Raw genomic sequence first — 125,453 nt, forward strand, 5'->3', positions numbered from 1 at the left:
TTTGGGAGGCTGAGGTGGGTGGATCACCTGAGGTCAGGGTTCAAGACCAGCCTGGCCAACATGGTGAAACACCATCTCTACTAAAAACACAAAAATTAGCTGGGCATGGTGGTGGACGCCTGTAATCTTGGCTACTCGGGAGGCTGAGACAGGAGAATTGCTTGAACCCAGAAGGCAGAGGTTGCAGTGAGCCAACATCACGCCACTGCACTCCAGCCTGGGCAACAGAGTGAGACTCCCTCTCAAAAGAAGAAGAAAAATATTAAAAGGACATTAGTGAGACAATTGGGGAAGTAACATTATAACAGTGTTAAATTTCTTGAGTGTCTTGAATGTGTTGTAATTATGTAGGAAAATGTCCTACTTTTCTATAAGCTGATTATTTGTTTTATCATTCATTCTATAATTTTGACAATGATTAACATAAAGCCCACTGGCCTATAGTTTCTGAAATCCAACTAAATAGCTCCTTCTTTTAAAAATAAGCACATTTGTTACCACCAAATATGAGCCATTCTGAGAAATAATGAGGCCCTTTGTGCAACTGAATCCCAGCAATATTAGTTGCTCAGCACTCAGTTCTAAATTTCCTCCTGACCATCAGTCTGATGCCTTGGTTAGAGTTCTGTGACTTTTTCATTTTCTCTGTGCTTTAGGAACATACATAAGAATTGTAAAGGTGGACACCAGACTGGGGAAAAAAAAAAAGTTATATAGAACCACTGGGAATCTTTGAGTTCAAGGTTAGACATTTGGTGTCACTATTCCTTCATTATCATCAAGCATATTCCTTAATTAGAAGGCCTGGAGCACTATACCTAACTTATTGCCTCCAAAGTAATTTGAAACAGAAAAAAATCATTAACATTTTATTTTAAATCATCTACTGCAAGTCAAACTGGAGTATAACAGAGAATTGAGACACAATATTTTACTTATCAATTCAGAGAATTGTGTGCCTGGAAGATATACCTGTTCATAACTCACTCAATCACAAAAACTAAAACAAAATAAATCCAGAGCTAGAAAAATTTTTAGAAATCATGTACTCTTAGTCTCGCATTTCAAAGATAAGCAAGTTGAAGCTCAGAGAAGAAGGGATTTAGCGTTTATTGAAAGAATATTATGTGACAAGCATTTTTTTTCTTTTTTCGAGATGGAGTCTCCTCTGTCTCCCAGGCTGGAGTGCAATGGTGTGATCTCGGCTCACTGCACTCTGCCTCCTGGGTTCAAGCCATTCTCCCGCCTCAGCCTCCCAAGTAGCTGAGATTACAGGCCCCCCTGCCATCATGTCCAGCTAATTTTTATATTTTTGTAGAGATGGGATTTCACCATGTTGGCTAGGCTGGTCTTGAACTCCTGACCTTAGGTGATCCACCAGCCTCAGCTTCCCAAACTGCTGGGATTACAGGCATGAGCCACTGTGCCCGGCAGTGACAACCATTTTACACATGATCTCTTGAAACTGTAACTGTCCTACTTGGCGGCCAATAGTAATCTCAATTTTAGAGATGAGAAAACAGAGGTTCAAGAGGTTAAAAAAAACTTGCCTGACGCTTTTTAGTTAAGTTTGTAGTTAAATCCAGGTCCAAAACTCAGTTCTCCCTAAAAGTGGATGCATTTTTCTAGAAGGGGCAGTTAAAACACTTTGCACTACTTTGAATTTTCTGAGAGTGTCTTGCTCTATTTGAAATTTTTGAGAATCTCTTGCTCTATCTGAAATGTCTGAGAATGTCTACAATGACATTTTTAAAAACTGTATTTAAAGTGTTTTGTATTTCTGAATCACGGGGAGTAATTCTGTCAATGATATCAATAGACATTTTGGACCTCATGGAAGCATTTTAAAAATAGTCAATTAATTCTATATAAATAACAAAATAAACAAATCTTTGGGCAGGTTCATGCATTTCTTTGGTTTGTAGGTCTCTGAGTTTGGGAAGCAATTGTTTGATTTCAGAATCCTAATAATGTTGATGATACCTTACCTGCATCCACAACTAGCCAGAAGTAACCCCATCTTTTTTTGAAATCTGAAAAAAAATTGTTTGTATGTCTATTTTAGAACTATTCATTATATATAATCTTTATGTATCTATATAATATATATAAATATTATGTATATGTCCATTTCTGTATGTGCCTCCAATGAGGCTTATCACAAATTTTACTTACGTATAGCAGTCCATAAGACCACATGGTTGAAATTATACTGATCATTTATTCATCTGTTCATTCAAAAAGCACTTGCTTAAACCTGTACAGAAATACTTATAGCTCTTCACAATTGCCAAAAGCTGGAAACAACCCAAATGTCCAGCAACGAACTGTGTTATATCCATATAATGGACTATTACTCAACAATAAAAAAGGAAGCCGCGATTGATACAATAATCTCAAAGTCCTCATGGTTGAGTAAAAGGAGCCAGCCTCAAAAGACTACATACTGTATGATTCAATTCATATGACATCCTCGGAAAAAACAGAACTACAGTAATGAAGAATAGATCAGTGATTGGCAAGGGGAAGAAGAAGGGGAGGGTGTGACTCTAGAGTGATAGCACAGGAAGTTATTTAGAGTGTTCTGTATCCTGGTTGTGGTGGTTACCTAAATCTATACAAAGTGTTAAAATTTGTAGACCTAAACATAGAAAGAAGTCAATTTTACCCTGCATTTCTTTTTAATGTTTAAGCACTTACTGTATGCTAGGCACTGTGCTATCTTGAGGCAAAAGCAATGACAGACCCTATTCTCAAAGAGTGCAATGAGTTAAGACATGAATATAAACACAAAGTAACTATAACACAAAAATATTTGTTACCTGATAACTAAAAAATAAAAACAGCAAATGTTATAAGAAATTAAAGGAAAAATAGATCATTTCTAGCTTAACTACACAGAAAATGCTTCAGAGTGGAGGTTGCATTGGATCTCACTTTCAAGAGCCAGAAAAGGCAAATGATCATTCCATGTGAAAATTTAGAAAGATTATCTTGTCAATAGTGTGCAGAAAGTTGTCTTAGTCTGTTTTCTGTTGCTTACAACAGAATACCTGAACCTGGGTAATTTACAAAGAAAAGGAATTTGTTTTTTAAAGTTATGGAATCTGGCCGGGCATGGTGACTCACGTCTGTAATCCCAGCACTTTGGGAGGCTGAGGCAGGTGGATCACTTGAGGTCAAGAGTTCAAGATCAGCCTGGCCAATAAGGTAAAACCCCGTCTCTACTAAAAATACAAAAATTACCTGGGTGTGGTGGCACATGGTTGTAATCCCAGCTACTCAGGAGGCTGAGACAGGAGAATCGCTTGAACCCAGGAGGCGGAGGTTGCAGTGAGCCGAGATCATGCCACTGCACTCCAGCCTGGGCAACAGAGTGAGACTCTGTCTCAATCAATCAATCAATCGATCAATCAATCAACAATCCCTCAAATCACAACTTAAAACTCCTTATTGAGGTGGAGATGAGTAAAGAATTTTCATAGATTTTATAAAATAGAGAATAAGAAAATAATACATGGTAAGAATTTCTTAAGACTTAAGTATTGGCTTCTTTCATAATAAAGAAATTATGTTGAAAAATGAAAATGACATATATACAGAATAAAGTAAGTTTATCACATAGCTTGTAGTAACAAGGAAAATGAAACCGTACTGGGTGTACATTGTTACAGCTTCTTTCATAATAAAGAAATTATGTTGAAAAATGAAAATGACATATATACAGAATAAAGTAAGTTTATCACATAGCTTGTAGTAACAAGGAAAATGAAACAGTACTGGATGTTCATTGTTACAGTTTTAGTATTAAACCACAATCAACATGCAACAGAAGAGACCCACAAAGGAATGTGAACACAATGAGACTTTTATTGTGTATCAGTATGAATTATGTAAAACCATTATCAACAGCACAATAAAAAATATATGCAAGCCATTAAAATAAGCAAAGCATATCAATAAAGATTGAGGACATGAAATGGCCTTGTGTTCGCATTCAGTTGAAGTAATTACAAATTTTACTGGGCTCTTGGTTAAAAAGGAAACATAGTCATCACAAATATTTACTGAAACATTACCTATTTGCCTATTCATGATGATTTCATTCTTAAGATTCCTCAGTGGGTCTAAACGACAATGCTGCTACTAAACAAAGCCATTCAATACATTTATTCTTATTCTCCAACTTTAAAAGGAAGCATTTTAAACATGAAAGTGCTATTCACTGCTGATAGATGAAATAAAGAAAAAGCAGAGTGAACATTGATATTCTGTAATATGACAGACCCCAAGGGATTGAGTGATCTTGTTATTGTAGTAACTAAAAGACCATAAAAATCAGGACACAAGACATTCAACTCCTGTTTATCTAGGAGAGGTAACAGGGGATGGCCACAAAACATGGACTGTAAACTCTATCATCTCAAATGACATTATGGTTGGCATTTCAATTTCTTCTCATATTAGCCACATTAAATCAGAAGATAAAAGGGTTTTCTTTGTTTGTTTGTTTGTTTTGACATAGAGTTTCACTTTTGTTGCCCGGGCTGGAGTGCAATGGCACAATCATGGCTCACTGCAACCTCCGTCTCCCGGATTCAAGCGATTCTCCTGCCTCAGCCTCCCGAGTAGCTGGGATTACAGGCATGCGCCACCACGCCCGGCTGATTTTGTATTTTCAGTAGAGACAGGGTTTCTCCATGTTGGTCAGGCTGGTCTCGAACTCCTGACCTCAGGTGATCTGCCCGCCTCGGACTCCCAAAGTGCTAAGGTTACAGGCATGAGCCACTGTGCCCGGCCTCAGAAGATAAAAGTTTAAAAAAAAAAAAAAGTTGATTTAATCAGGCCCTTTCCATTCCCCTGTGTGTGGCTAAAATGGAATTAAAGAAAAGGAAGGAGGAGAGCGTGGCATATAGAGTACCTGGAAAATTCACTCAAGGAAAACAAGCCCACAGTGGGAAAATGATCTCACGCAGCAACACGATCTAGAAGGAAATACCCATGGCAACTATCTCAGACCCCTTGCTTCCAATTCCTCACTTGCTGGTCAGCTCTGGTATTGACTTATGTTTCTCACAGCGTCACTTCTGGGCCTCAGGCTCCAGCTATTAAAAAGGGGATGAGGGCAAGGCACTGGACTAGACATCTAAGGACTGTTTAAAGACAATATTGAAGAACAATTCTCATGTGAGCAGTTATAGTTTTCCTGCTGAGATTTCCTAGCAAGGAATAAATGCTTAGTAGTTAGAAGTAGCAGTAGTAGTTTCAGTTTCAACACCAGAGGAAAATAAATACATTAAATAAATAGTAGTGGTAGTGGTAATAATTAATTCACATCACAGTATACAAGACACTATTGCTAACTAAAAATGAGAAATGAGGAGAGAGCTGATAAGGCATGATTTCCCATTTTCAAAAACAGAAGAAAGGCATTGAGTAACTTCATACAGTACCTATATATGGTGGCCAAAACATAAACAGTTTGTGAAACGCAATGGCTCATAGAAGAGCAAGACTCCCAGCACTGTCCAGAGCAGGTCTAAAGATCCGGTAAATATCTCCACCACACCAGACCACACTCACATACTCAGCTGGGCCCTCGAGTGCTCTTTCATCCTGAGACCAACCATCTGAACCCCAGATCTGAGATTAAACACAGGAGTTTGTCACGCATCCTGATGCAGATGAGGAGTACCACACCCGGGAAAGTTGGCACAACCACCACAGAAGGTTATGCTGTGATCTGAGACTCAAAAATCAGGTCATGGTCGAGGATCTCTAAGAAACTGACGCAGCAATGATAGCTTGCTTCACACAAGGAGGAGCCGATATCACCTGATCCTAATTTTGGGCATATCGGGTGGACCAAGGGACCTGGTCAAAGTCACAGGCTCATGATGACAGAGGACTGAATGCCAGCTTTCCCTGAACCCTGCTGTCAGGGTGACATGCCCTCTCTGAGAGTTTTCAGGGCCACGAATTTCTCCAACGCCATTTCTAGTTTCAGTCAATAATCAGCTTTGCGTGACTCTTCAAGCCAACCTGTGTCCAAACAGGCATCACATCCGCATCTCATACTTACTGTTGCCATAAAGCATTTTCTTGCGGCCTCAGGAATTCCCCTTCTGAAATGGGTAGTAACAAAATATGCAATTTAGTTCTTTTTAGTTTGCCTTGTTGTTCAAAGTTAATGATTATATGATACTTAACTTTTAAATGTCTTCAATTCTCTTTTTCTCATTGACGCTGTGAGACTAAATTCTTGAAGTTTAGACTTTATAGGGGAACCTATGAAGGTGCAAAGTCTATTCATTTGAATAACAGTATTGTCTGAATTTGGAAGTCATGTAAGAGCACGATAGTAACACCAAACACCTTTCTGATTTCAAATCATCATGTATCAAACATCAGACCCAGGGTCTATCAAGCCTATCAAACCACTTGAAAGCAACAAGATGAAATTGAAACAGTGGCAGAGACATTCTCCCTACTTCATCTTTGAATTACTCTATTAACAATAATAACCAGGTCTTTTCCAGTTACAAACCTCTTCCCTGTAACTCAAATAAAGTACATTTATATTGAAAAACTTGACCGGGCACAGTGGCTCACGCCTGTAATCCCAGCACATTGGGAGGCCGAGGCGGGTGGATCACTTGAGGTCAGGAGTTCGAGACCAGCCTGGCTAACATGGCAAAACCCCGTCTTTACTAAAATACAAAACTTAGCCAGGCGTGATGGTGCACACCTGTAGTCCCAGCGACTCGGGGGGCTGACGCAGGAGAATCGCTTGAACCTGGGAGGTGGAAGTTGCAGTGAGCTGAGATTGGTCACTGCACTCCAGCCTGGTGACAGAACAAGACTCCGTCTCAAAAAAAAAAATAAAATAAAATAAAAGGAAAAAAAGAGAGAAAAAGAAAAACTCTACTACCACATATAAAGAAACCTAAATGACTGGAAACCAACATCATTGTCCTCCACTGAATTTTTTTTTTTTTTTTTTTTGAGACGGAGTCTCGCTCTGTCGCCCAGGCTGGAGTGCTGTGGCGCGTTCTCGGCTCACTGCAAGCTCCGCCTCCCGGGTTCACGCCGTTCTCCTGCCTCAGCCTCCCGAGTGGCTGGGACTACAGGCGCCCACCACCACGCCCAGCTAATTTTTTGTATTTTCTAGTAGAGACGGGGTTTCACACTGTGTTAGCCAGGATGGTCTCCATCTCTTGACCCCGCCCACCTTCCAAAGTGCTGGGATTACAGGCGTGAGCCACCGCGCCTGGCCCCTCCACTCATTTTTAAAGGATTTTCAAATCCTTTAAAAATACTGCTCTTCAATATTGGTGGTGAAACTGAAAAACGTGTTGACACACTCCTTTGTATAACACACATACCTGGTTTTAATGTAGACTTCCTTGTTCATGGTTATACCCAACGTTAACTGAGCAATTGCTCGGTAGTAGTTTTTCAGGAACTAAGTCATTTGCATATATTTTATTTAATCCTTCGAACTCTAGGCAGTAGATACTACCACTTCCTCCACTGCACAGCTAGGGAACCTGGGTGTTTAGGTAACCAGTCCCCAGTCACTCAGCAGAATCTAGCTTGAATTCAGACAGTGTAATTCCAAAGCCCATACGCCTCACCACTTCTCCAAGCATTCTACTGATTTCTGTCAGAACTATGGGTCATTAGAAAAGGGAACCATTTTTCCTTTGAGGCTCAGCCTCTTCACTCCTTGTCTATTCTTTCCACTTTCCTTCCTCCTGCCTGTCAGGCTCTCTAATGCATACCTTTGGATTTCCTCAGTGTTCTTTTCCAGCCACAGCGAGGAACCTGGCCTGCCTCCGGCTCCCAGTTGCTCACAGTGCAAGCTCTGGAGAAAGGCTGAGCCTGCTGGGAAACCCAGGCCGCTGGCCACTGACAATAGACACAGCAGTACTGCCTGGGAAGTGTGAGGTTACTTACCTCCATGTACACATCGAGCTCCCAGACTCAGGTAAGACCACATCCCCTGACCCTCTCAAGGGATGCATTTATTTTCATGGTTACACAGAAGTAAGGAGCTCTCAGATTCTGAGAACTGCTGAACTTAGCAATGTAAACTCAAAGCACAGTGAGTAGCTGCTGATCTAAGCTTTCCTTCTCTTATACTTACTCATACTCTAATGTGCACAGAGTAGGAAATTTTGGAAACTTGGGAGTAAAACCTGCTTCATTAAATCATATTTCTTTAGGGTTACTGGGAACTAAAAGTTTTACAAAAATTTCTCTGGAAGCACTTAGGGTCATTTTAAATAAATTATGAATTGATTAGCAGATATGCTGAATTTGTTAGATGCCTATATCAGGGCTTCCATTGGAAAGAACTTGTTCTGTTTCTGCAGATTTTTCTGACAGAATGTGAATGATGACACCTGACTGTTGCAGCAGGCAAGAGCGCACGGGTTCAGGCTTCCCCCAGACCCGTGTGTCCACCTTCAAGCAGTGTGAACTTGAACCAGTTCTTTCACTTCTTCAAACCTCGGCATCTCTGTAAAAAGTTGGGGCATTAACCTTCCTCACCTAAGGTTACTGTAAAGATCAAATGACATCATGTCTGTGAAAATGTCTCACACAGACACTGGCAGAGTAGACATTTCCTAAACGGTAGTTGTATTTAATTTCATGTCATTTTAAGGGAGGGGCAGATGTAAAAGTTTGTTATTGAGAAATAAGGAAACAGAAGCCATAAATTTGTGGTCTGCAATTTTTCCTGCACATAAGAAAACTGTTCACCAAAGCTATATTTGCAACAGAATCTTTTACAATACTTCTCCCACTAAAACCTCAACTTTTAGTATTTGGACACTTCAAAGTTTGGCTATACAATCTTTTCCTGCTATGTACATGTTTACAACATAAAAATCAAGACAAAAAATACACAGTCTGAGTCAACAGGGAATGCAGATGATCAGATGTAAATGTTAGCTTCCATAGCCTATCAGAAAAGAAATCATTTACAAAGATGATAAATATAGTGCTCACAATGAGAAAATTAGTCAATCAGAACCTCTACATAGTAAAAAATATGAAGAAGGCTTATGTGGAAAAATTACATTTCCATCTTTAGAATTATCGGCAAATTACCTAAAATTTCATTTTCAGCATTATTTCCTTTTTTTTGAGACGGAATTGCTCTCTGTTGACCAGGCTGGAGTGCAATGGCGCAATCTTGGTTCACTGCAACCTCCACCTCCCGGGTTCAAGCAGTTCTCCTGCCTCAGCCTCCCAAACAGACGGGATTACAGGCACCCGCCACCATGCCCAGCTACTTTTTCAATATATATATTTTTAGTAGAGACAGGGTTTCACCATGTTGGCCAGGCTGGTCTCAAACTCCTGACCTCAGGTGATCCTCCCGCCTCAGCCTCCCAAAGTGCTTGGGATTACAGGCGTGAGCCAACCACACCCAGTCTATTTCCAGGTTTTTTTAAGATTAATAAAATGGAGTCGCCATTGCTTTGTTCAACATTTCCCTTTGGGCAATAACATAATTAATCTACTGAAAAGAGGAGCCATGGGGGCTCAAAAAGAGATGAGGTAATACATGTCAGCCCAACAACAAAATGTGCAACAGAACAGCTCAGAAAGAAAACTGAAATGGGAACCCCTGCTAAGAATTTTTCTTTGCATGAGGCTCCCGGGCCTACAACTAAACAAGTATCACACTGCCCAAGTAGCTGGAAGGCATTTCCTATTTAAAGGGTGTAACCGCTAGAAAGGAGTTCAGGCCACAGTGACTGTCAGCAAGCTCAGATTACAGCAAAACCTCTGAAGTTATTTCCAAAACATAATCAAAGCTCTCCTCTGCACAGTCAGAGCAGTGGCAAATTCCTAGAACTGATTTTTGTTGCTGAGTTCAGCACTAAACAATCTCTGAGAAAGCTCGGATTAGCCAGGCTGAACAAACAAGAAACAAATCAAAAAAAAAAATCCAGTGGAGTTTTAGCCACAACTAAATGAGTTGTCCTGTTTCACCAAAAATTCATGCACATAGCTAAGTACTCTCCTCATCTTCAAAAAAACTATAGTTGTCCAACTTTCTAAAATTCTCTTAAGTTTGCTAATGTTAAAAACAATGATAGTGAGACCTCCACTATTCTGTCCCTCAGATACACAAATAATGTATCCAAAGCAAGTACACGGTATTTTGATAAACACTGTCTATAACCACACAAGCTGTATTATTTCTGCCCATGTTTTAAAAATTAAGTGTCTTTAGTTGAAATCCATCCCAATTACTCCCGCCCAAAGTATAGAAGAATAAAAAGTTACAGGGTTCTCTAAAAGCTTTTTGTTAAGAAACAAGCCCCATTTTAAAGAAAAATCTTAAAGGATCTATGGGAATAGATACAATTTCAGGAAGAATTTCACATCTTCAAGTTTATGTTTAAGAAGAAATATAACTGGTTACATCAAATTTAATAACGTATTTAAGAATAAAATGCCCTCTTTCGTTGGTGCCAGAATTTGTGTTCATACTTTGCTGTTACTAGTGGTACAGATTCCCTTCTACTAAAATTTAGTTGGGGGGGTTTGAAAGACCTCAAATGGGCTTCTCTGGGCATCGTTTCTCAAGGCTCCCACAGAGAGAAAAACCAAACAGTCACAGAATAAACTCTTATAGAGGCAGTTATTCATTTCCTGAGCTAACCCACTTCCTTCTTCACACATTTCCTTCTCTTCAACAACGTGTTTTTTGAAAGTAGCATTGAAGTCATGCAAAATATACTTTTGGACCTAGGGCCAGGATTCCAGGCAAATTCTAATCCATATCATTTTTAATATCATCACTGTATTGATACCAAATTAGAATGCCAAAGAAGTGTCCTGGCAGTAGTACAGAAGGCTCCCTGCAATGTTAATTGTGTTTCAGCAAAAGAATCTGAATCATTATGAACTAGATCCATACTGTGAGAAAACAAATGTTATTAAAAAAACTGAATGCAAAAAATTTCATGGTTCCTGACTACTCCATATGGAAAAGCATGGCATCTAACATAAGGAAATAAATTTTTTTAACCTTTCAAATCTTAGAGAAACTCTAATGATTTAGAGTTGTTGGGTTTCTCCACTCTAAATACAATCTTGGAGATAAAAACTGGACGTCTCATAATTATTAAATTTACCTATTTTATTAGACATGCACCTTCTCAATGATTATTGTCTTGACTTTGATCAAAGCTGACACAAGAAGTTGAACTAAAATGTGGCTCTCATTATTCCTTCTGTGCTAATAAATATTAGATATAATTTAAAAAATAAAATCAGTTCTTACCTAAATATAAAAAGCTTTACTTAGTGACAACGAGTGATACCACAGAAACAGACAAAAGGAATAAAGTCTCTCAAAATGTTTATTTTTGTCAGAATAGCTGACGATTTTCTGTTAAGTATTTTGGTTTATTATTATAATAAGCATTTTTCCCCCTTAAAAAATCCATTCAAAATATCTCAACCATTGAGGTAAAGCACTTTAACTAAAAAAAAAAAAGAAAAAAAAAATCCTGATTTGTTTTAAAGACAAAAAAATCTTAAAATTCCTTTAGCTTGATAAATAGAAATAATCTCTTCTTGTTCTACTCTGGTGAACACAAATGTATTTTATACAGCCAAGAATCCAGTCACTTATTGGCAAGCCAAAGGTGGGAACAATTCATATTCATTTACACGTGCTACTCAAACACAGTGCAACACTGCCGTGTTCATATATACTTTTCTTTATAGTTACCAACAGTTTTCTGGCAAAGACAAAGTTTTGGAATGGCAAAAGCAACAGAAGTTTTAGATCTCAAAGCTCCAGAAAGGAATTAATCTGAGTCTTCATCATCGAGATAGTCCTCGGCATTGCTTAATGTTCGAACTGCATCTAAAAGAAAGAGGAGGGGAAAAGCAAAATAGGGAAATTATAAACTGCTCAGATTTTAGTTTTTCATTTTCAGAGCTCTTAAATTAGAACAGAATCTTCCATCTGACCCATGGATTGGACTTTCCCTGAGGATCTTTCTCTGCTTTAGATTTTCAGCCTAACCATTAAGTTTCTGTTGCCACAGAGGCTGACGATGTGTTGGTTCCACAGTCATGCAGAAGAGTTTTGGCCCTAGGTGCCAGGCATCCATTTCCAACAGAAAGGCCCAGCCACAGGCACCACGACCAACATGACACACCAGCAGCAGCACTCCAGTCTGACAACTGCGCTTCCAACCTCCTCTCCCAGTGACAGCCTGAGGTCTTTCCTAAAGGCAAGGTCACGGGTTAGGAAGTTAACTACTGAAGGGAAAAAAGGAAAAGAAAGAATGAAAACAAAGAAGCTTCAATTTCAATGTAGAAAACACCGACAATAAAGCAAAAGGCTGAAATAGGGGGAAAAAGTTTTAAAATAGAAAGAGCTAGACTCCATCAAATGTTCAAGCATCCTTGAACAGGACTTGAAAGGAAGACATCTGATCTTTCACTGTCACCTCTTCAACTGTCTAGTCAAATTCCTATAACAACAGATTACCCCAAGTATAATTTTAGTGGGAAAAACAGAATGCAAACACAGGCACATTGTTGAAGTTCAATAAATATATGTTTCAGCACCCAGATCATCATGGTCTGTAAGTATCACATCTCTGAAGCTTACCATACATATGACCAGTTCCAAGTATGGGGCAGGAAGTGTAAGAGATGGACCTAGAACCCTAGTCATGCCATAAAGTAAGGATCCTATAAAAGACAGCATCATGTGAAAGGGTCTGAGATTCAACTTAAAGAGGCCTCCACTAGCCAAAGATGGGCTATTGATAAAGCTACTAATTGGAATGGATTAAAGCGCATAAATGCACACCAAAAAGAACTCATTTTTCACCCTTTGGAGGATGACAGAGACCAGCTTATTTTTTAAAAACTCTTAAATAAAGGGCAAAAATCCAGCATTTATCCCACCCTTGCTACATTAACTATTCCACTGTGTAACAAAACAATTGATGCGGGAAAACTTTTCTTTATATTCCAGCTAGTAACTCAGAAAGAAGTGATTTAATTAGAATATTATCATTTTGTGCTGTTTAGTAACAGATCTAGGCAACGATCATCAATAGATGTCACATCACAGGAAGAGTGACAACCACGTATCATGTGCCCCTGACAAAAAAACCACAATATTCTGTATGACCTATTATTCTTTCTACTCCCAAGAAAGAAACATGATTAGGTAGGTAGGCAGGCAGACATACAGATGGATAGACAGACTGACTGACTGAACCTAAATTGGATCAAACCTTTAGCTAGCTAGCTAGATACATAGGTAGATAGGTAGGTAAGTAGATGGATAGAACCTAAATTGCTTCAAACCTCTAGATAGATAGATAGATTAGATAGATAGATAGATAGATAGATAGATAGATAGATAGATAGATAAATGGATGGAAGAATGAATCTAAACTGGATCAAACCTCTAAATCTAACACCAATTGACAAAAACTTAAAGGATAGAGGAACATGACAAATAACACCATGGGAATGTAGTCAGCAATGTCCAGAATGAGAAATTCAAGTGAGTTGACCCAGTTTCTTTAATAAATAAATGGTAAGGTTAAAAAGGGGCAAGAGGGGAGGGAAAGGAACTATTGCTTAAAAAATAAAGAGATATATCTACCAACCACAAACTGACCTTATGTAAATCCTGACGTAAATAAACCATAAGTAAATAAATAAGTAAAAACAAACAAAGATGTATGAGAAAATGGAAGTTTGGACAAGGACAAGATATTTGATGATATTAAGGAATTATTTTTTTAGGTATGCTAATGCTCTTTTTTTTTAAAAAAAAAGTCTTCATGTTTACAGGTTTTGGAAAATGATTGTTAAGAAAAAGAAAAGGAGAAGGGATGATCAGTACAAGGGAGGTGAAAGCTGATTTATCTTGCAAGAGAGAGAAGGAAAGAACGGAGGTCTCTTTTCTGGATCTCACCCAGGCTGCAGTGCAGTGGTGCAATCATGGCTCACTGCAGCCTCAACTTCCTGGACTCAAGCGATCCTCCCACCTCAGCCTCCCAAGTAGCTGAGGCTACAGGCGTGTACCACCACACTCAGCTTAATTTTAAATTTTTTTTTGTAGAGATGTCATCTCACTATGTTGTCCAGGCTAGTCTTGAACTCCTTGATGCAAGCAATCCTCCCTGCCTCCCAAAGTGCTGGGATTACAGGTGTGAGAAACCACACCTGGCCATGTTTCAGTGACTTCACACCAGCTTCCAAGCTACTGGAAGTCTCCAGGTTGACTCTATTTTTCTCCACTCTCCTCAAGAGGAGTTCACAAGAACTGGGAGGAATATATTTTGTTCTCCCCCAAAACACACCCAGGAACTTCAGGACTTCATGTCAACTTGGTAAAATGTAGCTTTCTAAGCTAAAGCCTGAGAGACAAATAGGAAAACTCTTTCCCCTTCTACTTTGCTATCCTAAGGTCTGCCCATATTCTGTGTCCTCAGATGGTTACTTCTGTTCTTTATTTTATTCTCACTTCTCCTATTAAAAAGAGAGGATGATTTGCCACGGTGCAGACTCTGACTGAGTGGTCATCAAAAGACAGAAACAAGTCAGGCAAATAAATTATTTCTCCTTCTCTCCTTTCATGAACTGTTCTGAGGCAGTTTTCTCAGGAAACCTCTCACATGGTCAGGCGTTGTTTAATAAGCTGTATCTCTTCATAGCCCAATTCGGCGTAGCATGCATGGGAATGTCTCTTCCTGCAGCACTGCCATCCTTCCCTAGCTCACGTTCATTTTAACTCAATCCTATCACCCTGGGTTTACACATCTCAAATCAAGAACCAGCACTTAAGACCAACCAACAAACATACAAACAATAAATAAATGATGGAGAAATAAACACAGGCACACAGATGAATCTCACAGACATAATGTAAATGAAAAGAGGTCAGTCACAAAAAGTACATACTGTTTGATTCCATTTACATAAAATTCACAAACGGGCAGAACTAATCTATGGTGAGAGAAGCAGAAGACACTGAGGGAGGAGTGTGGGAGGCATGAGGGTGGCGTGTGGAAACTGTTCTCTAGCTTCATCTGGGTTGTGGTTGTGGTGTAAAAAAATTTCATCAAGCTGTATGCTTAAGATTTATGTACTTACTTAATGTAAATTATACTCAAATTTTTAAAAGTTGGAAAAAATTTTAAAGGGCTCAACTCTTGAGTATAACCCCCAGCCCTATATCCTAGTTATCTTCCATAGTAACTACAACATGTGAATTTTTGTACCTATTAAAAAATCCACACTGTGCTTCCAAAAGTAGACAGCAACTCACACCCGTAATCCCAGCACTTTGGGAGGCCAAAGCAGGCAGATTGCTTGAGGTCAGGAGTTCGAGACCAACCTGGACAAAAGGTGAAACCCCATCTCTACTAAAAATACAAAAATTAGCCAGTGTGGTGGCGCATGCCTGTAATCCCAGCTACTCAGGAGGCTGAGGCAGGAGAATCACTTGAACCCGGGAGGCGGAGGTTGCAGTGAACTGAGATCGTGTCACTTCACTCCAGCATGGGTGACAGAGTGAGACTGTCTCAAAAAAAAAAAAAAAAAAAAAAAAGGACAACAATATCAGAATATACCTTTTCCAACTTAAGAGTTCATGCTGACAATTAACTCTATGGCCAAATAGTCCAAACCTATTCCAATGAGGATCAATATACAAATTAAAGCTTTTTTTTTTTTTTTTTTAACTGTATAATTGGGGAAATGAAGCAAGAAAAAACATTTTAAAAGTAACATGAAAACTGAAATATAAAAACTCATTTCTTGGCTCTGTCTGCCAGGCCCTAAGATTACCTCATTAATGAATCCATTACCTAATCAGTTCAAATTTAGGAAGGTAGACTAAACACACTTGGGGTACACAGAGAAAAGAGTACCTGCCTCCCAGCACTGTTCTACAAAGGCTACAGAAAGGCTCATCCCCTGCTTTCCTCTACTCAAACTACTCCTGAGTAAGGCTTCTGGGTAAGCTCTCTGGGGTCTAAGAAAGTTTGGTATATGCCTTGTCTATCAAAATGGAGCTCATAGCATGCATGAGACTCTGGTACCTTCAGGTCATATGAAGCCTTACTCTTTGGTCAGGACAGGCTAAGGGTAGCCACACAACAGGAAGTCAGTGGCAGAGAAAGGAAGTTAGGCCAGAGTCCTACTTCCTGACCCAATCAAGGCAGCAAGGAGTAAGAGGTCAACCTCAAGCAGAAGTATGTCTCTCACACAGATGCAAATATGGCTTCTCCATCATAATGTAGCTGGGGAGCACCAGCTCAGCTGATACTTTCTCATTCCCTTAGTAGAACCCATCTCCATCTATCCACGAGGAATTACTTTAAAGAAAGGCTTGCACTGCCAGTGAGTTCTCATGGCTTAATTAAGGAATACCAACTGATTAACAGTTTACACTATATTCAAATTGAAGTTAAAAAAAAGTAAAGAAATCTGGAACAAAGACATATCTAGAATAAAGAACAAAAGGAGGCCGGGCACCTTTTGGTGGCTCTCGCCTGTAATCCCAGTGCTTTGGGAGGCTGAGGCGGGAGGATGGCTTGAGTCCACGAGTTCGAGACCAACCTGGACTACATGGCAAGACCCCTATCTTTACATTAAAAAAAAAAAAGCTGGGCATGATGACACATGCCTGTAGTCCCATCTTCTCAGGAAGCTGAGATGGGAGGATCACTTGATCCCAGGAGTTTGAGGCTGCAGTGAGCTACGACTGCACCCCTGCACTCCAGGCTGGGCAACAGAGCAAGACTCCATCTAAAAAAATAATAATAATGTACACCTAAACTCTATTTTAAAAAACCACCCATAGTACTATGAATAAAGTCCAAAATATTTAGCAAAGTCTAGAATAATTTTGATTACATTTTATTGATATCCTCATTTAAAATAGAAACAAAATATAATCATGGAGCTATCAAATATTATTTTAAAAAATTTAGTGATAATTACTCATAAATACATATTGAAATGAAGGAATGAAGACAATCGTTCTCTGAAAAGGACTGTAATGGAAAGCAAGGTGATTAGAACTTGATTGCAAAGAATAAAAGAAGCACAAAATAAAGGTAAAAGATTATGTTTCTCGTCTAATTTCTGTTTCATTGAGGGTATCCTATTTTGGGGGTTCTGATTAAGATCAAGGATATAGAAACAAACTTTAGAATCATCTGAAGAGTTTATTTTTTTTTGTTTGTTTGTTTTGTTTTTTTAAGATATGGTCTTGCTCTCACCCAGGCTGGAATGCAGTGGTATGATCACAGCTCACTGCAGCCTCAACCTCCCAGGGCTCAAGTGATCCCCCAGCTCAGCCTCCTGAGTAGCTGGGACTACAGGCCCATACCACGATGTCTGGCTAATTTTTTATACTTTTTGTAGAGATGGGGTCTCACTTTGTTGCTCAGGCTGGTCTCCAACTCCTGGGCTCAAGTGAACCTCCTGCCTTGGCCTCCCAAAGTGCTGGGATTACAGGCATAAGTCACTGCACTCGGCTGAGTTTATTTCTTTTGTGCAATTCTAAGTTAATAAATCTTAGTTATGGGGCACCAGAGAAGAAAGAAGGGTTTAAAACAAATACCTGTTCCCTGTTTCTTTTTCAGGAGAGATGCACAGGCAGCATTGGTAGCCATGTCAAAGGCCAGCTTCTTCTCATTGTTTCTTAAGTCTGTTCTAGCACCTTCCCAACACAAGAAAAATCAATTAGGTGTCTTTGAAGACTATACAGTAGTAGCCAATCCTCTCTCCCCATAGCTAACCACTTTTGGCAAAACAAACTAGTGAACAACTCTGGCCCAGAAGTAAACGTTCTCAAAACAATAAACTTTCTCATGCAGTATATTTGGCATCTTTAATCAGGAAGCTTGTTGCCGCACCTGTGATAACAATTAATTCCGAGCCTTTCCCTTCGAGTCCCTTTAGAATTGCATGTGAACTTTTCAGTGAGGAGTTTATGGTCCCTGTGGGGCTTAACTTCAATGAGCCCTTTGCTTCCTCTTTAACTCAAGAGGGTCTTTAGAAAAGACCAAGTGGGTAGTGCTTGAGGGAATTAATATTTTATATCTGTAAGTAGGTTCTCATGCAAATTAGCAGAATAGCAACACATAAAACCAAGAGGCAATTCATTATTCCCATAAGCCATCTTCTACCCACTTGTCCTTTGCCTTTATTGTGTTCAAAATTACATCAGAATTCATAAATACATTTGCATTGTTAAGGATTCAAAAATACAAATGTATGCTGAACAAAAGCACAAGTCCCATTTCATCCCTTCATCTTCTACCTGCTTCTAAGGTAACCATTCTTAACAAGTGGGCGTGAGTTCTTATCTCCCTTATTTGCCTCAATGCATTCATACACATATTGATATAGACACAAAAATCATACTACACATATTGGTCTGTAATTTCATGTTTTTAAAACTTAATGTCTAATGGTACTGTTTTCTTAGCAATACACATATTTGTAACTCAACCATTTAAGTATTCCATTTTGTGGATGCTCCGAAATTTAATTACTCCTGTATTGATGGGTACTTAGGCTACTCCTAATTTTCATTATCTCAAATACTCCAGTGAACATCCTTGAACATCTTTGTTCATATGTATTTCTGAAGAATGGTTTACTAAAAGTGGTATTAGAAAGTAAGGCTAAGTCCATTTTAAACTCTGCCAGCTACTGCCAGATTGCTTTTTATACTAGTCTCTAATGATCCTCTGAATTTATGTGGTATCAGCTGTAATATCTCCTTTTTCATCTCTGATTTTAAGATTGCTTTCCAAGAAGGCTTTAGGCCAAGCATGGTGGCTCATGCCTGTAATCTCAGCACTTTGGGAGGCCAAGGTGGGTGGATCATTTGAGGTCAGGAGTTCAAGACCAGCCTGGCCAATATGGCCCATCTCTACTAAAAATACAAAAATTAGCAAAGCATGGTGGCACATGCCTGTAATCCCAGCTACTTGGTAGACTGAGGCATGAGAATCACTTGAACCCAGGAGGCAGAGACTGCAATGAGCCAAGATTGCACCACTGCACTCCAACCTGGGCAATAGAGCGAGACTCAGTCTCAAAAAAAACCAAAAACCAAAAATAGAAGGCATTATCAGTTCATACTTTCTGCCACAGTGTAGGAAAGTGTCATTTTTTTTTGCAACCACTTCCCCTTCAATAAACAAAAATAGGCCAACACAGTAGCTCATCATGCCTGTAATCCCAGCACTTTGGGAGGCTGAGGCAGGCAGAACGCTTGTGTTCAGGAGTTTAAGACCACACTGGGTAAGATGGCGAAACTCTGTCTCTACAAAAATTAGCCATGTGTGGTGGTGCACATTTGTAATTTCAGCTACTTGGGAGGCTGAGTTGGGAGAATCACTCGAACCCCAGGAGGCAGAGGTTGCAGTGAGCCGAGATCATGCCACTGCATTCCAGTCTGGGCCATAGAGTGAAACCAAGTTTCAAAAAAAGAAAAGAAAGAAAGAAGTGTCCCCAAATTTAAAGGCACAGAAATATTGCATCAAGAAAAAAAAAAGAGTATGTTTAATTAGTAATATAATGATCTTGTGTCAAAATCTTTCCTCTAAGCAGATCGTTCTATTCACAGTAGGGTTATATAAGAAACCTCATTCTCTCAGTGTGCTACAGGTCAAAAACTCCTAAGGGTTAACAGTTCTGTGACTAATCATATATTATATTACACTTTAGAGCTCATAGACATGATTGCTATCAGAACAGGAAATATTCAGAGAGTGATGATAGAGAAGAAACACAACCATTTCCTGGGTCCTTTTAGATGAGCACTAATAGGAATATAATGTGATCCACATATATAATTTTTAATTTTCTAATAGCCACATTTGCAAAATGTGAAATTAATTTTAATTATATATTTTATTTAACCCAGCATATCTAAAATGCTATCATTTCAACACATAACCAACACGAAAATTACTGGGATGTTTTACTTTTTGTTTCACTACGTCTTTGAAATCTGGTATGCATTTTACACTTATAGCACATCTCAATTCAGATAGCCTCATTTAAAGGGCTCAGTTGTGCACGTGGCTAGTGGCTGGCATATTAGACATCAAAGTCCTCAGCATACCCTTGACAGGGCCCTAGAGTGATCCTCATAGTGTCTGGCCTTTTAGACCTGGAGCTTACATCACCAGCATACTTAAAATCTAAACCATTCCTATCATATATCCCACAATATTGCTCTGAGGATCCCTAATAAGGGTAATTCCATGACAAGTGTCTTGGGGACTCAAGCATCCTATATGATAGGCTTCTGGACTAGGGTACAGTATGGGTGGTCTGCCTGGCCTTCTCTAAGAGTAAACTAATATTTGTGGGACAAATGGATAAAGGGATAGCCGGTTTATAACTTCACTGTTTCCTCTGACTTACAAAAACGGGATCAAGATATCCTCTCTCGTTCACTTTACATCTAGCACCTGCTCAGCTCAAAGCAGGACATTGCAGCCACATCATTCTTGCTTATCCGTCAAGACTTCCCTGTGAGAACAGGGGCCTCCGCAACTTTACTTATACAGCTTTCTCAGACGGGATCTCCCCAACACATGTGTACACACACATTCTTTGTTTCTAAGGCTCTATAATCCTGCAGAAACGTACAATACAGTTCTTACTAAAAGTAATATATGTAATGTTAAAGCTTGCCATGGTTTTAGTTTATATTAAAAACTAACACAAACCAACACCCAATAATTTCATTTTATCATAACTACTCCACAATATACAGGCAGAGCAAAGGTTAAACCCTATTCTGAAATAAGACTATTATTCTTCCTACCATTTCAAATGGCATAATTTGATATAGACTATTTTTCAGGGCAAGCAAAGACCAGATATACACAGCACAAACCTTTTGCCAGAAGCAACTGGACAATATCTGCATAACCCTTCCAGGCAGCAGCATGCAAAGCTGTATCTCCCAACTTGTTCTATAGTGATAAAAAGAGAAAGTACCATTTTTAAGATAGAGGGTGGATTGAAAGTACATGCTAATTTAGGTTTAACCCAATTAAACCTAAAATGGGAATGAAGTTATAGAATTCCAAAGAGAAAAGAAAAGGAGACTCAAGAGATGGGAGAGGAGTCATTTTTGGGAGATGGAATTGGATGGAGGAGTACAAGCTGACTTGGTGGAGCACGAGCTGAAAAGCAGATGCCTGCAGAGGGAGACCCAGGAGGAAGCAAGCAGATTTGAACATGCAGAAACCTGGCAAAAATGAGGAACTGGAGATTCCTGGAGGTATTAGGGCAGATATGCGGCATTGGTGGGAAATCAGAGATACTGGTTAAAAGTACTCATAAAAAGCAGAATCTCAGAACCTCTTCCCCTTCTCTTGCTGCCAGATGACCCAATAATGATGACAGATTTACTTGTTAATAAAGTAACCTGATCGTTTCCAAGTTCATAAACACTAGGTACAAGAGAAGGTAGCAAAAGGCCAAAAACTAAAGGCTGAGGGTTAGGTAAAAAACCTACAGACTGAACAGTAAGACCCCTCTCTCAGGTACCTTACGTACCCCACTGCCCAGTGTGCACACACCCCCAGGCAGGAGACTGGAGGGTTCCTCTGGTGAAGCAGTGCAGTCCCATGTGCAGGGGAGAGAAGGAGTGTACTTTCATTAGCATTTGGGTGTCACCTAGCGAAACAGCCAGGACCTCACCAGATCGCCCTGTGAAGGAGCCCACCAGCCAGCAGGCCTCACCAAGCACACACAGCTTCCAATCACACTTAAAAATGAATGGATAAGGGCCAGGCATGGTGGCTCATGCCTGTAATCCCAGCACTTTGGGAGACCAAGGAGGGCGGATGACCTGAAGTAGGGAGTTCCAAACCAGCCTGGCCAACATGGTGAAAGCCCATCTCTACTTAAAAACACAGAAATTAGCCAGGCCCGGTGGCACAGGCCTGTAGTCTCAGGTACTTGGGAGGCTGAGGCAGGAGAATAGCTTGAACCCGAGAGGCAGAGGTTGCAGTGAGCTGAGATTGCGCCACTATACTCCAGCCCGGATGACAGAGCGAGACTCTATCTCAAATTTAAAAAATAATAATGAATGGACAGATAATGACATCAAGTGTTCGTGGAAAGCCTACAATATTTTAGGAAAGACTAAAATAAACAAAATAAATGGATCTCAAAGGGAAAAAACACAGTACAGTGAATAGCCAAAAAATACAGTTTGAAAAGTTATAAATATTATATCAGCAAGATAAAAGATCATATTGTGTCATGAAACAATAAAAAGATACTACGTAAAAGTAACAATCAGAGTAAAATAAGAGCTCATAACAGACAGAATTCTAAGAACGGCCCCCAAGGTTCCTGGCCCCCGGTATAGGCCCCCTCCTCCTGACTGCGAGTGAAAGCAGTGAATGTAATAGGCTATCACTCCCGTAATTAGGTTTCTAGTCAGTGGATGTTGAGTTCATCAAAAGAGACATTATCCCAGGTGGGCCTGACCTAACCAGGTGGGCCCTTAAAAAATAAAAACGATGAAGCAGCAGACAGACAATCTCCTTCTGGCCTTGAGGAAGAAAGCAAGCAGCCATACTGTGACCTGTCTACAGAGAGGGGCGGCCTCTAAAAGCTGAGGGCCTCAGTAGTACTACAGACACAAGAAAATCAATTCTTCCAACAACCTAAATACACTTGGAAGCAGACCCCAAGCTCCAGATGAGAATCCAGCTCCAGCCAATACCTTGATTTCCACCTGGGAGACCCTGAGCAGAGAACGCAGCTATGCCATGCCCAGAATTCTGACGTACAGAAAGTGGAAGCTGCTACGCCTGTGGTTGTTTGCTAGGCAGCAATAGGAAACTAATACATAACTCTGGGGAACTAAAAAGATAATCAAAATAAAACAGGTGAGAATATCTCTGGGAAAAATTAAGAAAACTGAAGGTTCAATCCAAGAAGTCCAACATCCTACTAACACGCATTCCAGAACAAAAAGAACAAAGAAGGGTCAGATAAAAACTCTAAAAGAAATAATACAAGATAATTTTCCAGGCTGAAAGAGCTCATCATAATCATTGGGAAGAGATGAACGCTAAGGCACATCATCATAAATTGTTAAAACACCAACAATAAAGTAAATACTGTTAGCAAGAGAAAAAGCAGATCATACATAAAAGAAGGGGAATCAAAATGGCACCAAACCTCTCAAGAGCAACCCTGGAAACAAGAATGCCACAGAGCCATGCCTTCAAAATTCTGAGGGAAACTGTTTTTGACCTAGACTTCTGATCAAATAATCAGTCCCAAGCTTCTCTTTCTCAGGAATCTACTTGAAGATGTTCTCTGACAAAAGAAAGACAAGGGATCCAGAAAAATGAAGATGCAACATGGCAGAGAATGGACGGGGTTCCCTGGAGGTCAGCAAAGGGCCACAGGGACCAAGTTGCTCAGCCTGGAGCATGATGGAGAACTTCAGTAAGTATGAGTCCAGGGAGAAAAAAGAAAGCTGTTGATTATCTTACACATTTTGGAAAAGTATTATATATCAAGACTGTATAAAACAGTAGAGAAGTCACAGTGAGATAACAAAAAATGAGTTTTAAAAAGTCAGTAAGTACAGAAACAAAAAAAAAAGGTTATATAAGCAGTGAACACTATTTAGACATTCATAATGAAGTAAACGTCATATAGTAATATAACCAAAAACTGTGATGAAGTGCATTGAGGAGCAGAGGACAGGCTGGGTGCTGGGGTGCTGAAAGATGACAGCTGGGGCAGTGACAAGCTTAACCCTTCACATACCCAACAGGAGGCCAAAGTACACATGAAGATAACACATGGAGAGAGAGCTCTGTCAGCCTATTCCTTGGTAAGACAAAGGTAAGTACACGAAGAGAGCTAAAAGCTGAAAGTGACATCTGAGGAGGAGTGGGTTTGGCATTTGGGGCTGTGGACAATTTGAATTTTAGTGCAATTATAATTTCTAAATTATGTGCTTGCGGTATTTTGACTACAATACTTCACATGCCTGTAAGTTGCTCTGTACTAAAGAGAACAAGCAGGTATGTGTTAAATGATTTTCAGATAAGCAGTCTTACCTGCTGGTTCAGTTCAATATTTGGTTGAGTAAATAGCATTTCCACTATATCTGAAATTCAAAGAGAAAAGATACTTTTTAAGAATTAAAATTAGAAGCCTGACAAATCTAGGTACAATAATTTTATAAAAGCGAGATTCTTTAGAAGAACCTTCAAGAAAATGTTAACACATTTTGTAAAATTTATAAAACAGAAAAACTTAAGAATCTAAAAAGTGGAATTATTTAGGAAAATACACTTTTTCTAATAGTTTTGGCTTTTGCATTTTCATATGACACAGGAATATTTTTATATTCATTACAATACTTTTCATTCATATAACTAACATGTTTATTAGCTGAAATAAGATAGGCTTCTTTTTAGGAGACAGTTACAAATTTTCCTTTGGCACTGCTATTTAATTTGTTGAGATCTTCATTTCTCATTGTTGTTGAGTTTATTTCCTTTGTTATAGAGAGACGTAGAAAAGCAGTGGGTGATAAATTTTTGGCCAGGAAAAAATACATCTAAAAATTCACTTTGTCATTATTATTGATTATCACAGAAAAAGTATCAATGGAATCCCTAACTTAGGCAAATGGTTGGCTTTCTCTTGAATCCAATAATTTGCATTAAACTTAAAATGCAAATCATAAAAGCAGACCTTGTGAAAAGCTAAGCTAGGGAGCCAATTCTGATCTTTTCTTCGGTGAGATTAGACAGTGGTTTTGTTTTTATATTACTGCTGTTTTCCAGTAACCTTTCTAAGCCTGAGAGAGGAAAGGAAGTGTCCAGTCTTTCAAGCGACAGGGGCCCATGCGGAGAGACTGGCCGACCACATTCTACCCACTGTTCTACAGAACTTCCAGGAACAAGGCTTTTGGCCGGTGTTCTAAAGGATTCAAAAAGAATAGCCAGTGCTTTTTCTTTCTCATTTTTTGTAAATCTGGCTCCCGTAGGTGAAACACATTTTCAGCAGCATAGAAACATATAACAAACAAAATGTAATACCTTTGTGACCCCCGTGGCAAGCCCAGTATAAGGCAGTGCTTCCAGCTTTATCTAAGCCATTAACACCCACTCTGTTGTCCAAACACTCTCTCAACCAGCTCAAGTTGCCTGAAAGAATTTTATTTACAAAAACACAAGAAAAAAAGCTTTCACTTTTTATTTTGCTTTTAAATAAATGTCATTGTTTCATTCTGCATATATTTCCATTTGCAATGGATTAATCAGCAAGTAGTAAATTAAGACCTGCCCATTAATGCATTTATTATGGTACATTTTGACTTCCAGCTTATTAATGGAAAGTATTAACATCAATGTTTCTAATGATAGGTTAATGGGAAGAGTTGCCTAAATGGGTATACTTAAGGTATTTCTATTCTGTTAAAATATATATACGTGTGTGTGTGTGTGTGTGTGTATACATGTATTATTTTTTCTTTGTGAAATTCTGGAAATTGAGGAAAACACAATCAAACCTAAAAACAAGCAGATACTATTCATATTCATATTTACAATGCATCTTCAGCTCCTATAAGAAAGGCTAAATAACCTACTCAAAGCTGCTGCTCTTATATGCTAAACTATAACTATTAATTTAAAATCCTCAGGCTAATGTCCCAAGTATCTAATTTACAAAGAATTTTTAAAATGTCAGTTTAGTCCTTTTACTTTTTCACAATCCTAACCAATAATTTCCTTGTGTACATTCAGATTTCCAAAATATCTAAAAATTGAATGAAATGGAACTCACTGAGGCTTTACAAAAACTCCCCATTATCTACAGCAAGGTTTCTCGGCAGCAGCCCCATTGGCATTTGGGGTTGGATTTATTGTGGGGGTGCTGTGTGCTGTAGGATATGTGGCAACAACCCCTGCCTCTCCCCAAAAGATGCCAGTAACATCCCTCCAGTCATGACAGTCAACACGTCTCCAGTTATTGCCAAATATCCTCAGGGTTTGTGAAAGAGGAATCAGCCCTAGCTGAGGACTACTGATCTACAGAATAAAGCCCAAGACAAGATTGACAGTTGTTTGGTCAAGGATCCTCCCCAGGTTCATCTCCATTGTTATGCCCTCCCTGGCCAAGTGCTCGCCACACCAGTGCCCTCCTAAATGCTGTACCTACCAGACCCTTCTATTCTTCTGCCCTCCAGTTACCCACCCTGGCCTCTACAGCCCGTTAAACACATTTCAATTGCTGTACTTATCATACCATATTTTAATGATCTGTTACATCTCTCTCTCCCCTGCCAGATGTTGAGCTTTGGAAGTCACAGACCATGTCTTTTGACTTGGGTCTCCCCACAACAGTGTTTCTTGACTGACATTTTAAAATTAAAATCACACTTCTCTAGGGTAATAGATGTTGGGACAGACTGTCTCTGGGGAAGGCAGGGATTTAACGGAGAAGGTGCAAAGGGAACTTTATAGGATGGTAGAAATGTTCCAGATCTTGATCTGAGTGTTGGTGACATGGGTGTATGCATTTGTCAGAACGAACTGAAATCCGTGCATTTTACTGTACTGTATACCTACCTCTTTTTGCTGCTTCATGCAATGGATTGTCAATAGATTCTGCCTGCTCAGCCACTAGATTGAAAATAAAAAGTGTTAGCCCAGTGTTGAATTGCCACACAAATGATTTACTGAAGCTGCTCATTCACCACAGTCCTCCAGCTTCCGGAGTACCAGGGCCTTCAACACCGTTTCCTTTACTTCATGTGGATAAAAAGTAACAGAAAATCAAATGGATAGTTATTGCATTACATGAAGCTGAATGATGTGTTACGGGAAAGGAAGCCAAGCAATAAAACAATAACATAGTAATTAACTGGAAGTATAAACAAAAACAAACAAACTTGCATACCTGAGTTAAATGCATACTTGACATTATTCAAGTCTTTAATAAAGCACAAAAATGCAAAAGAAAGCAATTTGATGTTCATTGCTACATTTTGTAGATCACTCTGCTTTAAAGATGCCTAAAAGTAATTTTGAGTCTCTTGTGTGTATCTATGTAGGAGCAGATGGGGGGGGGGAATATTTTGCTTCCTGTATTCAGAAAGAACAATCAGCATAGCTACCTGCCTCTTAAAGAAGGTGTGTTCACTGCTGTCCTAGAATCAGTAGGGAGTGTTATTAGGAAATGGAAGAAAAAGGATGAAAACTCAGGAGCCTTGTTTATCAGTTCTGCGCTCTTTTGAGTTTATTCTGCTGACAACTAAATAAGTATTTTATCCATTTGTCCCACTTGCAGCTAGAAGCAGCTTCATGGCAGGAACCGTGTGTCTCATCTCTCAAGGTCCCCAAACTGCCATGATAAGTAAGCATTTAATGAACCTCACTGCCCCGAACATGAATTAACAAGGTCGCGTGACTCCATCACAAAAGAAAGGGCTAGTCTAAGAAACGATCTGCAAGATTGAGTTTATCAGCATTAACAATTGTTTTAAGAACTGAAGAAAGTAAAACCATAAGCGTTTCCTCGGAAACCTTGGGTTAAGAATGCTATAATGCTTTCTCTTAGGTCACACAGTCAGGCTCAAGCACATCTGGTAGTCATGACCAGTTTATTAACAGGAGGCTCATGGAACGGAAAATGTCCGAGACTGACAATGACTCCATCGCCTTCTCAGCCACAGCAGCACGCAGAAAAGCCTCAAGGACCCAAAAAATTCCAAGTGAACGAAGAATAGCTGAAGTAAAACCACTCAGCAACACTTACCATAGTTGCTTGGAATTAGTCCAGTCCTGCCTTTGGAGGTGCCTTTCCACCAGTTGGTATCACTCTGGTAAAAGAAAAGTTAAATGAAGCGGTGTGAAATCCAGACTACATTCATTCACTTTTCAAATTGTTTGGCTCCTAGGGAGTACCTGTTCTACAAAAGGTCCGTCAACCCTACCCACACTGTCAAGTTTCCTCACAGCCTAGCTGTGGGTGTCGGTCTCCCTTACCAGTAAGTTACAAATAAACGTGCATCTGCCTGCGACAAATGGAATACGTTTCATGACACAGTCCCAACAAACAAACAAATCAGAGATGATATGAAACAGAAGAAAACAAATTACGCTAGTTTAGACTAGCTATATGATTTTGTGTCCACAGTTTCATTTCTCTTAGCTCCGAGATAATATATTTTATGGGGGAGGGAGTTCTAAAGATCTCTTTATATTATCTTCTTTTTGGGGGTAACTTTTTACTATAGAAAAATTTAAACTTATAAAAAAAAGAACAATGTAATGACCTTATATATATACCCACTTCCCAACTGCACAAATCACTTCTTAATGATCAATATTGTTTCATATATGCCCCCACGACCTCCCTCCCCTCCTGGATTATTTTAAAATAAATTCTAGACATATTATTTCATTTGTAAATATTTCATTATGTATCGCGGAAAGATACATACTTTTTGAAAGGCAATTATAATGCCATTATCACAGCTTAAAAGTTTTTTCCAACAATAATTCCTTAATATCATCAAATATCCAGGTCAATACTCAGATTTCCCAACAGCCCCATAATTTGGGATTCAAATAAGGGCTATACAATATGATTGATTTGTCTTTTAAGTATCTTTTAATCTAAAGGCTGTCTCTCCATTCTTTTTTATCTCTTAGAAATATATTTGTTGAAGAATCCAGTTGGTTTGTCCTGTAGTTTCAACCTCTATGGATTCTGCCTGTTGTATCCCTGTGTTATCATTAAACATGTTCCTCTGTTCCCTGTATTGCCTATAAATTGGTCATTCGCTCTAGAGGTTTAATTAGATTCAGCTTCAATGTTTTTTGGCAAAGCTATTTCCTAGGCAGTACTGATTTCTTCCATTGGGAAACGCCTACTATCTAGTCGGCTTCTTTTCATAATGTTAGTAGCCTTTGATGATCATTGTGGATCCACTATTTCCTAGGGGCTGCAAGATGGTGACATGCTAATTCTATCATTCCTTCTTCATTGAAATAACCTGAATACCTCTTCAAACAAAAACTTCCTCCTCAATTCTCATGTTGCCCAGATAAGAAATTCATAAAGAAAACACAGAATAAATGGGGATTCTTCCCCTTAACGGTTGTCAGACTAAAAACCTGGTTTCCTAGCATTCTCTCATGCTGACCAATGAGATTTGTTCAGAAGTAACATTAGGAACTCATAAATTTAAATGTATTGAATGTGTTTCAATTCTTGGAAGTTGTTGTCCTAATTGATGCTCAAATTGTCCTATCTTTGGCCAGTGGGAGTCTCTTCAAGTTAGTTCCCAAGTCCTTCCATTATGACCCTACTGTCTTTGGGAGCTTCCATGGTTTCTAATAAGAGGATGTTCTGGGTTTATCTTGTGCCTCTGCTGCCCCTGACTTGGTGCTAGCCATTTCTCAAAGAAGCCTGTTCATTCCAATGGAAAAATAACATTATTATTGGGTTGGTCATTTTTCCTAGGCTCTTTCAAAGAACACAGCAGGGAATATGTTCGTTTTATTTTAGATAAAATACAATGTGATCCTTCCAATTCAGATGAAGGAATACAGAGCTTTTCTTGAACTGTCATTAATCTTACATCTGTGTATCCATTTCGCCATGCTGAAAATCCGTTAGCAACATCACTGACCTAATGACTCATTTGCTCTAAATCACAATACACATGCAACAGTCTCAGACTTAGCAATACCAACATTTCCCAAACAAGGGCATGATTTAAATCAATTTACCCTTTTTTGGCCAGTTCTTTTTGTCCTTCATATATATATTCTTCATATATATATATGTTCTTCATATACATGTTCTTCATATATATATCCATATTCTACTATGGATGTTCAGTCAAATTGCTGAGTTTTAAACTTGGAATATTTCCTCTCTATGTGGTTATGTCAATTACCAGGGTACAATTAAGTTCATTTGATTCATTCTGCTTTTAATTTTTAGGGATTGCTGTTTACTCCAATTTTTAACTATGTCAAGGTTTACATCAGTTCAAAGTCAAATCCACAAAACAAGGTATAATTTTCCAAAAAGTCTATCTTCCATCTATGTCCATTATACCCTATTTCCCTCCCTCCACCTAGAGAAAGGATATTTACTCTTCATAGAATAAAACTAAATTTTACTTCGCAACTCATCTTTCAATTTTTTATTTGAAATTGAGAAAAACAAGTGTCTGCGTGTGTGTGTACACATACACTCTCACCCTTTCCTAGAAAAGTGAGGATATACTATCTACATTTTCTCACTTTGCTTTTTTTCCCACTTAAATTACTTCATAATAGCATATAGAGATATTCCCCCATTTCCTTCTATAGCTGTATAATATTCTGTTTGTGGATAGACCAAAGCTTATTCAACTCTTTTCCTATTGATGGAAATAAGGTCTATTTTCAATCTTATGCTACTATCAACTGCGCTAAAATGAACAGACTTGTACATATGTATTTCTATGTACATATACATTTAAATAACTTACAATGTTATAGCTACATAAAACAGTCTTTATATGTGGTATTACAAGATATTATGTGGACTTACCATGTCAGTAATGTAGATAATATCACCTTCCTCAAAGTACAATTCATCTGGCTAGAAGAAAAAAAAAAGTTTGACTCCACGTGATTTTTCATGAATTAGAATATAATCATTATATAGATTCAAAATTCTATCATATTCTAATAAATAGGCCGGGCGCGGTGGCTCAAGCCTGTAATCCCAGCACTTTGGGAGGCCGAGACGGGCGGATCACGAGGTCAGGAGATCGAGACCATCCTGGCGAACACGGTGAAACCCCGTCTCTACTAAAAATACAAAAAACTAGCCGGGCGAGGTGGCGGGCACCTGTAGTCCCAGCTGCTTGGGAGGCTGAGGCAGGAGAATGGCGTGAACCCGGGAGGCGGAGCTTGCAGTGAGCTGAGATCCGGCCACTGCACTCCAGCCCGGGCGACAGAGCGAGACTCCGTCTCAAAAAAAATAAAAAATAAAAAATAAAAATAAAATAAATAATGTGGTTTTATACACTTAAATCAGCACATAAGCCATATAATAAAACACTACTGAAAATTGTTTTTTTTTTTTTTGTTTTTTTTTGAGATGGAGTCTGGGTCTGTCGCCCAGGCTGGTGTGCAGTGGCGCCATCTCGGCTCACTCCAAGCTCCGCCTCCCGGGTTCACGCCATTCTCCTGCCTCAGCCTCCCAAGTAGCTGGGACTACAGGCGCCGCCACCACGCTCAGCTAGTTTTTTGTATTTTTAGTAGAGACGGGGTTTCACCGTGTTAGCCAGGATGGTCTCGATCTCCTGACCTCATGATCCGCCCGTCTCGGCCTCCCAAAGTACTGGGATTATAGGCGTGAGCCACAGCGCCCGGCCTACTACTGAAAAATTAATACATGAATAGATTTTTTTCCCATGATGAACTTCAAAGAATTACATAAAGATTCTCCACACACATTTTGTATTCTTCTACAACCAAAGCAAAACATTTGTATATCAAAATAGAATATTAATAAAACTTCTTCCTTGTAGAAATCCTAAAAGGTGGTATATTATTTTTCATAAAAAGATAAATGTCTAGAATTAGAATCATGAAAAACAGCCAGAAGCTTGGTTTTCTCTTAAACAAGGCCTCAATCCTTGAACACTTTAAGATCAACATCTGCTACATGCTTATTATGAGAAAATCATTATCCTAACTCTTCACGTTCAGGGAGAATGAACATAAAGAAAAGTTAATATGTAATTCAACCATTAATAAGGCTAAAGAGCTAAAAGATATGAAGCAGTAACTCAGCCAGTCCAGAAACCCCAAGCAGCTCTAAGGAGTTGGCTAATTACACCGACCATATGTGCTCTGGCCGGTACCAACCAAACGTTCTAAAAACTTTCTGAGGCCAGGTGTGGTGGCTCATGCCTGTAATCTCAGCACTTTGGGAGGCCGAGGCAGGTAGTTCATGAGGTCAGGAGTTCAAGACCAGCCTGGCCAAGATGGTGAAAACCCATCTCTACTAAAAATACAAAAATTAGCTGGGTGTGGTGGTGGATGCCTGTAATCCCCGCTACTTGGGAGGCTGAGGCAGAGAATTGCTTGAACCCGGGAGGCAGAGGTCGTGGGGAGCCAAAATCACGCCACAGCACTCCAGCCTGGGTGACAGAGCAAGACTTCGTCTCAAAAAAAAAAAAAAAAAAACTCTCTGAATAAAGATATACATTTTAAACATCTTTTCCCCATTAGTAGATAACACTTGCCGTGACTTTATAAGTAAGTAGGGTGATGCCTACTGAGAGCAAATTTCAGATATTAGGAAATATTTACATCATCATGGTGGATAAAAAATGCAGGACACAAATTTCACATGTGATAAGAACACAACTAAGCATTAAAGAGACACAGAAAAATTTCCAAATTCTGTCATGAGCATGTGTTGCTTTCATAGTTTAGGTGGGAAAAATACTATTAAAAGAAAGGCTCTGATGTTTGTGATTATAATTACTATTCCATATAAATCAAAATTATGCTAGTGAAAATTACTTCACCCAGCCAGGTGTGGTAGCTCACGCCTGTCTGCACAATTCCTGCACTTTGGGAGGCTAAGGTGGGCAGATCACTTGAGGACAGGCGTTCGAGACCAGCCTGGCCAACATGGTGAAACCCCGTGTCTACTAAAAACACACACAAAAAATGTGCCAGGCGTGGTGGTACATACTTATAATCCCAGCTACTCAGGAGGCTGAGACACGAGAATCACTTGAACCTGGGAGGGAGAGGTTGCAGTGAGCTGAGATTACACCACTGCACTCCGGCCTGAGCGACAGAGTGAGACTCTGTCTCAAAAAATTTTTTTAATAAATAAATTAAAATATTTCATCCATTCATTTTTCCATTTGTTTACCTCCTCTCAGTAGCAGACTAGGGCAGTAAATATGATTCTGCACTAGTAATTTATTTAGTTTTAAGGCTGATCTACATTCTTACTATAACTATTTCTCCATGAATGTAAATTAAGGCTATTATCAGCCATAACATGCTTTAAGTAACCATAATACATGAAAATATTTAGATGCATTATACATTCAAATATAAAAATTAGCAAATGATGATTATTGATGCCCCCAAATGGCTAAAGTCCTTTAAAAGGTAACTTTCTGAAACATATATTGCTTTTACACTTTGATTTGCACAGACTAGTCTGACACATAGCACAAACTATGGAAAATTAGTTATATACACTAGACCTTGTGACATACATTTTGATATTGTTTGCAGTAAGTTTTTACTTTTTATTTTTGTTGCCTGAATTTGGGAAAAAAGAAATTAATAACCACTAATATTCTCTCAAACCGGTCTCTAAAATGTTCTGATGATCAATGATCACCATTACTACCAATATGTGATAGATATAGAAAGTGATTAGGTAAAGAAACTATTTCCTTTAGTATTTATTTTGATGTAAACCGGATCACTCCCAGAGAGACCAGAAAGATGACTCTCTCCCCACCGCAGCATCCCAGCTGGACTCAGCAACCACTACCACTCGCCCCCACAACATTAAGGTTGGCCTTTGTTGGCAATTTTAACACCATCTGACTCTCCTTTAGATGGTGCCTTATAAGGCCTGGGAGGGGAAAATGAAGGGAGAAGAAGAGTATAAGGAAAATAGGACATGTGGGCAGCAACCTTTTCCTGGAGTAACTTTTCATTTCCTGGAACTTGAAAGAGTTCAATGCCATGAAGAGGTCTGTCCCATCTTTGAGCCATCCTGGGTTATTCTTACTGAGTACATCTCCCAAAGTTAATCTCACTCAGTTATATCTTACAATAAATCCTCCTCAATCAGTACTTTCAAGAAGTTAAGAAGTCATCTTTCCTTACAGTTTTACCCTCCTTCTAAAAATTACAAAAGTCAAATCTCCCTAAATTTCCATTTAATAAAACCACTCACCCTTTAAACAAACAAACAAAACACATTATGAAAAAGTACCAAACAAATAGCTTTTAAAAACAAAGCACACACACACACACAATCATGGTAATGACTCTTTCTTATAAAAACAAGCAATAAATCGGGGGAATAGGGAGTAACTGTTTAATGGGTCCAGGGTTAATCTGTGCGATGATGAAAATGTTTTAGAACTACACAGAGGTAATGAATTGTAAATGTACTAAACACCACGGAATGATTCACTTTAAAATGGTTAATTTGGAAATAAAGACAAACATCGCATGTTCTCACTTATTTGTGAGATCTAAAAATCAAAACAATTGAACTCATGCACATAGAGAGTAGACGTATGGCTACCCGAGGCTGGGAAGGGTAATGGGAAAACCTGGGGGGAAATTGGGATGGTTAATGGGTACAAAAAAAATTTAGAAAGAAATAATAAGACCTATTATTTGATAGCACAATGGGATAACTATAGTCAATAATAATCGTACATTTTTAAATAACTGAAAGAGTATAACTGGAGTGTCTGTAACACAAAGGACAAACATTTGAGGGGATGGACACTTAATATCCCATGATGTGATGATTCCACACTGCACGCCTGTATCCAGTCATCTCATATGCCTCATAAATATATACTCCCACTATGTACTCACAGAAATTAAAAATTTTTAAAGTGGTTAATTTTATGTTATGTGAATTTTACCTCAATTTTTTTAAAAAAGTAATAAGGCCCAAAATAGTTAAAACTCTTAATGTCTTTCAAGTAATTCTTGTCCTCTGTGGTTTGGGAAAGTGCATCATTTGAGAAAGACCACTGAGTGCCAGTCGCTTCGATACCTCTCAGAGCTATTTCGGTTTTTGAATTAATGGCTGCCGTTCAATAGTGGTGTCTGCCACAAGCCGCCCATTAGGTCAGACTTGTTTTTCAACGGAGGCAACGAGAACAGGCAGTCCATTTCAGTCAGGCAAAAAGTGACCTCATTTTTTCATCCCAAGAAATTACAGTCGACAGTTTATTCTCTTTTAATCCATAGCTCCCAGACACAGAATGCTACTACTCATAAAATATCTTCTTCCAAAGAAACTAGGAACATGTTTTCCTAATCTAGCTAAGTAGGCAGTCTACTAAATTCTTCGCAGTGTTGGTGGCAGTACATACAACACGGTAATTTCACGGTTTTAAGAACAGATTTCACCTGCAATATTCACATTTTTCATTAAGAAACCACTAGCAGGATACCTGATGTAAACTGTTCAATGAGCATCTACTTTTAAATTCCCAGCATCATAGTCAGGGAACAGAAATGGGAAAACAGTAACATAATGAAGTATGCACTTCTCCATTTCCAGCTTGTTCTTTGTTTTTTAACCACATTCCTCCTTTCCTCTCTCCTTGAAGAACAACAAAGTATCAGAATAAGAAAGCTATGGTCCACCGGGATGTTACAGCAAAGAGTACACACTTAGTAACATATATTCCCATTCCCAGTCCATATATTCTTGGTAACATATAATTCCCAAGGCATTAATTTTGTTGGTTTATGCAAATATACTTTATGAAAAGTTTAAAAAAACTGATATACTTTTGAAATTTTTCAGATTTGCCCCCAAATCTGAAGTCTGAAGCCCCCAAAATTCATAAAAAGAGAAAACAAATTCTCCACAGATGTTTTTATTTAACACTTTATAGTATATATTATGTGCCACATACTGGTCTGGGCATTCAGAAATATTAACTAATTTGCTCCTCACCAAGAACACTATATGAAGTGGGTGGTATTCTTATCATCATGTTAAAGATGAGAAACCTGTCCAAGGCGATAGATCAGGTACATGGTAGAACCTGCACCTGAACTCTAAGTCACATTATGGAGTCCCTGCTCTTACCCACCACCTATGCTTTCTCTCATACAAAAGGCATCACACACAGCCATTATTGGCCATCATGGTGTCATGACCAGATTAAAAGCTGGCCACCTTGGAAAATATCTGTCTCTATCCACTCCCAACTCCCCCACCCCTACAGTGCAGTACAACAAAACCAATGGCAGCATATTTTACTTGCAAAGTATATTTGACCTCATTTAGTCCTCACAACTCACTAGGCTTGGCTGGGTCATGAATACAATCTCTATTTCACAACCAGGCTTAGAGAAGTTAAAGAATCTCTGCAAATCAGCATGAGTGGCAGGGCTGGGCTCCTACCTCAGCTCTTAGATTCCCAGTCTCCTTCCTCTACACGTGGCTCTATTAACCTAGTGCAGCCTAGCAACTTTTACATGACAGAGCAGGGTCCTGCTGGTTTCCCTTTGGAAATCCATGCGCCTCAACCACACAGGAAATTCTGTTCTCTCCTCATCAGTCTGTCTTGACACTCGTCAATCCAGTCCAGCCAGGTCTGTGGTTGACACTTTATTGAAAGGAGCTGGGTGAGAAAAAAGAACCAAACGGGGCTGGGTGGTGCCAAGACACCCTTGCCTTTAAGCAAGACAGATGAGAAATGAGTTGGCAGGAAGAACCAGGAGCTACCTAGCGTTCTTCCGGTTCAATGGATCCCCAAGACTGGGGTTGGGCATTGCTGTCCCCATCTCCTGAGGGGGAACAGGAGCTTAAAACTGGACCCAGGACTGCCTGGGGGGCTGCACATGCCGGCAATGTCCCTCAGAGCCCACCTCAGCCTTTCAATATTGCCTGGTCCCAGTGACTTCGAGGAGGCCAGGTCAGCTTGGGATATGCTGTGGTGTATCTATCCCTCCAGAGAAGATGGCTGCTGGTCAGAGGGGAGAAAGACCAAACAGCTTCCAACAGAAATTCTCATTCAGAAAAAAGAAGGTAAGACGAACCTAGTTCTGGAATGATATTCGAAATGTAACAATGGGTATGGCATGGCACTTTACCAGTCAGGAAGGCCGTGGGGGCTAGAGGCTGCCTGCCGTGCTAGATGCTACCCACTTCACACCAGGATTGAAGGGAGCTGAACGGGGGGAAATATAGAGGCAACAGGGCTCGAGTGGTCATTACTGACTGCAGCCTACAATCCTTGGGACTAAAGATATTAAAAATACATTTTAAATATTGAGTATTTTTTAAAGCCTAATGAATTAAATGTATATTCTACTGTATATTCAATCATAACTAAGATCTTTTTAAAAGCAGTGGAGAAACTCCATTTTGGAGTAGAATTGGAAGTAAATAAATCAATACACAATCCATCAAAAATATCTATTAAATGTCTACTAATACTGCAACCACTACTCCTTCAATAGTAACAAGTACTCCTTAATAGTAGTAATAGCAGCTTTATGCAATTAATCTCATTTAATTCTCATTAAAACCCGGTGGGACTATTATTATCCTAACCTTACAGATGAGAACACTGTGACAGAGAGGTCCGGTAATTTCCTCAAGGTCACACAGTTGCTCAAGAAGTGGAGCTGGTCCTGAACCCTAATGCGGGCTCTGAACCTGGTGCTACCCTGCTTCTTCAGATGCTGTGCCGGTGAGCAGGACTGAAATACCAAGTGTGGAAGTTCAGAGGCGGGAGAGGCAGTCCACCTCCAGCGGGAGTGGTCAGAAAAGTCTTTACAGAAGAGGAAGTATGTAAGGTGAGCTTGGAAGGGACAGGGCCATGGTCTAGAAAGGGTTGAGAGATAGGTTCTGCTGTGAGTCACCTCCAGACAGGATAGTTCAAGAACAGGAAGGAGCAGAGCACAGCGGGGCTGGAATAGGGGCTGGACTATAGAGGACGACACCGTTAGTCAAATAAAAGATTGAAGCAGGAGGTGGAAGCAAAGCCACCTTTGAGGAATGCCAATCTAGCTCAGACTACAGATGGAATGGAGGAGCAAGTCTGTAGGTGGGAAGTGAGGAAAGGCATAACCAGGTCATGAGGAAGCAAAGGGGAAGGAGGAGGTTGGTGAGAAAGGACAAAGGCAGGGATAACGAAGCATACTAAGAGAGGAGAGTGAGTCAGGAGTCACCTCAAGCCTCAAAACAAAGTAAATGCAGGTCCCATTCTAGATTCACAGAGGCAGCAGAGAATGGTCTATTCATTGAGTGGCCCAGGCTGGCACCTGACCACCCCTAACTTCTCTCACTCTTATCCCTCTTAGGGTCATGCAACCAACCAGGACACAACTGATAAGGACAAGCCGAGGCATAAAATGACAGCGCTCCCAGTGAGCAGGGCTTAAAGACAACAGCCCTGGGCCTCACACTTCCCTGTTATGGGCTCTTTGTGCCCTCTCCCTACCTCAAATTCTTATGTTAGAGTCCAAACCCCCAGTACAGATGCCCCTGACATACGATGATCCAACTTAACAATTTGTCAACTTTACGATGGGCTTATCGGGGTATTAAATGCATTTTTGACTTACGGATTTTTTTTGTCTTACAATGAGTTTGTTGGGTTCATCATAAGTTGAAGAGTATCCGTACTTCCAAATACGAGTGTATTTGGGATAAGGACTTTAAAGAGTTAATTAAGTTAAAATGAGGTCTTTAGGGTGAGCCCTAATCCAATGACTCACATCTTTACAAGAAGAGGAGGTGCAAACACAAGCATATGGGGAAAGACCATGAGAAGATGTGGACAGAAGTACGACATCTAGAAGCCAAAGAGCAAGGCCTCAGAAGAAACCAACCCTGCAGACGCCTTGATCTCAGTCTTCTAGCTCCCAGAATTGTGAGAAAATAAATTTCTTTTGGTTAAGCCACTCAGTCTGTAGAACTTTGTTATGGCAGGCTCAGTAAACCAACACTACCCACTCCCAATCCCTCACCAACACAGGAGAGTTGTCAGTGGAATCTCTTGGTAAGAAGAATAAAAACCCCACCTTTCTTGTTCCAGAAACATTTCGTGGACAAACTCTTGGGAGAACTGTCTGAATATGCACACTCCCATGTTAGTCTATTAGTGGCTACCATTTTTTGGTGCTCACCATGTGGTAGGCCTTCAATATTCACCCCACTCCCTGCTCACGGCATGGTGCCACTGCAGAATGGTATCCCTATTTTCACATGAGGAATCAATGGCTGTGAGGTAAGAAAATTCATGCAGTAAGTAAATGACAGGTTTGGGATTTGAAGTCAGGCCCTGGCCTGATGGCAGTGAACTGATGTTCAGTGTCACTTGTTCTCTGTGACCTTCTGAGTTGCCTCTAACTTTGGGGACGGCAGGGTCTGGGGCAAACCCAGATGAAGCCGGCAGCAAGCTGACTGCCCACAGAGAGAAAGCTCTGGTCCCTAGCATATATGAGAGAAAAGTCAAGGATAGCAGTTTTCTCCTTGATACAGTTTTGCTGTGTCCCCACCCAAATCTCACCTTGAATTGTAGGTCCCATAATCCCCATGTGTTGTGGGAGGGACCTGGTGGGAGATAACTGAATCATGGGAACAGTTTCCCCCATACCGTTCTCGTGGTAGTGAATAAGTCTCACAAGATGTGTTGATTTTATAAGAGGTTTCCCCTTTCACTTGGTTCTCATTCTCTCATCTGCTGCCATTAAGACATGCCTTTGCCTTCTGCCATGACTGTGAGTCCATTAAACCTCTTTTTCTCTATAAATTACCCGGTCTCAGGTATGTCTTTATCAGCAGAGTAAAAACGGACTCATACACCCCTTCTCCCCAAGAAACCTTCTTGGTTTCTTTCCTTTCCCTCCTAACTGTCTCAACTCCCTGCTTCACCATCTAGTCACTCCTGTATCAAAACCATCTACTCACCTCCAATCTTACCCAGAGCAAAACTGAAATGAGATCCACAGGCCCTAAATGCTCTGCCCTTCCAGTTCACCCCAACTCTCAGAAGTAGTCTCCCACCACCCTCTACTGTGTTTGCAACTTTCCAAGTCATGCTGTCTTCCCTGTTTTTTCTATTCTAGCATCCACCAAGGATGCTGCTTGCACTTGTTGCTCCCTCACTTCCTTCAGGTCTCTCCCCAGATGCCACCTTTATAGAAAGGCCATCTCTGAACATGCTATTGAAGACAGCACTCTTTTCTCCATTCACTTCTTTGCCCCTCACCCTCCTTATTTTTCTCCAGAGTACTTAGCCCCTGACAGTCACATTCATTTGTCTGCTTACTCTCTGTCTCTCTCCACTGGATGCAAGTTCTATGAGAGCATCCTTTCTGTTGTCCCGGCACTAGTCCCAAGGCCTGGACCAGTGACTGGCATATAATAGGTGCTTAATAAACCACAGATAAATGGATGGATACCAGAAACTATAACAATGAGAATGCACACTGCAGAGAAATAAAAAATTGTTCTGGAAGGCTAGCAGTGGGTACCATTATGAGCTATTTTGAGGTAGAGGGTCAAGAGGAGAATGAAGGAAGGTTAGTATGAGATTCAGCAGAAGGATGACTAAGACAGGGTTGCCATGCTTTATATGCAAGTCACTTGTCAATTTGAAAGCAGGTGGTGTCACCATGTGGGGAGAAACTTTATAAGACAGACATGACCTCAAGATGCAGAAGACATGCGAATCAGCCGGGACTTAACTTGCACAGCTCTGGACCCAACATCCGTTCCTGAGAATTACCTAGGTCTATCAAAGAAAACGCAGACCACTGACACCAGAGGAAATGTCTAAATAAAATCATCTCAGGTTTTTCTGTCAATTTTAAAAGTTAAAAACTGAACACTTACAGTTCTGGGTTCAAACGTATACAGGGCTCTGAAGACTTTAACTTGCCCTAAAAAAGGAAGAAAAAACAACAACTGAATTTTTCATTCCTGAATTTGCTCTTAATAGCATTATTCATCATATCCTTCAGAATTCCCTAATTAAAAACCCATGTGATCAAGTAGAACAGAGGATACTAGAGGCTGAAAAGGCTAGAGAGAAAGGAAGGACAGGGAGAGATTTGCTAAAGGATATAAAAATCACACTTAGATAGGAGGAATAAGTTCCAGTATTCTATACCACTGTAAGATGGCCATAGCTAACAATTATTATATAGTTCAAACAGCCAGCAGGAAGATATTAAATTTCCCAATACTAAGAAATGATAAATGTTTAAGATGACAAATATGCTAATTACCCTGATCTGATCACTATACATTATATGTATCAAAGCATCACTATGTAGCCCATGAATATGTACAATTATCTGTCAATTTAAAAATAAATTTAAAAAATACATCACTATATATATCAATGTGACTACACAGAAACATTATATAAGTACCAGCAGCAACTATTGTCATTATAAAAACACTGACTGAAATATCTCTATCCAAGAAAAAAAAACTTGTGGGAGAATTGTATTTCAGAATTGAGTGCCTTTTCCACATAGGAGATATTTTTAAATATTTCTTAAGTGAATGTACGAACAGACGCACACCTCTGAAAGATACTTTTGCTTCCTTCTAACAGCAGGAGCTACATAATTATTTGTGCTTCAGTTCTGTCCTATACAGAGTCCCTCCAACCCTGAGATCTAGGTTTAAAAATATAAACATGACCATGTTAACATAAACAAATCCTTAAAGTGATAATCTACACTGGTTTGATATTCTTACATCAGTGGGTTGGAATTTTATATTTTCCAAAAGAAAAGAAAATACCATGGAGGAAAAAAAAAAAGGACCCATTGGAGAAATCTATGAGTCCATTAAGTCCCAAAACAGAAAAGAGGCAACGAGGTCACATGCCTGAGAGTTGCCCTCCTTCCCGCCAAACAATACTGCCTCTTTCTCTCTTTGTAGACTGCATTTCCATAACACTCTGGGCTATAACCACTGATTTGCTACCTGTCTCATTTGAGGGCAGGAACTCTAACTTGGTCAATTTCCCAGCACCTAACTGGCACATAGTAGAACTTAATAAATGTTTGCTAAATGAGTATAATCATCCCTCAGTATCCAAGGGCACCAGTTCTAGAACCACGATGGATACCAAAATCCATGGACGTTCAAGACCTTTATATAAAACGGCATAGTATTTATGCATATATACATCCTCCCATATACTTGAAATTATCTTTACTTATTATGCCTAATGCAATGTACATACTATGTAAATAGTTGTTATACTGAAATTATTTGTATTATTGTGTTATTATTATATTATTTGAAACAGATTCTCACTGTTTCGCCCAGGCTGGAATGCAGTGGCGCAATCTCAGCTCACTGCAACCTCCACCTCCCAGGTTCAAGAGATTCTCCTGCTTCAGCCTCCCGAGTGATTGGGACTACAGGCACCTGCCACCATACCCAGCTAATTTTTATATTTTTAATAGAGATAGGGCTTCACCATGTTGGCCAGGCTGGTCTCGAACTCCTGACTTTAAGCGATCCGCCTGCCTCAGACTCCCAAAGTGCTGGGATTACAGGCATGAGCCACCACGCTTGAACAGTATTGTTCTTTTTTAGTTTTTTTCCCGAATATATTTGATTCATAGTTGGTTTAATCTGTAGATGTGGAACCAGTGGATACAGAAAGTCAGCTGTACATAAGTAAATTAACAAACTCAAACAGTATAGGAAAAAAAGCCTATAGATAGCAAAAAAAAAAAGGGGGGGGGAATCCTCTTTTAATAAAATAAATAGATTTAGAACAGATATCAAAATAGAAGGACTATCTATTTGATAGCTATTTAAAAGCTTTGGGAGGCCAAGACAAGTGGATCACTTGAGGTCAGAAGTTCAAGACCAGTCTGGTCAACACGGTGAAACGCCATCTCTACTAAACGTATAAAAATTAGCCAGGTGTGGTGGCAGGCACCTATAGCCCGAGCTACTCAGGAGGCTGAGGCAGGAGAACAGCCTGAACCCAGGAGCTGGAGGTTACAGTGACCTGAGATCGTGCCACCACACTCCATCCTGGGAAACAGAGCAAGACTCTGCCTCAAAATATAACAATAATAATAAATAAAAGCTCAGTTGCAACACTAGAAGAACCTTTACAGATGATTATCTAAGAAAGAAAATCATGCAGAATAGTGGCCTCCAAGGTGGGATACGGGAAGACTACTTCAGAAATTATTTACATTTTTATCCTTCTTATTCTTTTCTATTCCTATTTGAACATGTTTTATGATATAACAGCATAGAATAATATACATACAACTTATAAATCCATATGCATTTATATAGACTGAGTACTCAAAAACCTTTTGTGGATCAACTGTAAGCATTATGAAGACAAGTACTTTTGTTGTTTTATGAATGAGACACCCAAGTGCCTACCACAGTGCCTGGCACATACGAGGCACTCAGTAATTAATTAATTAATGAATTAAGTAATGAATGAAGCATGAAGAAAGGAATAGATGGAAGCAGGAATTTTAAAAAGTCTGAGGCCAGGCATGGTGGATCACGCCTGTAATCCCAGCACTTTGGGAGGCCAAGGCAGGTGGACTGTTTGAGGCCAGGAGTTTGAGACCAGCCTGGCCAACATGGCGAAACCCTATCTCTACTAAAAATACAAAAATTAGCCAGGCTTGGTGGTGGACACCTGTATTCCCAGCTACTCAAGAGGTGGGAGGCAGGAGAATCGCTTGAACCCGGGAGGTGAAGGTTGCAGTGAGCTGAGATTGCACCACTACACTCCAGCCTGAGTGGCAGAGCAAGACCTAGTCTCAAAAAAAAAAAAATTAAATAAAAATTTAGAAGTCTGAAACCAGTAGTTTATAACAGTACTGTCTGACCTAGCTTCACATAGTAACAGAAAAGTTCTATATCTGTGCTGGTCACATGTAGCTTCTGGGCATGAGAAAAGTGGTTCATGTGACTGAGAAATTGATTTTCAATATTATTTTAATTTCCCCCATGTTGCAGGTTTAGAATATCAGAAAATGGATTGACTTAATGTCCATTAAAAGGGGATTATGTAAATAAACTGATTTGTCCACAAGACACAGTCATTTTAAAAAGAACCCTGCACATTATTCATAATAACCAAGATAGGAAATCAACCTACGTGTCCATCAATGGCAGAATGAATTTTTTAAAATGCAATGCGCGTGCGCGCACGCGCGCACACACACACACACACGCGCACGCACACACACACACACAGACTATTCAGTCTTAAAAGAGAAAGAAATCCTGTCATTTGTGACAACATGGATGAACCTGAAGAACATTATGTTGTGTGAATTAGCCAGGCATGGAAAGACTAATACTGCATGATTTCACTCATATATGTGGGATCTAAAAATGTTGAACTCATAGAAACAGACAGTAATATGGTGGTTGCCAGAGGCTAGTGGGTAGGGAGACTTGGGGGGATGTTGGTTAAAGAACACAAATTTCTGTTAGAGAGCAGGAACAAGTTCAAGAGATCTACTCTACATCATGGTGACTAGTTAATAACAACGTATTACATACTTGAAAATGCTGAGAGCAGATTTGAAGTGTTCTTACCACAAAAAAATAATGTAAGGTAACACACGTTAATTAGCTTGATTTAGTCATTCCACAACGTATACATATCAAAACATTATGTTGTATACCATAAATGTATACAATTTTTACTTGTTAATTAACAAAAAGCGTTGCCTAGCCTGGGCAACATAGCAAAACACCATCTCTACAAGAAATATAAAAATTAGCCGGACATGGTGATATGCACTTGTAATACCAGCTACTGGGGAGGCTGAGGTGGGAGGATGGCTTGAACCCAGAAGGCAGAGGTTGCAGTGGGCAAGACTGCACTACTGCACTCCAGCTTGGGCAACAGAGCAAGACTCTATATAAAAAAAAAAAAAAAGAGAGAAAAAAATGCTGCAGACAGAACCACAGACACTGACAGAGAAAATAATCTACACACAAAAAATCAGGTTTAGAACAGTAGGCAAGTACCATCCTGTTTACGTCAACAAAACACACAGTCATTGAATGAGAACACCAATTGTGGGGGCATCATATTCTACTTGACATTTACTGTTTACATTCATTACGCCAAGTGTGTATTACCTTTATAATCAATGAAAACAGTAACAGTGTGATTTGGGATTGGGAGGAGGCATCATTCTCCTTCTAAACATCTTAATATAGAAGAGCAGCTCAGATCCCTGTCACAAGAAAACACTCTTTTCACCAGCAGAATTCCAGGGCCACATCTCTCCTGCTCTACTAAGAGGAGCTTAACAGGCACACACAGAAGTGGAAACTTTTTTGGGTCTGGAGTTTGTTTTTCACTCACATAGACTGAAGAAAGGAAACACCAAGCGGAAGGAGGAGCTGCCAGGAGAAATACAGTATTTTCTGCTGACTAGATTGTCTCTCTGAGAGCAGAGATTAGTTATCTTGATTACTTTGAACTTTCCAAAGAGAAGTTATACAAGGAAGCAGTCCACTTGTGACCAAAATCAATAACGATAGAACTTTCTTGTTCCTCTGAGGGAAGGCAGCAATGAGATGTGTTATGGCTAATTTTGGAAACAAGATCCCATGTCAACTAAATAGGTTTAGGTGAAATTCAATAAAAAGTACAGAGCCTGAAAACAACTACGTACAGTGTGACTAAACCACTGATTTTTGTAATTGTCTCTTTCATGATCATCTTACTTAAAATGTTCACAACTGAAAGTGAGATTTAGTTGCATTTTGATTTATACTAAACAGTGAACAGCAGGCAACTCCTTAGACTATTATGCAAATGAATATTCTATCTGTTGTAGAAAACACTTTCACATAAACTTATTTATTGCTTAATGTTGGGACATTGGTCTCTTGTCCCTTTTCATCCATACATTATAAAAGTTCTGGGATTAATTTATTCCGTCCTCAAAATTGAGTCAAGTGGTAACGAAAGAAGGCAATAGAAATAGCCTCAGAATATAAAAGAAATGCATAAAGAAGAAACACAGATGACTTTTACTATTAGTGTTTAACAACCCTGGATATTATTCCTCTCAAGAAAACAATAATACTGAATTCATTGATCATTTTACATCATATTTATTTCAATTTTGAGCAATATTCTACAGGTCTATACATTTATGTGCTGAGGGGAAGAAATTAGAGTACCCTGTGTTTCTATATAATCTTCCCTGAAAACATCTTTAAAAAAAAAAAAAAAAAAAAGTGTTATGGCTAATTTTGGAAACAGGATCCCATGCCAACTAAATGGGTTTAGGTGAAAAAAAAGCAATAGGCAGGGCGCAGTGGCTCATGCCTGTAATCCCAGCACTTTGGGAGGCCGAGGCAGACAGATCACAAGGTCAGGAGTTCGAGACCAGCCTGGCCAACATGGTGAAACCCCCGTCTCTACTAAAGATACAAAAAATTAGCTGGGCATGGTGGTGCGCGCCTGTAATGCCAGATACTCAGGAGACTGGGGCAGAAGAATCACTTAAACCCAGAAGGCGGAGGTCGTAGCAAGCTGAGATCGCGCCATTGTACTCCAATCTGGGCAACAGGGAGAAACTTCATCTCAAAAAAAAAAAAAAAAAAAGCAGTAAACATCTTAATAGATCACCAAGAGGAAGCACTGATCAATTCCAAATTTACTTGTTCTTGTATATGCAAGGAGGCTAAGTTAGATGCTTTCCTCAGGCTCCCTCAAGCTTGATCATTTTCTCATCAAAGTCTAGTGACATATAACAAAGAGAAAAAGTGGAGCTCAGAAGACTCTATGAATACCCTAAAATTACCCTGGAATTCTACTGAATTAAGGTTAAAAAGAGGTCCAATCTTTTGTCTGAGGCTTTAGGTGAATCTTGCACGAACCAGCATGTATTAGCACTAAGGATCTATGCAGGGCTGGTCTCTTCATGTAAGCAAGATCAGCAAACTCCCATTATAGCAGCAGCAGTGGTGCACCTCTGGCTCACTTCACTGGCTCCTCACCTTGCCAGTCCCACCCTTCTCTGTTCTGTCCAACCCCACCACGTCCCTGAAGAGAAGGGTGAGTCCATTCGTCATCAGCCAAACACTGTATTTTCCTCTAGAGTTGGGATGACCCTAGGCTTCCATAAACGAATCCCTGTCCATGGCGGCAGAGACGTGGTAAAGGCAGAGAGAAGGGTTCTGCAACAGGATATTCTACAGGCAAAGGGTAACTAGGTGAAATTTCTGCTCTAAGTTATGCAAACAGAGTATGTGTCAGCTCATTTTTGAGGCCCTGAAACAGCACTTAGAGGGGCTTGGAGCTTACAAATTTGAACAAAGAATTTCTAACCTATTTTATTCCCTGTTGGTGAAGAACTGGAGAAGCCTCTAAAGACAGCCACTCAGACATCATTAAAAAGGGATTGGTGCCAGGCACGGTGGCTCACACCTGTAATCCCAGCACTTTCGGAGGCCAAAGTGGAGGATTGCTTGAGCCCAAGAGTTCAAGACCAGCATGGGTAACACAATGAGACCCCAGCTCTACAAAAACTTTAACAATTAGCCAGGTGTGGTGGCAGGTGGTACACACCCATAGTCCCAGCTATTCAGGAAGCTAAAGTGGGAGGACTACTTGAGCCCAGCAGGTCAAGGCTGCAGTGAGCCATGATCACACCACTGCACTCCAGCCTGGATGACAGAGTCAAACACTGTCTCAAAAAAAAGCAAAAGAAAGAAAGAAACTGCTCACTATAAGAGACAGACATACAATAAACAACAAGACAAATGACTATGGAAAATATCAGCCCCTGGCCGTCTGTAATAGATGGACTATTTCACTTATGTCTTTCTAAGAATGTTAAGAAGCGTGAGACATTTAGACGGGCTTCACGTACAATGGCTATAACTACTACATACCCACTCTGATGGCTAAAGTGAAAAACACTGACAATGGGATAAATCAACTGTGGTGTATTCAGACAATGGGATATTATTTAGCACTAAAGAGAAATGAGCTATCAAGGCATGAAAAGACATGGAGGAAACTAAAATGCATATTACGAAGCGAAAAGTCAACATGAAAAGGCTACGTACTATATGATTCCAACGATATGACATTCTGGAAAAGGCAAAACTATGGAAACAGCAAAAAGATCAGTGTTGCCAAGGGTTGGGGGAGGTACAGTTGAACAGGCAGTGTACAGTGGACGTTTAGGGCAGTGACACTACTCTGCATGATACTCTAATGGCTTATTAGAGTATCACTGTCATTATGCATTTGTCCAAACCCATGGAAACCACATCAACAAGAGAAAACCCTAACGTAAACTATGGATTCTGAATGATGATGATGCATGGATATGTCAGTGAAGATTCACCAATTCTAACAAACGTCTTTTTAAGAATGTTATCTCTGGTGAGGGATGTTGATAATGGAGGGGCTACACATGTGTGGCAGCAGGGGTATATGAGAAATCTCTGTACCTTCCACTCAATTTTGCTGTGAAACTAAAACTGCTCTAAAAAAAAAAGTCCATTAATTTAAAAACAATACTAGCATTGCTAAGCATTATAGAACAAATAGAATTCTCAGATACTGCTAGTGGGAGCGTAAACTAGTACAGCCACTATAGAAAATTGTTTGGTGGTAGCATTAATTTATTTTTACTAGTCTTAATATGCCTTGAAACCTTAAGTTGCATTTTTGGGAGTGGAATATAACTAGAAATCCCTTCCGGTCATCTTCCGTAGGACAAAAATATTGCATACAAAAATAACCCCTCCTCACTGTTTCACTAATCCCACAACACAATGAGTCACCTCAACACTTTTAAACTGAAGGTCATGACCTATTAGTAGATTGAGAAACTAATTTAGTTGACTTTAAGACAATTAAATGGGTCAGAAAGACCAGTGTACACTACACATAATAGAAGAAATTATGGTTTTGTGAAATTTTGTTTTATTGGGAATGGACAGGTGGATGAATATTTAATTAATAAATTTACCAAATACACATTTCTTGGCCTAATGCCAAATGATCAAATGCTAAAATAAATATTTGCCAAAGCCAAATGTGGCTTTAACGGAATGAACTACTGGGATACAAGAATAAACCTGAAACCTGGCCGGGCGTGGCGGCTCACGCCTGTAATCCCAGCGCTTTGGGAGGTGGAGGCTGGCAGATCACTTGAGATCGGGAGTTGGAGAACAGCTGGCCAACACAGTGAAACCCCATCTCTACTAAAAATACAAAAACTAGCCGGGTGTGGTGGCGGACACCTGTAATCCCAGCTACTTGGCAGGCTGAGACAGAAGAATCGCTTGAACCCAGGAGGTGGAGGCTGCAGTGAGCCAAGATTGCACTCTAGCCTGGGCAAGAGAGTGAGACTCCACCAAAAAAAAAGAAAAGAATAAACCTGAAATTTTATCCAAAAAAATAATTAAAATTACACTCTTATTACTAAAACTCCGGTAGACTCACTTTACAAGTCTGATATAAAAGGACAAAAATGGTAAATCCTTGGTACTGTTAACTGTAGCCTGATGGGACTTTTGTAAAATTAAACAAATCCTCTCTCTAAAATGAGATCTGTAGAAAAAGCAAGATGTTTTTGCACTAGCTCTGCCAGAGTCACTACTGCCAGCAGTGATGCTGCCGGTACATTAGTAAACTATCCTTCCTCCCTAATAGGAACCAACTGAGGTCAAGACTTAACCTCTTCATCTCCTGGGCCTGAAGATTTGCTTAATGATGATGATATAAAGTCACTGACAGTAATCTCACAAAGAATACAATGGATTCCAAAATTACTAGCAATCATACTCTCTGAACATTAATTCTCAATCTATGCCTGTAATTTTTACTCTTTATATAGTAATTTTCATACTTAAAATTCAGACTCATTATCATCATTATTACAATAGTTTATATCTCCAATAGTGAATAATCATTTATACATTCAACTGAGAGAATTTCAATTTATTAATATTGAAAATTTTCTTGGCAAAAAATGGAAGAAAACAATTTCAGTCCTGGGAATTAAAAAAAAAAAGTTACCGTGGTCATGCCACCTCCACAAAAGGCAAATCAGACCAATACATAAAGCACACATTGTAAATAAGTTACATTTAGAGAACTTACCTGTTTTCAAAGCAAACTTTTCTTTTTCTTTCTTTTTTTTTTTTGAGAGACAGGGTCTCACTCTGTCACCCGAGTTGGACTGCAGTGGTGAAATCATAGCTCACTGCAGCTTCGACCTCTTAGGCGCAAGAGATCCTCCTGCCTCAGCCTCCTAAGTAGCTGGGATTACAGGTATGTACCACCACACCCAGCTAATTTTTTGTAGACACGGGAGTCATGTTGCCCAAGCTGATCTCAAACTCGTGGCTTCAAGTAATCTTCCCATCTTGGCCTCCCAAAGTGTAGGGATTACAGGTATGAACCACCAGGCCCAACCTTCAAAGTGAATATTAAGGTAACAGTAAATCCATATGTCATGCCTTGTTTGCATTACTGATGCTGCTAAAGTGATCAGGCATGAGTGTCACCTATGCAATCTATAATCCTTGCTCAAGCAGAAATCTTGGTGTGCCAAATAAAGTAGGCATTCCACCATTTGGCCAGTTATCCAAAGCCTAATGGTAGATTTTGGAAGAAATTTGAGTTTAAAGTGAACCTCTGTGTTCCCTTCTGGTCGTGTGTGTGTGTATTTTTATGTTCTGGATTATCAAGAAAAATACATCTTACTGAAGTTCAAGGTCAAAAAATGTTTGGGAGCCATTGCTGTGGACGATCTGATGAAATTAGGAATTGTTACAGGACTCTATAAAGAATATTTTCCTACTTTGTGGATTTCAGTAAATATATAAAAAACAATATTCTCTCGCTTCCCCCAAAAGCAGATAATTACAAGCAATCTTAGAGCTCTCAAAATGAAAGAAGAGGAAGAGAATTATTTGATCAAGAGAGAATCATGGAAAATAATACTTTACTATATACATATATCTTTCTCACATCTGTCTAAGAACATGCAGGGAGCATTAATCTTCTTAATTTATACCCTGTGGGTATGAAAAAATAATGTCATCATCTCTGGCTATTCTCGGGGTAAGAGAAAGTATTAATTATTTCTATGAGGCATATTTGAATTATTCTATTAAACATGCATGATGAAACAGGATGTTTTCTGTTGAAAAACAAAACAGGAGGGGCCGGGCGCGGTGGCTCAACCCTGTAATCCCAGCACTTTGGGAGGCCGAGACGGGTGGATCACGAGGTCAGGAGATCGAGACCCTCCTGGCTAACACGGTGAAACCCCGTCTCTACTAAAAAATACAAAAACTAGCCGGGCGAGGTGGCGGGCGCCTGTAGTCCCAGCTACTCGGGAGGCTGAGGCAGGAGAATGGCGTAAACCTGGGAGGCGGAGCTTGCAGTGAGCTGAGATCCGGCCACTGCACTCCAGTCCCGGCGACAGAGCAAGACTCCGCCTCAAAAAAAAAAAAAAAAAAAAAAAAAGAAAAACAAAACAGGAGGAGTCTGTGGGATGGTATCCAAGAGTTAAGGCCATCGTTTTCAATTCTTGGGGTGATAGAAAACAGCTGTACTCTGTTGGGCTAACACAGGCTCCCCCTCAACCTCCGGCTTTGTGGATTCCAACACCCATAAATGAGGTGATCAGCTCAGAACAGGCCTTCTGAACCACATCTCTACTGGCGTCATTCCACAAAAGCCCACTGCTTTTTGTTTTTCTTTTTTTTTTTTTTTGAGACGGAATTTCACTCTTGTTGCCCAGGCTGAAGTATAATGGCCTGATCTCTCGGCTCACTGCAACCTTCACCTCCCAGGTTCGAGCAATTATCCCGCCTCAGCCTCCCGAGTAGCTGGGATTACAGGCGCCCACCACCATGCCCAGCTAATTTATGTATTTTTAGTAGAGATGGAGTTTCACTATGTTGGCCAGGCTGGTCTTGAACTCCTGACCTAAGGTGATCTGCCCGCCTCAGCCTCTCAAAGTGTTGGGATTACAGGTATGAGCCACCAAGCCCGGCCTAAAAGCCCACTGCTCTTGAAAATAAAAAGAGAGGCTATAATCCTTGGAAAGAAAGTCATATTGTGAGCATAACAATGCCCAATAGTTTCCAATGTAATGAATAAGTTCCGTCCTGCCTACTTATACTCTTGGATTAATTAAATCAAGTTCAATTAATTCTGTTTGTACATATAGCTTTACAGAAAAAACTAATAGCAACAACTCTGAACACATTTCCACCCCTCCTCCCTCTCACACCACCTCTTCCCCATCACTTCCCCTATCCAATCCGAAAAAAAAATAGAAAAAACCTAAAGAATTTGAAACATGTCTTGACTTCAGCTGCAGGAATAGCGGACTCTTTAAAAACAGTAGCCTGTGTGTTTTCTGACAAGAGGGTTCTGTTTATTAACAGTGTGCCTTTCTAATCCATTTTTTCTTTGCTTATACTTTTCAGTGCCTTTCAGCAAACTTGGTTTACTTGTACATCTTGAGGGACCATACCCACTGGTTAATTTTATTTAGTCTCCACCATATAACATAAAAATCCCAGAGAGCAGGGTTTGAAATTTCAACTGACAACTTTGAAATTGTTGAAAGTTGAAATTGACAACTTTGCCAACTGTCTTTCACTGGGTAAAAAATAGAGAAAGAAAGCAATGGTCCCTAAAAACCCTTCATCTCAGGACAAACTGCTTCCAATGTCAGTTTGGGGAGACCTTGGGAAAAATGGAAGAAAATGGTCTCTGTCCTTGGAATTAAAAAAAAAAAAAAAAAAAAAAAAAAAAAGGTTACCCTGGTCATGCCACCTCCGCAAAAGGCAAGATCAGTCCAAAGGCTCGTCCATGAAGGCAATGCTTGTTTTTGTATGAGGTTTAAGCTAAGGATGGTTTTACATGTTTAAACAGATGAGAGAAAAATGAAAAACAGTATTTCAAGATACATGAAAATGATCTGAAATTCAAATGCAATGTCCATGAATAAAGTTTTATTGGAGCACAGCATTCATTTGTCTTTTGCATGTGGCTGCTTTCACATTATACCATCGCAGAGCTGAGTAGCTGCAAAAGAGCCACACGTGGCCTACGGAGCCTAAAACATTAACTATTCGGCCCTTTATTGATGATGTTTGCAGACCTAAACCATGTAGTCCTCTTTTTCTGCAAGTAACAAGTCAGACAAACAGAGCACTGGGCCACAGCACGAACATCTGCAGCTCCTAACCTGCTTCTCCCCAACCCCAAACCAACCTGGGTCATGACTTCCTCCCATATGAAATGACTGGTTGGGCAAATGATTATATATATGCAAGATTAAAGACAGAAAATTCCCTAACATCAAAATCTTTCATCCAAAACGAAATTATCCTTCTACACTCACGTTTATGGGACACTTACCATGGGCCAGACACCATGCAAAGTACTGACTCACAGCAATTTATTTAATCCTCAAAACAATCTTGTGATGTAAATGTTGTATTACCCTATTTTACAGCTGGGGAAACTGAGGTTAGAGAGGGTAAGTAACTAGTCCAGGTCCACACAATTAGGGAGTGGCAGTGAAGAGCCTTAAACTCAGGCCCCTCTGGCTCCAGAACCCATGCTCTGAATACTGGGCTCTTAATTCTGGCACCCAGGGACTGAACGACACTAAACAAATACCATGTGTGAAATACTGAGTGCAGCTCCTGATGTGTTGTATGTGACCATAAATGTTAGCTACTATTAATTACTACATCTTGTGACACTATTCTGGGACTCAGTCCTTGTGTTTCTTCTTACTGGCAAGACAGCATTATCCAAATCCTCACCCTGTATATTAGAAAATGTATCACACATGATATCCCAGCAAGAGATATTCTAAGGCTTTTTTGTTGTTTATTTTTAATTTTAGAGACAGGGTCTCACTCTGTCACCCAGGCTGGAGTACAGTGGCTCTATCATAGCTCTCTGTAATCTCAAACTCCTGGACTCAAGTGATCCTCCTGTCTCAGCTTCCCAAAGTGCTAGGATTACCACAACCATGCGCAGCTAACTTTTCAAAAACATTTTTTGTCGAGACAGGGTCTTGCTGTTACCCAGGCTAGCCTTGAACTCCTAGCTTCAAGCAATCCTCTTGCCTTGTCCTTCCAAAGTACTGGGATTACAGGTGTGAGCCACTGCACTTGGCCATAATGCTTTTTTTTGTTTGTTTTAGACAGGGTCTCACTTAAGTTGCCCTGGCTGGAGTGCAATGCCATCATCACAGCTCACTGCAGCCTTGACTTCCCCAGCTCAGGCAATCATCCCACCTCAGTCTCCCAAGTAGCTGAGACTACGACTACAGGCTTGTGCCACCACACTGGGGCTGGGCTTTTTTTTTTTTTTTTTTCCTGTATTTTTAGTACAGACAGGATTTCATCATGTTGCACAGGCTGCCCTTGACCTCCTGAGTTCAAGTGATCTACCCGCCTTGGCCTCCCTAAATGTGGGATTACAGCCTTGAGCCACAACGCCCAGCCCGTAATGCTTGTTTTAAGTAAACAAAACTCACACCTGTAATCTCAGCATTTTGGAAGGCTGAGGCAGGAGGAATGCTTGAGCCCAACAGTTTGAGACCAGCCTGGGCAACACAGCAAGACCTTGTCTACAAATAATTTTTTAAAAAAACTAGCTGGGTGTGATGGTGTAGGTCTGTGGGTCCTAGCTACTTGGGAAGCTGACATGACAGAATCTCTTGAGCCCAGGCAGCCGAAGCTGCAGTGAGTTGAGGCTGTGCTACTGCATTCCAGCCTGGCACTCCGGCACTCCAGCACTCTAGCAACAGAGGGAATTACCATAATTAAAAATAAGAGTTTATTGTGTCCCTTAAAATTTAGCTTTTGGGGTATATACTTATCTTTTGTTGTTACGTAAAAAAAAGGCTGGTGGTAATATTATACATGCAATCAGCTATGTAAAACAAAAATCTGCACAGAAGAAAAACTGGAAAGAAACAGTATCAAAATGCCAACCATTAGCTCTGAGTGGTAGAACTATGAGTCATATTTATTTTCTTATTTTCTAAATTGTCTACAACGAATAGGTATCCCATATACAATCAGGAAAATGTGTTCTCTTTTCATGCTCTTTTGAAGAATAACTTACAAGGTACCTGAATTTTATATATATTTATCATTTATTTGTGACAGGGTCTTGCTCTGTCGCCCAGGCTATAGTACAGTGACACAGTCATAGCTCGCTGTAATCCTGACCTCCTAAACCTCCTGCCCCAACCTCCTGGGTAGCTGGGACCACAGGCACGTGCCACCACACCCAGCTAATTTTTCTTTCTATTTTTTTGTAGGGATAGAGTATCACTATGCTGCATGGGCTGGTCTTAAATGCCTGGCCTCAAGCAATCAGCCCCCCTGGGCCTCCCAAAGTGCTGGTATTATAAGCGTGAGTTTATAATCTGGCCTACTTGTATTTGATTTATCGGCAATGTGTTTACTAATATGAGTCCTTCTTTATCCTCTTTCTCTTCCTGACTTCACCATGAAAAAACAGAATTGCCATGCCTAGTACACCCACAAAACTGAGAACACAGAGAGACTTAAATTAACACAGTGAGGAGACCTTCATGATCAGCGCAGGCTGTTGTGGGAGGTAGCATCTACTTTAATTTTGGAGATAACAGTAGTTATCCATTGTGATGCCACAGGACTAGAAAAAAATTTAAAAAACAAACAAACAGTAGTTACCCACACAAAAGGGGACAGGGTCAGTAAGCCCCAGAATAAAGAGCAGGGTCTGGGGTTCAGGAAGCAGGGTCTAAGAATGTCCAGTCAATCACATGCCTGAATCCTGGTGTAAAAGATGGCAAGAGATTAAACTGGGGCGTGAGCGGATGCTAGAGGTTTTGAAACGTTTTTGAGATCCACAGGAAGAAATATATTTCGTATCAGGACACGCACACTCATGAAACGTAAAAAAGGTCTTACAAAAATTTCTTATCCTTACCTTGAGTGATTCACTCTGATATATTTTGTTCGTATTCTATTTTCTTTTCTTCAAGATGCTAGTCATGACTAATTATACTGACCTGACTACCTACCAAGTCACCATTCAACAGTGTGAAAAAACACCAGGCCAGAGCATTTCACATATCAATGTGTGCATCCACTGTTTAGAGCTGAAATTATAAAAATGCCCTCACTGGCGGGGTGTGGTAGCTCACACTTGTAATCCCAGCACTTTGGGAGGCCAAGGTGGGAGGATCACTTGAGGCCAGGAGTTCAGGGTCAGCCTGGGCAACAGAGTGAGACCCCATCTCTACAAAAAACAAAAATAAATAAAAAATTGGCTGGGACAGTAACGTGTGCCTATAGTAATGTGCACTACTTGGGAAGCTAAGGCAGGAGGGCAGCTTGAGCCCAGGAAGCTACAGTGAGCTGTAAGCGTGCCACTGCCCTTCCAGCCTAGGTGACAGGGCAAGAAGCCGTCTCTAAATAAAATAATAACTTCGAAAATTTTTAAAATGGCCTTAGTCTTGCCCGTCTATGAAGCTGCATGGTAGCAAGACAACATGATGACATAAATGTGCCCTTTATTTATAGCGCAACCTCTTTCAAACCTGAGAGACCAGGATATACACAGTATCTAAGAAGACATAATGGGAATCACTAGAGACAGGACCGAACTTCAGCTAAGAGTTCAATCAAAGCTGACCCAACAGATACACAGGGGTCAAGTTTGTAACTGAGGATATTTTACTATTTCTGGCTAATATTAGAACTCTGGTAAAATAATACAAACTTTGGACATATGAGAAAGATTATAAAACACAAGAGGAAAAAGTAAAGCAAAGGATTATCAGTATCTTTGAAAACAGAGTCCCTCTTTGTTCAGAAAACAGAAGGATTCAAATGTTCTTATGTAGCACATATGAGAGCCTCCACAAAAGTCCATGTCTCAAATTCTAACAGACCCAAAAAGAGGAAAACGAGTTCGGAAAGGCCATCTATGAGAAACTAACAAGCTGTCCAAAGCATCTGTTTCTTCCAAGATCATCTACTCACTTAGACAACAGCCTTTAAACTGAAAATTATTTCCCTAATCGCATCCTCTCTCAAGACACAGCAGTGCTACTTCAAAAGGTTGGTGTTGTGTTCCTAACGGCCACATTCCTATCATAAAAGTGGCTCACCTGGTGACCCGGAAATGTCTGACCTGACGCCCTGACCTGCCACTCCGTTCTAGGGCTCCGCCTAGACAGCCCACGTGGTGAGCTCTTTCTCCAGCTTGGCCTGGTCCTGAGAGGTGAGATTGTTTATGGGAAGGAGGGGCTAGGCAGAAGTCAGGAGGATCTGGAAAGACCGAAGGAGTCCAAGTGACTCCCAAAAAGGCCAGGGGAGAATTTTAACCCTAAGAAATGTCAAGGTATTTTCCAAGCCAGCTCAGATTAGGGGTGGAGGAAGGGAAGCACAAGAGAACAGAGTCCTTTAGGATTTCCCCAGAGAATGGGAAGGCCAGGAAGTGAAAAGCTGTGGTTTCTGGGACTGTAATTAAAACAGGGTGAATTACAGGACCATTCTTGCAGAAATCCCCCTTTGTCCAGGAAGGTGGGGGAGAGTTGTGACAATATTTCTATGGCCATATTTTTACCTTCAGCCAGGCCAAGGCCCTGGGTCACACCTACCCCTGAGGCTGCAGCTGCTCAGAGACATTTTTTTTTTTTTTTTGAGACGAGTCTTGCTCTGTTGCCCAGGCTGGAGTACAGCTGCCTGATAACAGCTCACTGCAACCTCTGCCTCCCAGGTTCAAGAGATTCTCCTCCCTTAGCCTCCCGAATAGCTGGGATTACAGACACGCACCACCACGGCCTGGCTAATTTTTGTATTTTTAGTATAAACGGGGTTTCACCATGTTGGCCAGGCTGGTCTCAAACTCCTGACCTCAAGTGATCCACCTGCCTCAGCCTCCCAAACTGCTGGGATTACAGGCGTGAGCCAACATGCCTGGCCTCAGAGACTTTAAAAAAAAAAAAAAAAACTCTTTTTCACTGATGGATGCCCAGAAGATCATTTTATCTTTTTATGAACATAGGCACATGGACAAGAAGGGAGGAAATGGAGACAATGGAATTTTTTCTTAAACTTCTAGGAATGCCCTGGTTCCCTCCCAAGCCCTTGAGCCTGCAGAACTATTTACTGTTGGAGATGTGGATGGCGTGGCAGTGAGAATAACCTTTGCTCACAGAGACAGAAGAAGGAAAAATCCGTGCTTTCTAGGGCAGTGGCGTGCCACCAATATGCAGTGGTCATTTAAATTGTAGGCTTTCAGAATAATCACTAGGAATTTGCTCTCCTTCTATACGTACTGTCTACATGCAGAAGTACCCTGCTATCTCTTGCTCTCTGTCCTAACAAACTGTAGTTCTTTACCTTTGGTTTTAAGATACTTAGTGGAAAACTAACACTTGAGCACTATAATAATTTTCCACTATGAATAGATGATTTTTGTTTGAATTATAAAGCCACAGCAACAAAATTTATTCCCACAAGTATAATTCTATGTCCTTAAAATTGTCATTTTGGCCAGATGTAGTGGGTAATCCCAGCGCGTTCTTTTTTTATTTTTTGTGGAAACAGAGTCTCACACCATTGCCCAGGCTGGAGTGCAATGGCATGATCTCGGCCCACTGCAACCTCTGCCTCCTGGGTTCAAGCGATTCTCCTGCCTCAACCTCGCGAGTAGCTGGGATTACAGGCACCCACCACCATGCCCAACTAATTTTTTGTATTTTTAGTAGAGACAGGGTTCCATTATGTTGGCCAGACTGGTCTCTAACTCCTGACCTAAGGTGATCCACCTGCTTCAGCCTCTCAAAGTGCTGGGATTACAGGCGTGAGCCACTGCACCCAGCCTAATCCCAACACCTTGGGAGGCCCAAGTGGGAAGATTGTTTGAGCCCAGGAGGTCCCACTATGGAGACCCCATCAGACCAGCCTGGGCAACACTGTGGGACACCAGCTGTACAAAAAATTAATAGCTGGGCTTGGCAGCACATGCCTGTGGTCCCAGCTACTCAGGAAGCTGAGACAGGAGGGTCACTTGAGCCCAGGAGGTTGAGACTGCAGTGAGCCGTGCACTCCAGCCTGGGTGACAGAACAATACCTTTTCTTAACTTAAAAAAAAAAAAAAAAAAAAGAGCCATTTATCAGAATCTCTTTAAATATATAAATGTTATTTTCTTGACCCCTGTAATCCCAGAACTTTGGGAGGCTGAGGTGGGTGGATTACCTAAGATCAGGAGTTCGAGACCAGCCTGGCCAACATGATGAAACCCCGTTTCTACTATAAACACAAAAAATTAGCTGGGCATAGTGGCACGTGCCTGTAATCCCAGCTACTTGGGAGGCTGAGGCAGGAGAATCGCTTGAACCCAGAAGGCGGAGGTTGCAGTGAGCCGAGATCATGCCACTGCACTCCAGCTTGGACCACAAGAGTGAAACTCTGTTTCAAAAATAAATAAGTAAATAAACAAGAAAAAAAGAGGCTTTTGATTTCTGCCAGTATAACTGGCAGAGTGATGGGTAGGCAGAGAATCATTCTCTTAGTAGATTAGTCCTCCCTCTTCTCGAGACAAGCACGGAAAACCCTCCTCTCTGGAATCAAATACAATGATCTCTGTAAAACAAGGACTGAATTGAAATCTATGGCTTAAAACTATCACCTCCAAAAGAGATGGGAAAAAATAAGATGAGAAGAGACAAGAGGATCCTGAATGATATTTTGCACAGAGAATTTCCAAAATCTAGTAGAGTACCTAGTACTCTCGCACCTTGGGCCTACAGAGTTGATGTTATTGCGTTATAACCAACTTTACATTTTCCGAACATAAAAGTCTTCAGTATCTCGATGGCCGTTCATGAACAAACACATTTTGCAAGGGTCTCATTGGACCTGTGCATATAAAGCCCCAGACGTATTCCTGCAGGGAGACCCCAGTATTCTCTTTGTCTAGACAGTTACAAGAAAAGAAAAAAATAAAAACTGCCCTATGTAGCAAAAGCCTAAGTGAAATCAGATCAGACCTAATCATTAATACATTACACCCCCTTCCTAACCCTCATCCTGTCCTTTCCTTTGTTGTTTCTCATGGAAATCTGGACTTATGAACAGCCCTTGCTTGGTGTGTTTAATTCCTCCATGTTTCTATCCACATGCTGCTGAGCACTGAGTAGCTGGGAGCTGGGATCATTGAAAATGGCCCAGGAGTCTAGGAGAAGGAGCACGAGATGAAATTGGTCAGAAATGTGAGAAATTATTTGAGAGGCCAGTATGAGGCCATGAAGATGACTTCAAATCAGATTTAGCATAAGATGAAGAAACTAGCCTGGGCAACATGGTAAAACCCTGTCTCTACAAAAAATACAAAAATTAGCCAGGCATGGTGATGCACACTGGCAGTCCTAACTCCTGGGAAGGCTGAGGTGGGAGGATCGCTTGAGCCCAGGAAGCAGAGGTTGCAGTAAGCCCAAGACCATCACACCACACTCCAGCCTGGGCAACAGAGCCAGACCCTTGACTCAAAGAGAAAAAAAGCAAAAACAAAAACAAAAACAAAAGAAACCGAGGCATAGAGTGGTCTAGTGACTTATAAAGGTCAACTAGCAAGTTAACTACAAAATTGGTGCTAATGGAGCTGTTGCTTTAAAAAAAAAAGAAAAAAAAAGGGGGGGGGGAACGGCCTTATTATGAATCCCACTCATAATAAGGCATGTCCAACCCCCATTGGACTTTTATGTTTGGAAAACGTAAAGGTGATTATAACTCAGTAACATCAACTCTGGAGACCTAAATATGTCTGGGGCTTTATATGCACAGATTCCAATGAGATCCTCAAAAAATGTGGTTGTTCATGAATGGCCGTCAAGACATTGAAGACTTGATGTTTGGAAAATGTAAAGTTGATTATAACTCAGTTTATCATGGTCCAAACTAGTTTTTCAGGTTAAATCTGGATGAGGGGAGGGGTCGATTGCATTGGTTAGGGAGCTTCGAGTTTTATTTTGGGTTTACACTTTAGAGCCCCAATATTTAGATACAGAATAGGTTTTCAAGAGTGCAAAGGCCTTAGGCAAAGACCAGAAGCCCTGTCAGATGGGAAGGGTTCCCTGAAAGTGGAAGCAGGCAGTCACCATAGCAGTGACTCCTACCTCACATTTCAGCTTCAGATAGGCCCAGGTTCTAGTGAGCAGTTGCTCGGATGACCTGAATGCAGAGATCAAAGAGAATGATTTTTTCCCCCAAAGAAAAATATGGTCGACAACAATTTTAAGTTTGGCACACCATCAGAATATTAACTTTGGCAGGGATGGTTTCTATTGCAATGTTTCATGGACACTTCCCTTGCCTGAAAAACCAGTAGGAATACCTTCAGATGAAGTCGTCCCAGGGCTAGCTACAGATAAATCTGAGCACTGACTCATCAAAACAATAAGCCCAAGAAAGCAGTGAAATAATACATGCTAGCCAGAAAGTCCTGTGAACCTGGGTAGTCAACATTTCAGACATAAGCATAAGAGTTTGGTTTTCAAATAAGGAAGAATGAGACTCCGAGATCCTCCAAATCTTCTGGAGTCTGAGATACCTTCCAACCGTGTCTAAAACCTAGAGGGGCTTCTTTCAGCCAACCCCCTCTAACCCACACTCAGTGAGCTAAAGTTCGGAAGCATCTTCTCCCCAAATATGGATTTTGTCAGGAAGTTCCTAGAAGACACACAGACATTCCAAGATAACCTCCAGGTTCAAGTCATTTCTTTGTCTCATGGGAGTGAGTCCTGGCTGGGAAGCCGGGAATCCTAAAATAGAATCCATGAGTTTCTCGGAACCAAGCAAAATTCCTGGATTGTAGGGATGCCAGAGAAACCCTTGTAAGGGGCCTGAGACAGTCCCTCTAGTGTGAGTATAAACTGAGTTGGTTAGAGCATCTCCCTTAATTTGAATTCAAATTGCCCTCAGACTCCCTGGAAATTGGGAGCACCCAGCAGAAAAGATCCACATTAGATGTATTCTTGGGTCCCAAGAATATAAAACCAAAATAGCTTATCCAATTATAAGGGATGCTAAAGAGTTTTAAAATTCCATGCCAATCAAAATCCACAAATATAAAACTATCCCCCAACTCTTATCCCAAATGTAAGCTGAGAAATTTGCCTTGTGGCTTTCTAAAAATCCTACAGATGCACAGACATAAAGTGGTAAATAACTGAATAAAAAGGAGGGGGAGGCCACAGCAGTCACAACAGTAACTTGTTTAACTGATTTGCAGCTGCTAAATCTCTTTAACCCATTGCCCTAAACTAAACACCTACAGCAACTGTTAACACTCTGAGAAACAGATAAGCAATCTGTGAAGAGAGCTGATGTGTGCATTTAAATTCCTGCTTTTTGTGCGGAGCAATACCATTTTTCACAAACTGTTACACGGGGTATAAACGGCCTTCTCTTTATTCAGAGAAAATTATGTGGTTCACAGTTCTCCGTGCACATAACAAATTTCCTTGACTTCTCTGAAAGAAGCTTTGCCCTTATTTAGTTAGACAAATGTGGATAAGAGGATGCCTTCTTTCATTTCCGCCTGAATCAAATGACTTTTCCCCTTTTGCTGCCCAGCGAACTCTTACTCAGCATTCAGAACTCTGCTTAGATTACTCCTCTTCCGTGACACCTTCTCAGCTTCCTCAAGCTCCTTGCCCTGTGCTTCCCAGCCCTCTGATCACACTTTGATAACATCTCCTATCACAAGCACTGCAATCTTTCTGTGTAAGACACGCTCATACATTTTTGGGAGGGAAGTAAACTGGTATGACCTCTTTGAAAAGCGATTTGGAAATTTCTATGAAATCAGCAGTGCGCATACCCTCTGAACCAACAAATCCCACTGCCAGGACTTTATCCTGTGGATTTACACATGTAAGCAACAACAATACTGTTGGGAGACTATGTGTGATAACAAAAGATTGAAAACAATCCAGAAGTACATTAGTTAGGGGCTGGTTAAATGAGCTCAGCAGAATACTATGTAGTTATTTAAAAGAACCAGGAAGTTCTCCTGGTTCTAATATTTGTACTGTTTGTTTGAGACAGGGTCTCGCTCTGTCACCCAGGTTGGAGTGCAGTGGCACGATCTTGGCTTGCCACAACCTTGACCTCCCAGGCTCAAGTGATCCTCCCACCTCAGCCTCCTGAGTAGCTGGGACTACAAACACGCACCACCAAGCCCGGCTAATTTTTTTCATATTTGTTGTAGAGACAAGGTTTCACCATGTTGCCCAGGCTGTTCTCAAACTATTAGGCTCAAGTAATCTGCCTGCCTGAGCCTCCCAAAGTGCCAGGATTACAGGTGTGAACCACTGTGCCCGGCTTGTAAATTTTTTTGAAACTCCTTTAATTTGATAGAGAATCTTGACAGCTCACTCACATCAGCCCACTGAAAGGTGTCTCTGTATTTTTTTTTAATGTAGTTTGTCTTCCCCTGTCCATTAAGCAAGTGAGGACAACTTTGGCGATGGTTCTGTTGTGCCTTGAGGTATAAGGTGTGTATTAGAAAATCTCACTGCACGAGTCATGTAAGTCAGATTGTGGGAATGCTGAAACACCAAGGGAGGGGACCCCAGTATTTCCAGAAGGGAGGAGTGCTGATCAGAGGCACACAACCTCCAGCCTTTGCTACTTTGTGGTAAAGCTACAAGAAATGCCCAATCACAGTCTCTGAGGCCACCCCCCACCTTCTTTCAGACAAAAACAAACAAACAAAAACACCTTTTTTTTTTTGTATCAAAGTGTTTTACGTATCTGTCATTCATAAATGATTTAGTGGCTGTGCAGTTACAAAGAAATAAAAGACTGTTCCACTCTCAAAAAGTATATAGTTTAATGGTCTAATACGGATCCACTGAAAGAGGGCAGTTACACAAACCAAATACCAATAACACAACTGCATAAGCTAATAAAATGACTGTCCAACCAAAGCAGGTCCAACCCAATAACATCTCTGGCAGGTTTCTCTGCTCACATGCATGGACCCAATTAAAGCTTGTGTTCCACTTCCAGGTCACACCAACCACTCACTAGCTTTGAGATCTCAGGTAGTTTACTTGACCTCATTAAGTACTACTTCATCCATAAAACAGGGAGATGAGGACCCACCCACCTGACAGGAAAGTCAGAATAATTAAAGGAGACAGAGCATACACAGTGCTGGGTGCAGTCCCTGACACATAGGGCCAAATATACATTAACCATTCCCATCATCATCATCATTCTGAAATTTTCAAGATGTTTCTCAGGCTTTATTCTGCCATCAGGTATAAAAAGTATCAAGTTTATAAAAGAAGACTATGCACATGCATATTTCACCTCACTTTTGATTAATTCCTTTGTTGGGGTGAAAAAAATACACAAAAATTGAGTTCATTTTAGATAAAAACCTTTTTCTCTCAAAAATGTTATTTAAGCAGCATGTGTGTGATGTCTTTTAAGTTTTATGATGTTTTTACTCTGAATAACAAAAGAACCTGAAACACTGACATTTGCTTCTTCCAAGTTCCATGAATTTATTTTCACAAGGCACATGAAATATTTATGTTGCTTCACTTTCACCACCAAAATCAATAAGCCATTTGGGAAAAAATGGCCAAGGTCAGACATCAGGTTTCCAACTACAATAGAGGGCTACCAAACCTGCTTAGAATGAGATAATTTTACGGCCCAAATCTCATTCAGTATTCTTTGGCCCATCCTTACTCTCAGAATAAAATATTTTTTTTAGAGATTTTATGAGAACAAAAGTTTTGTTTTCTACACTTCTACACTCTAACAAGCCAGACAGATTCACGCTAATTGAACTGCAAGGCTTTTGAGAGTGGCTGAAAACAACATAAATGCTGTATGTGTAAAACTAAGAGGTTGTACTCACTCAGAAAAAGGAAAGGAGGGTCCCAGCCAGGTTTGGTGGTGAGCACCTATAATTCCAGACACTCTGGAAACTCAGGCAGGAAGACTGCTTGAGCACAGGAGATCAAGATGAGCCAGGCAACACAGCAAAATCCCACCTCCAAAAAAAAAAAAAAAGAAAAGGAAGGAAAGAACCATAAAGAATGAGATAAAGACCACAAAATTGAAACATATCTTAGTAGAGTACCATGGTGACACAGATAACAGTTAAGAAAGAAAGTTTCAATGACAGACCTTGGGTGACCAAAAGTGATTCTACAGAAACAAAATCAATAAGCAAGGAAAGGTCAAGCTGCGACAGAACTGATTTTTCAAGCAGAACGCGGGCAATACCATACAGACTTTTGGAAACATATACCAACCAACAGCAAGACATTTCAAATGGAAGCTGAGACACTGTTCTAAGGATAGTTGTTTTTATTTTCTTTTTTTGAAATGAAATGGATGTGAAGAAGAAAGAAACCTGAAACAATATTCAACCAAATGTAAATAATGATTATCAGTAGATGACAGGGATGATTTCTATATTTTAGTTATATATTTATTGTTTACCTTTTCCCAAATTTTCTAAAAATAAACAAATTACTTATATTTTTAATTACAAGCTTTTTTTGTGTGTGACAAAATGAATGAGATCAGCCATCCAGTTGTAGATATGGGATACTCTAGGTAATATCTATAGATATATATGTCTTCCCCATTAGACTCAGGACCCTCATGAATGACACCTTAGGTTACTGCTCCTTAGAACCCCAGTGTCTAGCACAGGGCCTAAAATATGAGCTACATTTATTAAGAAATGTTTGTTTAGCAAATGAATTCTGGATATGGCCAAAAACCCAAGAAGGTAACCCTGATCTATCCTCCAGATGGTACAAAAATGGCCAGGGTCTCCCACTAGTATCTGCCCAGGACTTCTCAGCCTCCTTCCACCAACGGTGCCCCTGGTGGGCATGTGCTGATCAGCCGGAAAGATGCAATTAGTCTGCATTATAGCTTAATGTCCCTCGCTTTTAATATCTTCCAGCGAGTCCTTTGTCCTTACTCATCTAGCTCCTTTCCTTTTAGTATTGTCTACTGAATTGAGCCATGCTGTTTTGCCCAAATCTTGCTCTGAAAGAAGCTATAAGAAACACAGTTAGGATGTTTTGTCTTGTATTTCTGCTAGAGATATCCAGGCCACTCCAACACTTTAAAAGAATCCACAGGAAAATCTGTCTCAGATCTCAATGCCATTAAAATAACTACTTTTCAGAGCAAGTGACACATTTTAATTTTATGAGCACTGTGAATCTTGAGATTTTTCTCTCAGCTTGCAGCTGAGAGCCAAATCTGTAGTGACCTTACTACATGCAGGTCTGTCTGTAAGCTAGCTTTTCCTCTTGTTTCATCTTATTATTCTTCCCTCCCTGTAAAATGACCTTGCTTTATCTTTATTTTTTTCCTCTCTCTCAGATCATGTGTACTTTTAGAAGTCCTTTGGAATGAGGTAGGATATAAACAAACCAAAAAATTAAATACAACCCCAAAGTCCCCAATCCCATGCTGTCTTTGGAGATTTTTATCCATGTAGCTTGCCTGCAAGACAAGAAAGTAAAGCTCCACACCACTCTCCTTGCTGTACCAACCAGGGGGTGACCTTTATGTGCATTTGTGACAAGAAGGTCTGTAGACCAGAGGCCCCTCCCTTTCCACTTCCTGACTACCAGCTCTAAAATACACATGACCACCAATGTGAATGGAGCACTATGACTCAAGGCAGAATTGCAAATGGTTAAGAGTGTAGACTTCAGCTGGGGGCGGTAGCTCACACCACTGTGATCCCAGCACTTTGGGAGGCCAAAGCGGGTGGGTCACGAGGTCAGGAGTTCAAGACCAGCCTGGCCAAGATGGTGAAACCCTATCTCTACTAAAAATACAAAAACTAGCTGGGCTTGGTGGCGGGTGTCTGTAATCCCAGCTACTTGGGAGGCTGAGGCAGAGAACTGCTTGAACCCGGGAGGCGGAGATTGCAGTGAGTCGAGATCGCACCATTGCACTCCAGCCTAGGCAACAGAGGAGACTCCATCTCAGAAAAAAAAAAAAAAAGAGTGCATACTTCAAAGCCAGACTACCTGGGTTTTAATCCTGCCTGCTACATTCCCCACTCCAACTGTTGACTTTAGACAAATTAAATAACATTTCTGCACATCTTTATTTCCCTATCTGTGCAACGGGAACAATATAATGGTACTGACCTCATAAGATTGTTGAGAACAGCAAATGCGTTAACACATGTAAAAGTTGACTAGGCCACTGCCTAACACACAGTAAATGTGGGACTACTACAATAGGACATTTCTGTTTTTGTTTTTTGTATTCTGTTGAGACGGGGTCTTGCTATGCTGCCCAGGCTAGTCTCAAATTCCTAGCCTCAAGCAGTCTTCCCACTTCAGCCTCACAAAGTGCTAGGATTACAGGCATGGACCCACTGCTCCTGGTCATTGCTTTTTTTCCAACTAAGGTAGCCCACCCACATTATCAAGTCTGATTGGCTGTAATGTTTCTCACTGTAAATTACTAAACTGACAAACCCATTTCTATGGTAACTTTGTGTCTGGATCTCATTTATAAATTAATGTTCATTCAAAATTCCCTGTATCCTGAATCAAGGACCAGATAAAACAAAATAAAATTAAATAAAACGCAAAATTCCCTCTAAACACCAGTCACGTTTAACCACAAGCTTTCTGATGTGAAGGAGAAAGCAGGTTCCCGGGAATGTATCCACAATTAGTAATAGGATGATCCCTCAACCCCCAAGTGTGAATGAATGCACAAGTATACACTACTGTGTGCATATACACACACCTGTCATTTTCAATATAGACATTTAATATGCCTGAAGAGATTTTTAAAAAAAGAAAAAAAAAGACTCATGAACTTTTTCTCAGGGCATTCTTTAAAATAATGTATTTTAATAGGCCGCAGGTGGTCAGAAAAAAATATATATTGTTTAGATATCAAAGAACAACTCTGCATTGTTAAGATACTTGAGGTCCTGATTTGCACCTGAGTTTAGAAAGCTACCTCATACACATGCACTTAAAATGAAAATTTCTCATCAGATTCCACATTTAATGCAATGCAGAGCCCAACTCTAGCTGTGCCCCATCTTTCCTCAGGGGAGAGCCAGTCTCAGCAACTTCCTTCACACTCAGCCTACCAAGATGTCAGTCCTCAGTGAAGGACTATTCCACATACGTATGTACATGATTATCAAATAAAAGGACTTCATACTCCAACTGCAGGAACGCAAAGGAAGAAAACCAGACAAGTATGAAAGCTGTAGAGTTTAGGAAAATCAAGGAAAAAATTAATCACTGAAACTCTTATCTCCTGCAACGAAAGTTACTTCAAAATTTGATGTAAATGGATTAAATTTCAGCATTTCGCTATACCGAAATTACACAAGATGGGAGGAAAAAAACCCAAGAATACATCGGAGTCATTTATCTTCCATTTCTCGTATTTCTCTTAATTACCTACCCAAATGAAAGCACCTAAGAGTTGTTAAAGTATTGAAATACGTCAGTCCTTTCTAATTAACTACCCAAATAAACGCGCGGAAGAGTAGGTTACAATATTTAATTAAAATATGTCAGTTTCTTTCATAATTCTCTTATTTCTGCATGTCACAAAAAATAGTCTAAGAACAGCAAAAATGAACGAGGACAATCCGCCAAGAAAACTGCTTTGAGGAATGTAGTAATCTCAGTCCTCTCAGGTTTACCACGCCAACGTCTTTGGGAGAGCGAAGGCAAAGGAGATGATAAAATGACACTTCCAAATAGCAACAGCTGAGATTACTTTCACATCCTAGATTCTTTCCACCAGGAGCGCGAGTACAGGGTTTTCTAAACGCTCTTCCCAAGATCCCGAGGTCAATTTCAAACGCCGCTCCTAGCTTAAGTCCCGAAGGAGGCTCGCTCGCCCACCCTACCCTGCAAGCATTGCACTTCCCGTTCGCTCTGGCCGGTCAGGAACCCTAATCTGACAGTGACAAACACTGAGAAAAGAGGAAGCGGCTAAAGACCATTTCAAGACATTTTTTTAAAGGGAGATCAATGGCCCTGTCTTTCCGGAAAACTTCCATGGGACGTTGCCATCACACCCTCTGAAAGTTTCAGCGAATGACAACGTAGCAAAAGTGAGGTCGACTCCCCTTTAAAAATATACATATATTTTTAATCCTCGAAATCCTCTCGCTATCAAAATCGATCCCTCCCCCGTAACAGCGAACGCAAAACTAAGAGCGCCCATCCCGGTGGGGCAGATCTCGTAAGCCAGGCTCGGGGCCGGGTGCGCGCCGGGTCCTCCCTGCCAAGCGGCAGAGGAGGGGCCGGCACCTCGGCGGCCGGAGGACCCGACGAGCGCCTCCCTTACCTCCCTCACCTGGTTTGACTGGTTTGGGTGGCGGCTTCGACATCTCGCTTCCTGGAGCTGCAAATCCTAAAGACCCCGCCGAAAAGCTCACCGCTTGCCCGTCACCTAGCACTCGTGCACCCCAGTTTCTTTTCGTCAGGCTTACAACGGGGCGCCTCCCAGGACCGGCGCCCAACCTTGGCTGCACGAAGAGCGGACGCAGGCAGAGATGTTCCGCCGTGTGCCCCGCCCCGCCCCGCGGCCGCCGGAGCCGTCCTGAGCGCGCGCCGGGCCGACGAGGAAGTGGACCCCGCCTGGCCGAGCGCTTATTGGCTCCCGGGCTGGCAGCTTCGCCGCAGCGGGAGCGCGGGCGGCGCGCACGGCGGCGGAACGGGCCGGAGCCGAGCGAGAGCGAAGCGGGCGCGCGCCAGTGCCGCGGGCCGCGCGCGCTCCCAATAGGGAAGGGCCGGAGCTGGCCAGGGGCGCGCGGGAGAGGCCACGCTTGCCGTAGCCCCGCCCCGCCCCGCCCCGCCCCAACGGGGCCGAGCGGATTGGAAAGGGGCGTCAGGTGGCCACCCCTACCTGGCATCCCTCTAATCCAGGAGGATCGTGGGGAAAGAGGCTGTGGGCCTCTCCGGGAGCGAACTGCGGGTAGCGGCGCACTGGGGACAGGCGCGCGCCTGGCTGTCGCCCTTGCCGCTGTGTTTGGGAGGACTCGAACTGGCGCCAGGTGAGTGCTTACCTGCTCGCCCCTGCCGCGCCGCGCCGCCTTGGTGGGGCCTCGAGGTGTTTCCAGAGGGTTTTTGTGCTGGAGCTCGGGACTTGGTTACGCCTTGAAAGCCTTGCCTGGACTCTTGCCACCCTCACGGAACTGATAGGTAGCCTGCCGAGGAGCACGTGGACTCATGCTCTAGCGCCCTGGCATAATCCTGAAAATGGGAACGCTACCTCCAAGAGACCGCGCAGTTGGGAGAAGTCGCCAGGGACAGGATTCAGGACTTGATCCTCGCAGGTCGAGATGGTCTCATTCCTCTAGCGTTGGGGTGATGACCTACTGCCCGCCTGCTGCCTGTTATTGTATGGCCTGTTAAGAATTTTTTTTTTTTTACGTTTTTAATGGCTGAAAAGAAATCAAAAGAAATATAACACTTTGCGACACGTGAAAATTACATGAAATTCCGATTACAGTGTCCGTGAAAATTACATGAAATCCCGATTTCAGTGTCCGTAAAATTTTACAGGAACACGGTCACGCTCATTTGCATCTGTGTTGTCTGTGGCCGCTTTCGCATTACCCAGCAAGGTTGAGTAGCAGCTGGCAAAGCGCAAAGCATTTCCCATCTGGCACTCTACGGAAAAAGTTTGCCGACCCCTGATCTAGCGGATTTTTTCTTCGGTGGGAGGAAAGAACTGGAGCACACAAGGAAGCCAATGGCATAAGTTCAAAATAACAGTCAATATTGTAAATTAATTGTGTATTTGGGGAAGGAAAAAACTATTTACGTAAGAACCTACATAAATGAAACCAACGGGGGAGGGGCATGAATTGCATTTTCAAAAACCCCAGCCCTTCACGCCTGTAATCCCAGCACTGTGGGAGGCCAAGGTGGGTGGATCACGAGGTCCAGAGATCGAGACCATCCTGGCCAACATGGTGAAACCTGATCTCTACCAAAAATTCAAAAATTAGCCGGACGTGGTGGTGGGCGCCTGTAGTCCCAGCTACTCAGAAGGCTGAGGCAGGAGAATCACTTGAACCCGGGAGGCGGAGGTTTCAGTGAGCCGAGATTACACCACTGCACTCCAGCCTGGGGACAGAGCGAGACTGTCTTAGGAAAAAAAAAAAAAAAACAAAAACCCAGCCTTGAGGGATTTGTTTACCAAAAGGGAGCAAAGTTTAAACAATAGTAGGAAAAGACTGCCCTATCTCCTGGAAGAAGAGAATCAAAATAGCTGTTGAATAGAATACAAAGTGAGAAGTCCTGGAAACATTTTCCTCTTTTTAAAATATCAGGCTGTCCTGTAGATACATTTGAAGAGAACATTTAGCAGGAACTTTGTGTTTCAGATCATTTGCCTTAGAGAGCTGCCCTCTTCCTACAATCTGCTGATTCTGCACATGCCACTTCTGACTGTTCGCTGTTTAGAATCCAAAATGTAAACGTTTAGTAGTGAAATGAATTAAACATAAACACATCTGAATTAAAAGAAAACCCAACAACATTTTACTTAGGGTTAAAAAAAAGTGTAAAAAATAAAAATTAGTCATTTTAGATTTGCTCTTGGCTATCCTAGTTTGTTCTCCCGCTATGCAAAAGCTCTCTGCTGTTGAGGAAAGCTTTGCACACACCGGGAAATAAACTACATAGATATTCCATGAGATTGAAGGTGGTGTGGATTCTAGTGATAGACATGCCCTGAAATGATGACTCTTTGGACACATCACATGATTTACAGTTTGTACCAAGCTTGCATTTGCTTCATGAAGCCTGGCAAATCATAATTGCAAGCTTTTTAAATTTGATGTTTTGTTTTGTTTTTGGTTTCTTGGGAGGCAGTTTTGGGGTTGTTTTTTGTCTGTTTGGGGTTGTTTTTTGTCTGTTTTTTGTTTGTTCTTTGGTTTTTTTTTTCAAGATAGGCGCTCTATGGCTAAGGCTGAAATGCAGTGGTGGGCGCAGTCATGGCTCACTGCAGCCTTGGTGATTTTTTTTTTTTTTTGAGACGGAGTCTCGCTCTGTCACCCAGGCTGGAGTACAGTGGCCGGATCTCAGCTCACTGCAAGCTCCGCCTCCCGGGTTTATGCCATTCTTTTGCCTCAGTCTCCCGAGTAGCTGGGACTACAGGCGCCCGCCGCCACGCCCAGCTACTTTTTTGCATTTTTAGTAGAGACGGGATTTCACCGTGGTAGCCAGGATGGTCTCCATCTCCTGACCTCATGATCCGCCCGCCTCGGCCTCCCAAAGTGCTGGGATTACAGGCGTGAGCCACCGCACCCGGCTACCTTGGAGATTTTTAATAGTTCTTATAGAGGGCAACAGGCAATGAATGAAACAGTAGAACATGATGTGGAGGTAGACAGTGCCAGGCCTGAACTTGGAGCTCCCCTCAAGCTGCCCTGTGCATGCACACTGTTTTTGAAATAAATGACTTCAGGGATTGCTGGGCCCACCCCCACCCACCCTAGTCCCTTAGCCCTGTTGCCTCTCTTGTCTCTGCATGTTCCAGTCGCCCACCCTTCCGGTCACATTGTTACCTGCTCATTGCTGACAGAGTATGCCCAGCATTTACCCAAACACTGGCTTGGACAGGCCCGGACTGCTAACTAATGTAGAACTGGGAGTTCCTGTTTCGGTTAAAAAAAAAAAAAAACCTTACATTTCACTGTATCCAAGAGATTTTATAAGTGGGTTTTTTATGCCATCTCACTCCTGGTTCCTGAATTCAAGTAACCTAACCCCCTCAAGCCAACTTCCCGTGCCACAACCATGCTCACTTGTTATTTACATGCCATGTAATTGATGCAACAGTCACACGTGTAAGCACAGATGTGGCAATTAGGACCGGGACCAGTAATCCTTTCCATTCTGTGTGCACAGCAAATAGTGCCCCATCAATAATACATCAGTAAGAATGACATCAGTTATCCATCAGAGCCTGACAATTAAGCTAGCACATATGTAACACCCTTTCTTTGCTGTTAGTAATAAAGTGCTTTTTAGCAGCTTGGAGTGATGGAAAGAAGTCAACTCAACTGGTTTAGTTTCATATCTGGCTTTTCCACTTACTGTCCGTGTGACCTTAGGCAAATCGCTCTATTGTCTGAGCCAGTTTCCACTTCTGCAAAAGGAAGAGGTAGACCAAGTAATCTCTAAAGCTATACTTCTCCAAGTTTGAGAATTTATGCTTCAGTGAGCTATCCAAAAATAAGTGAAATGGGGGCAAGGAATGACAAAGTTGTATGAATTTTTACTTTATTTGGTCAAGTGAGGATATCACTCTGCTAACAATTTTTGACAACATAATTTTGTAAGAGAAAGAACATTTATCGCCACAAAAGTGAGATAAAGAGCAGCTTCTCCCTTCCCAAAATAAGGCCAGTTGGCATCATTGCACTGACATACCGAAAAAATAAGAATAGGGTAAAATAAAATTCAAAAGCAGAAAAATTACAACATAAAAATGTATTTTACAATATTCATTGTATGCAGTCGTTCCCTCGATACATCTTGTAAATTTGGATGGAGATGTGATTCAACAACATAACTCTGGATGAAACTCAAATATCCAACTTGTTCTGTTTTATTTTATCTTTTAAGCCAGGGTCTCGCTGTCACCCAGACTGGAGTGTAGCAACTCAGTCTCCATTCACTGCTACCCCCACCTTGTGGGCTCAAGCAATCCTCCCACCTCAGCCTCCGAAGTAGCTGGAATACAGGAGCACACCACCATGCCTGGCTAATCTTTTGTATCCGAAGTAGCTGGAACTACAGGAGCACACCACCATGCCTGGCTCATCTTTTGTATTTTTGGTAGAGACAGCCTTTTACCATGCTGCCCAGACTGGCCTCAAACTCCTAAGCTCAAGCAATCCGCCTGCCTTGACCTCCCAAAGTGCTGGGATTATAGGCATGAGTCACCGTGCCCAGTTGCTATTTGATCACAGTCATTATTGAATTCTTGTCTCACACAGACTTGTTAATGGAAGTGGACCCCAGTCTTAAGCAATTGTACTCAATGTGGAATATTCTAGAAAGGCCAAGAAGTCAGGCAACAATAGCCCTTTCCCCACCAGGCTTTTTTCTGCATAACCCCTCCCCAGGGAGAGTGTGGACACAGATCATAAGAACTGGAGCATTGCTGGGAGCCTCCAGCTTGACAGGCAGCCACTTGCCCCCAGCTACACAGCCTAGGTCCCTGGCCACCCCCCTGAGCAGATAGGAATGAAGAACAGTGACTATCAAGAGATGACCTTCAGCAGCCACTATTAAGGTTCCCTCCAGCTGCGCTTCACCTTTTCACTTAGTGATGAAAAATGGCCCATTGTAATAACCAAGGACTGCTTTAGTGAACCTTAGGGAGGCATGTATGAAACTGCCCTCCATCCCCTAGACCAAAGGTCCACAAAACAGCAGCCGGTGGCTTAACCTGGCCCTCTGCCTGAACATTTGCAGTTTCATGTAGAAAGCACTACACAAATCCAATTAAGGGAAATTATAGCGCAATAAAAGGGAATTTCATTCTTGTCATTAGTAGACCTGTTAAAAAACATTATGATTATATATTGAATATCATCACAAAAATTTGTGAAAATATTTTTTCTCTTATTATGTAAGTCCATACATAACAATTTAGATTTTGCCTCTTGGCCCACACAGCGTCAAATATTTACTATCTGGCCTGTTTCCGAAAAAAATGTACCTAGCCAGGCCCAAGAGCTAGGCTTTTGGGTGAAGAAATCTTGTCTTTAAACGGCATTAGCTTCATTTTGCCTCTGGTCAGCAGCGACTTTTTTCCTGTATTATAAGGGGAGAAAGAGGCCAGCCCACAGAGGTCCCTCCCTGCCTCATTGATAACGAGTCATACCCAGGTGACTGAATTGTGCAGGTGGAAGGCAACCTGGCTAAGGAGAGGATGAAACTTCATATACCACACTGTGGCCTAGCAACTCTTCCACGCCTGGAAAACAGACATTCAAGGGGGAGTATTCCGCAGCTACCTGACGTTGAACTGGTTGAGAGGCCCTGAGCACGCCCCGGCTGTTGGCACTCAGTGGTAGCAGGGGAAGCCAGTACGGCAGGGAATGTGGATAACGCGGGGCTGTGCTGAGAGGTCACTGTTACCCTCCCCTCTCAGCTGGTGCTCCTAATTTAGGATTCTTTATCTCCCTAGACATCTAAATGAAATGCATTTGATTTTTTTTTTTTTTTTACTTTTAGGAAATACTAGGAAGCTGTGGTTTTCAAAGCTAATTATGAAAACATTTATCGTTGGAATCAGTGGGTGAGTAACTTTGGTACAGACAGCTCTTTAAGATACTGAGGATGTGCAAATGGTGTTTCCGTGTGGATGGAGTAGGGGACAGAGAAGCAGTGAGGATTCCAGAGTCCTGGGGAAGAGCAGACCACTGTGGGATGTCAGCGAAGTGCTGGTGTCATAAATGCCAACAAGAGATAGAAGAGTTTTCTATAAACAGAGAGACAGAAGAGTCTGTCAACCACATTTACCCACTTTCCCTTTTATTTTGTGGAGCTAACACCAGAGGCAAGGTCTGATTGGGCACTGCTTTCATTCAGGATGATTTATCATTCCCCATATGGGTGTTCCTCCATCATGACGGAGGAGAAAACTTAGTGTTTCTTTCCAGCTGTGCCCAGCTTCAGACATGTGCTATAGAGAACACCTTCACCTCCATTCCTTTCCCCCATGTTTTGGGTGGCCTTATGTCCCACGTTGCCCAAGCTAATACTTGTGGTCCTGGAGGCACCTCTCTTTCTCTCAAACGTGTTCTAAATTATATGGTCATCCTACCTGTGGTCCCAGAGGCTGGCATGCAAATAAAACATCAACATCAAGTGAAAATGACATTATTTGTTTTGCTACCATAGTATGTTCACCTTTACTCTATTATTTGTGACCCAGTTAATAAAATATAAGACTACTTTGTTTGTAATTTTGGGGAGATCACTGTGTTATGGTATTACATTACCATAGTAAGTCACCAATCAGAAGTAAAATTGAGTGAACTAAATGTCAGAATTCTGCTTTGCCTCCCATCTAATCAGAAGAAAAGTTCAGTTTTTCTCTGCAGTACTTCTCTTGTGTTTCTCTTCCTTCCCGCACTCACTGCCACCATCCTGATACAGGCTCTCATTCCGTAATCCCCATCTTTCCCTTCTAATCTTTCCCACACACCTCTACCAGTTTAAACTTCATACAGAACATTTTAATTATCTGCCTGAGGAATGATATTCAGTGGTTCCCAGTTATTGAGAATTAAATCTGAATATCATGGTATATGAAGGCTATCCATAAGTAATAAAGGAAATGTATTAGCCTCGGGGGTAGCAGGCTGCAGGAAAGATTTGATACTGGAGCTCAGTGGTATCACCAAAGACAGTTTTTCTCTCTTCTATGTGTCTTTCATTTGGGTTCATCTTAGAACTGACTTATCCTTTTGGTCACAAGTAGCTGCTAGGAGCCCTGTGACTTGTTTCTTCATAGCCTGTCACTGGGCAGAAGGGGAAATACTTCTCTTCCCCTAGGTCATAGGTCTCCCTTTGACTGGACAAGCATGGTCCACATACATGCAGCCACTGTGGTAAAAGAGGTGGGATTACATTGATTGGTTTAGGTCAGTGGGTTCTTTTCTGGAATTGAGAGTGGGAGCAGTCCCAACCAGACCTAGAAAACAGACATGGAACCTGGAAAGGCAACTACAAAGTCCACTACAGGATCCAATCCACCCTTCATTTGGCATCTGTGTAAATAAGATTTCCCTCTTCTCAATGTCCCAAAACAGGGCCGTATACCTAGAAACCTACCTCCTGTCTTGTCCTGTGCACTAGGTACTATCCATAACTTCCTAAGAAAGCCTTCTTCCCACTATCTTTTCTTTAGCAAGTGCCGTGATTTCTCCTTTTTCTCTTTTAAGAGACAGGGTCTTACTATGTTGTCCAGGCTGGTCTTGAACTCCTGGCCTCAAACAGTCCTCCCACCTGGGCCTCCCAAAGTGCTGGGATTACAAGGATGAGCCACTGCTCCTGGCCAAGTGCCTCAATTTCATTTTAGTGCTGCTGCACCTGTGAAGCCCATGCCAGATTCAGTTATGGCGACTTTTGTTCCTGCCTTGCATCTTATGAACTTAACCACTTGCTTCCCTAGGAAGTAATTGTCCAATAAGTCTCGACCAAATTATTACTTCATAGAGAAGTAATAACAGTAATTATTCAACTGCAAATAACAGGGGTTCTGAAGGATTTCAGAGGGCATCCATGAACCTCCTGGAGATTTAACACAAATGTAAATATAGTCATTTTTCTGGGGGTGTTAGTCCATTTGTCTTGCTATAAAGGAATGCCTGAAGCTGAGTACTTTATAAAGAAAAAGAGGTTTATTTGGCTCACTGTTCTGCAGGCTGTATAAGAAGCATGGTGCTGGTACGTGCTTCTGATGAGGGCCTCAGGAAGTTTACATTCATGGTGGAAGGTGAAGGGGATCCAGCATATCACATGGCGGAAGAAGGAGCAAGAGAGAGTGAAATGGGGCTGGGCACGATGGCTCCCGCCTGTAATCCCAGCACTTTGGGAGGCCAAGGCAGGTGGATCACAAGGTCAGGAGATCGAGACCATCCTGGTTAACACGGTGAAACCCCATCTGTAGTAAAAATACAAAAAATCAAAAATGAAAAAAAGAGAGAGCGTGAGAGGGAGATCTCAGACTTTTTAAACAACCAGCTCTCACGTGAACCAACAAAGCAAGAACTCACTCATTACCATGGGGATGGCACCAAACCCTTCATGAGGGATCTACCCCCATGAACCAAACACCTGCCACAGGCCCCACCTCCAGCTTGGGGATCACATTTCTTTTTTCAGACAGAGTCTCACTCGCCCAGGCTGGAGTGCAGTGGTGCAATCTCAGCTCACTGCAGCCTCGACCTCCCGGGTTCAAGGAATTCTCCTGCCTTAGCCTCCCAAGTAGCTGGGACTACAGGCGTGCACCACCACGCCCAGCTAATTTTTGTTCTTTGTTTTTGTTTGTTTGTTTGTTTGTTTGTTTGAAATGGAGTCTCGCTCTGTCGCCCTGGCCAGAGTGCAGTGGCTTGATCTCGGTTCACTGCAAGCTCCACCGTCCGGGTTCACGCCATTCTCCTGCCTCAGCCTCCCGAGTAACTGGGACTACAGGCACCCACCACCACGCCCGGCTAATTTTTTTGTATTTTTTTGGTAGATACGGGGTTTCACCATGTTAGCCAGGATGGTCTTGATCTCCTAATCTCGTGATCTGCCTGCCTCGGCCTCCCAAAGTGCTGGGATTATAGGCGTGAGCCACAGCGCCCGGCCTAAGTTTTGTATTTTTAATAGAGGTGGGGTTTGAACTCCTGACCTCAGGTGATCTGCCCACCTCGGCCTCCCAAAGTACTGGGATTACAGGTGTGAGTTACCATGCCTGGCCGGGGATCACATTTCAATATGACATTTGGAGAGGACAAACATCCAAACTCAGTCACTAGGGAAAGAGATGATAACCTTCATGGGATTCTCTCAGAGTCCCACAGTGTAAAAAAAATTAAAATCCATCCTGGCATTAGACTTTGTATCCCATCTCCATTACTTAACATGGACTAGTTTTATTACTATATTAACTTCTCAACCCTTAGTTTCCTCAACTGGAAAATTGGAATATTAACATCTACCTGTTGCAGAATGTATTCTCCATGTGTTTGAATAATTATAGACAGCCTTTTAACTTCTCCCTAGCCCACTGTTATGTCCAAATACAATGAGCCCTCTTGTTACCTGGCACATAAAAAAATAAATGGGCCAGGAGTTGTGCATTTATTTGGGTGTTGTGAGCAAAGAAGGGAGCGGCACCAAGTAGTCACCCTTTTTCCTTCCTAGGATCCTAGGATCTGAGCACGCTGGGCACGCTTCTCCTCAGGTTGGATAGCACATGCGAGCAAGGCTGTGAGTGTGCTGCATGTGGTGGTTGTGGGTGTGCCATAGGAGAAGGTTCCTATTCCTTTCCCACATGTTTTGGGTGACTTTCCTATTCCTTTCCCCCATTCCTTTCCCCCATCCTATTCCCCCATTCCTATTCCTTTCCCCCATCCTATTCCCTTCCCCAAGGAAGGTTCCTATTCCTTTTCCCCATGTTGTGGGTGGCCTGAGCTGTCGTCACCTGACCAGGATGTCTCCCAGTCTGAGTGTGGATTTTAGGTGCAGGCTTGTTTAAATACTTTTTCTCCCCTCTCCTCTCCATATCTCAGACTATCTTCTAGCCGGTCTGTCTCCTCCAAGGCTTGTGCAAAAATGGGGTGTGTATTTCTCATTGGCTTTAGCTAAGTCAGTGAGAAAGGATCTAATTACTACTGTTGGTTTGACTGCATGATCTTAACAGAGATAATTCTAGAAAATGACAGATGTTTCTAGCCAGATTGTTCATATTGTAATAAAGTCACTCCTGTTCACTATCTCATTTAAACCAAAACTTAATACCTAAGCTATGGACAATTGGTATAGTTTACAGACATTTTTGTTAAAGAGGGGGAAAAGTCGTAATATTGTCTCGATACATAGGGTAGCACCCACTCCCTTTTCCTTGTTTTCGAAGAGATGGCCCATATCCTACCCAATCGTGTATCGTAAGGTTAAATGAGAAATCTTGTGAATCAGGTTCCTTCTACCTTGAGGTATAATATAATAGTAGAGTTATATGCAGGCCATTTTGATGAATGGATGTTAATTCATTTTCTCTTTTCTAGATTATAAGTATTTGTGGATTGATCTCATCTGAGATTAAGCAAAGTTTCTTACAAATAGATGTGTAGTCAGGAGTTTTTTGTACTGTGAACATTTGGTGGTATGGTGAAATCTTGACCTCAGAGTAATAGTTTGAAGTGTACAAAATAAAATACAGGAATACAAAGGAAATTGGTTATATTGAAATATAGTTATAAAAATATTTTTAAAAACAAATTTGTGATATTGTGATATATACTCTTCTGAAGTCAATATATTAAATAACAATACCCAGAGGTGGGTCTAAACAATGCCATAAATCAGAAGTAATAATGAACATTGATGATACTTCAAGATATCCAACCCAACTGCAACATAATATGAAAATATCTGTGATTTCTCTTGGTGAATGTCAGGGGTACTTATATCACTTATATTTATAATTAAAGGAGATGCTAAATTTCTGTTAGAATTCAGTGAAATTAAAGGTATAATTTTTTTCTCATTCAAGTTCACAAATGCCCTGACTTATGTTCACAGACATGAGCCCCAGGTTAAAACACTCTTTCAATAAACGACTGAGTAGGGAAGTGCCTCCCTCCCGTGTGATCTCCTAGACGCTGGGAAACTGGATCTAAAGAGGAGTGACTCAGTGCCCCTTCTTCTGGACTTCACGGTCCGGCCAGAAGGGACAAATAACTGGCCCGAAGGGATAAGCTACAGTGGACCTCCCAGCTGGCCCCCAGGTGGAGAGAGATGGGGAAAAGGAGGCATCACAGAGGAAATGTGATATCATGGTAGGTGGGCTTGTACTAAGCCACTCCTGTTTTTTACACTGTGCCTTGAAGCAAAATCACAGTGACCGTATGCAGTTTTATACACTTGCACTAAAATGTGCTACTCATATTCTCTGTGTTGCATATGAACCATGTGAATATTTTGACATAGGCAAAAAAACATTTCGCTTCCAACACAGTGCCTAGGATTGTGTTTAAGTGTTAGTGTTACTCAGTTCGCTTACTCGGTAGTTACCTTTCTCCTTCATCTTTCCCAGCTTATTTCTTATCGTTTAGTACATCAGATCTGCTGTTTAAGGCACTATCTATGAAAGAAATCTTTTTTCTTAAATAGTAAATACTGCTTTAAATATCCTCTTTAAAAATATTTTAAAGTGTTTAATGATTTTTTTGGCCAGGCCCTGTGGCTCACGCCTGTAATCCCAGCACTTCGGGAGGCCCAGGCGGGTGGATCACCTGAGGTCAGGAGTTGCAGACCAGCCTGTCTAACATGGCGAAACCCCATCTCTACTAAAACTACAAAAATTAGCCGGGTGTGGTTGCGGCACCTGTAATCCCAGCTGCTCGGGAGGCTGAGGCAGGAGAATCACTTGAACCCAGGAACCGGAGGTTACAGTTAGCCAAGATCACACCACTGCACTTAAGCCTTGGTGACACAGCGAGACCCCGTCTCTCAAAAAAAAAAAAAAGTGTTTAATGATTTTTAATGCTTTTTCCTTCTTGGTACTTTTCTTTGCTTCAGTGTGACAAACGGTGGGAAAACAACACTGGCTAAGAATTTGCAGAAACACCTCCCAAATTGCAGTGTCATATCTCAGGATGATTTTTTCAAGGTATCTATAAAACTTCTTAAATTATTTATTTAATACAAAAAGGTTTAACCACCAAGTTAATTGAATTACATCCAAGAAGTCTTGGGCGAGTAATGTACCTTTGGCATTGAAATTAGGCTCAGTGCAATGGTGCTATTTATCCACTAGATGGCACTGTCTATCAGTGCTGATCTTTAATTGCTCCTTCAAAGCATTTATTAAAATACTTTAGTCTATAATTGTATTATTTCTTTATAATTGTATTATCCTCTTTAGTCTATAATTGTATTATTTCTTTCCTACACACTATTTTCATGGGTACTTTATTATTTTTCCAGCCAGAGTCTGAGATAGAGACAGATAAAAATGGATTTTTGCAGTATGATGGTAAGTAGATTTGCTTGTCAAATATTGTATGCTTATGTTCATTTTCTTTTTCAAACCCAAAGAACTTCACTATGTTGAACTTGATGGTTCTGTGGAACAAAAATTTAAAAAAAGAACTTTACTGTATCTGTGAAGGCAGTCTTAAAGTGTGTTTAAATATATTGCTGTACTTTAAGCCTGCCTTTGTAGGTTTCTGATTTCTGTTGAACTATTTAAATAAGTGAAAACCTTTTTCCAGTTTTATATTTAAAACTGAAAACATTGGGGCCAGACTTGGAGGCTGACACCTGTAATGCCAGCACTTTGGAATGCCGAGGCAGGCAGATCACTTGAGCTCAGGAGTTTGAGACCAGCCTGGGCAACACAGGGAGATTCCATCTCTACCCAAAAAAATACAAAAATTAGCCAGGTGTGGTGGTGCATGCCTGTAGTCACAGCTACTTTGGAGGCTAAGGTGGGAGGATCACTTTGCCCAGGAGGCTGAGTCTGCAGTGAACCCAGGTGGCACCACTCTACTCCAGCCTGGGTGACAGAGTGAGACCCTGTCTCAAAAAAAAAAATATATATATATATATATATATATTTTTTTTTTTTTTTTTTTTTTTTTTTTTTTTTGAGACAGAGTCTCGCTGTGTCGCCCAGGCTGGAGTGCAGTGGCGCGATCTCGGCTCACTGCAAGCTCCGCCTCCGAGTAGCTGGGACTACAGGCGCCCGCCACCGCGCCCGGCTAGTTTTTTTTGTATTTTTAGTAGAGACGGGGTTTCACCGTGTTAGCCAGGAGGGTCTCGATCTCCTGACCTCGTGATCCACCCGCCTCGGCCTCCCAAAGTGCTGGGATTACAGGCTTGAGCCACCGCGCCCAGCCTAAAAATATATTTTTTTAAAATAAAAATAATAAAACTGAAAACACAGGAATGATAGATTTTTCTTCTTTTTAATTGAGGTAAAATATGCCTATATAATTTACTATCTTTACCAATCTTAAGTGTACAGTTCATTGGTAATAGATACATTTTTTTTTTTCTCCCTTCATTCCCCTCACCTGCTTCCCCTTCCAGGCCTCTGGTAACCACCAGTCTACTCTCTATCTTCATGAAATCCACTTTTTTTTAGCTCCCACATATGCATGAGGATATGTGATACTTGTCTTTCTGTGCCTGACTTACTTCATTTAACATAATGGCCTCCAGTTCCATCCATGTTGCTGCAAATGATGACTTCATTCCTTTTATGGCTGCATGATATTCCATTACATATACACACCATACTTTCTTTATCCATTTCTTCATCGATGGGTACTTAGATTCATTTCATATTCTGGCTATTTGTGAATAGTGCTGCAATAAACATGGCGGTGCAGATATTTCTTGGATATATTGATTTCTTTTATTTTGGATATATAAGTGGTAATAGAATTGCCAGATCATGTGGTAGTTCTATTTTTAATTTTTTGAGGAATCTCTGTACTTCTGCATAGTGACTGTACTGATTTACATTCCTCCCAGTAGTGTATGAAGGTTCCCCTTTCTCCACGTGGAATCATAGGGTTTTCTTCTGAAGCAAGTTAGGCTTGCTCTCCCTCTGCCCATTCCTGTTCTGGAGATATATAAGTAGCTATATTGGTCACCCTCAACTACCCCATGACAGAATTTTGCCTGGAGCAGACTATATTCTCTCATTCTTTCAGCTTTCCTTCCTGGTGGCCAAAGTACTAGACAGCTGTGGTTTGGTTTTGTTTTTTTCACTGTTCAGAAAGGTTTGTGATCATATTTTACATGGATTCTCCTCATTCCTTACTCCAAGCTAACAGTTTTGAAGCCAAAGGATTACAGTCTATCCTAAAACATTTTCTGTAGAGAATATCATGCTAATAGGCTGTTTAATATTTAGTGGTCTTATTAACCTTTATAATAAAAAAGATGATCATTGAGTACTTATACAAACTAGTAACAGAGGGAGCTCCCTTAAAAAGGTCATAAAGTATGTTCTCTATTTTTAACTGATAATCTTTTAGGAAAAGTGTTATATGATCAGTTCTTACAGACACATAATAGTTTTATGAGAGGCAAAATTCTTGACTCATTCCCTGTTCTTGCTTCTTGAGTTGCAGCCAGGATCATTTTTTCTTTTTTTTTTTTTTCTTCTCTTCCTCTCGTCCAGAGGTTAGTGAGAAAATCATTACAAAGTAAGGGTGAAAAACAATGTAAGACAGTTTTCAACAATTGGAAAAGAATTACTATTTCTAATTTTTAATGAATTCTTACAAACTGGTAAGAAAACCTAATAGCCCAGTAGGAAAAGGGCCTAAGGTTGTGAATAAGCTCTTCATAGAAGCAGTCAGTTATTGGATTAGTAAATGTACAATAAAAACCTTAAAGAACTGTAAATTGCTTTTTTTCCCACTTACCAAGTAAATGAAGATGTTTAAAGCAATGAGAATTATCCAGTGAAAGCACGGGCTCAGTAAAACAAAGGCCCTAATATACTTTAGATGGAAGTATATAGATAAATTGGTACAGCCTTTCTGGAAGGGAGGTTGAGCATGTGTCCTAAACTTAGCATGTTCATGCCATGACTTCAAGGCATCTCACATCAGGAATCTATCTTAAGGAAAGATTTGAACATTTTAGGTAAATGCACAAATTTAAGGAATCAAAGTACTAGTCAAGTCTTTCTAAGCACAAACAGGATAGTTTTAAAATGTGGAACTATCAAGTTTGTAGAGGAAATAATTCTATTTTCAATGGAATGTAATTGATTAATATGAAATAAATCAAAACAAAAATTAAAAATCAAAGGATGGCCGAGTACGGTGGCTCACATGTGTAAGCCCAGCTCTTTGGGAGGCCAAGGTGGATAGATTACTTAGGTCCAAGGAGTTCAAGACCAGTCTGAGCAACCTGGCAAAACCCTGTCTCTACAAAAAATACAAAAACCAGCTGGGTGTGGTGGTGCGCACCTGTGGTCCCAGCTACTGAGGAGACTGAGGCGGGAGGATCACTTGAGCCTGGAAAGCAAAGGCTATAGTGAGCCGAGATATGCCACTGCACTCCAGCTTAGGTGACAGAGTGAGACTGTGTCAAAGAAAAAAAAAAAAAATCAAAAGATGGTGGAAAAATAGAAAATAATAGTAAGATGATAGATTTAAGCCCAAATATACCAGTAGCCACATTAAGTGAAAGGAAGTAAAATACTCCAAAAATTGTCAGACTGGTATTTTTTTTTTTAAGCCAACAATAAGTTCCTTAAAAGAGAAAGGCTTAATAGCTGGGTGCAGTGGCTCACAACTATAGTCCCAGATACTCGGGTAGCCGAGGCGGAAGAATCACTTGAACCTGGGAGGCAGAGGTTGCAGTGAGCCAAGGTTGCGCCACTGCACTCCAGTCTGGGCAACAGAGCGAGACTCTGTCTCAAAAAAGAAAAATAACGAAAGAAATGGACTTAAGTATAAGGACATAGAAATATAGGCAGTAAAAGGCTAGAAAAAGATCCATGATAGAAACACCTACTGAAAGAACTGTTTTAACTCTAGCAACTATACTAATAACAGACGAAGTAAACTTTAAGGCCGAGTATTACTGAGATAGAAAGAAATGAGTTACTTCGATAAGAAAATAAAACAACCTAAAATTTTTATCTACCTAATAACATAACATTAAAATGCATTAAACACTGACAGAGCTAAGAGGAGAGAAATACACAAATCCACAATTGGCGTGGGAGTTTTTTGTTTGTTGGTTGGTTGGTTTTTTATTGAGATGGAGTCTCACTCTGACACCCAGGCTGCAGTGCAATGGTGTGATCTTGGTTCACTGCAACCTCTGCTGCCCAGGTTCACACAATTCTCATGCCCCAGCCTCCCAAGTAGCTGGGACTACAGCCATGAACCACCATGCCTGGCTAATTTTTTTTTTTTTTTTTTTTAAATAGAGATGGGGTTTCCCCAGGTTGGCTAGACTGGTCTTGAACTCCTGACCTCAGGTGATCTGCCCACCTCAGCCTCCCAAAGTGGTGGGATTACAGGTGTGAGCCACCATGCGCAGCTGATGAGGGGGATTTTAACACAACTTCCTTTGTGTATTAGTTTGCTAGGGCAACATAGCAAAGTACCACAGAATGCCTGAAACAACAGAAAGTTATTGTCTCACAATTCGAGAAGCCAGAAGTCTGAGATCCAGGTGTCAGCAGGGTGGGCTCCCTCTGAGGCTATGAGGGAGACTCTTTTCGGTGCCCCTCTCCTGGCTTCTGGTGTTTGCTGAAATCTCTGGCAGCCTTGGCTTCGGCTGCATCACCCCAGTTCCTGACTTCATCTCCACATGGTACTGTCCCCGTGTGTGTCTGAATTTTCTCCTTCTGTAATCAATCATTATTGGATCAGGTGCCCACCCTACTCCAGTGTGACCTCACCTTAACTGATTAAATCTGTAATGACCATATTTCCAAATAAAGTCACATTCTGGAGAACTGGGCATGAGGACTTTAACATAGGGGGACACATTCAGCTCGTAACAGCCACTAATGGGACTAGCAGACAAAAATTACTAATGATATAACAGATTTGAACAATATAACTAACTTGACCAAAAACTGACATATACAGAACATGCACCTAATAACAGCAGAATACATATTTTTTTTCTTGAGTACATATTACCCCAAATAGTCCGTATATGCAAGGGCATGGAGTAAGTCCTAATATACTTTATGGATTGAAGAAATACAAAGATACTCTGTAATCACCATGAAGGAAATTAAAAAGCAATAACCAAGTGTTTGAAAAGTAAGCATTACCCTTTTTTCTGATTTTCAAAAACTTTTTCTAATGGAAAATTTCAAACTTATGCAGAGGTCAGCAGAAAAGTATGAACTCTCTCATGAGTTCACCACCCAGTTTTAATAAGATGAAATTTTGACCAATTATATTTCATCTATACTGTCACCCACTCTATTCATCTATATTGTTTTCAAGCAAATCCCAAACATCATTGTATTTTATCTGAAGCAAAACACATATCTATTCCTTGGGTCAAAAGCTAAATCACAATGAAAATCAGAAAATATTTTTAATGAATGATAATAAAAATATATCAAAACTAGAAAGACTGCTGGTTCCAGCCAAGACGGATTAGTCCCATTGCTCACTGGTCCTCCCTCCTACATGAAAAACCTACATGGTTTTTTCTACAATGAAACCTACAGTGAAAAACCCTGGACATAATGCAACAAACAGACAAAGGAAGACTGAAGGGAAAAAAGAAAGCATGCTGGCTAGAGATTCCAGGACATGAGGAATGACATGGCTATGGGATCCCTGAGTTTTCTTTTTGCTTCCTACATATACAGGAGAAGTATACAACATGGAACCATCCATAGGCACAGGCTAAAAAAGGAACAAGGAAAAGGGTGGCCTACCAGAATAGAAAACCTTTTTGATAATATCCACCCTACTCTAGCCAGACACAAAAGGCAAAAACATCCTCCTTCATGGTGTTAGCTGGGTGCGGAGCTAGACTTCCAGAAGATCCATCCAGCATTAGCAAGGCAGCGTGAGTCACCTCTCCACGTCATCCCTGGGGGTTGGATCAGTGGAACCAAATGGGGAGCTGCACTTTCACCTCCACCTGGCAGCACTCAGCTGGAAAGAGGCAGTGTGCAATGGAGCAGGTTGGCACCTCACCTTCCTTACTCAGGTGGTGTCAGCTCCTGTCAGCAGAACCCAGTGGAAAGATGAACTTCTGCCCACAGCTAGCAGCAATGAAACGTAACTGGCACTCTCCTTGACCCCCTCTTCCCACAATGGACCAACTTCCCCCGCAACACAGCATCAGCAGGGCCTAGCAGGAAGCAGAGCATCCGCCCCCACCTGAACCTGCAAGCTATACCGGAACAGGGTGACTGCCTGCAAAAGAAGATTAAATAGGATCTACAGCCTTATAACACAGGAGCTAAAATGTCCTGGACACAACTGAGAATCACTTGTTATATTAAGAACCAAAAAAGTTTCAACTTGACCAAGAAAAATGAGTCAATAGACACCAATACCGTGATGACACAGATGTTGAAATTATCTGACAAAGAATTTAAAGCAGCGTTATTAAAAGGTTTTAAACATAGTATTGCAAACAGGCTTGAAACAAGTGAAAAACTAGAATGCCTCAGTAAAGAAATAGAAGATTTGAAAAAAGAACCAGATGGAAATTTTAGAATGGAAAAAATACATTAATCAAAATTTGAAAACTCACTGGATTGGCTCAGTAGCGGAGTACGACAGAGAAAATAATTAGTGAACTTAAAGACAGAACAATACAAATTATTCTCAACAACAGAGAGAGAATAGACGGAAATTAATGAATAAAAATGTGGAACAATAATGAAAGATCTAATATTCATATCTTTGAAGTCTCAGGAGAAAGTGTGGGACTAAAAAAGTATTCAAAGAGGTAATGGTTTAAAAAAAAAACTTCTCAAATTTGGTTTAAGACATAAAACTTCAAGAATCTGAGCAATCCCCAGAGTAAATAAGTCTAATAAAAAATACAGAGATGGAACAAATTATAAATTACAAAAGCAAAAAAGGTAATATCACTGTAAATCCTATAGACATTAAAGAGATAAAAGGATATTATGAACACTCATTATACAAATAAATTTGAAAAGTTAGGTGAAATTGACGATTTCCTAGAAAGACATTGCTTACCAAAACTAACACCAGAACAAAGAAAAAAAAATAACCTTAATATTCCTATATCTATTAAATAAATTAATCCATCATTGAAAAACCTTCCGCTAAAAAACACTCTTTTTTTTTTTTTTTTTTTTTTGTTGAGACGGAGTCTTGCTCTGTCGCCCAGGCTGTAGTGCAGTGGCCGGATCTCAGCTCACTGCAAGCTCCGCCTCCCGGGTTCACGCCATTCTCCCGCCTCAGCCTCCTGAGTAGCTGGGACTACAGGCGCCCGCCACCTCGCCCGGCTAGTTTTTTTTTTTTTTTTTTTATTAGAGACGGGGTTTCACCGTGTTAGCCAGGATGGTCTCGATCTCCTGACCTCGTGATCCGCCCGTCTCGGCCTCCCAAAGTGCTGGGATTACAGGCTTGAGCCACCGCGCCCGGCCTAAAAAACACTCTTAAGTGCTGTTGGCCCAATTAGGTAGTTCTGGAGTGGAGCTGAGAATTTGCCTTTCTGACAAGTTCCCAGATGATGCTAATACTACTGGTTTAAGTACCATACTTTTAAAAGCTATAGGCTACTTTTCTAAAATTACGATTAGCTCAAGAAGCATGTACATTTTAGAGTGTGACAATGACATATTTGTGTTCTTTACAAATAGTCTGACTTTTAATTATTTATCTAGAAGAGCTCTTTGCTAATTAAATATCTTAACTCTTTGCCAAAGACATTACAGGTATTTCCCCCTATGAGTCATGTATCTTTCAAACTTATCTGTAGATATTTCATCTTCTAAAAATTTTACATTTTTGTGTAGTCAGGAAAGAATCAAAGTTATAAGTAAAGCAAGGTTAGCCATGGGTTTGTGACTGTCAGAGCTGGTAATAGGGACGTAGGAGTTCACTGTACTTTACTTTTTTGTATGTTTGAAATTTTCCATAATCAAAACGTTTCACTCTGGTTTATCAGTATTAGAGTTTCAAAGTGTTATCTAAAATATTTGTTATTAGGAGTTTTGAAGGGAAATAAAATGATGGTCTATATATTTACAGAATCCTGGATATACGCATCACAAAAAGTCACATCACAAAATGTTTTGCTATATTAATTGCAATTTTTGTGTGTTTGTTTGAAGTGCTTGAAGCACTTAACATGGAAAAAATGATGTCAGCCATTTCCTGCTGGATGGAAAGCGCAAGACGCTCTGTGGTATCAACAGACCGGGAAAGTGCTGAGGAAATTCCCATTTTAATCATCGAAGGTTTTCTTCTTTTTAATTATAAGTAAGCATCTCCACTCTAATATTGGCTCTGAGTGAATGCGGGGAAGAAAAACCCTTGTGAACTAAGTATGCTGTTATTTTAGGCCCCTTGACACTATATGGAATAGAAGCTATTTCCTGACTATTCCATATGAAGAATGTAAAAGGAGGAGGAGGTAAGTTTTGAAATCATCTGTGGGAGTTGTAATTCAAAACAAAAAATTTAGAAGAAAAATGAGGACAGCAACATTATTGAGCAATGTCATTTTTCAGAGACAGGAAGCCTTAACTCTTCTTTATAAAAGGAGCAAAACCTTTTTCCATAAATGGTCATCCACACAGAGTAATGCAAATTACTTTCTAAGAAAAGGGCCTTATATCAAGCTTTTGGCTCATTTCTCCTAAATCCTCAAACAAAGCAAGCCCATGGTGATTATGATTTTAATGTGAGTGAGCCTGTTCTGCCACAGCTACAGAGAACACCAATTAGTTCAAAGCTTAATCCAACCTAGTGGTCTCTCCATCATTATTTACACTATTTGTCTCTTAATTCTCTTATAAAGCACTAGAAGGAAAAAGGATAATTAAGAATGATAGTCAGTGGATTACAAAATTAATTTTAGGATCAGAGAACTAAATCCACGTTACTACTGTCCTTCTAACTGCCACTGGGTTAAAACATGTAGCATACTGTTTAGATTCAGCCTCTGAGTGATTTCTCCATTATCCTGACCATTCATATTTTACTTTATCAATTGTGTGTTTCTGTCAACATAAAGTTTCCTACATGTTTTGATAGTACAAGGGTCTATGAGCCTCCAGACTCTCCGGGATACTTTGATGGCCATGTGTGGCCCATGTATCTAAAGCACAGACAAGAAATGCAAGACATCACTTGGGAAGTTGGTAAGTGCCTTTTCTCCTTCTGTTCCAAAAGTCCCCCTTTTACTTGTCATTTGCCTCAAAGTATAGAAAAGAAAGGACTCATACAAAAGTATAAAGGGACACTTAAGTAAGAACACTCTGGGCTTCTCCTCTTCAATATTCTCCTGGTTTCTGTTTCTCTCTGTGGCTCTCATCAGCTTCTGGATGGTTATTTATTCAACCAGTATTGAATGAATGCCTTCTGGTGCTACCCTGGAGATGGTGAGGGGAATAAGGCAGACCCAGCCCCTGCTGTCATGCAGGTGACATTCTATCGTGGAAACAGGTACTAGAGACACCAGGGGCCCAAGCCTGTCCTTTCCAGCTGCTGTAAGTTCTGTGACACCAAGCTCTAGGGGACTGCCGAGATCCCAGTAGTCAGGGAAGGCTTCCTTAAGGAAGTCACATTTAACCAAACTTCGATGAGTTTAACTGAACAAAGGAGATGGATTGGGGAATAGAAGATCACCCCAGAAAGTGGGTATGGCACACGAAAGGACCAGGGACAGGAAGGAATGAGAAGCCCCTGAAAGAAAGCTGGTGTTGAGAAAACTTTCTGGTAAAGAAAACTAAGGGAGCAGATTGATGCTGGTGATACAGGCAGGGTCCAGACCCTATAAGGCCAATAGTCTAGGTAAGGACTTTGATCATTATTCTCAGAGAAGTGGGAAGCTCTCTAGAGGGAAGTTTTAAACAAGGACATGATTGATAAAAATTCTTTTTAGTTAAGACCCCTCTGGCTGTGTAGAGAATGGAGGAGGATAGATTTATAGGGTGTGATGTTAGACGCCTGCACTCAGTAGAAATGGGTGATAGAACAGCTATGGAGGGGGCGGGAAGATGACAGATGCCTCAGCAACTGACAGATGTTAGAAAAAAGTGAAGGCATTGCAGACCTGTAAGGGAGAAATGCATGTCTGTTTTGCACATAATGAGGTTGAGGTGCCTGGGAGACATACGTAGCAATTTGGAGGTAAGCATCTGGATCTGTGGGCTTGAGCTAAGAACAGATCACTGGAATAGGGCACTCAATGCAGAGAAGATGGCTGAAGGCTGTTCTATAAGGCAAAGGAGTTAGAATTGATGTATGCTTTTCACAATAAAGGGGACTTCTCCATGCTGTGAGAAGCCTGTTGGCCTCCAGGATAGGTAGCTATGTCAGAGCCCTGTGGAATGCATACGGAGTGCTTATCCCCAGGGCCGATGCTAAGATTCTGGCTGCACCATGTCCACCTTGGACCATTGGTTGCAAGAACATCCTCTTGCTTCCCTTCTCTCCCTTTTACCAAAAATGCAAATCTAATCAGGCTCTTGCCCTGCTTGAATACCTTGAGACGTCTCCAGATCTTTGAGATACAATCCAAACAGCCAGACATCAAGGCCTCTAACGACTGAGGTACTGAGGTACAGTCTTGCTCTAGAATCTCATATCACATTGTTCCCAGAGCTTCCTCATATTCTAGCCATTCCAAATGGTGCATCACTGCTCTTGCCTCTCCCTGCTGTTTTCCAGAAGGCCCTTTCCTTCCTTTAATCTAGACAACTTCTACTTTTTCTCCAAAGCTGCTTATGCCAGTTTTATTAAAAATACATCTCTTCTCTGATAGCTGAAAACACACACACACACACAAATACATATTTTCTGAGCCTGGTGAATTCTGAGTTAGTACATATGTTGCAGATCCCAGACCACTGCATGGTTTAAGAAGCTTCCCAGGTGATCCTCGTGTCTAAGTATGTTGAAGAATTACTCCTTAAGTGACCCTTTTGGGTGAACACCTTCAGTGCATCAAAAGTGCCATATGCAGGACACCACTTTCTTTCTTCTGTTTCATTCCTCTTTTCTTCTTTCTTTCTCTTCTCTTTTAATTAAATAATTTTCACATAAGCCAGTGTGGATTTATCTGTAACAATCCAGCATTTTTGACCTATTATACCTGGCTAGCATCTACTTCTTTCTTTAATCGCTATTAATTTTCTTTTAAGTTATGGTCCTGGGTGCCTTGGTTAAACCTATTGGCATTTACAAGAGACGTTGGGTGCCAAAGTAAACATTGTATATTAATAAGCCTGTTAGCATTTGAACCGCTCTCTTTTCCCCTTCGTAGTGTACCTAGATGGAACAAAATCTGAAGAGGACCTCTTTTTGCAAGTATATGAAGATCTAATACAAGAACTAGCAAAGCAAAAGTGTAAGTATTGTGCTAACAAAGTGGAAGGTAGAGGAGAAACAGCCAGGAAAATAGTTCATTACATATGAAAGGATGGAATACCAGAATGCTAATGTAGGAGTGATTGTGCTCATCCATTCTTTGCTTTGAGGACAATTCAGAATCAGAAATTCTGGGGGGAAGGTTTCGAGACTCAGTTAGTTTGTCTGTCTGTTTTTAGGGGTTACATCTCTTAATGCTATTTATGTGATTTACTTTAAAATGTTTAGTAGATGGCTGTACCAAATGGGACTGGAAGTATCCTTTGGGCAGAGCATAATTAAAATGCTGATGGTTTTGTTTTTGTGTGTCCAGAGCTCCCCATTTCTTTTATTCCCTTGAAGATTTCCATAAAATTTCTACTTTCCAAATACCTCAAAGATAAACAAAAGATTTTTTAAAGTATTATGAAGTGTTTATTTAAGGTTTTCATATTGGACAGCACTTTCTGCAAGTGCCAGAGATTTGCCTAAATATGGCTTCAGCAGAAAGGCAGTACAGGGGTAATGGTGGCTTCAGACCCAGCTGGATTAACCCGTTTATGCCTAGTATGCCACTGTTGGAACTCTAAGCTAGTAGGAGTTATTTATATCCTAATGCTCAAGGTCATCACCAAGGTCTGGTTTTTCACACAAAAAAATTTGCAACCTCCAATATTAATGGGTTAAGGAACTCAAATAAGGTCCTCAGGACTCTGCTTCTATTCTACTTTCTATTTAGGGTTTATTTTGAAGTCAGGCTCTCCACTGACCTGTTGTCTGTTGACAACAACATCCTCCTAGGTCCATCAGTCCCAGTGTGAAAAGATACCTTTTTCAAGATTTGACCACGAGTTGATAAATGTTGGAGCTGGGTATTGAGTACAAGGAGGTTCATATTTATTCTCACTTCTTCTGCATAAATTTGAAATTCTTTATCTTAAATCATTTTCTAAAAAGCAATGTTCTGTTGTAGCCCAGATGATTGGTCCTGCTGGATCACATGACTTGCCAAAGTGATTGTTATGGCCAGAGAGATGGCATACTCTGATTGGCGAGGTCTGGATCACGTAACCCATCTTGTAATTGAACACCCCACCTAAGACTTTCTGATTTTAAAAATTTCCCTGGCCAGGTGCAGTGGCTCATGTTTGTAATCCCAGCACTTTGGGAGGCTAAATTGGGAGGATTGCTTGAGACCAGGAGTTCAAGACCAGCCTGAGCAACATAGTGAGAGAGACTCCGTTTCTACAAAAATTAAAATTTTTAAAAAATTAGCTGCCAGGCATGGTGGCTCACACCTGTAATCCCAGCACTTTGGGAGGCCGAGGCAGGTGGATCACGAAGTCCGGAGATCAAGACCATCCTGGCCAACATGGTGAAACCCCATCTCTACTAAAATACAAAAAATTAGCCGGATGTGGTAGTGTGCACCTGTAGTCCCGGCTACTCAGGAGACTGAGGCAGGGGAATCTCTTGAACTCAGGGGGCAGAGGTTGCAGTGAGCCGAGACTGCACCACTGCACTCCAGCCTGGTGACAGTGAGACTCTGTCTCAAAAAAACAAAACAACAACAAAAAAACTAGCGGGGCATAGTAGCACGCGCCCATAATCTCAGCTACTCAGGATATTGAGGTGGGAGGATTGCTTGAGCCCAGGAGGTCAAGGCTGCAGTGAGCCATGATTGTGCCATTGCACTCCAGCCTGGGAGACAGACAGCCCTATCTCTGAAAATTAAAAACTTAAAAATTTCCCAAAGAGAAAGCAGGGCAGGAGGTAGAAACCAGAAGAAGAAGGTCGAAAAAACTTGCTGGAAGGACAGAACTGTAGATCTAGCTGTTGTTGTATTTGAACTATTTGAATTAAAAGAATTTCCATGGCTAACACCGGCAAAATGCAATCATCAACTGGCTCAGAGAAGAGAGTATGACTCACTCCAGCAGTGAAGAACATTATATGTTTTTTTGGTGAGAGGCAACTGCCCTAATCCAAATGTTGTCCTTCCTCAATAAGAAACTGAACCCAACTAGGCAGCTCATTGATCCTAAATATTGTTGATTTCAGGATCAGCCCATCATATAGGCATGAACCCATTTGAAGGAATTTCAGGACCATTTTAAATTTTCTTCTTGCAAGTAGAATTTAGAATCTTTGCCAGATATGCCCACCCACTCCTGCCGTCTGTTACTTTGATGAAAGTCAGGCCTCCCATAATGAATCTCAGAGCACCAACGTGAGTGGATATAGAGGGTGTGGGGTGAAGGGAAGGGCTCAGCCTTCATAAATGATAGCACATGAGCCAGAACCACTTCTCTGAGAGTTACTGGCCCCCCTTTCTGTCCCTAATGAGGCACTTCCAGAAGTGTTTCAGCTGTTGGACACCTGTAGCTCTTTGTCTTCTCAGCAATGGCCAGTGCTTGGGTCCAACTTTCCTTTATGACTAAGTCATACACTGGAGTTTGGCCTTATGATCTACCTACTGATAAAGATTAAAGTAGCCTTGGTCATGTAGCTCAGGTAAATTGCAACCAGTTCCATTCCAAATTCAGCCTTCACCATCTGTTCCAAGGCCCAAATACAGCTGGCATGTTTTGACAGGTGCTGCTAGCCCACAAGAAAGTGCATTTCCCTATGTTGTGATGCCCCTCCTCTTTCCTTCCCTACATCCTAGAGGCAGGCAGGAAAGTATTTAGCTATGCCATTTGAGGCTTCTAGATACTCGATAAAGTTTAAAAAAAAAACTTAAAAGAGGGATAAAAACAGAAATACATCAGCTTTTCTTACCTGTAACATTTGTGCTGTTTTTTCTCAGTTACATAAATAAGTTACTGTTTTATTTCTAGTAACCTATCACCTTTCCTGGTTCTTCCATCCACAGTAACCTGGCAAAGCCATGCTGAAGGTACCCTCAGCGTAGCCTGGTTTAACCCTGAGTATGACACACACTGAGCCAGCTGGGGAGACCTTTCCTGTTTCCAGTGACTGATCTTCAGGGTTTTTTTTTTTTTCTCACATCTCATAAACTTGTTTAGCTAATATTTCAGTCTTAAGTACATAAAATCATAATTATGATAAAGTAATAATAATGAAGGGGAAACAAGAAAGACTGAGTTTATGAAACAATAAATTATTCAGCAGAGTAAGGGAATGGAGTTATACATTTAATTTAATCCTTATTTAAATCCAAAGCGTGAGGCAAAATTTAATCATTTCCTTATTCTTACTAAAACAAAGTAGTCTAGCCACCAGGAACATTCAAACTCCCTTTAAAAACATTTATTTTCACCTCATTATAAAAGCATATTATTTTTAAAGGTTTTTTATTTAATTTTATTTATTTATTTACTTTTATTTATTTATTTTTTTGATATGGAGTCTTTTTTCTTTCTTTCTTTTTTTTTTTTTTTTTGAGACGGAGTCTCGCTCTGTCACCCAGGCTGGAGTGCAGTGGCGCAATCCCGGCTCACTGCAAGCTCCGCCTCCCGGGTTCACGCTATTCTCCTGTCTCAGCCTCCCGAGTAGCTGGGACCACAGGTGCCTGCCACCATGCCTGGCTAATTTTTTATATTTTTTTAGTAGAGACGGGGTTTCACCATGTTAGCCAGGATGGTCTTGATCTCCTGACCTCATGATCCGCCCGCCTTGGCCCCCCAAAGTGCTGGGATTACAGGCATGAGCCACCGCGCCTGGCCAATATGGAATCTTGTTCTGTTGCCCAGGCTGGAGTGCAGTGGCGTGATCTTAGCTCATTGCAGCCTCCACCTTCTGGGTTCAGGCGATTCTCTTACCTCAGCCTCCCGAGTAGCTGGGATTACACGTATGCACCACCACGCCCTGCTAATTTTTGTATTTTTGTCAAGACGTGGTTTTGTATGTTGGCTAGGCTGGTCTTGAACTCCTGACCTCAGGTAATCTGCCTGCCTCGGCCTCCCATAGTGCTGGGATTACAGGCATGAGCCACCACACCCTGCGCTGTTAAATGTTTATTATAAAGCAAAAGGGAGAAAGTAATTACCTGTGTTCTCTTCAGTCATTAGTGTTAACATTTTAATGAGTACATATCCAGTCTTTTTACTGTTCACATCAATCTCTCTTTTACAAGAGTGCAAGGGCAGTGTGATTAATCAGCCATGCTTATCTCTGTTTTTAAATTAGTATTTAATTTTTATGCAGCTTTATAGAGTTCATTATATAATGAAACTAGCTCTTCCAGTTAAAAACAAAAATCAAGGCTGAGTTCTGTTTTGCACACAGAAGAGAAATATAAGACTTGACATTGACCTTTTAGTAGAGAAGAAAGATGTCACGTGTCTAGTTTCAAATCAAAGGAATAAGAAGTTGCAAAATAAAATTTAATTATCAGATGTTTGCGTTGTTCTCATTAAATTTAAAGTTTAATCTCATTATAAAATTATAGTATAATTATCTAGTATAGTAGTCCAAATTAACATAAGATCACTTAACCATTTCCCAATTGTTGTCTATTTACTGTTGTTACAGGTGTTTCACATGGATAAATCACAAGCTATAACAAAATATATACATGTATTCTTTATTGGTTTTCTTCTTTTTGAATTATATCTCTGGAGTAAATTCCCAGAAATGTCACTTGTGTAGTGAAAGGATGTAATCATTTTTACATTTTACATATTTCAAAAATGAAATACTACATTAAAAAATGTGTGCTCTCCAATATGAGCTGTGTAATAAGAATGTGGTAGGTTTATCATTGAATTTCTATGCCAAATCAAGTATTCACTGGGCTTCCATCGTTTAAGAAAAGGGATTAAAGGTAATAATACGTTCCCCACATCAAGGGTAACACTCCAAAACAAGGAGTATACTGCAGACAGCTACCCTTTGTGGTTTTATTCTAGTCTTCAAACTATTTCATTCCCTGAAGTCAAGGATTACTATACCAATTGCAAGTGATTTTGGATATCTATCTGATATTTTCAGTCATGCTTCAAATTTAATGCAGGGATTAAAAGAATGGGACTTGGACTCAATTTAGTTCTTTACAGGAAACCAGCATTTTTGGCTCCAGAATCCCCATAATTTAAACATCCTTAGATTTACTGTTGTTGATGTAAAGATTTAATAAAATGAGAATTGGAATTCTCCATTAATTTCTTTTTATGTTTATTCCCAAGGTTTGCAAGTAACAGCATAAAGACGGAATGCAGCAAATCCTTCCTGAAGTGAATTAGGAAACTCAAAAGAGTAATTTAAGAACCTTAACCAAGATACAAGGTGTACTGTGGTACAATGACAGCCATTGTTTCATATGTTTGATTTTTATTGCACATGGTTTTCCCAACATGTGGAACAGTAAATATCCATGCCAATGGACAGGACTCTAGCTTAGCAAGTTGCTCCCTCTCCAGGGAGCACATAGGTACAGCAGAGCTCACAGTGAGTCAGAAAGTCTCCACTTTTTGAACATAGCTCTAAAACGATGATTGTCAAACTTTTCTAACTGGAGCTCAGAGTAAGAAATAAAGATTACATCACAATCCAATATATGTAGAATTCATTGTATGTGTATTTGTGTGTCTGTAGGTGTGTATATGTGTGTGTGATACATACATATATCAAGTATCATAGGACATTGACCTTATATATTCTGAACTGTGATGTTTTTCCATCTTTAATTTCAAAAAGTATATTGATCACAACCACAATTTGGAAAATGTTGCTCCATACCATCCCATACCACACTCACCACCTGCAAATAATAGCATTACTAGGAGCTGCAGTCACAATGAATAAATCAACAATTTGCTACAAGATCTAGGATTATTTGTGTATTTTGGTAGGGGAGTGTGTGTGTGTGTGTGTGTGTGTGTTTAGAGGAGTGTGTGTGTGTGTTTGCATGTATCTAATACCATTGTATCTCATTGTTGAGACTTTGTTACAAATAGGGTTTCTGGGTTTTTCCTCCCCCCCTCCTGGTTCATTTTGTTTTTGTCAAACCAGTGGTCTAAAATCACAGAAATAAGCAGTTACTTCAATCATGTGGAATCCAGGGAACCTGTGTTTTGGAAAGCACAGGAAGGAGGTCTGAACTGTGTGATCTCTTGAGGCTGCTTTCAATGCTGGAATTTAAATTATGTATTGGACAATCTTTTGCTTATTAATAACAAAAAGATTACACACAACCATCTCAATTTTCTTTTTTTTATACTTTAAGTTCTAGGGTACATGTACACCATGTGCAGGTTTGATACATAGGTATACATGTGCCATGTTGGTTTGCTGCACCCATCAACTCGTCATTTACATTAGGTATTTCTCCTAATGTTACCCCTCCCCCAGCCCCCAACCCCCGACAGTTCCCAGTGTGTGATGTTCCCAGCCCTGTGTCCAAGTGATATCACTGTTCAATTCCCACCTCTGAATGAGAACATGTGGTGTTTAGTTTTCTATCTTTGTGATAGTTTGCTGAGAATGATGGTTTCCGGCTTCATCTAAGTCCCTATAAAGGACATGAACTCATCCTTTTATATGGCTGCATAGTATTCCATTGTGTGTATGTGCCATATTTTCTTAATCAAGTGTATCATTGATGGACATTTGGGTTGGTTCCAAGTCCTTGCTATTGTGAATAGTGCCGCAATAAACATAAGTGTGCACGTGTCTTTATAGTAGCATGATTTATAATCCTTTGGGTATATACCCAGTAATGGGATCACTGGGTCAAATGGTATTTCTGGTTCTAGATCCTTGAGGAATCGCCACACTGTCTTCCACAATGGTTGAACTAGTTTATCCTCCCACCAACAGTGTAAAAGTGTTTCTATTTCTCCACATCCTCTACAGCATCTGCTGTTTCCTGACTTTTTAATGATCACCATTCTAACTGGTGTGAGATGGTATCTCATTGTGGTTTTGATTTGCATTTCTCTGATGACCAGTGATGATGAGCATTTTTTCACATGTCTTGGCTGCCTAGATGTCTTCTTTTGAGAATTATCTGTTCATATCCTTTGCCCACTTTTTAATGGGGTTGTTTTTTTCTTGTAAATTTGAGTTATTTGTAGATCTGGATATTAGCCCTTTGTCAGATGGGTAGATTGCAAAAATTTTCTCCCATTCTGTAGGTTGCCTGTTCACTCTGATGGTAATTTCTTTTGCCATGCAGAAGCTCTTTAGTTTAGTTAGATCCCATTTGTCAATTTTGGCTTTTGTTGCCATTGCTTTTGGTGTTTTAGTCATGAAGTCCTTGCTCATGCCTATGTCCTGAATGGTATTCCCTAGGTTTTCTTCTACGGTTTTTATGGTTTTAGGTCTAACATTTAAGTATTTAATCCATCTTGAATTAATTTTTGTGTAAGGTGTAAGGAAGGGATCCAGTTTCAGCATTCTACACATGGCTAGCCAATTTTCCCAGCACCATTTATTAAATAGGGAATCCTTTACTCATTTCTTGTTTTTGTCAGGTTTGTCAGAGATCAGATGGTTGTAGATGTGTAGTGTTACTTCTGAGGCTTCTATTCTGTTCCATTGGTCTATATATCTGTTTTGGTACCAGTACCATGCTGTTTTGGTTACTGTAACTTTGCAGAATAGTTTGAAGTCAGGTAGCATGATGCCTCTAGCTTTTTTCCTTTTGCTTAGGATTGTCTTGGCAATGCAGGCTCTTTTTTGGTTCCACATGAACTTTAAAGTAGTTTTTTCCAATTTTGTGAAGAAAGTCATTGGTAGCTTGATGGGGATGGCAATGAATCTATAAATTATCTTGGGCAGTATGGCCATTTTCACTATAATTATTCTTGCTATCAATGAGCATGGAATGTTCTTCCATTTGTTTGTGTCCTCTTTTATTTCACTGAGCAGTGGTTTGTAGTTCTCCTTGAAGAGGTCCTTCATATCCCTGTAAGTTGGATTCCTAGGTATTTTTTTCTCTTTGTAGCAATTGTGAATGGGAATTCACATATGATTTGGCTCTCTGTTTGTCTGTTATTGGTGTATAGGAATGCTAGTGACTTTTGCACATTGATTTTGTATCCTGAGACTTTGCTGAAGTTGCTTATCAGCTTAAGGAGATTTTGGGCTGAGATGATGGGGTTTTCTAAAGATACAATCATGTCATCTGCAAACAGGGACAATTTGACTTCCTCATTTCCTAACTGAATACCCTTTATTTCTTTCTCTTGCCTGATTGCCCTGGCCAGAACTTCCAACACTATGTTGAATAGGGGTGGTGAGAGAGGGCATCCTTGTCTTGTGCAGGTTTTCAAAGGGAATGCTTCCAGTTTTTGCCTATTCAGTATGATATTGGCTGTGGGTTTGTCATCAATAGCCCTTATTATGTTGAGATACGTTCCATCAATACCTAGTTTATTGAGAGTTTTTAGCATGACGGGCTGTTGAATTTTGTTGAAGGCCTTTTCTGCATCTATTGAGATAATCATGTGGTTTTTGTCATTGGTTCTGTTTATGTGATGGATTACGTTTATTTATTTGTGTGTGTTGAACCAGCCTTGCATCCCAGGGATGAAGCCGACTTTGAGACAGTCTCACTCTGTGGCCACGCTGGAGTTTGGTGGCATGATCTCGGCTCACTGCAACCTCTGCCTCCTGGGTTCAAGCGATTCTCCCACCTCAGCCTCCCGAGTAACTGGAACTACAGGCGCGCTACCATGCCCAGTTAATCTTTGCATTTTTGGTAGAGATGGGGTTTCAGGATGGTCTCTATCTCCTGGCCTAGTGATACACCGGCCTTGGCCTCCCAAAGTGCTGGAATTAGAGGTGTGAGCCACCATGCCCAGCCAACTATCTCAATCCTTGACATATATTGTTACATAAACCATTCTCTGCAGACTCAGTAAGCTCTCATTATTTCTTTATTTCTAACTAGCTTGCACTCACTTGGTGATGACTGGACAGTTCTTTGGCTCCCACACACTACAAAAAATACAAATAAAAACAAAACCCAGGTTCAAATTACAGTTCATCCACTCAGTAGCTATGACTTCAATCAAGCCATTTAAAGTCTTGGTTTTCTCTTTTTAAGATGGGGAATATCAACAGTATTTAAAATGGATGTAAGGTAGAATATGGATAAAGTTCAAATATTTTAATGTGGCCTCCAAGGCTTTCTCTGATCTGGCTTCTGTGTACCTCTCTATCCTTATTTCCATTCAGAACTGAGTCATATAGTCACTTCTCCCTGCAAGGGAGGCTAGGAAGATGTCATGATAGTTTCAGACCAATTGTGATTCTGCCTTGGGATCAAGGCAATATCCCAATTCTTTGGGATCTTTTAGTGAGGAAATAGGAAAGCCACTGAAGATGCCTACCACAGCCTTTTTCTGCATACCTTCCCTGGCCATGATTTTATCAAGTTTGGGTTGCTGTAATTTATGTTATTAACACATTAGGAGAGTTTTGTTTTGTTTTATTAGGATAAAAATAGCGTATCGATATGATTATTAAACTTCACTTCTAAGAATTTCTGAGATGCCTTCTTCTCCCCCTCCCTGCTACAGAGGCATGGCCCTGCTGATTGAGAACCATCAGTTTTCTCCCCATTTCAGCATATGAAGGTCAGAGAAAATATCTTTATCTTGCAAAAAAAAAAAAAAAGCATTAAAAAGGAAAACATTCCAGTAATTTTGGGAAGAAATAAGTATATTTTTGCTCACTTGTATCAGTGAGAAATAAATAGGAATTTGAAATAAGAACACCAGTGCTTCATTTCTGCATGCACTGATTCACATTACAGTTACTCTTTATTACAGGAGTTACTGGTGGTACTGTTATCTATTTAGAAAGATACAATACATATTTGATAAGGAGCAAATCTGCTGAAGTCTTCACTTTCTGTGCATAAATAACCCCAGTTCCTTTAAGATGAGTTTGCTGTAGGAAGGCTTCATCGTGTTTAGTATTAAACATGAGTTTGATTTCAAAGGTTTGGAAGACACACAGACCATTACACTAAAGGATGAGATTCAAGCCAAGTAGTTTAAGTATATGCTTGTGATATATGACAGTCACAAAATGTTGAGGTATTAGTTCAACGCTCTATATCTCAATATTGAAATTGAAACTAAAGCTGTCCAACACCATGCAACTACCTGGTGACAGGACTAGTCCACAATCCTGACATCATACAAGCATGCACACATACATTTTTCATTTTAGACAAAGAATGGCAGAAAAGTAGCCTGCTAGAATACATCATCTCTCCTTCCCTATTTTAAGGGAGCAAATCAAGGAGCCTGGAAAGGCAAGAGCTGTGTCAGGACAAAATGAAGGTTTCTGTTCTGCACCTTTGGAGGCTAGTCAAGCATGCAAGCCAGCTCATGAGGTTATTCATGGGGTAGGGAACAGTGGTGAGGTCCTGGAGCTCCGTGCCACCATCTGGCCATGTTGACCTGTGGTTTGTGACTCTAGCTGTCCTTTCAATATGCCATCAATGGTGGGGAGTTCAGAAAAAGCAGGTTGGGTGCAGTGACTCTTGCCTGTAATCCCAGCACTTTGGGAGGCCAAGGCAGGCGGATCACCTGAGGCCAGGAGTTCAAGAACAGCCTGTCCAATATGGTGAAACTCCGTCTCTACTAAATATACAAAAATTAGCCAGGCCTGATGACGTGCACCTGTAGTCCCAGCTACTCAGGGGGCTGAAACAAGAGAATTGCTTGAACCGGGGAGGCGGAGGTTGCAGTGAACCGAGATAGTGCCACTGCACTCCAACCTGGGCAACAGAGTGAGATACCATCTCAAAAAATAAAAAGAAAGAAAGAAAGAAAAAGATTATGGTAGAAGTGAGCTATGTGACTTTTTAGGCCAGATCATAAAAGGTGATACAGCTGAAAAGATATGCAAAAAGCAGAAAAGACATTACTCTCCTGTGCACACACAGAAATAGATGAAAATTGCAATAGCAGCTTTTGGGCCCTAATCAGGGTAGCATGACATGCAGATAAGAGAACATCAAAAGCAAAACTTCTTACCACAGTGAGCATATCTGATCCTTTCATGCTCACGAGCCCAGAAATGCAGAAGTAGAGCCACAGTAATACGTTCCTGGAAAAGTTAGGTTGTCTTCTTCAAGATTAGAAATAAAGACTAGGCTGGGTGTGCAGGAAGCTGAGATGAGAGAATTGCTTGAGCCCAGGAGGTCGAGGCTGCAGTGAGCCGTGCTTGTGCCACTGCACTCCAGCCTGGGTGACAGAGCAAGACCCTGTCTCAAAAATGAAAAAAAAAAAAAAGATAAAGAAATAGAGACTAAGCTGGTTGTGGTGGCTCGTGCCTGTAATTCCAGGGTTTGGGAGGCTGGGGTGGGAGGATCACTTGAGGCTAGGAGTTTGAGGCTAGCCTGGCAATATAGTGAGACCCTGTCCCTACAAAGATTAAAAATTAGCCACCCATGCTGCCTCGTGTCTGTAGTCCTAGCTACATGGGAGGTTGAGGCAGGAGGATCACTGGAGCCCAGGAATTTGAGGCTGCAGTGAGGTACAATTGCACCATTGCACTCCAGCCTGGGTGACAGTGACCTTGTCTCTGAAAAAAAAAAAAGAGAAACTACAACTCATACAAAGAAGTCCTGTTGACTCTTCCTGTCAAGCTTGCACAAGCAGATTCCTGGGACTTCCTGCATATAGCAGTGGTTTCCAAACCTTAGCATGTGTCAGAATCACTTGGAGAGCTTGTTAAAACGTAGATTGCTAGTCCCCAATGCCAGAATTTCTGATTCAGTGGGTTCGGGGTAGGGCCCTAAAATTTGCATTTCTAGCATGTTTCTAGGTGATGCTGATATTGATTACCCAGGGACCACATGTTCAGAATTCCGGCTCTATAGTGGACAAACAGCAGCTTCCAGGCCCTGAAGGGCCCACACTGAATTGTTATTTGGATACTAAGAGCCTGAAATTATCAGTATTATCAGCCCCTAAAATATTGCAGAATTGCTCTTATACCAGTTATTGATTTTACTGACATTTAGTTCCAAATTCTCCCTTTTTGCCTCATCTATGAAAATGAATCCGGGCCTTTTAAATATTTTTCTTTTGCCAAGTGGCATAATGTTGAGCATTGTCAGTAGAAGGCACTGGAGAGACACTGCAGGAGGGAAAGGTTTTGACTTTTGTTTCCTGTGTGCTGGCTTGCCAGCTGACTGCCGCAAGCATGACTTCCCCAGTTTTCAGTTCCTGCAGTGCAGGGCAGAGAGCAGCGCCCCAGGGCCAGCCACCGCAGTGGAGCCCCTAGAGAGAAACACCTCCCCGTGAGCAGCTTGGCCATGGCACCCCAGAGGGCAGATTTCCCTAAAATTCCAGAGAATAGATTTCCAGCAAATTATGCCAACATGGCACCAGAGCTACTTTCTTTAGTGCCCTCTCCAACACGTTCTGGCTCTCTTTCCTGCCAAGGCTGTTCTTTCGGTGGCTGTTACTTTTGTTTTGGAGACAGAGTCTTCACTCTGTCACCCCGGCTGGAGTGCAGTAGCGCAATCTTCACTCACTGCAATCTCCGCCTCCCAGGTTCAAGCGATTCTCCTGCCTCAGCCTCCCAAGTAGCTGGGATTACAGACATGCGCCACCACACCCGGCTAATTTTGGTATGTTTAGTAGAGACGAGGTTTGACCATGTTGGCTAGGCTGGTCTTGAACTATGACCTCGGGTAATCCACCCGCCTCGACCTCCCAAAGTGCTAGGATTACAGGCGTGACCCACTGCACCCGGCCAGCTGTTCTTTTATCTCTTCTTAGAGTTCCCTCTTTACTTCTTACTGGCCAATCCTTTGTTTATATTTTATATAATATCTAATTATATTTATTTATTAAATTGTTTATGTGTATCTATATATTGTATTTTTGTTATATATTTTCTACAGCCCTTTTTAAAGCATGAATGTTTTATATTTTATCTATTTAAGTAGATTTAAGTAAATCTACTTAAAATGTATTTTACATGTTATAATTTATTATCTGTTTATTAAATTTATATAAATACTATTATTTATTATATTTTTTAAAATAATTGCATTTATTTTATAGAAAGATTTTATATAATTCTTTTTGTTGTTGTTTGGTTTTTTGACACAGAGTCTCCCTCTTGTCACTCAGGCTGGAGTGTGTTGGCACAATCTCAGCTCACTGCAACCTCTGCCTCTTGGGCTCAAGTGATTCTCATGTCTCAGCCCCCTGAGTAGCTGGAATTACAGTTGTGCACCACCACACATGACTAATTTTTGTATTTTAAGTAGAGACAGGGTTTTGCCATGTTGGCCAGGCTGGCCTGAAACTCCTGACCTCAAGTGATCCACCCATCTTGGCCTCCCAAAGTGCTGGGATTACTGGCATGAGCCACCATACCTGGCCTATATAATTCTTTATATTAAACTTCCAGTTCACATTATTATTGACTGGCTTTTCTCTCCTGATTGGACCCAGACTAATACAACTATTGGGTGAATTATCCAACTGAATTATAGAAGACGGATTTGGGCAACTGTGTGGCTGTCCTTTCCTTTAAAAAAATAAAAATAAATAAATAAACTTTTGCCACCTTTTACTTCTCAGATTCAATGCACATACCATTTGCTCATAGAATAAAAACATTTTTGCCAATCATAAGTGCCACAGACTACAGTCCTGAAATTTTACCTTACCATACTTGTTCTACATCAGTCAACGGGTTTCCTAAGGATACGCTGGATACCCTCAATTTGAGGGTACGGTTTCTCAGGCAGAAAGAGAGGCTTGGTTTTTTTGAGTCCAAGATTTCAAGATAATTTTAAAATATGGCTTGCTTTTTAGACATGATCTACCATCTGTTTGTCTGAAGGTTATACTGAAGGACTTTCTTAAAACCTCAAAGTTACTATGATGGAATAATCTAACAAAAATAATTTCCAACAGTGCTACGGCCACTGTAGTGCACTTCACAGACTCAAGTCTAATAATGTGCTTATTTTATTGAATGGAAATTTGGCCTTCTACCTAGTGGCCTGTAAATTTACAATAATAACTAACATTTACTCAGCACCCAGCATGGACTAGGTACTGTGTCAAGTGCTGTAGGAAAATTTTCTGAAACTTGGGGTCTGGTGTGGTGGCTTACGCCTGTAATCCCAGCACTTTGGGAGGCCAAGGCAGGCAGATCACTTGAGGTGAGGAGTTCAAGACAAGCCTGGCCGACAGGAGAAACCCCATCTCTACTAAAAACACAAAAAAGAAAATTAGCTGGGTGTGGTGGTGGGCACCTGTAATCCCAGGTACTCAGAAGGCTGAGGCAGGAGAATCTCTTGAACCCAGGAGGCAGAGGTTGCAGTGAGCTGAGATGGTGCCATGGTACTTCAGCCTGGGTGACAGAGCAAGACTCCATCACAAAAAAAAAAAAAAAAAAAAAAAAAAATTCGAAAACTTGGAAATAAGCAAAAGAGGTCCTTTCAGGGTTCTCTGAGCATCGTCTAACCAACTCACCCAATGGTTATCAAATTATTCATGAGTGTATACCTTTCACTTGGAGTTTTCTCTTAATTAGCATATTTTAAACCTCATAAAGGTAGATATTAACTTGCAGAAGCTGACAGCCTGGGTTTCTCAACCTCAGCTGGATAGTACTTTTGTGGGAGGCTGTCCTGTGCATCAAAGGATGTTTAGTATCATCCTTGTTCTCTACCAACTACTACCACTAGATGCTAGTAGCACTCACCTCCCCCAACTCCAACACAGTTGTGACAATCAAAAATACCTTCAGGCCGGGCGCGATGGCTCAAGCCTGTAATCCCAGCACTTTGGGAGGCCGAGACGGGCGGATCACGAGGTCAGGAGATCGAGACCATCCTGGCTAACACGGTGAAACCCCGTCTCTACTAAAAAATACAAAAAACTAGCCGGGCGAGGTGGCGGGCGCTTATAGTCCCAGCTACTCGGGAGGCTGAGGCAGAAGAATGGCGTAAACCCGGGAGGCGGAGCTTGCAGTGAGCTGAGATCCGGCAACTGCACTCCAGCCTGGGCGACAGAGCGAGACTCCGTCTAAAAAAAAAAAAAAAAAAAAAAAACCTTCAAACATTGCCAAGTGTCCCCTGGAGGGCAAAATCATCTCCACTTGAGAACTGCTGATTGTGATACAAATTAAATTTATCCAGTAGAGATGCAAATGATTTTTTTGGCAGAAAATATCATTCTAAAAGTTACTGTTTTATTGCTCTATACCTTAACCAGTTTTATATCAAATTAACGATCTTATTCAAACACTCTTCTTTCCGCCACCACAGATACTTTGCTGTCTCCAATTATCTTTGAACAAGATTTACCATCTTGCCAGGTTAAGTGAATGAATCTTTGAGTCATGTTCTCTTTAGATTGGTATGAGAGTCACATTTTCAACTTTTGAAAAGTATATTTTGACAATACTTTACATACATTATTTAATCATTATAACAACCATATAAACATGAGGCTTTGAGTGGTAAAGTAACTATCCAAAGTCTCATGGCTTACAAGTTTTAGAGCCAGATTTGGAACCCAAGTTTGCATGGCCCAAATAGTGAGTTCTTAACCACCATGCTATACTGTATTATGAAGCTAGCCCCCAAAACTCTATGACCCAGCCTGCCACTATCATGCATGTAGCTTGCAATTACACCTCTGTCATCTTGGCTACCCACACTATATTCTATGAAGAGGCTTCATAGTTCAGAATCCAAGAACCAATCAGAGAAGCCCTTTAACTTTGGAACATGCTGTGCTCACTTAATTGTATTATCACAGGAGGCTGATTGAGGAGTACCTGGAATCTGTAGTAGTCAATTCAAGACACTCCTTGAACTTATCTCCACGAGTGAGTTGCTGCTTTCTCCAGGCAAAAGAGAGACCCAGCAGGAACTCTGCAGAGACTCATTTATCCTGATACTGACTTTTTTGTCCCTCTTCCTATTTTACAAAAGGTGGATGGATATATAGTAGTGTAAAGCACAAAGGCATCAAAGATTGATGACATCAGTACTTAAAGATATTTCGTTTAGGTCTATGCTGATCTTCATGTCTTCTCTATCTAAGTTTTTTTTTTTTTTTTTTGACAGTGTCGCTCTGTTGCCCAGGCTGGAGTACAATGGCCCAATCTCAGCTCACTGCAACCTCTGACTCCTGGGTTCAAGCGATTCTTGTGCCTCAGCCTCCCAAGTAGCTGGGACTACAGGCTTATGCCACCACTCCCGGCTAACTTTTGTATTTTTAGTAGAAATGGGGTTTTGCCATGTTGGCCAGGCTGGTCTCGAACTCCCGGCCTCGAGTGATCTACCCGCCTCAGCCTCCCAAAGTTCTAAGATTATAGGTGTAAGCCACCACACCCGGCCTGTGAATGCTTATTAGACTTTCTACTTAAACAGCCATTTACCTGAGTCTTGAAGTTCTGAGGAGGTAACTCAGATTATACTTCAAGTAGCTGTATCTCAAGTTATACCTCAAATAGCTATAACCTGCAGAGGGCTTATCACATACCATTCTAAGTGCCCTACATAGATCTCATTTAATACTCATAAAATTCTATTAGGATTGTGCCACTGCACTCCAGCCTGAGTGACAGAGCAAGACTCCATTTCAAAACAGAAGAAAACAAAATAAAACAAAATCTCTATTAGGAGATACCGTTATTTTTCAGATGAGGAAAATGAGGCACAAAGGTGTTAAGTAACTTGACCAAGGCCACACAAGTATTGGCAGAGCCAAATTCAAATTTGACTTCAGAGTCCATGCTCTTAACCACTGGACTCTACCGGTAGAAGCGATTGTCTACCAGATTGGCAGGAGTACAATGAGAGGGTCAGAAGAATAAGATTTTGTCGTGAGTGAAAGCCAACTATGGGGTTGGTGGTGTGGGTAGTAAGAAGAATTTACCAAGACAGTTGTAGATAAAGAAAGGTAGATTTATTAGAGAAAGTATGAAAGTATGTTGCAAGGAAGTAATGGGCAAGTCAGCAACAGAGGAGCTGACTGCAAGGAGACAAAGACTTGCTGGGGATTTTATAGGACAGCGCTTGTGCTGGAGAGAGCTACGTGCAGTACTGCTAATGCCAACGCTGCAGTGAGTTAAGTTGCATTTTTCTATCAGCCAAGGGTTTGGTGATAGCTGGGCACAGGAAGATTGTGAGTTATTTGTGTAGGAGGGCTATGTGTCCTGGACTGCGAAGAAAGGCAGACTTAGAGCTTATCTGCTTTTTCTTTTTGCTTTCCTCTGCTCCCACTAGCTTGACTCCTTTTCCCTAATTAGGGCTCCGCAGACTTCACTGAGGATATGACTGGCTGAGTGTTTGGGAGTCCCAGATAGGTGGAGCATGTAAGATGACAGCTCTTCCAGACCTCTATTTTTATGTGGTCCTCACTGTCCCGCAGAGGTGCTGCAAGGCTCAGAAGAGAAGGTCCCTTGTTCTCGCCTATGATCACCCTGATAATACTAGATTTAGGACGTGTTGTTCAGCTGGTCTACAGCTGCTAGAAATAGCAGATTCATTTGGTGGGAAAGTTGACATCTATATTGGATAATCTCAGGTATTATTATTATTATTATTAATCTTTTTTTTTTTTTGAGTTGGAGTTTCACTCTGTTGCCCAGGCTGGAGTGAAGTGGTGTGATCTCAGCTCGCTGCAACCTCCACCTCCCAGGCTCAAGAGATTTTTGTGCCTCAGCCTCCCGAGCAGCTGGGGACTACAGGTACTCGCCACCACCCCCAGCTAATTTTGTATTTTTAGTAGGGATGGGGTTTCACCATGTTGGCCAGGCTGGTCTCAAACTCCTAACCTCAACTGATTCACCCACCTTGGCCTCCCAAAATGCTGGCATTACAGGTATGAGCCACCATGCCCAGCTATTACTATTATTGCTTTTAGTAAGCCACAAACCATGTGAAGAAGTAATGTTTACTTCTTGCAGTTGGAAACTTTGACTCAAATCACATTTAAGCATATTTGTAAGGTAAAAGAGTGATTAAAAAGCTTGAGACATTAGTAATAGAGATGATATATGCTGCCTGAAAATGATTTATTTCACCCAAATACCTATAGGAATACAAAGTGCTTTCCACCATTCATGCCACCTATTCTACTATATCCATGAAAGGTAAGGCAACCCTGAGAAGTGTTACTATACTTGACAACAAAGGAAAATGAGGCACCAACATGTTATTTGAGGCCACTCAAGTAGTCAGTGTTAGAGCCAGACTTGTTGGGTTTATTTCAGTATAAATTGTGAACTACTTATCCTTTCCAATTCAATATACTTCCTTCTCTCTCTCTCTCTCTCTCTTTTTTCTTTCCAATAGGCTTGCAGTAAAGCAGTCACCAAAACAAAAGGAAAAAAAAATGTTTAGGGCATAATAAGTGTGGACCTGTCTGGAGGTCAAAGCAATTCCATCTTCAATGCCTAATCCACCATGTTGGCTTCTGATTAACCCCAGGTCCGAGAAGGCCTCTCAGATTATCAGTTTATCTACTGTCCCTATGTAAGACCAGGTACGTACTATAAATCCTGCCCTTAGATCAAACAATCTTGGTGTTATCATACTTCAGTTGTACTACATGTCCCTTCTGAACCACTATTTCCCTAGGGAATATGAGCTGTGGATCTGGAGGGTAATTGCCCAGGGATCCACCATCTTGTTTTGCCACAGCCCAAGAGACAGACAAGGCTTCTGTTCCTAAGTCCTTATTAAATACTTTTTTCTTTTTTCTTTTTTTTTTGAGATGAATTTTGCTCTTGTTGCCCAGGCTGGAGTGCAATGATGCGATCTCGGCTCACTGCAACCTCTGCCTCTGGGTTCAGGCAATTCTACTGCCTCAGCCTCCTGAGTAGCTGGGACTGCAGGCTTCCCCCGCCACACCCAGCTAATTTTCTGTATTTTCAGTTTAAACGAGGTTTCACCATTGACCAGGCTGGCCTTGAACTCCTGACCTCAGGTGATCCACCCACCTCAGCCTCCCAAAGTGCTGGGATTACAGGCGTGAGCCATGGTGCCCGGCCTAGATGGTTTTTTTCTAAGAAACGGAATTCGTCAGCCTATTCCTTTGGCCTCTCAGCTTCCTTGGACTTTGGCGGCAAACTTGCATAGACGTGCCCACCATGGAACAGTCTACATTTTTAGAGTCCTCTGTCTTTTGGGGAGTCCTTTGCTGCCAGAAGAGGAAGAGGAAGTCAGGGATGGAGCGTAAGGGAAGTGACAGCAATGACTGGTCATGCTGAAAAATGAAGCAGCTGAGTTGAAAGCACATGGGACTGGGAAAGCTGGGTTCTCAGTCCGACTCTGATGCTTGGCCGTGAGCATGTCATTTAACCTCCCCAAGCCTAAGGAAGCTGAGCCTCCCTCAAAATTAAAATTATTCATTTCTACCTCATGGTATTTTATTTAAAGAGTTCATGAATATAAAGCATCTAGCCAAGTGCCTGGCACCTGGTGGGTGTTCACTATTATTAGCTCCATCTTTCAATCCCAACTCTCCTCACTCCATCCTACAAACCTAAGATTTGTTCTTAAATTCAAATAACAAGTTATGAAATCACCTGAGAAACTCTAAAGGGTTCTGCAAATATTAAAGATGTTTAAGATTAAAAGACAGAGCTAAGCCTATCACCATGGTTAAAGGCAGTCATCCATAACCCTTGGAGTTTTAAAAATTATTATTCTTTCCTCTTCAAGGCTTCCCTTGATATTCATTTTAATTATTTATTTATTTTATTTATTTATTTTTTTTTTTTTGAGACGGAGTCTTGCTCTGCCACCCAGGCTGGAGTGCAGTGGCCGGATCTCAGCTCACTGCAAGCTCCGCCTCCCGGGTTTATGCCATTCTCCTGCCTCAGCCTCCCGAGTAGCTGGGACTACAGGCGCCCGCCTCGTCGCCCGGCTAGTTTTTTGTATTTTTAAGTAGAGACAGGGTTTCACCGTATTAGCCAGGATGGTCTCGATCTCCTGACCTCGTGATCCGCCCGTCTCGGCCTCCCAAAGTGCTGGGATTACAGGCTTGAGCCACCGCGCCCGGCCTTCATTTTAATTATTTAATAATTTTCACCTTATTAAAAAACAAATGGGTACAGTGGAACATGTGGTATATTTTCTTTCAGTACCTAAAACTTCATATAAGGGTGGCCCTCAGCCTTTGCAACATTAGATCATCCAACCCGTGCATACCACCCACCTTGTCCTATGCAAGGACTCCTGAATCCCAGCTGTAAAATTGGATTGAGCTGCTCTGCCTTGCTCTCTTGGATTGCTTGCTCTGGGAAAAACCAGCCAACCCATTGTGAGAATACTCAAGCTATTCTGTGCAAAAACCCATATGGCAAAACAGCAGGACCACCTGCCAACAGCCAGCACCAGCTTGCCAGCCATGTGACAGGCACCATCTCAGAAGTAGGTCCTCCAATGCCAGTCAAGCCTTCAGATGACTGAAGCTCAGCTGACACCTTGATTTCAACTTTGTGAGAGATCCAGAGGTAGAACCGCCAGCTAAGTCATTCCCAAACTCCTGACCAAAGAAACAGTACAAGGTGATTGTGTTTTAAGCTGCTAAGCTTTGAGTAACTTGTCATGCAGCATTAGATAACTAATACATGACTCCCTTCAAATTGTTGGCTGAGGCTGATTTGAATTGCTCTCTGCCACTCCCAACCAAAGAAATTCTGAATAACACACCTACTGTATCAGAATTGCTTGGGATGGGTCCTCGGCATCTGTATGGTTTAAAAGCTCTGCAGATGATTCTGATACGCAGCCCCATGTTAAAAACCTGTTTTATTTGGGGATGTAGATATTTAACATGTAATTATAACCCACTGCTTTCAAATCAGCTAAATTTCCTTCTTCCTTTCATGATACATTGTTAGCATTAAGTCCAGTTTTTAGGTCAATGGGAGCTCAGGTAGGCTTTTCTAAAATTAGGGAAATTTAAGAGTTTTATCTCCCCTCTATTTCTAACAGAGAAATGAGCAAAAAAGATTAATTTTCATTACTTTACTCTTGAATATTCATCTTGGCTTCAGTGTTCCAGAGGAAGACCAGAGGTAATTTACGTGAAAGACTCCTTGGTTGTGGAATGATTTACAACTGCTCCCATGACATTCTGTTGCCAGCCCCTGACACAGATGTACTAACTCTTTCATACAACATTCAACTATATATATATATATATATATATATATATATATATATATATATACTGACACGGAGTCTCGCTCTGTCGCCCAGGCTGGAGTGCAGTGGTGCGATCTCGGCTCACTGCAAGCTCCGCCTCCCGGGTTCATGCCATTCTCTTGCCTCAGCCTCCCAAGTAGCTGGGACTACAGGCGCTCAACAAATATTTTGAAAGTACGTGTCAAGTTATCTTTTACCCAGAGAAAATGAGGGCAATGATGAGATACTGGTACTTCTGCCTGGTCCTCACTCATAGATATAAACCAAAGATACTAAATTTCCAAACCTGGAACTTGAAAAGAATCAATGAATTGCTCAATGTCTCTTCCCCATCCCCTCTCTTTATCACAAACATGAAGGCAGTCACACATTAGCAAATTATTTTAAAATCTTACTAAGAAATCTAAATTACAAAGATCTTGGCCACTAATTGACAATGGAGTCAACCATCTACCTACTATCCCAGTAATTACCCTCACTTCCTCTCTCTCTTCACTCCACTCATGGAAACAGCCCCCAAATCCTATTGTTTTTACTTCAGAAATCTCAAATTCAGACTTTCATTTGTCTCTGCAACTACAGCTTTTGTTCAGAGCACCTTTGCTCATTCCCTGTCTAGTTTATTACAACAGCCTCTTAACTGGTGGCTTTGACAATAATCTTCCTCTCTCCAGTCTACCCGGCACATAGCTGCCTGAGTTGTCTTTTGATTATAAACTGTGAATTGTATCATGCCACTGATTTGACTAAAAATGTGCCATTTCTGTCATGTACCCTCTAATGTGTACACTGGGAAGGGTACACTACTTTTATAGTATTGTTGCTGAAAATGTGTGTACCCTTGATCTAATTATGAGAAAACAGCAGATAAACCCAAATTAAGAAACATTCTATGAAACAAATGGCCAGTATTCTTCCAAAGTGTCAAGGTCATGAAAGAAAAAGACTGAAGAACTGTCACAGACTGGAGAAGACTAAGTAGGCACAATGACTAAAGGCAATGCCAGATCCTGGATTGGACTCTGGAACAGTAGATGAACATTAGTGCGGAAACTGGTGAAGTGCAAATAAATTCTGTAGTAGTGCTATGGTACCAATGTTTTAGATTTGATCATTGTATATCATCAAGCAAAACGTTGACAGAGGAAGCTGGGTGAAAATGATATGAAGACCCTCTGTACTGCTCTTAGAACTTTCCTAAAGTCCGAAATTATTTCACAAAATGATGGAAAAGAGAGCAGGGAAAAAAAAGCGTATCCCATTGCGTCAAATTCTAATCAACTATATAGGCTTAGAGGAAAGGGAGAGAGAGTGAGAAAGAGAGACAGAAAGAGGGGCGGGGAGCGTTGGAGAGAATATGAATGCATACCTAGCAGGTACATGAGATGAGAAGTGAATTTACAAGACAAACCATCAGCTCCCCCAAATGCACATATATTATGAACATCCCACTGTGCTAAATGTGGTTTGACTCTTGAGAGAATGCGATGCCTAATTGCAAGTCAGTTACTTTATCTGGCACTCAGCTGAAGAAACAGTGGTCTGTTCCAGCACTACAGGAAAAAATGATTGTGCTAATTTATTGGATGTGGCAGAGAAGCCCTCACAATTTCCATCTGCCCTTTCTTCTTTAGCAATAGAAACCCTAGTTTTCAGGTTAGAACACTGTCACCATGCAAAAAGAAATTTCAGTATTTCTCTATGTGCTTGGAAAAGAGTATAAGGTAATAACAAAATGCAGAACTTTGGTGTCCATCATTTAGAACAGAATCAAATCTAGCTGTGTGATTTCAAGAAGCTAAGTCTTGAGACTTAGTCACTTTGACTGTAAAACAGAGATAATGACAAACTTGCTTTATAAAGTTGCTTTGAAGATTAAACTTTTTAACCTACGCTTTACATTTATCACAGTAATCTGGCACAGGACACATGGCCTTTATATATTAGTTATTGTTATCTAAAGATGTAAACAAAAAGTCTAAAATTTGTAGCAGTGGAACACTAAGGGTAAGACATTCAAGTACAGCTGTTGGCTTATAGTTCTTCGGATATTAAGTTAATGTGCGTTCCAGTAATCCAGTAATCAATAGTTTTGATACTGTAAGCTGCCACTCAGCTTTCTTTTTTCATTGTAGACTTTACTTCTTTGCTCACTCTTACATTCTCTACATTCTGTCCACCAAATCATCTTATCACTCTAGTTTCCTAAAATGAAGAATCTATCCTTCTGATCTAGTGCCCAGAGAAGGGAAACTAGGAAGGAAACATGAATATCTTTGTCTGAATGCCAATGCCAGCCCTCTCCCAGTCTAGAGACATCTTTACCTGATGGACTTTTCATCTTTCATTTTCCCTCTCTTTTCTTCCTTCTGCCTATATATAATTGATATCCCTATCAAATAGTTTAATTACTAAAATTAGGTAGATATATGTGTGTGGGGGGGTGGCAGGCTGTCACTCTGTCGCCCAGGCTGGAGTGCAGTGGTGTGATCTCAGCTCTCTGCAACCTCCAGCTACCAGGTTCAAGCGATTCTCCTGCCTCAGCCTCCCTAGTAGCTGGGATCACAGATGAGCACCGCCACGCCTGGCTAATTTTTGAATTTTTAGTAGAGATGCGATTTCACCAAGTTGGCCAAACTGGTCTTGAACTCCTGACCTCAAGTGATCTACTCACCTCAGCCTCCCAAAGTGCTGGGATTACAGGCATGAACCACTGCACTCGACCTAGATAGACACCCTTTTTTTTTTTTTTGAGACAAGAGTCTTGCTCTGTTGCCAAGCTGGAGTGCAGTAGCACGATCTCAGCACACTGCAACCTCCTCCTCCTGGGTTCAAGTGTCTTTTCTTTGAAAATATTATCTGGATTTTTGCTTTAATCTCTTCCTTTTGCTATTATTGTCTAGCCTAAACCTTTATCATGCCATTTCAGGATTTTTTTTTTTTTTTTTTTTTTGAGACGGAGTCTTGCTCTGCCACCCAGGCTGGAGTGCAGTGGCCGGATCTCAGCTCACTGCAAGCTCCGCCTCCCGGGTTTACGCCATTCTCCTGCCTCAGCCTCCCGAGTAGCTGGGACTACAGGCGCCCGCCACCTCGCCCGGCTAGATTTTTGTATTTTTAAGTAGAGACAGGGTTTCACCATATTAGCCAGGATGGTCTCGATCTCCTGACCTCGTGATCCGCCCGTCTCGGCCTCCCAAAGTGCTGGGATTACAGGCTTGAGCCACCGCGCCCGGCCTCAGGATTCTTTAAACAATTTTCTCGTCTGGTCTTCCTGATGACAGTTAATCCCCTGGCTCTTGTCTAATGAATCATTCTATAATACTACTTTCATCATAGGACTCTAGTGCTTTAGAATCTAAAAAACAATCTCCATTGCTTAGTGATTTATCCAAACTTTTGGTCTGACTTGTAAAGTTCCTAATAGTTTTATACCACCTGAATTATTGAATATGATTTCTTCTGCTTCTTCACATGGTACATAATCAGACAGGTCTTTGCTTACCTTTCCTCCTTGCTCATGTTGTTATTCTTCCACTACACCAAAGATGGTTGTATTTTGCTGTCCAGAATCAGTTTTACCTTTTGGTAATATTTCTCAGAATTTTTGGGGGAACCATCAGACCCTTACTTAGAGTCCATAAATTTGGAAATGGCTGATGCCGCAGCCAGCTCTAGGGTAGCATGTGACCCAAACCTGGCCAATCAGAGCACCTCAGCCCTTGGTTATAGCACTTGAGTCAGTGAAGGGCACAGATCCAACTTGGTCCAATCCGGCCCTGCCTAGAGCTTCTGTTAGAATTTTTAGAAAAGAATAGTGTTTGGGAAAGCCAAGAAATAGCAAGGGACAAGTTCCTGATGATGATATAATTTGAGCTTCTAGATCTACCTATGCCTGATCTTTTTAGTTACAAACAATAAATCCTTTTGCCTTTTGGCTTAAACCAACTTGAATGGGTTTGCAAGGAGTACTCCTACCTCTTTGCTTCTTTGAGTTAAGTTCACTCTTCAAGATCTAGCTGTTACGCCACTTTCAAACTGTTCTTTCCTTTTTTAAATTCCCACTACATCCTGCTTAAGCCATACTGTTTTAACACTAAATTGTCTCAACTGTTTAACGTTTTGCTTTCCCAATGGGCCATAAGTTTACTGAGGGCTTGGAACATGAATTACATTTCTCTTAGTTCTCAACACTTAAGAATGTTTCAAACTTGAGATGCAGACTGATAAATTCTTAAGGTAAGTTATTTTCTTTAAGAAATCAGCAGTAAGAATCTCAAAAACATATGAAAACTGGGCAAATTATTGCTAATCAGGACCTAGATAATTAGGTAATTCTGTTCCATCTTCCTGATTTCAAAAGAAACACATCGGAAGCGAAGGGAAAAATGGTATCTGTTGGGCCTTTGTGGGGGGGCCCAGTAACAACTGCTTATTTTAAAATGTAGATGTTATTATTTAGCTATGGTGAGGCCAGCAGACGATGAGATGACTGCCACTGAAGAGATGGCTTGTGACTCACAGTTCCCAAGAGGGAGGGGGCACAACATGCCACACAGGGCCACACGGGGAAGCACCAGTGTCAGTCAGGAGGCAGAAGAAGCAAGAGGAAACTGTGGGCATGAGCCTTTATCATTGTTTCTACAGGACAGAGAAGGGGAGGGGAGGGCAAGGAAGGAGAAGGAAGGGAAGGGGAAGGGAGGGAAGAGGAAGGGAAGGGAGGGGAAGGGAGGGGAGGAGAGGGGAAAGGCAAGGAAGGAGCAAGGCAAGAAAAAAGTCGAGGCAAGGAAGATGTAGGATTGGTTAGTTTTAATAATTTCAGCTGTCTCTGGGGTATAGGGACTGTCCTGAGTTGCGTGGTACCTGGCCTTAGGTTGATTAGGGCAGGGGAAAGTTGGCTTGTGTATAAGAGTTCGATAAAGGAGGTGGTTGGGGGATATGAGTTCTGGACTGTTCAGTTTGCAAATGAAAGGCACAGAGGAGTTGTTGACTATCTCTAGGAACTACTTAGTCCTGGGAGAGTCAATCTCTCCCTGGACAGTGAGGCTGCAGATGCCAGGATATCAAGAATACCGAATATAAGGAGATATCTTTATACACTCCCCTCTTTCCCACTGGGCTCAGAAGAGATTAAACAATAAGACAAAGAACAAACTGATGGTGGCCAAAATGTCTGCTTAATCATAGGCAATAAAGCTACACTGGAAGAAATATGTTAATGTGAGAGTAAAAGGAGCCTCCTAACTCTATCCAGAAATAGTCAGACTTACATCATGATAGGCAGCACTAAATGAGGACAAGTAGGAAGAATTTTATGGAATGAGTAACAGAGAAGAAATTGCGCTTGATGTAAGCAAATGTAATCTTAGGAGGAAAAAATAAGGTCAGGGGCTGAGCCAAGCAAGCCCAGTTTATTCTTTCCAGATGTACCAATCAGACGACTTGCTCGACCTTTCCCAAACAGGATGAGTAAAGAATAGAAGACAAGGACAGTTGTTTGATTGAACTGCCTTTCTGTGGATAGAAACCTCAAACATGAGAAAGAAACATCACTCCCCGAATACACACACACCAGGAAACATTGACTTTTCTAGAGATTTTAGGAAGATAAAATTCTGACACATTCCTAGTTATGGTTCCAGCTTCAACGTTTTACATTTTAAATCCAGAGTTTTAGCTAATTGACGTTCAGAAGAGAAATGATTCAACCCACATGGGGTCCATAGGTGGGTTCCTACACTATAAAATTTAGGGTGAACTTTCAGACTCGCTGGTATGTGGGAAATATCCAGCTGTGGTGGCTGTTGGTTTTATACTTTCCTATTTAGACGTTTTTTGAAAGAGCCGGGGGAAGGGCCAATAGGCTCAGACACTGGGGAACTATCATCTGGCAGATATGTTAGTAATGAATGACCCAGACATGATGTTTGAGGCCTACAAAGGCCTCAAGGTGGTATGGGAAAACAGGAGAAAGTAATTTACAGTAGCATTCATGTTTACTGTCAACATTTATTCATCTATGTTAGGGTCAGCAAATTATGTCCTATTGGCCAAATTCAACCAGTCACCTGTTTTGTTTTGTTTTTTAAGTTCTATTGGCTGGGCACTATGGCTCATGCCTGTAATTCCAGCACTTTGGGAGGCAAAGACGAGCAGATCACTTGAGTCCAGGAGTTCAAGACCAGCCTTGGCAACCTGGCAAAACCCCGTCTTTATAAAAAATGCGCAAAATTAGCTGGGCATGGTGGTGTATGCCTGTGGTCCCTGCTACTCAGGAGGCTGAGTGGGAGCATTGCCTGGGCCTGGTAGATTGAGGCTGCAGTAAGCCAGTATCACGCCATTGTACTCCAGCCTGGGTAACACAGTGAGACCCTATAAAAAATAAATAAATAAATAAAGTTTTGTTGAAACGCAGTCACATCACTCCTTTTTGTGTTCTCTGTGATTGTCTGCATGCTATAACAGCAGAGTTGAGTAGTTGTAAGAGGTCTCATGGCCTGCAAAATTGAAAATGTTTATGCATTGATTCTCTGTAGAACAGTGGTCACCAAGTTTTTGGCATCAGGGACTCGTTTTGTGAAAGACAATTTTTCCCACAGACCCCGGGTTGCAGGGGGATGGTTTTGGGATGATTCAAGTGCATTACATTTATTGTGCACTTTATTTCTATTATTATTACATTGTAATATATAATGAAATAATTATACAGCTCACCATAATGTAGAATCAATGCAACCCTTGAGCTTGTTTTCCTGCAACTAGACGGCCCCATCAGGGGGTGATGGGAGACAGTGGCAGATCAGCAGGCATTAGATTCTCATAAGGAGCACACAACCTAGATCCCTCGCATGCACAGTACACAATAGGGTCCATGCTCCTATGAGAACGTAATGCCAAAGCTGATCTGAGAGGAGGTGGAGCTCAGGAGGCAATGTGAAAGATGAGAAGTGGCTGTAAATTCAGATGAAGCTTCACTTGCTTGCCTGCCACTTACCTCCTGTGTGGCCTGTTTCCTAACAGGTCACCGAATGATATTGGTCCATGGCCTGGGAGTTGGGGACCCCTGCTATAGAAGTTTGTCAATGCCTGCTCTATACATGTTCGTTGTATGTTTACAGATTGCCCTCACTGTGCAAGGCACAGTGCTATGAACAAGGACAACCTATGTCTTAAATGAGTTCACATTCTACTGGGGAATCAGATATTTTAGCAGTGTGAGAAACTTAGTAACTGAGGAGTGACTCTTTGAGGGATGATAAGGTAAGGGGTTGAGAGGGAAGTCATGGGATTGACTGGAAAGATGGCCTGTGGCCCACATGGGAAGGACATTATACATTATGTCAGGGAACTTAAGACTCTGCCCAATAAACAGTGAAACACCATGGAGGGATTTGAATCAGAAGAGTAACATAATCAGTTCACATTGGACAAAAAAGTTATTTATTGAAAAAAGAATAATCTGGAGTCACTCTGTATCTAGTGGCACTGGAGGAAAGTCTGGAGGCTGGCAGATTAGTTAAAAAGTGTTGGCCCAATGACTGGACTATACCAAGCCCTGACCCAAATAATTTTTATGCAATGTATTGATTGGCAAGTAAAGCACACACCAGCATTTCATTGGGCATAGAGCATAGAACACAAAAAAGTAAACCAGGCTGGGCGCTGTGGCTCAAGCCTGTAATCCCAGCATTCTGGGAGGCCGAGACAGGTGGATCACAAGGTCAAGAGATCGAGACCATCCTGGCTAACAAGGTGAAACCCCGTCTCTACTAAAAAAAATACAAAAAAACTAGCCGGGCGAGGTGGCAGGCACCTGTAGTCCCAGCTACTCGGGAGGCTGAGGCAGGAGAATGGCGTAAACCCGGGAGGCGGAGCTTGCAGTGAGCTGAGATCCGGCCACTGCACTGCAGCCTGGGTGACAGAGCGAGACTCTGTCTCAAAAAAAAAAAAAAAGTAAACCAAAGCCAAACATTAATTAAATATACATATTTAGTTAATTATGCTTATAGTGCGGGTATGTATTAAATCAGAGAGAATTCATTCCTTGAAGAAGATTTAGTTGGGTTTTTTTTCTGTTTAAACACGAAGATAAAGTTATTTTCACTTGTCTTCTTAGAAGCAAACTCTCCCATCTCTACCCCACTTTCGCCTTTCTTCTTTCATTTTTTAATTTTTTATTAAAGACAGGGTCTCTGTTGCTCAGGTTGGAGTGCGGTGGTACCATCATAGCTCACTGCACCCTTGAACTCTTGGGCTCAGGTCATCCTCCTGCCTCAAGCCTCTCGAGTAGTTAGGGCTGATTTTTTAATTTCTTGCATGTTGCCCAGGCTGGTCTCAAACTGTTGACCCCAAGCAATCCTCCCACCTCAGACTTCCAAAGTGCTAGGATTACAGGTGTGAGACACTGTGCCCAGCCCACCCTTCTTCTGGATGAGAGATGACAGAGATTAGATTGGATTAGGTATCAGGTATCATGTGTTTCAGAACCATGGAGATGATATTTAGTCTAAGCCAGATAAGGTAATTCTATATTTTTTGTCTATTATTTAGAATGTGATGCATTTCTGGGAAATCTGCTGAGGGGCTTCCAAGAAAAGTATCCCTACAGAAGAAGAGACATATGGAGGAGGAAACACACCTTCTTCTTTGCTGGATTTGCTGTATCTGGGTGTGATGCCTGGAACTGTGGCAACCATGTTTTGATCATGGGGGACTAAAGCATGAGAAAAACGGGGTCCTTGATGGTACTGATGACCCAGCCTGGGGTGATTACAGCTTGAAACTTCATTTTATTTTACATAGTAAATGTCTATATTGTTTAAGCTGGTTTTAGTTGGGTGTTCTGTTCATATCGTTTAGAGTATCCTGACATAGGTTCTCAGAGAAAACAATACATATGAGGGTTCTTTTTTGTTTGTTTGTTTTTGACAAAGTCTCACTCTATTGGCCAAGTTGTAGTGCAGTGGTGCAATCTTGGCTCACTGCAACCTCCACCTCCAGGGTTCAAGCAATTCTCCTGCCTCAGACTCCCGAGTGGCTGGGATTACAGGCCAGCGCCACTATGCCTGGCTAATTTTTGTATTTTTAGTAGAGACAATGTTTCATTATGTTGGCCAGGCTGGTCTTGAACTTCTGACCTCAGGTGATCCGCCTGCCTTGGCCTCCCAAAGTGCTGGGATTACAGGCATGAGCCACCATGCCTGGCCATATATGAGGTTTTAATCTATCAGTAAAAGGACTGAGATGTATATGTTCTGCCGGAGCAGTGCTTTTCAAAACTTTAACGTGCCTGTTAATCACCTGGGGATCTTGTTTAAATGCTGATTCAGATTCAGTAGGGGAGGTCTGAGATGCTGCATTCCTAAGAGTATCCCAGGAAATATAAATGAGCTGGTGCAGGGTTCATACTTTGAAGTAGCAAAGGTGGACTGCAGGTATCACTCATTAAGCGTTGGGTAGAGGGGAACCTTCCAGAGACTGAAAGGATTTTAAACAGTGAGATAGGAGTCATGATAGGGTGTTAGAGTGATTCTGCTAATTCAAATAGGATAGCTCACTCTTACCTTCTATTAACAATTTCAGAAAAGGTCAGGTCCAGATGATAAAACCAGGCCAAGATCTTGGAGACTGGCTTTGCAGTGAAGAAGGAAGTAGAAAGCACCTTTCTTACTTGTATGAGGGCCTCAGACAAAACACAAATCTGTGCTTCTGGCAGAGCTTTCAGATGAATTTTATAGGGCTTTTGCCCTGGACATCCTGTGGTACTCCCATCTTTGCCACTAAGAGTAATTTAAAACAACAAAAATAATCTGTAAGATAAATATAAGGAAGTCCAAACAAATTCTGATACTTTCCCCCATGATTATTATTTTGATGCTTCTTGGGGAAGTAAATACATAATTCAGCCGAGCACAGTGGCTCACACCTTTAATCTCGGCATTTTGGGAGGCTAAGGTAGGAGGATCACTTGAGTCCAGGAATTGGAGACCAGCCTGGGCAACATAGCGAGACCTTGCCTTTACAAAAAATAAACAAAATTAGCAGGGCATCGTGTTGCATGCCTGTGGTCCCAGCTACTTGAGAGGCTGAGGATGGAGGATGGCTTGAATCCAGGAGGTCAAGGGTGCAGTGAACCATATTCATGCCACTGCACTCCAGGCTGGGCAACAGAGCAAGACCTGGTCTCAAATACATACATACATACATACATACATGTCTTCCCAAAATGTTTTATTTGGGTGCAGTTGCTTGGCTAATACCCTAAGCATGCACGGGAAAGCATTGAATAATGTCAGTTCAGAGTATTCTTTTAACTTGAAATGTTCCCTAACAACAAAAAGATTTAAAGGTTATGGGATGTAAAGATATCTTTGTAGGGACCACTATAGGACCCCTAGAGAGGTTTATTCCTAGCAGTACATACCCTATGATGTTTCTTTGTGAACTAACTTAGCACTAATCAGTTACATAAAATCCATTTCACTTCACTTTTTAACCATCCCCTCGAAAATTAACAACAATAATAGAATTTTCATTCCAAGTTTGAGAATAACCACTGAGCGCATTAAAACTACGTGTATACTAAAACTGCAACTGGATTCTGGTTCCTGTGATTAAGAAAGAATATAAAAATTCACTAAAGGTGTTCTATGAGTCACCAGGAGTAATAAGACAAAAAACAATTTAATTATTGTATAAAATATTTAAATAGAAAAACTCACTAAAAGCACAAAGTGACTATTTACAGGAATCATATCCCTAGCTCCATAGTGGAGAGCATTCTTATTATTTTAAGAGCAAATTATAATATCCTTCGTGCGGATCCAGGGACTAGAACAAAGAATACAAAGGCAAAACTAGCTAGTTCTCAGTCAAAGACAGTTTTGCATAAAGAACAGAATAGAGGAATCCCAGGAGTAAAAATAATAAATCCTAGAATGATGACGATAATTGTAAGGGAGCCCTTGTATTAAGTGAAAAAAGCCCCTACTTGCCTTTGCCTTTTTCCTCGAGATTCTAGATCAACAGCAGTTTGAGTCATTGTTGATATATAAACTAGATTTGTAACATAAAGCGTAAGAAATTGTTTATTTTCTCTATAAACAGACTCCGTGGGCAATCTAGTCTTTCCATTTTGGTCAGCAAAATATGTATTTTCTTTTCTTTTTTTTTTTTTTTAGGTGGCAAATAACTTTCTCTAAACTTTATTTATAGTAGCTTTCACAGAATACAGAAGTTTTACATTTTTATGTGGAGGTATTTGTCAATCTGTTGGGATTCTGAGAAATTTTTTTTCTTTTTTTGAGACGGAGTTTTGCTCTTCAAAATATGTATTTTCTTATGCGACTAAAATGCTAAATCACTACAAACAACAATTATTTACAAATTAATAAGATTTCCAGAAGTAAAACAACTTAATGAAACTTATTTAAAGATAGACAAGACCAACTTTAGCAGAGGCAGTAGATCCAGTAATCATTTCTTGGGCTTGCTTTCAAATTCAGGCTTTGCTTATTAATAGCCGTATGACTTTGAGCAAGGTACTTAATTAT

The 125,453-nt window shown here is 40.9% G+C and overlaps 2 protein-coding genes and 1 long non-coding RNA gene across 10 annotated transcripts; 2 read left to right on the plus strand and 1 right to left on the minus strand.

Moving 5' to 3' along the window:
* Nucleotides 1-11,372: 11,372 nt before the first annotated feature.
* OSTF1 (osteoclast stimulating factor 1) lies at nucleotides 11,373-69,871 on the minus strand. Of its 3 annotated transcripts, XM_033237076.1 has the most exons (10): nucleotides 69,305-69,590; nucleotides 40,723-40,769; nucleotides 30,664-30,714; nucleotides 27,868-27,931; nucleotides 26,679-26,732; nucleotides 25,146-25,253; nucleotides 24,156-24,205; nucleotides 20,951-21,029; nucleotides 17,648-17,746; nucleotides 11,373-11,902 (listed from the first exon to the last, which is right to left on the minus strand). In XM_033237076.1, exons 1-10 carry the CDS (start codon nucleotides 69,336-69,338, stop codon nucleotides 11,844-11,846), a joined length of 645 nt encoding a protein of 214 aa, XP_033092967.1. In that variant the 5' UTR covers nucleotides 69,339-69,590; the 3' UTR covers nucleotides 11,373-11,843. The 3 variants fall into 3 exon arrangements, with proteins under 3 accessions (XP_033092967.1, XP_033092968.1, XP_033092969.1); XM_033237077.1 differs by lacking the exon at nucleotides 25,146-25,253 and having other exon boundaries at nucleotides 69,305-69,633; XM_033237078.1 differs by lacking the exons at nucleotides 11,373-11,902; nucleotides 17,648-17,746; nucleotides 20,951-21,029; ... (3 more) ...; nucleotides 27,868-27,931; nucleotides 40,723-40,769 and having other exon boundaries at nucleotides 30,659-30,714; nucleotides 69,305-69,871.
* LOC117098455 lies at nucleotides 36,785-38,301 on the plus strand. Its single transcript, XR_004443413.1, has 3 exons — nucleotides 36,785-36,903; nucleotides 37,560-37,676; nucleotides 38,184-38,301. It is a non-coding gene; the product is annotated as an uncharacterized LOC117098455 (long non-coding RNA).
* On the plus strand, nucleotides 69,775-98,289 carry NMRK1 (nicotinamide riboside kinase 1). 6 transcript variants are annotated; one of them, XM_033237079.1, is made up of 11 exons: nucleotides 69,813-70,004; nucleotides 75,211-75,274; nucleotides 80,275-80,531; nucleotides 81,274-81,364; nucleotides 81,682-81,730; nucleotides 89,531-89,678; nucleotides 89,761-89,832; nucleotides 90,456-90,562; nucleotides 92,689-92,772; nucleotides 95,647-95,670; nucleotides 97,922-98,289. In XM_033237079.1, exons 3-11 carry the CDS (start codon nucleotides 80,491-80,493, stop codon nucleotides 97,939-97,941), a joined length of 636 nt encoding a protein of 211 aa, XP_033092970.1. In that variant the 5' UTR covers nucleotides 69,813-70,004; nucleotides 75,211-75,274; nucleotides 80,275-80,490; the 3' UTR covers nucleotides 97,942-98,289. The 6 variants fall into 6 exon arrangements, with proteins under 6 accessions (XP_033092971.1, XP_033092973.1, XP_033092974.1 ...); XM_033237080.1 differs by lacking the exon at nucleotides 80,275-80,531 and having other exon boundaries at nucleotides 69,775-70,004; XM_033237081.1 differs by lacking the exon at nucleotides 95,647-95,670.
* The last annotated feature ends 27,164 nt before the right edge of the window (nucleotides 98,290-125,453 follow it).

The sequence above is a fragment of the Trachypithecus francoisi genome, unplaced genomic scaffold, assembly GCF_009764315.1.
Source record: "Trachypithecus francoisi isolate TF-2019V2 unplaced genomic scaffold, Tfra_2.0 Lachesis_group16, whole genome shotgun sequence".
Taxonomy (NCBI): domain Eukaryota; kingdom Metazoa; phylum Chordata; class Mammalia; order Primates; family Cercopithecidae; genus Trachypithecus; species Trachypithecus francoisi.

Excerpts from the sequence above, each read along its gene's own strand:
- NMRK1 (XM_033237079.1), top strand. The coding sequence starts at position 80,491 with ATGGGGAAAAGGAGGCATCACAGAGGAAATGTGATATCATG. Across the intron at positions 80,532-81,273 it reads AGAGGAAATGTGATATCATG|TGTGACAAACGGTGGGAAAA; the intron begins GTAGGTGGGCTT and ends TCTTTGCTTCAG. Across the intron at positions 95,671-97,921 it reads CTGGCAAAGCCATGCTGAAG|GTTTGCAAGTAACAGCATAA; the intron begins GTACCCTCAGCG and ends TTTATTCCCAAG.
- OSTF1 (XM_033237076.1), bottom strand. The coding sequence starts at position 69,338 with ATGTCGAAGCCGCCACCCAAACCAGTCAAACCAG. Across the intron at positions 30,715-40,722 it reads ATACGTTTGAACCCAGAACT|CCAGATGAATTGTACTTTGA; the intron begins GTAAGTGTTCAG and ends TTTTTCTTCTAG. Across the intron at positions 11,903-17,647 it reads GAAAAAGAAACAGGGAACAG|ATGCAGTTCGAACATTAAGC; the intron begins GTATTTGTTTTA and ends TCTTTCTTTTAG.